The 144,179-nt window shown below is 41.1% G+C and overlaps 8 protein-coding genes across 8 annotated transcripts; 6 read left to right on the forward strand and 2 right to left on the reverse strand.

Annotated features, from left to right (window-relative positions):
* Positions 1 to 15,995: 15,995 nt before the first annotated feature.
* On the reverse strand, positions 15,996 to 16,955 carry LOC308678579 (olfactory receptor 10G7-like; the record flags this gene model as incomplete). The annotated part of the gene is made up of 1 exon (XM_081345805.1): positions 15,996 to 16,955. One exon carries the CDS (start codon positions 16,953 to 16,955, stop codon positions 15,996 to 15,998), a length of 960 nt encoding a protein of 319 aa, XP_081201931.1.
* A 7,057-nt stretch (positions 16,956 to 24,012) lies between these two features.
* LOC308678580 (olfactory receptor 10G6-like) lies at positions 24,013 to 24,948 on the reverse strand (the record flags this gene model as incomplete). The annotated part of the gene is made up of 1 exon (XM_081345806.1): positions 24,013 to 24,948. The coding sequence occupies one exon, from the start codon at positions 24,946 to 24,948 to the stop codon at positions 24,013 to 24,015; it is 936 nt and encodes a 311-aa protein (XP_081201932.1).
* Positions 24,949 to 35,145: 10,197 nt separating this feature from the next.
* Positions 35,146 to 36,072, forward strand: LOC308678582 (olfactory receptor 10G6-like; the record flags this gene model as incomplete). Its single annotated transcript, XM_081345808.1, has 1 exon — positions 35,146 to 36,072. One exon carries the CDS (start codon positions 35,146 to 35,148, stop codon positions 36,070 to 36,072), a length of 927 nt encoding a protein of 308 aa, XP_081201934.1.
* Positions 36,073 to 46,946: 10,874 nt separating this feature from the next.
* Positions 46,947 to 55,186, forward strand: LOC308678583 (olfactory receptor 10D3-like; the record flags this gene model as incomplete). Its single annotated transcript, XM_081345809.1, has 2 exons — positions 46,947 to 47,869; positions 54,256 to 55,186. The coding sequence occupies 2 exons, from the start codon at positions 46,947 to 46,949 to the stop codon at positions 55,184 to 55,186; spliced, it is 1,854 nt and encodes a 617-aa protein (XP_081201935.1).
* A 20,263-nt stretch (positions 55,187 to 75,449) lies between these two features.
* LOC308678584 (olfactory receptor 10G6-like) lies at positions 75,450 to 76,376 on the forward strand (the record flags this gene model as incomplete). Its single annotated transcript, XM_081345810.1, has 1 exon — positions 75,450 to 76,376. One exon carries the CDS (start codon positions 75,450 to 75,452, stop codon positions 76,374 to 76,376), a length of 927 nt encoding a protein of 308 aa, XP_081201936.1.
* Positions 76,377 to 82,152: 5,776 nt separating this feature from the next.
* Positions 82,153 to 83,079, forward strand: LOC308678585 (olfactory receptor 10G6-like; the record flags this gene model as incomplete). Its single annotated transcript, XM_081345811.1, has 1 exon — positions 82,153 to 83,079. One exon carries the CDS (start codon positions 82,153 to 82,155, stop codon positions 83,077 to 83,079), a length of 927 nt encoding a protein of 308 aa, XP_081201937.1.
* Positions 83,080 to 91,171: 8,092 nt separating this feature from the next.
* Positions 91,172 to 92,095, forward strand: LOC308678586 (olfactory receptor 10G6-like; the record flags this gene model as incomplete). Its single annotated transcript, XM_081345812.1, has 1 exon — positions 91,172 to 92,095. The coding sequence occupies one exon, from the start codon at positions 91,172 to 91,174 to the stop codon at positions 92,093 to 92,095; it is 924 nt and encodes a 307-aa protein (XP_081201938.1).
* An 8,516-nt stretch (positions 92,096 to 100,611) lies between these two features.
* Positions 100,612 to 109,259, forward strand: LOC308678587 (vomeronasal type-2 receptor 26-like; the record flags this gene model as incomplete). Its single annotated transcript, XM_081345813.1, has 3 exons — positions 100,612 to 100,749; positions 101,603 to 101,807; positions 108,361 to 109,259. 3 exons carry the CDS (start codon positions 100,612 to 100,614, stop codon positions 109,257 to 109,259), a joined length of 1,242 nt encoding a protein of 413 aa, XP_081201939.1.
* Positions 109,260 to 144,179: the final 34,920 nt, after the last annotated feature.

Raw genomic sequence — 144,179 nt, forward strand, 5'->3', positions numbered from 1 at the left:
AAATACTCATAATTTACCTTGGAGGAGCTCCTGGGAACATACAGTAACTGTTTCAGAAAGTGGCAGCCCCAAATAATTTTGGCTGATCTGATTTGGTACCACCTAAGCAGGATCAGCCCAACTTGGATGAGACCATGTGGAAGGAAATTTGTAGGATACAAATTTAATTGACATGCTGTGGTTTTCTTTAGCACTACGACAAAGTGAATGTATATGGTGCTGAAATCAAACAGTTTTCTTTAGAAATGAAAATGAAGGTAAAGCAGATAAGTAAGTAAGGAAGGAAGGAAGGAAGGAAGGAAGGAAGGAAGGAAGGAAGGAAGGAAGGAAGGAAGGAAGGAAGGAAGGAAGGAAGGAAGGATGAGAGAAATGGAAGGGAGGGAAGGAGAGAGGAAGGAAAGGGAGGGAGGATCAGAGAAAAGGGAGGGAGGGAGGGAGGGAGGCTCAAGTAAGAACAGAAGATAATCTTTGTCTCTTTTTTTAACCTCTGGGCATCCTGGCACAGATTAAAAATTAAATTCTGTTGCCTGCTCTCAAAAGTGTACACATACATAACGCACATATAGACATGCTACTGTATATACATACATATGTATACACCTACACCCTTACATATAAATACATATAAATATTAATCACTGTCCATTTTGAAGACATAGGGAAAGAGGAAGCTTGAGAGTTCAGAAGGTTAAAACTGCATGGAACAAAACTGTGACTTAATCTGGAAGTTCTGCTTTGGATACCAAGAAGCCCCCCAAGGAAAACAGGTCGTAAAGAGGATGATTAGTGTCCCAGACAATCTTGTGGACCCTGCTCAAGCAGTGCTTATATGCCCTGTCCTGGATAGAAGGGAGTGAACTGCCAATAATCAATAAGTATTGATTCAGTTTGCTTTGTTCTGTTCTTGGAACAGAGATAATTTATTGAGAAATTTCATTAATTATGATCACTTCTAATGCTGTATCTTGCATAATGACTGAGTTGGTGCATATTTTTTCTTTTATCTTAGTATAATCTGGGAATGCAATCACTATGATTTCAAAAGCATATTTATTATTAATCACAATAAGTTTATTTAATGAAGTATGGTTAAAGCAAATTAATCAGTGGAACAACCTGCCTCCAGAAGCTGAGAATGCTTCAACACTGGAAGTCTTTAAGAAGAGACTGGACAGCCATTTGTCTGAAATGGTATAGGGTTTCCTGCCTGAGCTGGGGGTTGGACTACAAGACCTCCAAAGGTCCCTTCCAAGTCCTCTACTCTATTCTATTCTATTCTATTCTATTCTATTCTATTCTATTCTATTCTATTCTATTCTATTCTATTCTATTCTATTCTATTCTATTCCATTCCATTCTATTCTAGAATAGTGCTTTTATGCCATGTCCTGGATAGAAGGAAGGGAGTGAACTGCCAATAATTATTAAGTATTAATTCTGTTTGGTTTGTTCTGTTCTTGGAACACAGATAATTTATTGAGAAATTGCATTAATTATGATCCAACTATCAGCTTACTGCAGAAATCTGAATTAAACCCTCCCAGTCAAATGGGTAGCCTGCTTGTGCTTGAACACATCCTGTGAAGAAGTCTACCACTGGGTCATTGCTTCACTGTCCAACAGTCTTCCAACGTTGAGACAGAATATACTAGAAATCCGTTAATTGGTATCCTGCCACAGGACTATTGAGAATAGAATCTAGGATAGAATAGAGCCAGAAGGGACCTTGGAGGTCTTCTTGTCCAGCCCCCCCCACCCCCGCTCAAGTGGAGAAGCTATACAGTATTCCAGGTGTGGTCTTACTAGGGTTTTATAAAGTCGTACTAATACTTTGTGTGATCTTGATTCTATGCCTCTGTTTATGCAGTGCAGGATTGTGTTAGGTTTTTTGGCTGCTGCTCCACACTGCTGGCTCATATTCAACTATGACTCCAAGGTCCCTCTCCCCGTTACTGTTTTTGAGCCAGGTCTCACCTAATCTGTACTTATACCTTTGATTTTTCCTGCCTAAAAAATGAAACTTTGCTTTTCTCCACATAGACCTGGTGTATCTTTTAGGAAGTTGAAAAAAAACACCATCTTATGCTCCATATCTCTTTTCTCAAGGCTAAACATACCCAAAACTTTCAGTCTCTCTTCTTAGAATTTAGAAGTCCCCAGATCTTCCTTGTTGCTCTTCTTTGAACCTCTCCCGGTTTCTTTATGGGCACAACCAGATGGTGGGTTGTTGCTGTTTTCCAGCCCTTGACCAAGCTGAAAAAGATCCCATCATAAATTGTGCTACATACTGTAGATGACCAGTCGTTATTCTGCCTCACTGATAAGAATGGGGAATAATAACGTCTTTAGAGTTTTCAGATGGAATAAGTTAAGGAAAGAGATGAATGAATTTCAATGGTTCCCCCCCCCCTCACCCAAGCAGTATATGCTAAAGGCAGAACAAAAAATATCAAGCACCAATCACTCTTCTTAATATGGTGGGGATGAGAAAGGAAAACTGTGGTCGGGTGCTTTTTGTACTTAGTTTAAAGTGTCTGGTAAAGTTGTTGGAGGACCAGTTTTGTGTCGTGGTGAAGGCATCATGCCGGACATGGGGAGAGTTTTAATCTTGTCTTAGGCACAAAGGTGGCTGGGGGTCTTTGGGTTGCTCACTCTCTCTCAACCCTAGGAAGAAGGCAAAAGTCATTTTGGAAAATGCCATCAAGAAAATGCATGGACTTGTCCAGGCAGTCAAGATGGACTCAAAGGTTAGCAAAACTAACCCCATAAAATCAGAATAGAGCTGGAAAAGACTGTACAGGTCTTCTAGTCTAGCCCTCTGCTCAAAAAGGAGAATCTATACCAGACATGTCAAACACAAGGCCTGGGGGCCGGATCCGGCCCACGAAGTGGTTTCATGAGGCCCACGAAGCCATCCTGGAAACAGTGAGGGAACGGCCCCCACTGCCTTGGCCCTGGCCCAGAAACCCTCCTTCTGCCAGAGACCCTCAGATCTGTCCCACTCCTGCCCTGGCCCCCATAGGCACCCTTGATGCGATGTAGAGCTGGCCACGCCCACCCAGTAGGCCATACACACTCTAGCCACACCCACCCAGTAGGCCACACCCACCCAGGCCACACCCACCCAGCCCCCTGAGGGCAACCGCAATGCTGATGCGGCCCTCAATGAAATTGAGTTTGACACCCCTGATCTATACCATCTATACCATCTCAGACAAGTGACTGTCTTAAAAACCTCCAGTGATGGAGGCCCACAACTTCTGATGACAAGCTGTTCCACTGATTAATTGTCCTCACTGTTAGGAAGTTCCCCCTTAATTCCAGATTGCTTCTCTCCTTGATTAGTTTCCATCCAATCTTTCTTGCCTTGCCTTCTGGTGCTTTGGAAAACAAATTGTGGCAACCTAACAAATACTGGAATATTGCTATCTTGTCCCCCCTAGTCCTTCTTTTCTCGAGACTGGCCATGGCATCACCAGGGCTCGTTGCCTTGGAAGAGTGAGGAAAATTCTCAGGGACGACTCACACCCTGGATGGTATCTCTTTACTCTCCTACCATCGGGTAGGAGATATAGGAGTATAGCCAGCTGCACCAAACAGGCTGAAAAACAGCTTTTATCCGTGGGCTGTTAGGCTTTTGAATGAGAAATAACTTTTGTGAACTTTTGTGAATTTTATGCAGAATTGACTTGGGAGGCCGGTGTGTGGTGTAGTTGATTCACATTATTGTGTAGTGGGTCCGACACAAGAGAGACGCCAGCCGGTGTGTGAGTTCAGCTCTTTATTGGAAGGGGAAGTGAACTGAGGAATGAGGGCTACCTGGCCTCCTTATATACCTGGCCAGGCAAGCTAACAGCCAATGGGGTTGGCCCTAGGTTTCCCGCCGAAACTGTCCAGGCCAACGCCCCCTGAGGGCTGTTGCTATGCAGATGCCTGCATACATAACACCCCTCCCCCCTTAGAGAAGACCCACATAACAACAACAACATGCAACTACTATAACTATGAGTATATATATATAAAAAAACAGTGGTGTCCTTGTGTGAGGATCACTTGCACACATAGTCCGACAGGTAGGCTGGTGTCCTGTGTGGACGGGTGGATCGTCTGGGTGTGCTTGGCCCCTGGGTTTGGACCGTGGGTTCCTGAGGCCTTTGTGCAGAGCTGCAAGGAGCCGGCATCAGGAAGTCCTCCTCCTCTGGTCCCTGCCCTGTGACATCCTCAGCTGGGTTGACCCCTCCTGGAGTGTGGTCCTCCTGTTGATCGTGTGCGTTGAGTTCAGGGACGTGTGTGACGCGCTCAGGGGCGTGTGTGACGTGCTCAGGGACTCTTCCTCTGAGCTGATCGATGTGTCGCCTTATGCGTCTGTCCCCCTCCACCCCTACAATGTACGAAAGGGGTCCTGTTTTCCCGACCACTGTCCCCAGAACCCAAGGATGTCCAGCCCCATAGTTCCTTGCCCAGACCAGGTCCCCAGGTTGAGGACCCTGTGTGTGGATGATGATGGCAATGGTGATGGTAGTGATGCTGGTGGTGATGGTGATGATGGTGATGATGGTGATGTTGCCCTACCGGTTTCGGCTGCTACCCGGTCTGGGTGTAGGCGGTCCAGCTTGGTGATGAGGTGCCGTCCCCATCGCAGTTCTGCTGGGCTCTTGCCGGTAGCCACGCATGGTGTTGTGTGTTGGGCTAGTAAAAATTTGGCCAGTCTGTGGTGCCAGTCCCCGCTGATGATGCGCCGGAGTGCGTCTTTGGTCGTCCTTACCATCCGTTCGGCCTGCCCGTTGGTAGATGGATGGAAAGGCGCAGAGGTGGCGTGCCTAATCCAGTTCACCTTCAAGAACGCCTGGAAATCAGCAGCAGTAAACTGAGGCCCATTATCAGACACAATTACGTCGGGGAGGCCGTGTGTGGCAAAGAGAGCTCTGAGCACCTGGATTGTCCTCCCCGAGGTCATGTTGGGGACAGGGACTACCTCTAACCACTTGGAGTGACTGTCCACCACTACTAAAAATAGTTGACCCTGGAATGGCCCCGCATAGTCAATGTGAATGCGGGACCATGGCGTGTGTGTGGCCTCCCACCGGTGTACTGGTGCATGTGGCACTTCTGGCCTGGATCTCTGGCACGTATAACAGGCCTTGACCCGATCCTCAACCTCCTTGTCCAACCCGGGCCACCAGAGGTAGCTCCTAGCCAGTGCCTTCATCCTGACCACCCCCGGGTGCCCTTCGTGTAAGGAGTCCAATACCCTGGCGCGTAGTGCGGGTGGAATGATGACCCTGCTACCCCAAAGGAGGCACCCTTTGTGTGTGGAGATTTCATCGCGTCTAATGAAATAGGCCTGAAACTCTGGTCCCGGGGATTTGTCCTGCCACCCTGTGCAAACCCATGAGTGCACCCTGCCCATGATGTTGTCTGTGGCTGTGTGGCTGGCAATGTCCTTGGCAAGAACTGGGCACTCGGGTAGTTCCTGCAGGGCTAGGATCTGTGTGGCTGGTGCTGGGTCTGGGTCGTGTGTGTCTAGGGGGAGCCTACTTAGACCGTCTGCGTGGCCCATCTCCTTCCCTGGCTTGTGTACCAGCTTGCAATTGTATGCTGCAAGGAAGATGGACCACCGGAGCATCCTGGGGGACAGAATCTGGGGGGTTTGCCTGTCTGTGGTGAACAGGCCCAGGAGTGGTTTGTGGTCCGTGAAGACAGTGAACTCCCTGCCATATAAGTAATCGTGGAATTTCTTGATTCCTGCCACGATTGCCAGGGCTTCCTTGTCTATTTGGGCATAGTTTCTTTCTGCTCCAGACAGTGTCCTAGAATAGTATGCCATGGGGACTTGTGCCCTGTTGGGCTCAAGGTGGCTTAGGACAGCGCCCACACCATAAGGGGATGCATCGCAGGCGATACAAATGGGCTTGTACTCAATGAAATGGGTTACTGTGGACTTGTCCGACAGCAATGCCTTCAGGGCCTTGAAGCTCTGATCATGGGTGGCCGTCCAGGCCCATGTTGCCTCTTTGTCTAGCAGCCTGTGGAGCGGTTCAGCGATGGCTGCTTTGTGTGGGAGGAATGTATGGTAGAAATTCAGCAGACCCAGGAATGCCTGAAGCTCTGCTTTGTTCTTGGGTGTGGGTGCTAGTTTGATGGCCCTCACCTTGGATTCTGTGGGGTGGATTCCCCTGGCGTCTACTCTGAACCCCAAAAATTCTGTGGAAGGAATGCCTATGCTGCATTTTTCCTTTTTGAGTTTGAGGCCAGCTGTGCGCAGCCTTGCCAGCACTTCCCTAAGCCTCCCTGCCAGTTCCTCTGCTGATGCTCCTGCGATCAGGATGTCATCAAAATAGGGGCAGACTCCTGGAATGCCCTTGAGTGTCTTTTCCATAACCTCCTGGAAAATGCCGGGAGCAACGCTGACTCCAAACTGCAGCCTGTTCACCCGGAACGCCCCCCTATGGGTTACTATGGTTTGGATGTCAGCTGTTTCCCTAGTGACCGTGAGTTGCTGGTACGCCTGTGCAAGATCGAGCCTTGCAAAAATGGCGCCGCCTTGGAGGGAAGCGAGAACGTGGCTGACCGCGGGAACCGGGTAAGCGTGCGGGTTTAGGGCGCGGTTCACCGAGCACTTATAGTCGGCGCAGATCCTTATTTCCCCGTTGGGCTTGAGGGGGGTCACAATGGGGGTTTCCCACTCCCCTCCATCTACAGGCTCTAAGATTCCCTGGGCCACCAACTTGTCTAGTTCGCGCTCGATTTTGTGTTTGAGCGCAAACGGGACTCGCCGCGGCCGGACCCTAACGGGGGAGATGTTCGAGTTAAGCTTGAACGATATGGGGCCCCCGGTGTACTTGCCTAATGACCCGTCGAAGACGTCGGCGAACTCCCGGCAAACGGCCTCAACGGAGTCCCCCTGGATCCGATGGATCCCGGATACTGAGATTCCCAGGGCCTCAAACCAGTCCAGCCCGACCAGGCTGGCTCTGCGGCCCTCTACCACTACAACATCCAGGTGCCCTTCGCGACCCTTAAAGCCCACTGAAATGGTGGCCTCCCCCTTCACCTTGACCGGCGAATTCTGAAAATCGGTCAGGGTTAATTTAGTAGGCCGTAATTTAATCCGTTGCTTGCTCCGGCTAATTATGTGGTTAAGGGTCTCGTCCGAAATAATCGAGACCGCTGATCCGGAGTCAAGCTCCATGCTGCAAGGGACACCTTGCAAACGGATTGTTAATCTAATTTTGGGTTTGAGCAGCCGGCGGCTACCCGTATGGTTAATGGCCAGCCGGCTCTCGACATAGCCAATTTTTGTTTTGGTGGGGGCCCCAGTACCTTCGAACGGCGGTTCCTCCGGCTGCAGCTCGTGGATCTCCTCTCGGGGGCGGCGGCTACGGCAGACGGCGGCTATGTGGCCTGTTTTCTTACAGGCCCGGCACGTGGCGGACCGGAACTTGCAGAGGCTGCGCACGTGGTTCCCACCACACCCTGCGCACCTCTGGGGAACGGCGGTGTTGCTGGGAGGCCTGGTCCTGTCTGGGCGTCTGGCTCGCTGGTCGGGGGTCGACTTCCGCTGGAGGAGGTCGATGCTCAGGTCGTCCTCCTCTGTGGCCCCTTGCCGGTGGACGCTGGTTGCCTGGTTGCCGGGCCGGGTTTCCTGGCAGTCTTGGACGGCCCCGCAGGCCGCTTCGTGGGCTAGGATGGCGTCCTCGGCTTCCTGGAGAGAGACCTCCTCTCTTTCGAACAGGCGCTCCTGCAACCGCCTGTTGCGTAGGCCACAAATCAGCCGGTCCCGTAGTCGCTCCTCCAAATTTGTGAACCTGCAAGCGATGGCAGCTTCCCGCAGGGCGGCGAGGAAGTCAGCACCGGTCTCGTCGGGGCGCTGGTCCCTTTTCTCGAATTGTGACCGTGCGGCCACCTTGGAGCGCCGGGGCTTGAAATGTGCGTTGAGCCTGGCCACGAGGTCTCGGTACGCGACGTTGTTGATGGCCTCCTGGGGGGACAGGTTCGCGGCGACTTCCAGCAGCGCTGGTCCCCCAAGGCAGAGCAGGGCGGCTGCCTTTGCACCGTCCTCGGATATCTGATTGAACCGCATGTACAGTTCAACGTGAGCCAGGTAACGGGTCCAGGTTTCGGGGCGGCGGGTCTCGAACAGCCAATGGGGTTGGCCCTAGGTTTCCCGCCGAAACTGTCCAGGCCAACGCCCCCTGAGGGCTGTTGCTATGCAGATGCCTGCATACATAACACCCATGGTGTAGTAAGATGGAGGGTTTGTTGTCACTGTGTGTTGGGGGGTGGGAACACAAAGGGAGACTCAGCTAATCTCAATGTACACATAGTTGTACTTTGACAATAAAGGTTCATTTCATTTCATTTCATTTCATACCCAAATTCTGCAACCATTCTTCATTAATACACAGTGAATCCTGTTTTTTTTAAAAAAAAAAATGTGGGTTTAATGCTCTTCTGAAGGATCATTAAACTCATTCCAAAAATATTCTGGCTGACAAAGAAGGCGTAGAGGAATCATAATAATGAGTAAGTTCTGTCCTTGACTACCAGTGCTAGTAAATTGTCTCTACATGTCTTTGGACATGGGAGAGAATTTCAGATAATCTAGACTAGGGGTAGGCAACCTTGGCTCTTTTATGACTCGTGGACTTCAACTCCCAGAATTCCTGAGCCAGCCACGCTGAGGGGAAAGGGAGAGGTTTCCAAGCTGAGCCATGCTGGCTCAGGAATTCTGGGAGTTGAAGTCCACGAGTCATAAAAGAGCCAAGGTTGCCTACCTCTGATCTAGACCTTAAGGGTTTTACTTAAAGCAACCTTACTTACTCCCAACCTTATTGATTAAGCTAAGAAGAATGAGACAACTTAGTCAAGATACAGAGGAAGCTTCAGAGTCACTCAGGTTTTGATTGTGGGTTTATGACTTCCTGAATCACCGTGCATTCACAGCACAAAAATAGGTTCCTGAGTCTTGAAGCACAGAGCTGGGAAGGTGGAGGCAACTTCTCTGACCGTTATCCAGGTATTCTGCTGTGTATCCTTTTTCAGTGATGTTCTTACTGGAACTTATGGACAAGAGGTAGGAGAGTGGCATTCTGGGCACTTGCCTGTACCAGTTGTAATAACTGTATGCACTGTTATTCTTACAAGTGATTGTGACCCTGTCTCCTTCCTTGAGCTCCAGATACACCGGTGTCTGTGTCACTTGGGAGATGGAAATCCAGACTGCAGAAAGATGATTTCAAGGTAAGGTTGAGACTTATGTCGAATGAACACAGCAAGCATTGCTTTGACAGAAAACAATCACAGTATTCCCAAATGCTGGAAGACATGTTATTTGCAACAGATTTGATACTTCCTTCCTTCCTTCCTTCCTTCCTTCCTTCCTTCCTTCCTTCCTTCCTTCCTTCCTTCCTTCCTTCCTTCCTTCTCCCTTTCTCCTTATTTCCTCCTTTCCTCCTTTTCTTTCTTTTTTTTCTATCCTTCCAGCCATCCTTCCTTCCATCCATCCACCCAACCATCCATAAAGACAGCCAATGATACTTTTATTAATTAATAGTGACCTTTAAAATTAAAACAGCCTTAAACAGCATTTCTGTGTCCATCAACATCTGAACAGCCAATTTATGGTATAAATAATAATCAAAACTGCCCTCCTTCTTCCTTCTCCTTCTCCTCTGCTTTCTTCTTTTTTTCCTTCTCCTCTTTCTCCTTCTTCTTTTCCTTCTTCTCCTCATCCTTCTCTTCTTTTTTGTCTTATCCTTCTCGTCCCTCTCTTTCTCCTCCTCCTCCTCCTCCTCTCCTATTTTTTTCAAGAGGATAAACTTACAATTGCAATTGAAACAGAAGAAAAATAACCAGGAACCCATGCCTGAATGCTCTTGTCTGACGACAACTTGCATCGAAAATGTGAAACTGAACAATCACCATTTCTCATTGCTTTCTGACTTTGGTCTAAACAAAGGATGTGGTTACGTGACATCTATGGGAAGCTATTATTTTATTTGCAAGCGGGGAGAGAAAGAGGAGGGAAGGAATCCCAGTGATTTTATTAAATATTTTTTGCCAAGTTAGAAAGATAAATATAATAAAAAAGTTAAAAAGAAAAAAAAAGTTTAAAGCATCAAAGTCAGAAAACAGAAAAAGAAACAGATAGCTAAGGAAGCAGCTTCCAATCTTCTTCACAGCAAAAGATACTTAAAATCATTTCTCCCCTTCCAAATTGCATAACGTAGTTTCTTTCTTCCCATGTTCTGTTCTTAAAGGTAAAGGTTCCCCCGCACATGCGTCCTAGTCATTTCCAACTCTATGGGCTGGTGCTCATCTCCCTTTCAAAGCCGAAGAGCCAGCGCTTGTCCGAGGATGTCTCCGTGGTTATGTAGCCAGCATGACTAGGCGCCAAAGGCGCACGGAACGCTGTTACCTTCCCACCGTAGTGGTCCCTATTTTTCTACTTGCATTTTTTACGTGCTTTCGAACTGCTAGGTTGGCAGAAGCTGGGACGAGTAACAGGCGCTCACTCTGTTACGCGGCGCTCGGGATTCGACCCGCCAAACTGCCGACCTTCTGATCGACAAGCTCAGCGTCCTAACCCACTGAGCCACCGCGTCCCTTTCTGTTCTTAGTAAGCAGTAAATCCAGTTCATTTTTAATCCATTGTCAGCAAAAAGTCCATAAAGGGTTTCAGGTCAAACAGTCCATTAAGGATAGGCAGCTGAATCCACACGCATTGGGCTCCATGTTCGACTTCTCAGCGGGACCCACTTTGCAATGTGCTGTGCGTTATTATCTAAGTCAAAAGCCACAATTTGAATTCTTCCTCAGGGGGGGACATGGAAGTGGGGTGGATGCAGGGCAGTGAAGAGGGGATTGTGAGATGAAAAGCAGTGCATAAATAATACATGTATCCCTTGGCATCTTGGACACCACTCCAATATTCTTTCTTTTTCTAAGTCAACTTGAAACTGAAAGGAAAAGGGAAGCAAAGGGGGATTGGCAGGGGAGAACTGGACTTGGTTGATTTTTGTAGATAGCTCATTCCCCAACTAGGCAATATTGGTAACATCAACAGCACCGATGATGTTACCTAGTATCAATCAGAATAGAGCTGGAAGGGACCTTGGAGGTCTTCTAGTCCAACCACCTGCCCAAGCAATACCATTTGAGATAAGTGGCTGTTCAGACTTTTTTTAAAAAACCTCCAGTGATGGAGCACCCACAACTTCTGAAGGCAAACGGTTACACTGGTTAATTGTCCTCACTGTTAGGAAGTTTCTCCTTAATTCTAGGTTGCTTCTCTCCTTGATTAGTTTCCATTCATTCTTTCTTATCCTGCCTTCAGGTGCTTTGGAAAATAAGTTGAACCCCTCTTCTTTGTGCCAGCCCTTCAAAACCTGGAACACTGCTATCATGTCATCCCTAGTCTTTTTTTTTCTCTGGACTGGCCATACCCAAATCCTGCAACCATTCTTCATACGTTTTAATCTCCAGACCTTTGATCATCTTAGTTGCTCTTCTTTGCACTATTTCCAAAGTCTCAACATCTTTTTTGTAATGTGGTGACCAAAATTGGATGCAGTATTCCAGGTGTGGCCTTACTAAGGTTTTATAAAGCGGTACTAATACTTCATGTGATTTTGATTCTATGTCTTGGTTTATACAACCCAGGATTGTATTAGCTTTTTTGGCTGCTGCCACACACTAGTTAGGTAATGAAACATCTGCAAGAAAAAAAGCAAGTTCAGAAGGTATCAAGAGTATCAACACTTAACTACATATATTCTTTCCTAAGGGTGGGAAATGCTGCAAGTAACATTGCACCATCATGATACATGCTCACCCTTTCAATCCACACATCTTGACACTGCACTGTACATATCAACAGGGTGGAAACAGTGTATGTTGCTAATATATAAATACACACACACACACACATTTAATTGGATTCTAATATTGCCTGACCATATGCACAGGTACAATATATGTGGTACCTTGCCAAATAGTAGTAACTGTGACAGGGATATTGGAATTCTAGTGGACAATCACATACCTATGAGGCAGCCGTGTGTTGCAGCTGCCAAAAAAGCCAACACAGTCCTAGGCTGCATTAACAGAGGGATAGAATCAAGATCACATGAAGTGTTAATACCACTTTACAATGCCTTGGTAAGGCCACACTTGGAATATTGCATCCAGTTTTGGTCACCACAATGTAAAAGAAGATGTTGAGACTCTAGAAAGAGTGCAGAGAAGAGCAACTAAGATGATTAGGGACTGGAGGCTAAAACATATAAAGAATGGTTGCTAGAATTGGGTATGTCTAGTTTAATGAAGAGAAGGGTGAGGGGTGACACGATAGTAGTGTTCCAATATCTCAGGGGTTGCCACAAAGAAGAGGGAGTCAAGCTATTCTCTAAAGGATCTGAGAGTAGGAAAAAGAAGCAATGGATGGAAACTAATCAATGAGAGAAGCAATCTAGAACTAAGAAGAAATTTCCTGACAGCCAGAACAATTAATCAGTGGAACAACTTGCCTCCAGAAGTTGTGAATGCTCCAACACTGGAAATTTGTAAGAAGAGATTGGACAATCATTTGTCAGAAATGGTATAGAGTTTCCTGCCTGAGCAGGGGGTTGGACTAGAAGACCTCCAAGGTCCCTTCCAATTATTCTATTCTACTCTACTCTACTCTACTCTACTCTACTCTACTCTACTCTACTCTATTGTAAAATCTCCTTGCTGATTCCTTTGCTACCAAGCCATAAAAGCAATAACTGAAGAGCTGCTGAGCACATTAAACATTACAGGGATCAGTAGATGGCAGCAGAGGGATACATCTGGAACAGGTGACAGCTGTAGCTGAGGTAGGATTCATTTTGGGGATCAATTGCTCATAGCTACTGTTGTCTTAGTCACTTCCTGGTTGGTTTACCACAAGGCACTCTACATGAGCTGCTCTTGAAGACCATTGAAAAGTTAGGGACTTAATGCAGGCTCCCCTATACCAGACATGTCAAACTGGCGACATTGCGAGACATATCGGGACTGTTTTACCATTGCCGGCAATTGGGTGGGCGCGGCTTCCACATGACGTGTCCGGCCCATGGGCTGGCAGTTTGACACCCCTGCCCTATACCATCTCTGACCTATGATCATCCAGTTTCCATAGGAGAAGCAAAACTTGTCATTTCAAATGGCAGAGGAGCTCATATACTTCTCTAGTGAGGTTTTTTTAGTAGACCTAGAGAGACCCAAATTCAAATCCACTCTCAGCCATGGATGATCACAGATGACTTCAAGCCAGGGATGCTGTTATAAACTTAAATCCAAACGAGATCTCTAGTATGTAAATTGAACCAATCAATCAATCACTCCAAAAGGTCTACAATTAGGGTGCCAAGAGAATGGCTATTACATTTCTACGTGTCAATATCAAAAGCATTAAAACTGATGCAAGCATCTGACTTTGATTTCCCAGTTGCTATGGCAAGCAACTACTACATTAATTTCCAATCCTCAATGGAGCTCATTAAAATTGTACGCCAACTCCCCAGCAGCCTAACTGTACTTGGTCTTTCTTGATTTCCTTCAACACTAATTGCTTTCAGGTCTCTCAAGACGGTGCTGGCTAATTAAGCCATGTTGCCACAATAAAAGCTCTCCAGGGTCTAGTTAGAGTAAAGTTCCTCAGCCTCCCCAATTTTAAGATGTGTAGACTTCAACTCCAACAATTCCTAGTGGGGATGCTGGCTGGGGAATTCTAGGAGTCGAAGTCTCACAGCTTGAAGTTGCCCAGTGAAAAACCCTGGATCTTCCCTTTTGTTCTGGATATGCTCCAGTTTGACAGTGTCCTTCTTCAAATGCAGTTAAGACTTCCCCTTGAGGCCTTATATCACAAGTGAGAGGGACAAAGCTCTATGTTTAATGTGTTGTAGGAATCCAACATACAGTATATTATCTAACCTTGTTGGGTCTAAGAACCCACATAAGCAAATCTGAACAAGAATGAGATTCCAACATCACCTGTAGCTCTGTTAATCATTTAGAGCAGTGTTTCTCAACCTTGATGACTTTAAGATGTGTGGACTTCAACTCACAGAATCACTCAACCAGAAGGCTGTCTGGGAAATTCTGGGAGTTGAAGTCCACACACCTTAAAGTCATCAAGGTTGAGAAGCACCGAGTTAGACTACCCCAACCTTTGCACCATAAGACTTCAGGGCCCTGACCAGCTTCTGTTTGGCAGAAACCAAAGTAGAACCAAGGACCCATCCAAAACATTACACTTTGCTAATTGCCTTTAGGCAGCCGCATCTTCACAATAACAAGCAGAAAAAAAGACCAGGGGTATGATGAGTACAGTCCAGAATTTAATCCCCAGAAAAAAGTGCATTCAGCCTTCAGTTGTATCCATTGGAGGTCACTCTACCTGCTTCATGAGCATCACACACCAGATAGAACTCATCCCCTTATGGATTTCTCTGCTGCTAATGAAATATCTGACACTGAGCTGGCTGGCTGGCTGGGGAGCATATGCTGAGGACAGGAGAAAATGTACCATTTAACATCTGTAACCAAACAGCCTAATACAGGCTTAGAGTCCCACATTGGGGATGAAAGAAAAAAATGAACATCCAGCTTCATTGGGAAATGCAGCTACCACCTTTGGCATGGAGAGAGAGGAAGAAACAGTGCTTTTGTGTCACTATGTTTTAGAGATATGGGTAGTTCTTGATTTGCAACCATTTATTTAGCAACTGTTCAAAGTTACAAAGCCGCTAAAGGAAGACTTACAACTGGACCTACAACTGTCACAGCATCTCCACATAATCAGAATTCAGCCCTTGGCAACTAGCATGCATTTATGACAGTTGCAACATCCTAGGGTTATGCGATTGCCATTTTGCAATCTTTCCAGCCAGCTTCCGACAAGCAAATCATCAATCATCAATATTATCTACATCATTGGAACATTATGTATCAGCAATCCATACTGATGCAAGTCAGAACTGTTGCAACAAGAAATAAATGGCACATATTGGATTCTTAGCAGCCCTATCACACGTGTAAAGAGTTGGGTTGTTTGTCTTCTGAGGTATTTGAAAACCAAAGGATCTCAGCAGTAACTTTGTCTAATTCAGCATCTTCTTTGTTTAACTTAATTTATTTATTAAATCGTCTACCAATTGGATGGTTGATCAGCAAAATAAAATATAGGAAAAAGTTGATTTAATATAATGAGCAATAATCAAAGTGGAGGCTCTTTTCATCTGTCTGTCTAGCAGTCCTGGTGATTCAGAAGCCCAAATGACATTTAGGTTGAAAATTCTTTGCATCATTACATGGTCTAGGTCAGGGGTAGGCAACCTCGGCTCTTTTATGACTCATGGACTTCAACTCCCAGAATTCCTGTGTCAGCATAGCTGACTCAGGAATTCTGGGAGTTGAAGTCCATGAGTCATAAAAGAGCCGAGGTTGCCTACCCCTGGTCTAGGTGATATTTGACACTATCAATAATCCATTTTCTTTCTTTCTTTCTTTCTTTCTTTCTTTCTTTCTTTCTTTCTTTCTTTCTTTCTTTCTTTCTTTCTTTCTTTCTTTCTTTCTTTCTTTTCTTCCTTCCTTCCTTCCTTCCTTCCTTCCTTCCTTCCTTCCTTCCTTCCTTCCTCTTTCTCTCTCTCTCATGCCCTGGATGGAAAAGTAGTGGCTTTTGATTATTGTGATAGAGAATAAAACACTTGGTGTTTCTTATTCTCTCTAATCTAACTTCTCAACTCAGTTGCCCATCCTATCTTTAAAAAAAATATATTAATCATTTTTAAAAGAAAAAGAAGAGCAAACAATTAAAAGAAGAAAACAAAAATGATAAATATATAAACAAAACATTTATTGTGGTTGTATGGTTAATGCTCAGTATATCACTAATGAAAAATTAATAATGAAAAACAACATTCATCAAATAATTTCAATAAGGTAAGAAAGGATTTCAAGCTCTGATTTTAGTACCCCAAGCTTATCTTTTTTTCAGAAATCAGGTGTCCAACAATCAATTTCCTCAAAGCCCTCTTTACTTCCTTATTCCTCAGTGTGTATATGAATGGGTTCAACATAGGAGTGATGATGGCGTAGAACACCGCCAACATCCCATACACGGCATAGCTTGAAGCTGGGTGCATGTAGATAAAAATGGTGGGGCTATAATATAGTAGCACTACAGTGAGATGAGCACTACAGGTTGAAAAGGCCCGATGTCTTCCTTCCATCGTCTGGATGTTCAAAATAGCAGAAGCTATGTAGGTGTAGGAAATACATATCAGTAGAAAGCAACCGGAACCCACCAGAGCAATGTTTATCCTTATCACGGCATGATTCACAGTTATATCAGCACAAGCCAGCTTTAGCACAGGTGGTATGTCACAAAAGAAATAGTTAACCCTATTAGGACCGCAATAAGGCAGACGGAAAGTTAGAGTGGTATGTATTGCTGCATGAAATGAACCCGTAAGCCATGTGCCAGTTACAAGTCCCAAGGAAATTCTTCTGTTCATCAGCGTGGTATAGTTCAGTGGACAGCAGATAGCAAGGTAACGGTCATAAGCCATGACAGTATAAAGGAAACATTCAGTGCTGGCCAGAAAGTGGAAGGCGTAGAGTTGAAGGACGCAACCTCCAAAGGAGATGGCTCTGTAGCTAGGAGCTATGAAACTGACCAGGATTTGGGGCACAGTGACCGAGGAGAGGAAGGTGTCCAGAAGGGAGAGATTGCAGAGAAAAAAGTACATGGGGAGACCATGAAGATGGGGTTCCGCCACAATGGTGACTAGGATGAGGAGGTTCCCTAGCACTGTCAATAAGTAGATGACCATGAAGATGATGAAGAAAAGAAAGGGAAATTGGGCGGTGTTCGGTATACCCCCAAGGATGAAGACACTCACTTTGGTTTGATTATCTGGATCCATCTGCTAGCAGTCTGAAGGGCATCAAAATCTGGGAAGCAGGAACTGTGAAATCAGGCAAATAATTGGAACAGATGATCAAGCTACGAATTTATTTGATAGCTAGACAGCTAGATAGATAGCCAGCAAGCTAGCGAGATAGAGAGATAGAGGATACAGAAGATAGAGGATAGAGGATAGACATAGAGATGATAGAGACAGAGACAGAGACAGAGATAGAGATAGATGATATAGAGATAGATGACAGAGATGATAGAGATAGAGATAGAGATGATAGAGATAGAGACAGATGATATATATAGAGAGATGATAGAGATAGAGATGATAAATAGAGATAGATAGAGATGATAGAGAGACAGATGATAGAGAAATAGAGACAGATGATAAAGATAGAGATAGATAGAGACAGATGACACACAGAGAGAGATAATATATAGAGAGAGAGATGATAGAGATAGAGATGATAGATAGATAGATAGATAGATAGATAGATAGATAGATAGATAGATAGATAGATAGATAGATAGATACAGATGACAGAGAGAGATAGATAGAGACAGATGATAGAAATAGAGACAGATGATAGAGATAGAGATAATAGATAGAGATAGAGATAGAGACAGATGATAGAGAGACAGATAATAGAGAGAGATAGAGACAGATGATAGAGATAGAGATGATAGAGATAGAGATGATAGAGATAGAGAGAGATGATAGAGAGAGACAGATGATACAGATAGAGATGATAGATAGAGATAGAGATAGACAGATGACAGAGAGAGAGACAGAGACAGATAGAGACAGATGATAGAGATAGAGATAGAAACGGATGATAGAGATAGAGACAGATGATAGAGATAGAGATAGAGAGAGAGATGATAGAGAGAGAGAAATGATATAGAGATAGATTATAATGCAACCTCTGATATATTCATTTCAAAGTGCACACATATTGCAAAACCAATCCTGAATGATTAAAATGCAACATAAAACTTCAATAAATGAAAAAAGCAGAACAAATTCACATTTCTCTCTTTTCCTTTTTGGACAGGGGTCCAAGAAAGACATAGAATAATCCAGCCAAAGTTCAGGTCAGTTATTTGCTTAGACCCTACAGACAGAATCTTACCAGACTAAACGCTTACTACTCTCACCCTAATGGATATACCCTGGGAGATTCTAGGGAGAGATTATCTCAAATCTCTTTCTCTTCATCTCTGGACTGTGCTGTCTGTTATCTCATCTTTCTCCTTGGAATGTGCTCCCTCCTTCCTGATGCTTCACAGTAGTCCATCACACTAATGATGGAATAGTGTATCATCAAAGGAGGCAAGACTGACTGAGAAGTGTTGACTTCTGCATTGTTTCTTCCATCTTTTCCACAACCTAGCAGCAATTGAGGGCGGGAGTATTACTGCAATCATATTTCAAATGGAAGAAGCACTGGGGGCTTCGTCCATCAGGGAAAAACCCACATCCAAAAGGATTTGAAGCCACAGCTCTGCAGTTCAGATGTTGTTGCAAAAGACGCTGCAAGGAGCTTTTGCGATGGGTTGCTGGAAACAAAGATTTTCCTAGCTTGTGTTGTGCTTGCTGACATTTTCCAGATACAAGTGACCCACAAGCAGTTTCATGATAGAACAAAGTATGGGGGTCCGTACTTAGGTTTTGATGGGGACGGGAGAGGGACAAAAAGGAAAATTCATTTATGAGATGTCTCCATTTCAAAGGTGAAGTGCCTGAACTTTTTTTTCTTTCTTATCAAAAATACAGTATTAATATTGTTTTAAGACCCAGGTTACCATAGAGAGAAGAGGACTTCCTAAAGCAGCAAATTCAATGCCCTCTGAAGCAGGATATGAATAGATTTTGCCCTTCTAGCAATAGTCAAAGGTAGACTATTCCTGGAAAGGGAGGTTACAGGGAGGTACAGATTCCAGGCTGATTGTCAAGCCTCGAAGAATACCTATGCTGTGGCATCCATTATTGCTTCTTAGCTTGCCTACATATTCAGGGAGAGGGGAGGGAAGAATGCAATGCAGGCTTGAGACATCGGACTGCCAAGGCATAAGAACCAAGGTCACTCAAGTGTTGTTTAGTGAGAACAAAAATACTCCCTCACAATAATTGCATGACACTTCATTGGAGAATGTGACCTGCACTATTAGGGGGGAGGGAACCTCTATACTTTTAATATACTGATTTTTCGCTCCAGTTGAGGGTGGGAGCCGGTTTTCCTTTCATCCATGCCAAAATGATTTGCTCAATAAAGTTTTGCGTTAGAGATTGGATTGTCCCAGCTATGCATACTTTGTTGGGTTCGTCCGTCGGAACCTTGACACTGATTTAATAAGAGGGTTTTCTTTGATGCTGTCAACCTTTAAAATGGATCCCCTGTCAAACTGCCATTGCTACTGGCTACTGAGTATTTGTCGACTCTTCTAGACTGATTTTTCCTCTGGTTTTTCATTTCATTTCATACTGAAATGAGTATAGGGTCTCCTGCCTGAGCAGGGTGTTGGACTAGAAGACCTCCAAGGTCCCTTCCAACTGTGTTATTCTCTTATTTCCTAAGAATAACTTTGTTCTGGAAACTGCAAAGAAAACTGTCTGTGAAGAGAGGGGGGGGAAACACCTTTTTTAGAATGCACACTATGAGAAAATTCCCAGATTGCCAATGGAATAAAAGGTGAAAATAAATTTCCTAAATTGTTACATTGCTTGTTGCTAGGAAACATGGAATATTTGAGTTCTTCTACTTGTGTTAAAGGGATGTGGTGGCTCAGTGGGTTAGGACGCTGAGCTTGTCGATCAGAAGGTTGGCAGTTTGGCGGGTCGAATCCCGAGTGCCGCGTAACAGAGTGAGTGCCTGTTACTCATCCCAGCTTCTGCCAACCTAGCAGTTCGAAAGCACGTAAAAATGCAAGTAGAAAAATAGGGACCACTACGGTGGGAAGGTAACAGCGTTCCGTGCGCCTTTGGCGTCTAGTCATGCCGGCCACATGACCACGGAGTCGTCCTCGGACAAGCACTGGCTCTTCGGCTTTGAAACGGAGATGAGCACCGGCCCCTAGAGTTGGAAACAACTAGCACACGTGTGCGGGGGAACCTTTACCTTTACCTTACTTGTGTTAAAAATTAAATAACAGCCAACCCCCAACCTCAAAAAAACAGTTGGTCTAAGCTTAAAAGTCTCTGCATTTAAATTGAGTAGAATTTGTCCCCCTTCTCACACCCACTCCTAACCCCACCTTTGAATATAATCTCAAACCAGCTTCCCAGGTTTACATGTTCACAGTGAAATCACAAGTTTATATTCCGATATATTTGTCTTACCTAAAACGGTCTCTCAATATTCTATCTAGCCATTGCGTTTAAGTGGTGCAGTCTGTGACTTTTTATGTTCTAAACTGTCACAGTCCAATTCTCTAGGGCTATAGCAACCCAAAAGGAAAGCATGAGAAAGCAAATTTCATCTTTTAGAAGCCTCCTGACCCTCTTTCTCCTTGACATTGGCACAATTGGGAAAAGTCAAAACAGTATTCCTATTCTCTGTAAGGATTGTTTGAACAAGAAGAAATATAACTTTCTGTCCCCCAGGGTTCTGCTGCATAGCTAGATGTCGTTTTGATTAATTCCCATTGGCTGAGAAACTAAATCTTGAAACTGGAACTCTGTAGCTTAAAGTAGAGTTCCATTTAAAACTCTCCTGTCTGTCTGTTTGTAACCTTCAATTTGTTTGTCTCTTTGTAACCTTCAATCCTAGGGCAGCAATTTTTGAGTTGAAGGTTCACAAATGGGCTAACTTAAAGAATTCATCCAAAATTTGGGACCCATGACTCTTGTTGGATTAGAATTTTAAGGATCTTCAGACTAGCTTTACTTGCAAAGTTGTGGCCATGCAGTAGTACTGTACTGCTTTGAAGCACCACCACAACATCATGTTCAGTGGGTCTAGACTCTAGGACAACTCACCATGGCCAACTCACCACAGCTAACTCACCATGCGCCAACTTGCTGCGGCCAACTCAATGCGAAATAACTGTATTCTAGATCTGTAATAATAATAATAATAATAATAATAATAATAATAATAATAATAATAATAATAATAATAATAATAATAATATATCCCAATTGTTTTAATAAAACTAAGAAAGGAGAAAGAGGCAGATGATCACCCTAATAATATTAAGAGAGGAAGAGAGTACCATAAAATTATCTTGTCTTGAGTTGTCCCATGGCAAGGTGCTCAGCAAATTGGTGGTGGAGAGTTGGCAGTTGCGAGTTGGCCATGGTGAGTTGTCCCATTCCACGATCAGATGTAGTCACATGATGGTGATTTCTGATGCTCCCTGCCCTTTTTCTGCAAGCAAAGTCAGTGAGGAAGCCAGCAGAAAATCAGAACTCACTTTTGTTCTCATTACTTGCCCATGATCATTCTGTTTATTGGTTTAGATAAGCAAATATCTCTGAAGCAATGACCCAGTGGGTCATGGGGTTATCTAGTTTGATGATAAAAATGGAATGCCTTCTTATAGGAAACAATGGGGACAGCCCTTTGTAAATCACACCCACCCATGGCATGGAAAGAGAGTTAGTTGTTTATTTGTTTGTCCATATTCAATCATTCATTCATTCATTCATTTGGAATGAAATCAATAGTTATGGAGTTTTCTGGAAGTGGTGATTGGATGCTCACTCACTGACTCAGGTACTTTGGAGAATAGGTCATCCTCCTGTTCTTTGTGACAGCCCCTCAAATATTGGAAGACTACTATTATGTCACCCCTAGTCCTTCTCTTCGTTAAACTAGACATTCCCAGTTCCCACAACTGTTCATCATACATTTTAGCCTCTAGCCCTTTAGTTACCTTTTTTTAGTTTGCAAGACACTTGCAAACATAAGTGACCAATCCTGACCATAGTGTCATTACGTCACAACACAAGCTCCTTACTTTCATATGTGAGACACAATATTGCATGCCTGTGCAGAACAGTCAGGGTTTGCATTGCAATATTTGCCTCTTGGTTATTCTTGCAGATGTTTCCAAGTCTAGAGCTGGTCCTCATTGACCAATAGCTGAGCAATGAGAATGCTACCAATTGCTAAGTGGTTTCTTTTGCTTCAAACTTATGAATTGTTCATTTCTTGAGCTTCTAGACAAAACCTTTCCCTCTTACTGCATAACAAGAGAAGCAAATGTTTTCCTTCTCATGTATATCTGCACCATTAACCCATATTTGTGAATATTTCCTGATGATTTAAAATATTCCTCTTCAGAAGTGACTCTTGGGGAAAGGGGGAATTTTGACTTTTTTTTAAAAAAAATGTACCGAGGAACCTGCAAAAATTGTCTTATTTCCATGATACCAATACCTGAAACAGACACGTCTTGTTCCCTGAAACAAACTCAATGTGAGCTTTATGAAATCAAACTACATTCAAGAGCTGTTCTCCAAGCAGGCTATATTGCATGACCTTGATAATCAGAATAGAGTAGAGGTGGAAGGGACCTTGGAGGTCTTCTAGTCCAGCCCCCTACTCAAGCAGGGGATCCTATACCATTTCAGACAAGTGACTGTCAAGTCTCTTCTTTAAAAAACTCCAGTGATGAAGCACCCACAAGCTGTTCCACTGGTTAATTATCCTCACTGTTAGGAAGTTTCTCCTTAATTCCAGGTTGCTTCTCTCATTGATTAGTTTCCATTGATTTATTTTTTTTTTCTTGCCCTAATGAAGAAGAAATTGTGGCAGGCAAATTATTCAGTGAGAAAGGAAAAGACCACAAACCCAGAAAAGGATTGCTAGAATTTCATGCATGGCAGAAGCAAGGAACAAACGGGAAAACCTGGTTTTTCAAGATGGTCAAGAAGTCAATTTTCAGAAGTTTCAGCTAGAGGGGAAGCAGCTTGAGCAGCTTACAGCAGCCTTCATGACATCGGTGGGATACATGTGAAAGCAGATGCCAGATAAAAATAATCTGGAGAATAGTTTGAGATCCTAGATACTGCTCCATCTAGAGAATAAGAATACATTTGTACATTGGAGATCCCCGGTCATAATCTGCCATTAGCACAGACAATTGCAATAGGTTTATTTACAGGACCGTCTGCTGCCAGGAACGATTTCCCATCGCCCTGTGCACTCACACAGAGAGGGTCTCCTCAGGGTGCGGTCGGCCAGACAATGTCGGCTGGCGACCCCCAGGGGGAGGGCCTTCTCTATTGGGGCGCCTGCCCTTTGGAATCAGCTCCCCCAAGAACTTCGGATGGCCCCAGATCTCCGGTCCTTTCGTCGCGACCTAAAGACATACCTTTTCCAACCGGCTGACCTGGACTGAAGATGGGGGTTTTAATATTGCTTTATTTTATTGGTTTTAGTAAATAATGGGGCTTTGTAAATTTAATATTTTTTTAATATTTGTATTTATTGTTTTTATTGTTGTTTTATTGTTGTTAGCCGCCCTGAGTCCTTCGGGAGATAGGGCGACATATAAGTCCCATAATTAAATTAAATTAAATTATTTGCAATAAAATACTTCAAACAATTCAAAAATCCTTGGCAGGTGGGTAAGAAAGAGAAACTTCCAAAACAAAGTGTAGGAGAAGAGCAGGCACTGATGGAAAGTAGAGTGAAGCTTGTCATCAGCTTAGAATTGTTACATTGACACAAATGACTCTAGTCCAAGCCCTCTTGAATTTGTTGACCCTTCTCTAAGACCGATTCAGTACTGAATGTAAGTTGACCAAATTTTTGTGTATAGGCTTCAGCAATAAATCTTTGACATACAAGTTAATGTATGGTCCTGATTCTTTATGCCTAACAGAACCTGACTTCTAGTCTTTTTTGTTCCTTTCTTAATGCCACAGTTTCCCAATTCCTTTCCCTCCCCCTGCCCCACAATTATAAGGAATTATTTAGTTCTTCAAAACATTTCTTTATCTTCAAGTAACATACAGTATGAATGACCCTTGACCTTGGGTTGCTGTTATCTTGCCCCATGCTGATCCAATAAAATAAATAAATGATTTCATTAGATGAACAAGACTGAGGCCCTCAACTGGGTCTCAACAAACGCCAGAGGCAGAGTTTTCTTAATGCATTTTTCATCTCTTTGTTCCTAAGGGTATATATGATGGGATTTAGGAGTGGGGTAATTGTGGTGTAGAAGACTGCTACCACTCCGTCCAATGGGTCTCGGGACCCTGGCCGGAGATAGATGAATACCAGGGGAACATAGTAAGTCATCACAACTGTGAGGTGGGCAGCACAAGTGGAGAATGCTCGACGTCGTCCTTCAGCATTACGAATCCTGAGAATAGCTGAGATGATGTAGACGTAGGAAGTGATGATAAGGAGGAAGCAAGTCATGGCCAAGAAACCAATGTCTACAAAGGTGGCCATCTCATTGAGCGAGGTGTCAGCACAAGCTAATTTCAAGACAGCTGGGATGTCACAGAAGATGTAAGCTACTTGATTGCCATGGCTATAGGGCAACTGGAAGGTGAGGGTGGTTTGTATCATGGAATGCACAGAGCCACCAAACAAGGTTCCTAAAGAGAGACAGAGGCAAGCTTTGGGGTTCATGATGTTGCCATAGTGGAGTGGCTTGCAGATGGCCAGGAAGCGGTCATAGGCCATCACAGTGTAAAGAAAGCACTCAGTGCATCCCAGGAAGTGAAAGAAGAACAGCTGGGTCACACAGCCACCAAAAGAGATGATGCCACCCCCTTCTAGGAATCCAGCCACCATCTTGGGTACCACCACAGAGGATACAGTCATGTCCAAGAGAGATAAATGGCAAAGGAACCAATACATGGGCTTGTGCAGCTGGGGTTCAAATGCCACTGCCAAGAGGATAAGAAGGTTTCCCAAGAAGGTCATTAGGTAGATAAGTAGAAAGAAGACAAACAAAAGAAATTGGAGATCATGAGGGTAAGGGAACCCAACAATGATAAAATGGTAAACTCTTGTTTGATTTTCGCATTCCATATTGGCACAGTGAAATAGGGTATCAGCTTGATGATGTAAATGATTCATCTGCAAAAGAAAGGGACACATCAGTTGTTCAAAGTGATAAATAGATCATAGAAGATAAATAGATTAGATAGATAGATGATAGATGGATATATAGATATAGATATAGATGATAGATGATAGATATAGATGATATAGATATAGATATAGATATAGATGATATAGATAGATATAGATATAGATTTAGATTTAGATATAGATTTAGATATAGATATAGATGATATAGATGATATAGATGATATAGATATAGATATAGATATAGATATAGATATAGATATAGATATACAGTAGATATAGATACAGATACAGATACAGATACAGATACAGATATAGATATAGATATAGATATAGATATAGATATAGATATAGATATAGATATAGATATAGATATAGATATAGATATAGACAGTGCTTTTTTTGTAAAAGAAAAAGGTGCCGGAACTTAAACATGTCATACAACCCTCCTTGCCTACCCTACAAGGTTCTATCCAAAAAAGGTGCCGGAACTCCGTTCTGAGTGTTCTATGACAAAAAAAGCCCTGGATAGAGCTAAAGATAGGGATAGGGATAGGGATAGGGATAGGGATAGGGATAGGGATAGGGATAGGGATAGGGATAGGGTTAGGGATAGGGATAGGGATAGGGATAGGGATAGGGATAGGGATAGGGATAGGGATAGGGATAGGGATAGGGATAGGGATAGGGATAGGGATAGGGATAGGGATAGGGATAGGGATAGGGTTAGGGATAGGGATAGGGATAGGGATAGGGATAGGGATTAGCCAGGCAGGCATGAGAGAGATTAGATAGATTAGACAGATATATGGATAGGCACGCAGAATGTGTATTCAATTTAACAGCATAAAGTTTAAGCAAAAATGAAATTAAGAGGCTAGGGAAAGGCAACTAAATCAAACTCCAATACAGATGTGCTCAACGAGAGAGAGGGGCTGCTCCAAATTTTGAAGACTGGTGTCTCCAACAGAAATTATGTTTGGGTTAGGGTTAGGTAATGGCACTGTTTTATTCTGCTCAGGTTTAAATGACAGAATTTGTTAGTAAATAGAGAAAAAATTTGAATTTCAAAAGAACATAGATGAAACCCAATGAAATGCTGTTGTAAATTGAAGGCTAATCCCTAACTCTCCCTTATTTTCAAGTGTTCTACACAATATTAACAAGGGACCTCCTTGATATACACAAATCTACATACAGAAATTGAAGGAGAGGCAGGGAGATGACAGATTTTAGTAGATGAGCTAGCATGTGGATTAATATCTGGGTAATGCAGAAAATCTAATTCTCCAAGAAATATCTTTTTTAAAAAATCCAGAATGTACAAAATTTCTAAGTGGGTGCTATGACTTACAGTATTTCACTCCCCCATTTAAAGATGGAAAAAAATATTTGGTATGGAACAAACCATAATTCAGTGATAGAATCAATGTGGTATACAGTAGTAGTCAAGGTCATTCACCCACAGTCCATTCTACCTCAAACTGTTATAATGTGGACAAAATGAAGAGAGAGCCCCTTATCATTCAAAATTACTTAAAGCTTTTTTTGATTTGAAAGATGATTTGAAATTTAGAGATATTTGGCGAGAACGGAATGTGGAAGACAGAGACTTCACTTTTTTTCCGGATAGGCATCAATCATTTTCCAGAATTGATTTTTTTAAAATTACTACTGATCTTTTCTCCAGGGTCAAGAATGCCAAGATCTTTTCTAGAACATTGTCGGATCATAGCCCTGTATGGTTGGAGTTATTTGCTGAAGATGGGAACAGAAGATCTTGGAGCTTGAACGAAAATTTATTTAGATATGAGGTGCTTTTGCAGAAATGTAGAGAACATTTGAAAGAAAGTGTCAAATTTAGCAGAAATGGCTAAGATTTCTGCTTATTTGAAGGATCATTCACAAGAAAGATACATTTCGGTCTGGAGAAGATGGATAGATTATATTCAGAATAAATATGGGACTAAAAAGTTCCATTTAGCCTATGAGTAAATTTTAAATTGTTATTATTATTAATAGTTTATTATACTGGAATTTTTATTAGTTTTAAGTATATGGTATTATTACTATTTTTAGTATTAGTATGGTTTAATAATTTGGATATTGTATTGTTTAATAATTTGGATTTTAATTTGTTTATGTTTTTTATTATTATTATGTATTATTTTGCTTGTATTTATGTTAAAGGGGAGTTAAAGCGCATTATGAACTTGGTTATTTATATAGTTGGTTAATGTTAGTTAGATTATGATTATTATATTTGTAATCCTGTACTCAGCTCTGGGAAGTGGGGGAGGGAGAGGGGGGGTTGGGGTGGGTTGGTTTTGGGGATTTTTTGTAACTTTTATAAAACTTTTCAATAAAAAACCCCAAATGTTGCAGAACTGATCTTTGCCATCACAAATATCCTTAAGTGGTCTAGCTGCTCTGTCTACTTAAAAGGAAATGCAAAGATTCTAGAGACCAACAATCTCAGCTAGATGCCACCTCTAGAGGTTAAGGCAAACCATTTTGAGATTTGCCCTGGCCTTCCTTTGGATTAGCACTCTATAAAAATCTAATAATTAAAGGAATCCAAGGAAGAGAATGGAAGATTCTGTGGAACATCAACCAAACTCTAGTTACTGAATACAAGTAGTTTCATACAGTATTGCTTCAATTATTGCTTCCATTAGCCATAGCTCAGATCATCTACATTTTGCATCTATCCTCATTTTCTTATAACCACAAAGGAGGCAAGAGCAAGCGGTCTGTCCAAGGCAGGCTAAGGTTGTTATTTTAATAATAAATGAGGGCTTATGGTTATATAATAAATATATAGTAGGGAGTTGGAGGATAAAACATATGAAGAACTGTTGCGAGAACTGCTAGTCTAGAGAAGAGAAGGACCAGGAATGGCGTGATAGTAGTGTTCCTATATTTGAGGGGCTGTCCAAGAGAGGAACGGGGTCAACCTATTTTCCAAAGCACCCCCAAGGCTAGACAAGGAACAATGGATGGAAACTGATCAAGGAGAGACTCAGCTAGAAATAAGGAGAAATTTTCTGACAGTAAGAACAATCAACCAATGGTACAACTTGCCTTCAGAAGTTGTGGGTGCTTCATCAACGGAAGCTTTAAAGAAGAGACTGGACAGCCACTTGTCATAAATGATATGGGGTCTCCTGCTTGAGCAGGGGGTTGGACTAAGTGACCTTCAAGGTCCCTTCCAACTCTATTATTCTGTATAAATTATGTATAGCCTAACCAGTGACACAAATGGGCTTATCTTTCACTAGAGGTGCTTAAGCAGAAGCACAAAAAAAAAGGTTGACTTTATTTGGATTCCTGCACAGAGCAGAAGATCAGGATCCAAGATCTCAAAGTCCCATTCCAGCTTAAGAATTCCATACCTTCTTACCTCTCTATTTGGTGTAAAGTAGAGCATTTAAAAGCTTGTCCATTCCAGAATTGTTTTCAATTTCTTCGTACACATTTCTAGAAATTCACAGTTTCATTTCATCAATGTCTAGTTGAAATCAGCAACGCTCCTTTTCGTGAACGTGAGTTCAGAGAAGTCTGTTTTTAATGCTGGCCCACCAGAGAACCTCAATATAGCAGTGACTCTTAGCTGATCCTTGATGGGTTTAAGATTTGGACTGTTCTTCTGACTCGTTTATTTGCGTAGCAGCTCTGGAACTCCCTATATAGCTCTGATAAAGTGCTGCAACAAGTTAATTTATTGCTAGTGTCCTTAGAAACTCTTTGCCTTTTTATTCTTTTGTCTCCCTCGAGGTCAGAGCAGTGAGAATTCCCTTGGTTTCCAAGGATAGAAATAACAGCACCTCTGCCGGCCAAGTCTAGGGAGGCTTATTTGAAACGAGGGGTTAATGAACAGATCATTAACCAGATCAATTTTCTCTAATCAAGTAGAAAAGAGGTACAGACTCACAGATTTGACATGGACTATTTAGATTAAATTCTCTTAGTACATGGATACAAATTTCCAACAGACAAATGCATACAATGGATGTAGGGAGGAAAAGTGCTAGCCATTTTTAAACTGTATATACAGCAAGAAGGAAGAGAATCCATAACTGATTGAATGTCATTACTCTCGTAGAGTTGGAAAGGACCTTAAGGTAAAGGTAAAGGTTCCCCCGCACATGCGTGCTAGTCGTTTCCGACTCTAGGGGCCGGTGTTCATCTCCGTTTCAAAGCCAAAGAGCCAGCACTTGTCCGAGGACGTCTCCGTGGTCATGTGGCCGGCATGACTGGACGCCAAAGGCGCACGGAACGCTGTTACCTTCCCACCGTAGTGGTCCCTATTTTTCTACTTGCATTTTTACGTGCTTTCGAACTGCTAGGTTGGCAGAAGCTGGGATGAGTAACAGGTGCTCACTCTGTTACATGGCACTCGGGATTCGACCCGCCAAACTGCCGACCTTCTGATCGGCAAGCTCAGCGTCCTAACCCTCTGAGCCACCGCATCCCTTTTGGAAAGGACCTTAGAGTTCATCTAATCCAAGCCCCTTCATGAGCAGGAGACCATATACCATTTCAGGCAAATGTCCAGTCTCTTCTTGAGTGATGGGGCACCCACAACTTTTCAATAGATCAGAGGAATCCTGACCTGGAGTAGAATGAGTCAACTAGAAAAGGCAGGAGATGTTTTCTCTTGTTCATTAGGAGAAGACAAATTCCATGTTATGAAATTATGAAAAGACAGATTCAGAATGACTATCAGGAAAAAAAAATATGCTAAGAGGAAGAGCAGTTCAACAGCAAAACTATCTTTTCACTTTATACAATCCTGGGTTGCATAAAGAAAGGCATAGAATCAAGCTCACGCAAAGTATTAGCACCACTTTATAAAACTCTTGTGAGACCACACCTGGAATACTGCAACCAATTCTGGTCACCATATTACAAAAAAGATGTTGAGACTTTGGAAAAAGTGCAAAGAAAAGCAACTAAGATGGTTAAGGGCCTGGAGACTAAAACACATGAAAAACAGCTGTTTGGCTAGTCTAAAGAAAAGAAGAAACAGGGGTGACATGATAGAAGTATTCCAGTATTTGAGGGGCTGCCACCAAGAAGAGGGGGTCAAATTATTCTCCAGAGGACCAGAGGACAGGACAAGAAACCATGGTTGGAAACTGACCAAAGAGAGAAGCAACCTGGAATTAAGGAGAAGCTTCCTAACAGCAAGGATAATTAACCACTAGAACACCTTGCCTTCAGAAATTGTGGGTGCTTCATCACTAGAGGCTTTTAAGAGGCTAGACAGGCACTTATCTGAAATGGTATAGGTTTTTCTGCTTGAGCAGCAGGCTGGACTAGAAGACCTCCAAGGTCCCTTCTTTCTCTGCTCTGCTCTGCTCTGCTCTATTAAGCTAGAAAGTCTCTGTTGAGAACCCTTAATTTGAATTCCTGCAGAAAGCAATGGGTTGTTCCATATCCATATCCTACATACTCCCATCAAACTCTATGATTTTATTATCCTATCTACACATGACAAAAGTGGGAATCAGCTCAGAAGCAGAATTAAAACCTCCCAAAGAGATACGGGGGGGGGGGGAAGCCTAGATCTGTTAAACACTTTGTTGTTCAAAATTGGAAGAGCATTTTTTTAATCCTGCTCTTGGCATTCTAGGTGGGTTTTTGCTTTTGTTCAAACCAGAGACCAGCACATCTTTGTTGAAGCAAAAATTGTTGTTTTTTTTATTGATAGCGAAGGCAAAGTCAAGCTTACAGAAAGGGGGGGGATGGAATTCCTTTTTATAAGCTTGTGCAAATGATAATATCCCTTTAATCTGTGCTGCAAACAGACTAATGGGATTATAAAAGGTAAAGGTTCCCCCGCACATGAATGCTAGTCGTTTCTGACTCTAGGGGCCGGTGCTCATCTCCGTTTCAAAGCCGAAGAGCCGGCACTTGTCCGAGGACGTCTCCGTGGTCATGTGGCCGGCATGACTAGACGCCAGAGGCGCACGGAACGCTGTTACCTTCCCACCGTAGTGGTCCCTATTTTCCTACTTGCATTTTTTACGTGCTTTCGAAGTGCTAGGTTGGCAGAAGCTGGGACGAGTAACAGGCGCTCACTCTGCTACGCGGCTCTCGGGATTCGACCTGCCAAACTGCCAACCTTCTGATCGACAAGCTCAGTGTCCTAACCCACTGAAAATACAAAGTGAGATCTGGATAGTGCAGCTAAGGAAAGAAACCAATGGCTTACTTGAATTAAACAAGTATCTAAGCATACATCTGGTTGAATACTATATTCCCAAGGTCTCCTTGCTTTCCAGAAGTTCTATTTATCTGAATCAGGACAATAATAATAATAATAATAATAATAATAATAATAATAATAATAATAATAATAATAATAATAATAATAATAATAATAATAATAATAATAATAATAATAATTTTATTTATTTATTAAATTTCTATACCGCCCTTCTCCCAAAGGACTCAGGGCAATAAAACACAACATACAAAAATCAAAAATAGATTAAATTAATTTAGCCCCAACAATAAATAGTTAAAAATAAACTCAAACCCTTAGTCCAGGCCGGCCTGTTCAAACAACCAAGTCTTCAGGTCACGGCGGAAAGAGCGAAGGTCAGGAGCCATCCGGAGCTCAACAGGGAGTTGATTCCAAAGGGCTGGCGCGCCCACAGAGAATACTCTCCCCCTGGGGGCCACCAGCCGGCAGTCCCTGACCGACGGCACCCTGAGGAGGCCCTCTCTGTGGGAGCGCACAGGACGAAGGGAAGTTGACGCCGGCAGCAGGTGCTCCAATAATAATAATAATAATAATAATAATAATAATAATAATAATAATAATAATAATAATAATAACAACAACAATAACAATAACAATAATAAACAATAGTAATAATAATAACAACGACTACTATGACTACAGCTACTACAACAATGACAATGACAACAACAATAACAATAACAATAATAATAATAAAGTTGGAAGGGACCTTGGAGGTCATCTAGTCCAACCCCCTGCTCAGGCAGGAAACCCTATATCATTTCAGACAAATGTCTGTCCAGTCTCTTCTTAAAAACTTACAGCGTTGGAGCATTCACAACTTCTGGAGGCAGGTTGTTCCCATTTTCTCCCTTTTATAGCTGAACTCACAAAGTGTGTGCACAGACTGCCTTTGAGGCACAGGGAATATAGCGGTCTACCCTAATTGACTTTATTCATTTAGTGGATTGATATGGCTGTGCATCTGACATAGATGATTCCAATGCAATTTTCTTCTATAAATCAGCATTCCTGGAATCCAGATGATTAATAGCTGGGCCAGCAGTTTGTTTTCTTGGGAAGATGTATTTAGTGAAGGACTCATGAGGTTCAAGCTCTATTTCAGCATGAAGGCGACCAGTGGTCACCCTAAATAAATAGAGAAATACTGGACACATCTGAATTCAGAAGGCTGTTGATGACAGTTTAAAGGTCCACCTAACAGCAAACCTAGCAGTGAGACAGCTAAAACTCTTCATATTTGTGGTGTTTCTTTCCACAGAAAACATCAAGAAAAGAGAATAAGTAGATTGTTATTGGCAGTAACCGTTCTCCAGGTATTAATTTCCTTTGGGTCAAAAAACCCCTCACGAAGTGGAACAGTTTTACTCCATAAATCATTTCACCCTACCAGCAATGAAATTAGGTACGCACTTTGGACCTTATGCCTTATTTACAAAGGAGTTTCTCAGGGGAATTTCTGTCACCTGTAATTGGCTCACTGGAGTGTGATCGGGACACATGGTTCTGTCTCTGAGGAAGAGAGGAAGCTTGGGATTCACAGTGGATAAAGATATGAAAGGAAGTTCCCAGGGCAAAATCATGTTCTGATATGCCAGGGACTATCTTCACAGATCATCAAGGTGTGCTAGATGGAACTGGGAGTTTTTAAGAAGAGACTAGACAACCATTTGTCTGAAATGGTGTAGGGTTTCCTGCCTGAGCAGGGGGTTGGACTAGAAGACCTCCAAGGTCCCTTCCAACTCTGTTATTCCAAATATTCTAGATGTGCAAGTGTAAAGGACCATCTCAGTCCAAGTCAGAAGCTCCAGGGAAGCTCAGAAAGAAGCCTAATGTGGACATTTTGGATCTCCACAAGCTTCTTTGTTGTTTGTTGTTAGCTGCGAAGTTGTGTCCGACTCATCACGACCCTATGGACAATGTTCCTCCAAGCCTTCCTGTCCTCTACCATCTTCTGGAATTCATTTAAGCTCATGCCTACTGCTTCACCACAAGCTTCTACCACACATCAATTCTTTGGCTGGCTTTAATGCAGCAGGTTCAAACTACTCTTAGCAAAGAAAACTCATTTGCAGGGCTTTTTTTCCTCATAGAACGCTCAGAACGGAGTTCCGGCACCTTTTTTGGATGGAACCTTGTAGGGTAGGCAAGGCAGGTTGTATAACATGTGTGAGTTCCGGCACGTTTTTCTTTTACAAAAAAAGCACTGCTCATTTGTATCTACAATCTGGAGGAAGCTATGTTTGCAGCAGCTGAAATGACCTTATTGTCATTGAAGAGACAGATCTACTCAGAGAAAAATCTCTCAAGGATCTTCCATGCAGAAAGAAAATATTGAAATTATTGTCTGAAGTGATCAAGGAAATAATTGCTGGTGGCTTCTTGTTAAGTGAGATTCAAAAGTTCTGTCAATATTGTCTTTCAGGTAACTGCACTCAAAGGTTTACAGAAAAGCTATCACACATGTTAGTAAATTCTATGAGTTACATATGATTTTATGAATTAGATGACTTGTGAACCTCTGTAATTTATCACTGAGATCTGTGAAGTTACAGCAAAAACTATAGAAATTGTTTAACTCCTAGATCAAGAGGACAGTGAAGACCATAGAACGCAGTTGTGTGAAGGGAGTTAAGCACTTCTGGCTATTGCTTCTTTATTTCTTGTATTTGAAGGGAGTTAAGCACTTCTGACTATTGCTTCTTTATTTCTTGTATTTGTGAAAAAAACTGTCAGCTTCGACACCAAATCTGAAGATGGTGTGATCTCACTATATTGGCATGTGCGTTATTAAGAAATGACACTGCCATTGTTTATTGTACAGGATTTTGTGATCCTCTATTTTTCCCACACCCAATAACCCAAACTCAAGCTGTCCCATCAAAGGCAATAGGTTAATGTCCAGCGGTCTCTCCTAAATAGTGAATTAATGGTTGGGAATAACTATTTCAACATCCATCTAGAAAAGAAATGGAATAGAATAAGAAATGGAATAGAATAACCCCAGCCCTCCTTAAGCAGAAGGAAAGACCAAGGAAATGTTAGGACAATTTTCTAGTTGACAAGGTTTCTTTCTCAGCCTGGATCCTACCAAATCACAGGTTAAAAAAGATGGCACAGTGAAGAAGAAAAAAAATCACCTCCAGAAATCCAGTGTTGATCCACAGAGATATACTGATCAGATCCATTCTTAACTGAAAGTATTTTAATGGTTAAAATAGAAGGATTTGGGTGGAGGTTGGGGGGGGAAAGCTTGCTTAATCTTAATTCACCTTCTATTTACTGCACAATTTTTAAATGTTTCCATAGTTAAAGTAAGTCAAATTGGCTTATAAAACTAATAAGCCAAAAATAACTATTTAGATATACAAATAAAAATACGCAATTCATCCACCCCATCATACTTGCATAACAGTACCAGATCGGTACATCTTCAACATAATCATTACACAAAAGGAATTTCAGATTTCGAATAGCACCTCAAATAGTTCCATTTTGTTCTTATAAATGGCTGAACAGAGCATAGAAAAAAAATATTGCAGATACGAAATTCATGGTAAAAAGTACAAGCTTCCAACAAGAACCAGGTAACATACTTCAGTATACAATGGAGGACACATTACAAAATAAATTCTACCTACTTTTAGCTAGGAAATTCTCTGACTGATATCAATAGTTATGTTTGGCAATTTTTTGAGATAAGATATTTCTCTCTGCATCACAGTTACTGGGGAAATGTTGATTATAGTTGAATCCATAATTGTGTTAGATGTTTCTCCCTGGAGAAAAAAAATAACTGTAACTTTAAAAAAACCCCAAAAATTAATTGATGGCCAATATTTGAGATGGTTTTAAATCGATTGATGGAGTGTCCAAATCAAACAGCACGAAATACATTTATCCTCTCTGGGTTTCCATATCCAGAAGAACTAAAGGTCCCCTTGCTTCTCTTCTTCTCAATTATGTTCATCTTGACTCTTTCTGGAAATTCCTTGATCATCGGGTTGGTGATCTCTGATCTTCAACTACACAAGCCCATGTACTGGTTCCTGTGTCATCTCTCCTTCCTGGACATGGCCTTCTCAGCTGTGGTAGTTCCCAAAGTTATGGCAGGATTCACACATGGTGGAAAAGTCATCACTTTTGAAGGATGTGTGTCTCAGCTCTTCTTCTTTCATTTCATTGGATGTGCAGAATGTTTTCTTTACACCGTGATGGCATATGATCGCTTCTTGGCCATTTGTAAGCCACTCCATTATACCAACATTATGAGCTGGAAAGTCTGCCTCTTCCTCTCCTTGGGTACCATAATTGGAGGCAGCCTCAATTCTGCACTTCTGACATCACTCACCTTTCATTTGCCTTATGGAGAGAACAATTATGTTGACTATGTCTTTTGTGACATTCCTGCAATGCTGAAGCTCCCTTGTGTTGACATACAATTTAATGAGTTGATGAGCATCATTGATGTGAGCTTTATAACAATGACTTGCTTTCTCCTCATGCTAGCCTCTTATGCTTATATCATCACAGCCATTTTGAAGATCAGTAGCAGTGAAGGATGGCAGAGAGCCTTCTCCACGTGCACTGCTCATCTTACTGTGGTGTTCATATACTACCTGCCTTTATTTTATCATTATATGAGGCTAGGATCTCAGGACTCCATGGATAGCATGGTAAGTGTGTTCTATACCACCATCACCCCTTTGTTGAATCCAGTGATATACACATTTAGAAACAAGGACATTAAAACTGCTCTGCTGAAACTCTGGGGTGAGAATCCCTTTTAACAATTTTAAAAGGTACTATAGCAGACATGTCAAACACAAGGCCCGGGGGCCGGATTCGGCCCGCAAAGTGGTTTCATGTGGTCCGCAAAGCCATCCTGGAAACAGTGAGGGAACGGCCCCCACTGCCTTGGCACTAGCCCAGAGACCCTCCTTCTGCCAGAGACCCTCAGATCTGTCCCACTCCTGCCCAGGCCCCCATAGGCACCCTTGATGCCAACGATGTAGAGCTGGCCATGCTCACCCAGTAGGCCATATGCACTCTAGCCACGCCCACCCAGTAGGCCACGCCCACCCTGGCCATACCCACCTGGCCCCCTGAGGGCAACCGCAATGCTGATGTGGCCCTCAATGAAATTGAGTTTGACACCCTGTACTATAGAAATGTCTATGGAGATTCTCAGTCATCCAGGTCACTGTTGCCCCAAAGATGCTTTTTTATGAGGCAACAAGAAAGTACAGTTACCTCATAAAAAAACATCTTTGGGATTACCATGGAGAATAACCAAATTTATGTCATCATTTCTCAATGGAATTCCAAGTTATTAGAAATGTGGAGATCAGCAGCTACTTTCACATGAGTGAATCATTTTTCTATAATCACTTCATTCTTAACTCACATTTGGATAGTGATGACTTATTTAGAGGTATAAAGAAGCAGAATTGTAAATGGACCTAATGGTCTTCCTCATTGCATGAGTTTTTAAGAGAAAGATTGAACAGATGCTCAGGAAAATACCTAAAGTATAAGCAATGCTGTCCTAAGGCCTCTAGAGCACCCATTCCCATCTGATGCTGCCTACCATTTTCTTAGAGAAGTCCTGATCCACCTAGAGGTTAATTAAAGAAGTTCACAATGTCCTTCTTCACCCAGCTTCAATTAGCCCTGCTCTGTTGGACATGGAAGTCTAGCATATCAACTTCTCCACCATGTCCCTTTAGAATATGTCATATTTGATGGCTGGTATTCCACTACCTCTTACAAGACCAGTTTCTGAAGACATCTCAAAATTTAACAAAATTCAGAGGGGAAAATAAAAATTGTTTAGCAACTGGTTTTTTTTTTTTTGTAGAAGAGTCATTGAAGAAGTTATACATGACTGGATGTTTTTGAAGTGCATCTATTGAACTGTGGTGATGCAGTGGTTAGAATGTAGTACTTCAGGCTACTTCTGCTGACTGCCAACTGAAAGCAGTTTGGCAGTCTGAATCTCATAGGCTCAAGGTTGACTTAGCCTTCTATCCTTCCAAGGTCGGTAAAATGAGAACCCAGATTGTTGGGGGCCATAGGCTGACCCTGTAAACTGCTTAGAGAGGGCTGTAAAGCACTGTAAAGTGGTATATAACTCTAAGTGCTATTGCTATTAACTTTGTAATACCTTTATTTGTGCTTCTCCCATGCTTTAGAAATATCTCTGCTATTGTAGTGTAAATAAACATTATTTTTGTGACTTTGTTTACTAAATCTGATAAATAGAAATTCTATAGTTAGATTTATAGCTACATAGATCTATAGTTACACATTATGAATAATTGTAAGGACCTGCCTCAAGCGGAACTCTTGAAATGGGCATTATCTCAAAAATAGCTTTTTATTGAGAGTTAGCAATAGCAAGGAAGCAAAGCGAGGTCTGAGGAAATAGCCCACACAAGCAGTATATCAAAAGCAGTATTCATTACTCCTCCCCCCGGGGTCCCACTGTTCATTTGACTCTCAGCCAATCCATAGATGGCATATTGTTTTGGTAACTGGCTCCTTTGGTGTGCTCTTCAAGGCCTCTCGGTTTCATTTCCCTCCGGCTTAAAGCGCAAACCGTCTTCCAGATAAGGGTGATGGTATTTGGCTGCATTCCTTCCCCTGGGAGAAGGGCAGTGGGGAATGGGCAAACCTAAGCATATCGTATTGTTCTGTACCAGCCTGCTACCGGCCCTGCAGAAAAGGCAGGGACAACCCCTTTTACAAGAAGGCAAGAGGCTGGAATTAAGCCTGCCAAATTTATTGATACAAAAACAAACAAGACACGAACCAAGAAACAGGAGCTTTTCAAGCGGTTGCCTTCAGCAAACCAGCCCTCCCACGCATTCCCCTTTTATACAGTTTAGGGCGTGGCTTCTCTCTGCCTCCTTCCGAGGTGCCCCATTGCCTTCCTCTGTTTACTCCTGATTGACTGCCTCCTGCGTCGGGCATCCTTGAACAGGGCCAGCTGTGGGTCATCTTCATCCACGCTGTCAGGCTCACACAGCTGGGTCTCCGTTGTGACCAGGTGGGAGGGGCCTGGCTGAGGGCTCTCATCAGCAAGCTCTTCAACACCCCCCTCCTCCTCCTCTGAGTCGTCCGACCCAAGTGCCGAACCCACAGGCTGACCCTGAATCACAACACGTATATCCCCGCAATGGAATCCCCCTCCCAACCATTTCCCCCAAAGAAATGGTTATAGAAGCGTGTATAGGTTAGAAAGAATAGTAATGCATTTCTTTGGGGATCTGACAATAATTTCTTTCTGCAAATACAGCAGAAGTATTAATCATGAAACCTTTTTCACTTACTACAATATTCTTGCAATGAAGCTGACATTTTCCAGAGGAACAATGACATGGTAAATGGTTGCTTTCTCTCATGTTCTTCTCAAGAACCATGGAGATCTGTGTGCAGCTGTGTCCTGTGGTAAGTTACTGAATTTCAGGTGGAGGACACTCACCCTAGGCAGGAAACAATATAAGATTTGTTTTTCCAACTTTACTTGAGCAACAAGATCTTCCCAAGTGTATCATATCCCCTCCATTCTGATTTCCCTCTTAATTGACTTGACCTAGCTCCTTCTCTCTAATTTAGTTCTCATGCGTCAACTGCATCACTGTTTGAGATAGTGGCCATATAGAATAAATAATTCTTTGTTGACCATTGAAAAAGTGCAGTGTCCAACTGGCCAGCATGGTTGGAATTCATGGTATAGATTCTCCAGAATCTATACCATGCCAGATTATTGAAGATGTCAGGAGCATACTGAGGTTAAAGGGAGAATCTAATGACTTAACTGGGTTTTAAAAAATGAACTAAGAGTAAGGCTGATTGGGATACTCCATTCCCAAGGCTTCACGGCTTCCCATTGGTTATCTTTATTCAGGTTTATTTTAATTTTCTTTTCTCCCTTTTTATAGCTGAGCTCAGAAAATACATGCACAGACTGCTTTGGAGAGATAGGATATATCCTTGCCTACCCTAATTGATTTTATTTATTTATTTAGTGGATTTATAGGGCCACTTATAACTATAAATACATCGTGCCAATGTCACTTTTTTCTGTAGATCATCATTCCTGGAATCCAAGTGATTTATAGCTGGGTTAGGAGTTTTGTGTGGGAGGATGTATTAGTGAAGAATTCTTGAGCTTTAGGTCTAGATCATTACTTCAGCTTGAGGGTCACCAATGTGCATCCTAAATAAGTGAAGTAATTCTGGAAGAATCTGAATTCTGCAAGGTTCTATTACTGTAACCTTACAATCAAAGTAATCTAAGTCCTCGTGCTTCAGGTTTCCCCTCTGGACTAGAGAGAAGTAGTACAGACTGGATACTACTTGAAAAACTGGGTAATTTCTATTTTAACAGCAAGAGGATTTAAGCCTGTTGCACTCATGGGGTTGGAATGAAATGTCATCGGTGCAGGACAAAAACAAGATGATGGATAGATAGATAGATAGATAGATAGATAGATAGATAGATAGATAGATAGATAGAGACACAGATAGATGATAGATAGATAAATAGATAGATGGAGACACAGATAGATGATAGACAGACAGACAGACAGACAGACAGACAGACAGACAGACAGACAGACAGACAGATAGATAGATAGATAGATAGATAGATAGATAGATAGATACAGGGCTTTTTTTGTCATAGAATGCTCAGAACGGAGTTCCGGCACCTTTTTGGATGGAACCTTGTAGGGTAGGCAAGGCGGGTTGTATGACATATGTGAGGAAACTGATTATCTGGACCCGTACCAATCGGGTTTCAGGCCCGGGTACAGCACAGAGATGGCATTGGTTGCGCTGGTGAATGATCTCTGCCGGGCTCGGGACAGGGGTTGTTCCTCTGTCCTAGTCCTATTAGACCTCTCAGTGGCTTTTGATACCATCGACCATGGTATCCTACTGCGGCGTCTCAGGGGGTTGGGAGTGGGGGGCACTGTTTTACACTTTTTCTTTCCACCCCGAACCAACTCAGTGATGCCCTCGACATGATGTCCCATTGCCTGGAGGTGGTCCAGGTTTGGATGGGGAGAAACAGGCTTCGTCTCAATCCTGCCAAGACTGAGTGGCTTGTTCTGAACCAGCCTGCTACCGGCCTTGCAATAAGGCAAACCCCTGTTCAAACAGTAGAGACTGGAGAGCGTCTAAGGCTGGAAAGCGTCTGCCAAGATTTATTACTCAATTAACAGAACAAGAAACAAAAACACTGGAACTTGAATCCTCAAACGGAAGGGTTGCTTTCAGCAACCAGCCCTTCCCCAAACACTCCTTTTATTTAGAGATCAGGGCATGGCCTCCCTGTGCCTCCTCCCGAGGAGTCCCACAGCCTTTCTCTGTTTGGTCCTGCTCGACTGCCTCCTGCGTCGGGCGTCCTTGAACAGGGCCAGCTGTGGGTCATCATCCTCCGCACTATCGGGCTCACGCAGCTGAGAAGAGGGCCCCGGCTGGGGGCTCTGCGAAGCCTCCAAACCATCATCAGCCGGTTCGTCTTCCACACACTCCTCCTCCCCCTCATCTGAGTCATCCGAGACATCTGAGCCGGCTGCCGGACCCACAGGCTGGCCCTGAGTCACAACATGGCTGTGCATACCGGCATCTCAGACTAACCAATCTTTTCCATCGTTAACTATAGGGGGTGAGGTGTTACCCCCCCCCGTTGATAGGGCCCGCAACTTGGGTGTCCTCCTGGATTCATGGCTCAGTTTGGAAGATCATATAGGTGCTGGTTATCACCTATAAAGCCCTACATGGCCTGGGTCCGGGGTATTTGAGGGAACACCTGCTGCCGTCATCAAACGCCCTTCGCCCAGTGCGCTCCCACAGGGAGGGTCTGCTCAGGGTCCCGCCGGTAAGAGATTGCCGGCGGGTGACACCCAGGGATAGGGCCTTCTCAGTGGGGGCGCCTGCCCTCTGGAACCAGCTGCCGGTGGAGCTGAGGACTGCTCCCGACCTCCGATCATTCCGCCGGGGCCTGAAGACCTGGCTCTTCGAGCTCTCGGGCCCAGACTGAGGAGAAATTTTAATTTGGGGTTCTTTTTAATCGACTACAGGGTCAATTTAATATTTTTTAATTTGGTTCTTAATTTTTGTATTTTGGATTTTTAATTCCCTGTAAACCGCCCTGAGTCCTCAGGGAATAGGGCGGTATATAAATATAAATAAATAAATAAATAAATAAATAAATATAGGAGCCGTGGCCAGGGGGGCTTTTGCCCAGGTTCACCTGGTGCACCAGTTATGGCCCTATCTGGACCGAAATGCCCTACGCACAGTCACCCATGCGCTCATGACCTCCTGGCTGGACTACTGCAATGCTCTCTACATGAGGCTGCCCCTGAGGACCACTCGGAGGCTTCAGCTGGTGCAGAATGCAGCCGCGCGAGTTGTGATGGGAGTCTCCCGATACTCCCATGTAACACTTCTTCTCCACGAGCTGCATTGGCTTCCAGTTGCCCTCTGGGTGAGATTCAAGGTGCTGGTGATGACCTATAAAGCCCTAAATGGCATGGGCCTGGATTATCTAAGGGAGCACCTACTACCAGCGTCAATTTCCCATCATCCTGTGCGCTCCCACAGGGAGGGCCTCCTCAGGGTACCGCTGGTCAAGGATTGCCGACGGGCGATCCCCAGGGAGAGGGCGTTCTCTGTGGGCACGCCTGCCCTATGGAATCAACTGCCAACGGAACTCCGGACTGCCCCCGACCTTCGTTCATTTCGCCGGGACCTAAAAACCTGGCTCTTTGAGCTATCTGGTCTGGACTGAGGGGTTTTAATGTTTTTAAATTGTGATTTTAATTTTTTTGGGGGGTAGACTTAATTTAATTTTATTTTAATTTTATATAGTATTGTTTTTAAATTTTGCCTTGTAAACCACCCTGAGTCCTTCGGGAGTAGGGCGGTATATAAACCAAATAAATAAATAAATAAATAAATAAATAAATAAATAAATAAATAAATAAATAAATAAATAAATAAATAAATAAATAAATAAATAAATAAATCCCTTCATACCCACAAGAGATCTAAATCCAGCCCACCTTGAATTCTATTGACTCTTATTTACTGCCTATTTGCTTTGACCGTCAGTAGTTCAGATTCTTGTAGAGAGTATTTGCATACAATAAACCTATATTCTTTTGATCCATCTGGAGTCCTGATTTCCTGCACTTGACAAGTTTATTTTGCCCTCCAATATGATTGGCCATTGGCCTTATTGCAAAGGTGGGGATCTTAGCAACCAACCTCCTGTGATATATCCTTCTTTGAGCCATTACCAGAAACCTTCGGCCAAATCATCCACTCCCTTTTATTCTAATGTGTTGTCTTCATTGTGAGAGAGTAGTGAAAAGAGAGTAGAGCCTTGGTGGAGCAGTGGGCTAATGCCTCCTTAAGTAACACCTTAAGTAACACCAGCTGCCTGCAATTAGTACAGGTTCGCATCCCACCAGGCTCAAGGTTGACTCAGCCTTCCATCCTTCTGAGGTAGGTAAAATGAGGACCCAGATTGTTGGGGGCAATAAACTGACTTTGTAATAATGCCGCTTGGGGGGGGGGGGCAAAAGCCCTAATAAGAAGGCATATACGTAGAATGAAAGCTATTGCTAAGCACATTGGTTTGTGCTTTAGATTGTAAGCCGCCCTGAGTCTTCGGAGAAGGGCGGGATATAAATGGAATTAAAATAAAAAATAAAAAAATCAAGGGGATAGAAGAGTTTATATGCATATTTGTTCCTTTCAAACTATTCTATTGATCATACATATATGTACATCAAAAGAATATACAATATTTCTTGACATTCCATAAAAATGGAATATAAGAGATATTGTTATGTAAATGTAAGTAGTTCTCCAGCTAAAACCTTTAGCCAGAGAAAACCTGTTCAAATTTAAAAAGAGAAGTACGTTCCTGAGATGTTGGTATAATTGATGGAGAACAAGGTATCAGTATTGAAAACCTTAAAAACATACAATATCCATTTTCTTCTTCATCTTTTTTCCTCACCAGCTTCCTGGAAACATCACCAAAAAGAAAAACCACTGTATTTTCCAAAATAATATTACCATTGATTCATACAAGGAAAAAAATGCCTAGTCAGCAAGAAAACACAAAGACCACATCAAACACACTGTATTTTTAATATTCAGGGCTCAAAAGCTAACTGAAACCTTCAGTTTCTTTTTAAGAACACAAAGAGTGTGCATTAAAAATAGATTTTGATTTATTTAAGACCTGGGAGATTTTAAAGGTAAAGTTAATAATTGTAATAATTGGATACATGGTGAGGACTACTCAGGTGCCTATGAGATCATACAAAAACAAGATACTATATGAGAAAGCTTTATCATAGCGTTTCCCAAACCTCCCACATGCCAGCCTGCCCATGAGCCAGGAGAGTTTGCTCTCACTGTAACACACGGGGAGGCCAATTAAGGGGGGTTGGGAAAGCTGAAGGGTGAGAAACCAAATTCTTGGGAGGCCAAATTCTGGCCGTTCCCACAATTTTTGGCAATCCAATACTGGATAAAAGAATTGTTCTAAATTAATATCCCTTGAAATCAGTGGGACTTTTAACACATGATTAATTGGTCTTATTGATTATTATGGAATTGGACTTTTAAACTAACTGATTGTTCAAAAGTAATTATACTCCATGGAATATAAGGCAACTGTAATTGCCTTTCTCTTAAATCAGTTTTTTTGTTTTGTTTTGTTTTGCAATTTCCAGGCACACTGGAATTTAGTAGAAAGCTCAACAGGCCTTCTGTCTGGGGAATGGTGACAGAATGTTCTTGGAAGATGGAATATTTTAAAAAGCTGTAGAGACAGAAGTGTGAAAGAGCTCCTTCTTGAATGCTCCAGAATATATTAATCTGCCTAGTTCTTTTTTCATATCCATCTTTACAGAATCCATAATATCCTCAGAACAAAACTTCAAGAATCTCTAGGTGAGAAATGGAAAGAAGACCTAATCCTAACTAAGAAGGAATCCAGATGACCTGGAAAAACTTATAATTCACATTAAGCTTATATGTCTCAATACAAGAGTCATTTTTTTGGAAATAGTCCCCTTTGTTGGAGTCCATGCAAGTATTTATCTCGATCATCTCTTTGAGAAGAAAACTTGGTCTCTCCCTCTGCATAACATTTGAGTTGGTGCAACTCAAATTCCATTGCTGCCTCTGAAGAGAAAGAATATCTGCTGTCCATACTTTGTCCAGTAAACCTTCTGGAACAGAAGAGGAACAGAATGAGATGCTATCAAGAAAGTTCTAAAACCCATTCAAAGTTTCCAGTTTCTCTTCCAACAGTATCATCAGACCTTAATGACAGACCTAGCTAAGTTTTCCTTGTGCAATTTTACATCAGCAAGTAGAGAAATGAAAAATGGATTGAATTGTTTTTTTGCCGACATTTATAAGTTGGAATAGGTCTATAAAGAGAGAAATGATGCCAAAAAAAAGTTTATGTGCAAGGCTGCTTTCCATTTTGTGTTTTCACTGATGAGTCTTCTGCAGGCTCTGCACTGTTTATATGAAGGTAAGACAAATGATCTCAGGATCCTTATCTCCATGATGTTCCACATAGTCATTTCAGAGCAGAGTATCTTGAACTTGCATATGAGCTACGTCCTGTATATGCATATGAGATGGAACAGTAACCCATCCTTCATATTTGTGTATCAAATATTGTCCAGTTAGGCAGAATCATGTGAAGTCTAACACCCATGTGAAAGTACTTTCTTCAGTGTAAGCCCATACTTTTGTTTTATATCAGGTGGATGATCGAAGTAACAGGTTCCTGTCTGCTTGCTTGATAATCATCTGTTTTTTCTTAAGTGGAAATGTTGCAAATATTTTAAAATTTGTCTTTTGGGTATTTCTTACCTCACTTGCTGGCTTGGACCCACTTCCTCTGTTACAACCCAACCCTACCAGTCTAGGGTTCGGGAAACTCTCATTTTTTAATTATTGTTCATCGCTCAAAGTCCAAATGAAGTGGAGTGGGATAATAATGAGAGGGACACAGTGGCTCAGTGGGTTAGGACGCTGAGCTTGTCGATCAGATGGTTGGCAGTTTGGCGGGTCGAATCCCAAGTGCCGCGTAGCAGAGTGAGCGCCTGTTACTCATCCCAGCTTCTGCCAACCTAGCAGTTCGAAAGGACGTAAAAATGAAAGTAGAAAAATAGGGACCACTACGGTGGGAAGGTAACAGCGTTCTGTGCACCTTTGGCGTCTAGTCATGCCGGCCACATGACCACGGAGACGTCCTCGGACAAGCGCTGGCTCTTCAGCTTTGAAACGGAGATGAGCACCGGCCCCTAGAGTTGGAAACAGCTAGCATGCATGCGCGGGGGAACCTTTACCTTTACCTAATAATGAGTTTTAAATATATAAGTGTGCCTGATTTGGAACTCAAAGAGGAAAGACTGGATATACAAAGATATGGCAACTTGGGGATAAAATCACTGCCAGATCATTCATGCTGCAAGATAATTACGGAATTTCTTCACATCTCTTTCAACGGTAGAAAATAAATACTGAGAGCCAAATTGGGAATTTATGCTTCTAAATTTTAGGATAGCTTCTTTCCCTGGCACAAATTTCACAAAATTCTAGGCCACAGAGAAGTATTACACCTTCACAGTTCCCGGGTTGGTGCCTAGGAATATAAGTGGTCCTCGACTTACGACTACAACTGAGTCCAAAACTTCTGCCACTAAGTGAGATAGTTGTTAAATGAGTGCTGCCTCCATTATGTGGCCTTTCTTGCCCTAGTTGTTAAGCGAATCACTGCAATTGTCAAGTTAGCAACATGGTTGTTAAGTGAATCTGGCTTCCCTGTTGAGTTTGCTTGGTCAGAAGGTTGCCAAAGATGATCACGTGACACTGCACCTGAATTTTGATCACATGACCATGGGGATGCTGCAGCAGGCACAGGTGTGAAAAACAGCCAGAAGTCACTTTTTTCAGTGCCATTATACCTTCAAAAAGTCACTAAACAAATTGTTGTAAGTCAAGGTCTACTGCTACTGTTATGATCCATTAATTGTTTGGACAAATTTTAACTATTAAAAAATATATCTTTCTCTTTCCTAAACATTTTTCTTTCCTAGAATTTCATTCACTCTAAAAATGAGTCTCGGATTTTGAGAGGCAATGTTTTTTTTTCCCATTTATTTTTATGAGGAGCTGCAAAAGAAGTTGACACTAATTAAAGATACACCCTAAATACATCCGTAAGGCTAGAATTTTGACAAGAAAGAACTAATAATATGTTGCAGGATGTGACTGAGAACTGCTAGTTTCACCTAAGATATCCAGCGGCTTCTTTTTGACATGGACATTATTTTATTAGAACTGTTATACTTTTCAAATAGGAAATAACTCTGCCCTGTAAGCATGGTGCTGACCTTAATGATGAGGTAATGCAGGTTTCTATGTCTGAAAGAAGATTAAATTGTAATCCGTTAAACCTCCTTAAGCCATAAAGGCAAAACTTGCAGAATACAAATAAGTTGCCAATGACTTTTTTCCATTTAAAACTATCTGTAAATGAAACATTCCTCCTAAAATCTCTCATTCCTCAAAGAACTGAAGTAAGCATAAGAAAAGCAGATTCATGGATTGCTCAAATCAAACAACCCCAAACAATTTTGTCCTCTCTGGGTTCCCATATGCAGGAGAACTTAAGATCCCCTTGTTTCTCTTCTTCTCGGTCATGTTTGCTCTCACTCTTACTGGAAATTCACTGATCATCTTGGTGGTGATCTCTGACCTTCAACTGCACAAGCCCATGTACTGGTTCCTGTGTCATCTTTCCATCCTGGACATGGCCGCCTCAGCTGTGGTGGTCCCTACAGTTATTGCAGGATTCAATCCTGGGGGAAATATTATCTCTTTTTCTGGATGTGTGACTCAAATTTTTTTTTTCAACTTCCTGGGATGTGCAGAAAGCCTTCTCTTCACCTTGATGGCTTATGACCGCTTCTTGGCCATCTGTAAACCACTCCACTATGGCAACATCATGAGCTGGAGAGTCTGTCTTGTCCTCTCCTTGGGTACCATAATTGGTGGCTGCCTCAACTCTACATTTCAGACATTGCTCACTTTTCGTTTGCCTTATGGACAAAGAAACTATATTGACTATGTCTTCTGTGATATTCCTGCCATATTGATGTTGGCTTGTGCTGATACAAAACTTAATGAGTTGATGACCTTCATTGATGTTGGCCTTGTAGCAATGACTTGCTTTCTTCTTATCCTAGCATCCTATGTTTACATCATCATGGCTATTCTAAGAATAAGTAGTAGTGAAGGACGGCATCGAGCTTTCTCAACTTGCACTGCACATGTTAGTGTGGTGGTCATATACTACCTCCCTGTGGTGTACCATTATTTGAGACCAGCTTCTCAGGACTCCATGGATGGTGTGGTGAGCATGTTCTATACCACAGTAACCCCTTTGTTGAACCCACTAATATATACCCTTAGGAACAAGGAGATGAAAACTGCTCTGCTGAAACTCTGGGGTGGGAATGCAGAGTAGGTAGCAGAAAATATGTAAAATAATTTTATATTTATTTTTTAAAAATAAAAATGGTGAATAGTCGTGTTTGTTTTGAGTTTTGAATGTGCAAATTATCCTATTTTAGGGACTCTTTTCATTTTTGAGGAGATGTTAAGAAATTGATGGAGCGGCTTTGTGTCATCTTTCTTTCATAATTCAAGGAATTATATCGTGTTTAGAAGGGGAAAGAGAAGAGGAAACATAAGTTGGTCCAAGAGAAAGACTCCAAAGATTCCCCTCATGGAGCCACAAGTGTTTCATGAGTTTCTCTCCTGGACAATCATGATCCATCCATATCTTAAATTCTGATGCTCATAATGTCCTTGGTCCAGTAACCTGTGTACGTTCTGCTCTCTTGGGCACAGTGGTGGATGGATTCCAAGAACTCAATCTTCTCCAATAATATATCTTTAGGAGACATGGTCCATCAAACCCTTTCCCGACAGTTGGATGGAGTTCCACTATCTCCCAGAAGACCTAATTCCAAAGCGATATCAATGAATGCAAATACAACAAAACAGAGAGAAATAGAGACACTAATTAGCTGCTGTTTTTACTGAGGCTCAGTGAAAGCTATCAGAGAGTTTATAATTTTATTTATTTATTTATTTATTTATTTATTTATTTATTTCTATTTATATACCACCTTTTTCCCGAGGTTAGAAATGAATGCTTTGGGTGAATTATTGTTTCAATCAGATATATTGTGGCTTGTGAAAAAGTGCTTTGTTCTTTGTTGTTATATTCATTAAAGCACAAGAATTAGCAGATTTCTAGATTTGGAGGTTTTTTGGGATGTACTTTTTATGTAAATACTGCAGTGACATTCGTAATAAAATCATTGTCTCAGCAATGGTACTCTTGCAATGATGTTAATATTTTTCTGAGGAGCACAGTGTGTTGAAATAGATTGCCTTTCTGCATATTCTTGCCAGGAATGTGGAGATCTGTGTGTAACAGTCTCCTATGGAAAATTATCAAATGTCAAGGTTCTGCCAAGAAAAAGAATACAAGATTTTCTTTTCCACATGAACTTTCCTCGAGGAGTAATTGGGTTCTATATTCTGGTTTTCTTCTAAATGGTCAGCCATACCTTCTCTTCTGACCGATCTCATTTCTCATCTCCATTGCCCTTTTCTTGCATCCCATTTGTGGGGTTGTCTCAGTCTGATGTTCCTGACCAAGTTTTGACAGTTAAACTATAGCCCCTTACTGTGAGAGGACCAGTATGGTATAGTGGGTTAAGGCATCAGGCTAGAACTAGGATTTGAAAACTAGTCCTGCCTTGGGCATGAAAACTGTCTCAGTGACTTTGGATCAATCACACACACTCTCTCTGCATAGGCTATGGAAAACCACTTCCAAAAACTTTTCAATAAAACTGTAGGGATTTGCCCATGCAGTCAACAGGAGTCAAATTTGCCTTGAAGATACCCTTACTTGATTAGCTTGGATGGAGGTGTAGATTTGTGATATGTATTTTAGGGTCAAGAAGCCTCAAATGTTGATGCCTGAGAATTCTATAAATATTTTTGCAGATAAACATGGCGCATCTCTAGATATTTTTAAACTTAATTTTCCCCATCATATTGGAAACATTTAAGAAACAAGGATTTCCTTGTAGAGGAATGTGTTCTATAACATAATCATTTATCTATGCTGATTTAGCATCAGATTTTACAGGAACTAGTATAAGTAGTCCTTGCCATGCAACCATAATGGAACCTGCCCATTAAGGTCATATGTCGAGATGGTTATAACTTGGTTGGCCACATGACCTTCATACAACCTTTTTACAATGCTTGTTAAGTGAGTGCCATAGTCATTAAAGGAATCCATGGTTTACAATGGGGCCAGTTTTGCTGAAAATTAGAAATAACTGCCAACTTTCAGCAAAACTGTCATAAAACACAGTCATGTAACTATGGAACAATGTAAACAGCCATAATTGTGGCTGTGTTGCTAAGTGCCTGAAGTTGAGTTATGTGACTGCAGGGAGTGACCATTAGAAGTCTGGAACTGAGTCATAAGTGACCCCCATGTAGTTATGTTGTCACTATGAATGATTGCTTAGTACCAGTCATAAATTGAGGATTACCTGTATTCAGGATGCAACCTTTCTATAATTGGAGAATTAAAGGGAAAACACATAGGTCTTGAGTAATTCATAGATTTGCTAAAGAAGACACAGGACCTCATCTGTTTTCTCAAATGACATTTCAAGCAATTGAAAGAGCAACAGAAATGACTTGATTGTAAGGTCCGCCTCATCTAATACTCCCAAGAAAGCAGAACTCTTGAAACTAGCATAGTTTCAATAGGAACTTTTATTGGAAGGTAGTGACAGCAGAGAAGCAAGGCAAGATCTGAATATTTCCCATGCAAAAATGTTGCATTAAGCATTCCTGTATAACCCCTCCCCAGTGCCCAACTGTCCAGTTTGACCAGCCAATCCAAAGGTTATGGGAACCAGTTCTTGCACACCTCAGTTTCCTCCCAGCAAAGTGGAGATAAGGCAGATGGCCCCAGGCACATTCCTCTCTCCCCTTTCACACCCAGCAAGATACATCAAAGTGGAAAAGAACAAAGTGAAGGAAATACATCCTAGAGCCCCCTTTCCTCAGCGCTAAACCTCCCCCTTCCCAACAGAATGGCAGAACCCAAAATGGCATGAAGTAAAAAAAGAATTGTCAAAATGAATAAATGAATGGAGGGTGTGAAATTGATCTTGGTAGCAAAAGGTAGACTTTTACTTCATATCTGTGGCAAAGGAAAGGGACATCCACAGTAAAAAAAAAATCAAAGATATTGAGTTTCTCAGTCTTCCATCATGCAGTGATAGTCAAGTTCTTTTCTGCCTTTGAGATGATCAACCATTGGTTGACCAACCATTTTTCTTCAAGCACATCATGATACTCCACTGGTTCCTTTAAGCGCAATGTGAGATTACCTTTTCATTTAATTAGGTTTTCATAACTAAGCTACAAGATGAAGGAAGAGAATTTGAGAATTTGTTCTCCGATATGATTGGATGCTGGCCTTATTGCAAAGGTGGGGTAGCAATCGCCCTTGTGTCATATGATTTTCTTGGGTCAACAAATTCTGACCCAGAATGGGAGAGCTCACCATAGTCAATTTGCTATGGCCAATTTGCCATTGGACAACTCACTGCAGGACAATTCAAATAATTTACAATTACTTTAATTTTTGTCATTTACATTTCATTTTGTTCCTCCTTTTTTAATGATTCCATTCCACTATTTTTTCATTATTAGTGTAATTCTTGTCCCGTGGTGAGTTGTCCCATGATGTATTGTCTCACAGTGAGTTGGCCACAGCAAGTTGGCTGCAGCAAATTGTTCTAGACCCTGATCCTGACCAGCTCATTAGATCTAGGAGCAATGGCTTAGAGATACTTCTCTTCCCTTAAAGTAGGGGTGTCAAACTGCCAGTCCGCAGGCCAGTTTCATCATACCGAAGCCGAGCCCACCCCATTGCCAGCAATGCAAAAAGAATAGTGATACGTCACAACATGTCACGTGATGTGGTGAGTTTCACACCCATGCCTTAAAGCAAACTGTGTTGCCTGATTACCCATTGCCTTTAATTCTAACATTGTCTTCATCTGGTGTCAGACCCCAAAAACCAAGAATGACATGAAAAGTTACAGTATTTCTGAGTAGTTGATTTATTGTTGTTTGCCTACAGACTGAATCTTGCTACACTAAAGCATTTGTATAACTATAGACATACTTCTAACTATAGACATACTGCTCTCTTTTTGCCTATCAGAAATTCCAAGTTTCACTTGCTCTTTGACCTCTGGAAAGCAGTCCTTCCCTTCTGCAATTCCAGATTACATTCCAACACATCTGGAGTAGGAAGTGGCAATGAGGCTAGGGAATAGAGGTTTGTATTCAAAGCAGAAGAATCTGTGTCATTTTCTGAACTTGGTTGTTGGTTTGCAAACATTCCATTACCCAACTAGATAACATCATCAGTCTGAATGAGTATGAGGTTTGCTTCCTGTTTATACAGAAGATCAGGAGAAACAGACAAAAAAGCTCAAGGATTTTAAGTAGGAGTAATATTGTAATTTATCAACAATAATACTGTATAGCATAAGGATTTTAAAAGAAGAGATATATAATGCTGGGGATAAGAGAGAAGAATAACTTTGTAATCATGTGCAGGATAAAAGAAGTCTTCTGAATTATTTCCCGTTGGAAACAATAGGATTTTTAATTAATGGCTAATAATTCTGTTGAATAATTGCTCAATAGTAGTAACTGTGAGAGGGATCTCGGAGTCTTAGTAGACAATCACTTCAATATGAGCCAGCAGTGTGCTGCAGCTGCCAAAAAAGCCAACACAGTGCTAGGCTGCATTAACAGAGGGATAGAATCAAGATCAAGTCAAGTACTAATACCACTTTACAATGCTTTGGTAAGCCCACACCTGGAATACTGCATCCAGTTTTGGTCACCACGATGTAAAAAAGATGTCGAGACTCTAGAAAGGGTACAGAGAAGAGCAACAAAGATGATTAGGGGGCTGGAGGCTAAAACATATAGGGAACGGTTGCTGGAATTGGGTATGTGTAGTTTAATGAAGAGAAGGGTGAGGGGTGACATGATAGCAGTGTTCCAATATCTCAGGGGCTGCCACAAAGAAGAGGGAGTCAAGCTATTCTCCAAAGCACCTGAAAGCAGGACAAGAAGCAACGGATGGAAACTAGTCAAGGAGAGAAGCAACCTAGAACTAAGGAGAAACTTCCTGACAGTTAGAACAATTAACCAGTGGAACAACCTGCCTCCAGAGGTGGTGAATGCTCCAACACTGGAGGTTTTTAAGAAGAGACTGGACAGCCATTTGCCTGAAATGGTATAAAGTTTCCTGCCTGAGCAGGGGGTTGGACTAGATGACCTCCAAGGTCCCTTCCAACTTTATTATTATTATTATTATTATTATTATTATTATTATTATTATTATTATTATTATTATTATTATTATTGTTGTTGTTGTTGTTGTTGTTGTTGTTGTTGTTGTTGTTGTTGTTATTATTATTATTATTATTATTATTATTATTATTATTATTATTATTATTATTATGCATCTGAACTTTCAATCTAATCTATAATTGAAAATAATTGTGCCCCAGTTGAATTTCTGGAGATCATAATTGCCTTTCTCCAAAATTAGCAATATTCTAAAATAATTCTCAATGGAATTTGATGGAACACTCAAAAGCACTCCTTTCCCTAACTCTCGATAATGAAGACATTGTGATTAATAAACGCACAAGATTTAAAGGATGTCACGGGAGAAATATAGAAATGCTGCTAAAAGGATGCACCAGGATATATAATTACTTATTTCTTCATTTCAAACCGAGAGTCCATAAATTGAAAGAATCATAATATCTTCATAACACCTCTGTAGATGAGAAAGGGAGAGAACACCTAATCCTAATTGAGAAGCATTCAGCGAGACTTGGAATATCATGCAAAACTGGAACACAAAGGCTTACAACATGCCAATAATTCACAACAGCTGACCACCTTTTTGGAATTGCCACATCTTATTTAGGTATTCATGCAACTCATTCTCTCAGCTATCATTTTGGAAAGTAACCTTAGCCTTCTCAATTTGATTGAAGATCTCTCTGGTACAACTGGGGGGGGGGAGCAGTCTCTGAAAGGAGAGATCATCTGCTTTTCACAAATTGTCTCAGAGAAACGGAACAACATGTTATAAAGCTAAAAATGAGAAGCCACGGAGCTAGTGCACTTAGTATTGTGTTATGACCAATGATTTATTTTGATTGTAGTGATGGAATATTCCTTATTTGTATCTTCAGCAGAACATATCTAGCTGAAAGGTAAGGCAAATAGTATAGATGACAGGATCTCTGTGGTTTTCCACAGTCATTTGGGAGGGGAGAAACTTTTCAAATTTGTACATATTCAGGAGTACTAGAGGGAATTTGCTAAATAAGTTTCACTTCAAGATACTTTCCAAGCAGCTTCCCTTTCTTCGTGAAAGGGCCTGCTCAGAATTTTGTAAGATAGATGATAGATATGAAATAAAAAGTAAAAATAGTAGGTCTTTCTCCACCACATTGAATATTTATTTATTTATTTATTTATTTTTTAAAAATGTATTTTATGCAGTTGCCCCTTAACGTGTGACAGAAAGAGGATGATGTTATATTGTTTTGTAGATCTGAAAAAAGTAAGTGAATTCAAGTTGTACAAAATGCACAGAAGCTGTCAGGGACCCAGTAGGAAATATCTCCAGAAAACATGTCTCTTAGAGTAGTTCATTGATCAAAGACTTCAGGTATGTATAAGAATAACTGACACATGGAATGTCCAAATCAATCAGCCCCACATGACTTTATCCTTTCTGGGTTTCCATATCCACAAGGGTTCAAGCTACCATTGTTGCTCTTCTTTTCAATCATGTTTGCCCTCACCCTTTCTGGAAATTTTCTGATCATCTTGGTGGTGATCTCTGACCTTCAATTGCACAAGCCCATGTACTGGTTCCTCTGTCATCTCTCCATCCTGGACATGGCCTTTTCAGCTGTGGTGGTTCCCAAAGTTATTGTAGGCTTCAGTTCCAGAGGAAAAATCATTTCATTTGCAGGTTGCGTCACACAGGTATTGTTTTTGAATTCTGTTGGATGTGCAGAATCTTTTCTTTACACCTTGATGGCTTATGACCGCTTCTTGGCCATTTGTAAACCACTCCATTATACCAACATCATGAGTTGGAAAGTTTGTCTTTTCCTCTCCTTGGGGACCATAATTGGAGGCAGCCTCAACTCTGCATTTCTGACATCACTCACCTTTCATTTGCCTTATGGAGAGGACAACTATATTGACTATATCTTCTGTGATGCTCCATCCATCCTGAAGCTGGCTTGTGTTGATGCAAAACTTAATGAGTTGATGATCATCGCTGACGTGGGTTTTATTGCAATGGCCTGCTTTTTCCTCATCCTAGCCTCTTATGCCTACATCATCACAGCCATTTTGAAGATTAGAAGCAGTGAAGGTCAACACAGAGCATTCTCCACTTGTACTGCTCATCTTACTGTGGTGTTCATATATTACCTGCCTTTGTTTTATCGTTATATGAAGCCAGCATCTCAGGACTCCATGGATAGTGTGGTAAGTGTGTTCTACACCACCATCACCCCTTTGTTGAACCCACTTATATACACACTTAGGAACAAGGAAATGAAAACTGGTCTACTGAAACTCTGGAGAGGGAATCCAGAATAGACAATAGTAAGTATGGCTACCTAATATTTATGCTTTTAAAAGGAAACATGGTGAATATCAAGTTTACTTCATCCTTTCAGGGTAGAAATCTGAATTTTATGGATCCACTGAAATTTTCTACCGACCACTCTTAAAATATGGATATAGCTGCTCAAATTCCATAGAAAGCCACAAGGAGCTCATTGGAATATTGGGGATAAGTCTGTGCTATGTCCTCCTTAATCTTGGAGCAAGGATGATCTGCTTAGAGGTGTAAACAATCAGCATCTCAAATTGGACCAATGGTCCTTCCACCTGCAGGAGATTTCAAGAGAAAGCTTGAACAGATGCTCAGGAAAGGATCTGAGATGTAAACAATGCTGAAGGAAGCCTAAAGTTTACAGAGCAACCATTTCCATCAGGTGCTGCTTTGTTCTTCTCCTAGAGACGTCCTCCTCCAGCCAAACCTTGAAAACAGTTGTTCACAAAGTCCTTTTTCAGCCAGCTTCTGTTAGCTCTGCTGTCTTTGACACAGAAGAGGAAGAATTCCATCACATCATCTTCTCTGCTGTGTATCATTAGACTTTTCCTGAGCTGCTGGCTGAAATTCCACTGCCTCCTACAAGACCTGTGTGAATGGATCTCAACATATAGGGGGAATAAATCAAAGGGTAAAAGAATTATTAGGCAAATAATTTTTATTCAAAAGCTACTGTATGGGTGATTTTATACATGATGGTACCTGTTTGGAGACGCGGTGGCTCAGTGGGTTAGGACGCTGAGCTTGTCGATCAGAAGATTGGCAGTTTGGCAGGTCGAATCCCGAGTGCCGCGTAACAGAGTGAGCGCCTGTTACTCGTCCCAGCTTCTGCCAACCTAACAGTTCGAAAGTACGTAAAAATGCAAGTAGAAAAATAGGGACCATTACAGTGGGAAGGTAACAGCATTCCATGTGCCTTTGGCATCTAGTCATGCTGGCCACATGACCACGGAGACATCCTCGGACAAGCGCTGGCTCTTTGGCTTTTAAATGGAGATGAGCAGATACCATGCATATTTCCCTATTAAACTTATATTTAAATCCAAATTGTCTTCATTTGGATTGGGAGAACGATGGTACCAAGGACTGAAGAACCTTATTGGTTATTTAAAAAGAAGAGATGGAGGGGGAGAGAGAGAGAGGGAGAGGGAAGAGGAGGAGGATTTGCATAGATTGTCATCACTCATAACTTCTTCCATTAATTATACACTTACATTCTGCCATTATTCAATGTATCTTGACACTGAAATCAGAGGAAAAATATGGAAAAGAAAACATGTCTAGTGTTATAAATAAAATAAAAAAATCTTTAATTCAAGATTCCTAGCAAGGGAATGCTTCTTCTGAATATCTTTTTACGTGTTTCTCCCATGCTTTAGGAATCTCTTTGATATTGCCATTTCAATAAACTATCATGTTTCTGATAGATGAGACCAATTAAAAGAACTTCAAGGGAAGGAATTCTTCCTCAAAGTACATTTTTGTTCGGCTACAAAATAGCGGCACACACAAAGGTGAACCCAAGACTAAATTCCCCTCCCCCTGGTTACAAAGTTTCAAGTTGCAATTCCCACCCCACTTAGAAGTCATAAATCACATTCACCAATTGTTACTAAATGTGGGCACTCCTCCCAGATTTCCAGCCTGCCAAAATATTATCAGTAATCACCTTGGTTCCCATACTTGAGAATTGTTATGGCTAACTTAAAACTACATTTTCCCCCCCTCTTTCTATTCCAAATATGTGGCAACTGAAAACAAAATGAAAATGGCTTCAGTTCAATTCATTGCAGAGTTGACGTTCTGCCCCCTTTAAAGAAAGGAGAAATCCTGTATTTGTGTGACTTTATTCATTAAACTTGAAATATAGTACAGGATTAAGAAAACTTGACATTCAGTGTAGCTATGTACTCACTAATAAAAATGTCAAATATTTTGACAGGCAAACTTGTATATGATTCCATTCTTTGTTTAAACCTGAATTTTCTCTACTGCAGTTGGAATATTTGGGAAAGAAGCATTCTTGGTATCTTTTGATACTTGATAAACAAGTTTTTAGCTTGCCCCCTTTCCGGTCATCTCAAGGCTAAACGAAACAATAATATATGATTCAACGATATTATCTTTTATACAGGAGAATTTTTTAGAAAATGAACAGCAAAATTTTATTATTGTCATTCATCAAAAATGATGCCCAATTTCTTATATTTAAAAACAAAAAGAAGATGATACAATTACAATGACAATGGGTGCCTCCTTGGCAGAACTGAAGAACCACACCTTCCTGGAGAAATTTGTCTCTGTGATCGTTAAGGTTCAATATTGACTTGATGGCACATGTTCACAATTATTGTGTGGCAGTGGACAGCAGCACCCACAAGAGAAGTCAAGATGGTGGCTCTCTTGGTGTTGTGTCATGTGGTTGCAGCCACTATGGTGACATTTAAGGTCAAATCTTTGAAAACCCCTGTGTCAGGCACAAGCGAACAGGAAGAGGAGCTGAGTTCTATTCATTTCAAATTTATTACATCTTACCTATACACATGAATCTGATCTACTAACGGTCAAGACAAATTGCGACTAGACAAGAAACAGTGGAATTCACACAGGGTTGGACCAAGGTCTCTTGTGCGAATGTACCACCTCCGAACTGATGACACATTTAACCCTGCTTTCGGGCTCAGCCTGGTCATCTCCTACATCAAAGGAATGAACATGATGGCTCCTTAGAGATAACTTTTGTTATCCTTTTTTGCAACTAAAAATTAATGCAATATCCATTTCCCTGGACCTTTTGTTTCCATGGCAAACATAACCACCAAAATGAACAGGTCCTTTTCCAAATCAAAATTAACATACTAAAATGAGAAATAATGTTTAACCCAAAAGGAAGTACTCTGGTACAAGGCCAGATCACATACATTAGAAGTACAATTTTAGTAAAGCATACCCAAGAATTAACCGAATCCTGGTGCTTCTTCCTAAAAACACATATATGCATCCAGAATACATGAAACAGTAAGATCGGCTATATCATTATGACTGGTGATGTTTCCTGACTAGGGCAGCAAACCTCACTGCCCAAGATGAGTAAAAATAAATCGGGAAAGAGACAAGATGGATCGTGGATTTCAAGACGAAGTCAAGATTATGATTGATCAAGGGGAAAGCTGAAATTCTAACTATGCATTTGGAGGAGGAAAAAGTTAACCCAAATGGTAAGGTAGAAATATGACTGCCAGTCAATTCTGGAGTAAAAAGAATTGTTCTGAATTAATTCCTATTGGAAACAATAGGATCATAACTCATGGCTAATCATCTCTTTGATTATTATGTGTGCAAACTTTCAAATTTACTAATTGTTTGAAAGTAATTATTCCCCAGTGGACTTTCTGGCAATTATAATTGCCTCTCTCTTAAATCAGCAATATTTAAAATAATATGCACTATCTCTAGGGAATAAAGGCAGAGTGTTCGCTGAAGATGCAATATTTTTAAAAGATATGGAAACAGAAGTATCTAAATGCTCCACCTGGAGAAATGAAGATACACGAGTCTGCCTACTTCTTCACTTCACACTGAAAGGTCATATCAAGCAGGAGTTCATCACAACGTCACAACAGACCAAAGCTCCCTGGATGGAAAAGAATGAAAACACCTACTCCTAATTAAGAAGGCATCTAAAGACTTGGAATAACATACTAACTCACAACATATAAGCTTAAAACAAGCTAATTTTTTCAAAACAGCTGATTGCTCTTTTTTTTGGAACTTCAACACCTTGCAATTCAGTCTCCCATTTTGTAAAGACGTTCTTAAGATGGTTTCCTGCATTCTCAATCTGGCTGAAGATCTCCTTCTCCTCAAATAAAATTGCAGTCTCTGAAAAGAAAGATCATCTGCTGTCCACAAATTGCCCAATGGAAACTCAATGGCATTTTTAGCTATAAAGCTAAAGAATCAGAAAGCAAATCATTTAAATACACATCAATACCTTCCATCTGCTACTCTGCAGCTGCATTAGCAATTTGTGATAGTTCTGACAAAGATATAATTTTGCCAATTGCAATCCATTTTACATGAGCAACCACAGAGCAGAGGGAAATCAGTAACTTCTTCCCCACCATATTCACACTGTTGGAAATGGTCACTGAAAGGAAAGCTATGCCCCTCAGAGGAATAATCGACTGAGTGAGTTCAAAGGTCTCTTTAGTGCTGTGTTACTGTATGATTGCTGATTGCTAATTTATTGTTAGGATGTATGATTGTTATGAATGAATATTGTTTCTTTGCAGTGCTTTTTTTGTAAGAGAAAAAGGTGCCGGAACTCACACATGTCATACAACCCGCCTTGCCTACCCTACAAGGTTCCATCCAAAAAAGGTGCCGGAACTCCGTTCTGAGCGTTCTATGAGAAAAAAAGCCCTGTTTCTTTGTATCACCAGCAGGCTGTATGAAGTCAAAAAAGCAATGTTATGATAAGCCACAAGATCTGGAGGGGGAGACTTTTCAAACTTATACATATTGAAGTTTCCTAGAGACAACTCACTACACAAGAATTCCACCTCGAAATACTTTTCAAGGAGCTTCCTTTTATTAGTGAAATGGACTGTTCCCTATTTGATAGATGATAAATACATATGAAATAAAAGGAAAAAGAGCAGTTGATTTTTTCTCCATCACATTGAATATTTATTGATTTAATAGTCTTTAAATGTTTTTTATACAGCGGTGCCTTGACATATAACAGAATAAGGATGATGTGATATTGTTTTCTACATCTGGAATAAAAGTGCACGCAAGTTTAACAAATTACACAGAAACTCTCAGAGACGTCTACCCAGTAGTAACTAACTCCAGGCAAAGTGCTCCATTAGATTGACTCATTGCTCAAAGACCTGGATACATATAAGAATAATTGACACATGGAGTGTTCCAACCTATCAGCCCCAAATGAGTTTATCCTCTCTGGCTTTCCATATCCACAAGGGTTCAAACTGCCCTTGCTTCTCTTCTTCTCAATCATGTTCGCCCTCACTCTTTCTGGAAATTCTCTGATCATCTTGATGGTGATCTCTGACCTTCAATTGCACAAGCCCATGTACTGGTTCCTATGTAATCTCTCCATCCTGGACATGGCCTTATCAGCTGTGGTGGTTCCCAAAGTTATTTCAGGATTCAACATCTTAGGAAGGGTCATATCCTTTTCAGGGTGTGTCACACAGGTATTCTTTTTAAACATTGTTGGGTATGCAGAATGTTTTCTTTTCACCGTGATGTCTTATGACCGCTTCTTGGCCATTTGTAAACCACTTCACTATGGAAACATCATGAGTTGGAAATTGTGTCTCAACTTCTCTCTTGCTACCATAATTGGAGGCTGCCTCCACGCTGCCTTTCAAACCTTTCTCACCTTTCGTTTGTCTTATGGAGAGGACAATTATATTGACTACGTCTTCTGTGATGTTCCACTTATCATGAAGCTGGCTTGTGGTGATGTACATTTTAAAGAACTGATTATCATCGTTGACATGGGCTTTGTAACAATGACCTGCTTTCTCCTCATCCTCACATCTTATGTTTACATCTTCATGGCCATTTTGAAGATTAGTAGCCATGAAGGATGGCACAAAGCTTTCTCCACTTTCTCTGCCCATCTTACTGTGGTGTGCCTATACTTCCTCCCTGTGTTCTATCATTATTTGAGGCCAGCTTCTCAGGACTCCATGGATAGTGTGTTAAGTGTGTTGTACACCACCATCACCCCTTTGTTGAACCCACTAATATATACACTTAGGAACAAGGAGATGAAAACTGCTCTGCTGAAACTCTGGAGTGGGAATCCACAATAGATAGCAACAAGTAAACCCAAGAAATTTTTAAGATTTTTAAAAGTAGTCTAATTCATGTCATCAAAACTATTTTACGGCTACACTCAAATTTTCTATTGACAACTATTAAAGAATAGATATACAGTAGCTGATCAAATTGCATAGAAAGCAGAGCAGCTGATTAGAAACATGAGCACCAGCAGATTCTTTCAAATCACATAGTGTGTTGTATGGAAGATTGGGTAAAATATTGTTGCTTTCACTTCTGTTGTTGTCATGACTAGTAGAGATCAGTGTGCAGCTGTTTCCTGCAGTGAGTTTTAGGAGAACTATTGATCTGAGCAGCAAGGAGTATAAGAATCATTTTGCAGATGAACTTTACTTGAGAAATGAGATCTTCCCAAGTTTTTCATATCCCTTCCATTCTGATTGGTCTTTTGGTTGACTTAATTTAGCTCCTTCAATCTAATTCAGTCCTCACTTCTCAACTGCATCACCTATTTCTTGCATCCCACCTATGTGATCTTCTTAATCTGATGTTCCTCACCAAGTCTTGACCTTAAAATTGGACTGTCATAGTATGAGATTTAGTACGGATGGAAGAGTAAGATGTATCTGAAGGATTAAGAACACTTGATATTCAGTGTAGCCAGTGGTGGGATTCAAATATGTGAACAACCAGTTCTCTGTGTGGATGCTGCTTCCGGAAGTTCATTCTGGGCCTGGGAAACAAAAAATTAGTTACCGGTTCTGCTGAAGTGGTGCGGACCAGCTGAATCCCAGCACTCAGTGTAGCTGCATGTTCCCTAATAAAAACATGTCATATATTTTTGCAGACAAACTTGCATGTGACTCCTTTCTTTGTTTAAATCTTAATTTTCTCCAATTAATTTGTAATATCTGGGAAAGAAGCATTTCTTTGTATATTTACATCTCAAGGATAAACAGAATAATAGAATAAAATTATTGGAAGGGACCTTGGAAGTCTTCTAGTCCAAACCTTTGCCCAAGCAGGAGACCCTATACCAGGGGTAGGCAACCTCGGCTCTTTTATGACTCATGGACTTCAACTCCCAGAATTCCTGTCAGCTATGCTGACTCAGGAATTCTGGGAGTTGAAGTCCATGAGTCATAAAAGAGCTGAGGTTGCCTACCCCTGCCCTATACCATTCCAGACAAGTGGCTATCCAGTCTCTTGTTACAAGCTTTCAGAGATGAGCACCCACAACTTCTGAACGCAATTAACCATTTCACTGGTTAATTGTTCTCACAGTTAGGAAATCTCTCTTTAGTTCTAGGTTGCTTCTGTTTTTTTTTTATAAATGAATCTTTATTTACATTTCGTGTTAAAAACACACCATACACCAACAAAGACAAAAAAACATTTACAATATACAAAAAACAAAGAAATCAAAAAAATTGAAAACCATTTCAAAAATTTCACAATTTTCACAACTAACAATTATATTCCACTAATTAAGTCTCTTATAGCTATTCAACTCCAAAGATTATTCAATAACAAGGACTATATCACTTCATTTTTGACCAACCTCCAAGCCACCCTCATTTCTTTAATCTTTTATCCATCCAAATATACCATTTATTCCATGATAGAAATGCTGGTGTCTCTTCTTTACCCTTCAACTTCTTGGTCAATGTGTCTGCTTCTGCACAATCAAGTATTCTCCTAATTATAACTTCATCCGGCGGGGTATGATTTGCCTTCCAAAATTGAGCATACCCCATCCTTGCCGCCGTTAAGATATGTAAAACCAAATACCATATTTCCTTCTTAATATTTGCTTCTGTCCTTGATTAGCTTCCACCCATTGTTTCTTGTCTTGCCTTCTGGTGCTTTGGAAAATAAGTTAATCCTCTCTTGTTTGTGGCAGCCCCTCAAATACTGGAACACTGCTAACAAGTTACCTCTATTTCTTCCTTTCACTAGACTAGACATACCCAAGTCCTGCAACCATTCTTCATAGGTTTTAACCTCCATCCCCCTAATTATCTTTGATGCTCTTTTCTGCACTCTTTCCAGATTTGCAACGTCTTTTTTATAAAATAAACAGCAATAAACAATTCAATAATATATATTTTTAATGGAGAAAAAATGGTTGGAAAATCAAAAGCAATTGTTTATTTATTTATTTTTATCCATGGGAATAGAATAGAGCTGGAAGGGACCTTGGAGGTCTTCTAGTTCAGCCCCCTGCTCAAGTAGGAGATCCTGTACCATCTCAGACAAGTGACTATCCACTCTCTTTTTAAAAACCTCCAGTGATGGAGTGCCCACGATTTCTGAAGGCAAGCTGTTCCACTGGTTAATTGTCCTCACTGTTAGGAATTTTCTCCTTAATTCCAGGTTGCTTCTCTCTTTGGTCAGTTTCCAACCATTGTTTCTTGTCCTGCCCTCTGGTGCTTTGGAGAATAATTTGACCCCCTTTTCTTTGTGGCAGCCCCTCAAATACTGGACTGCTGCTATCAATGTCACCCCTATTTCTTCTTTTCTTTAGATTAGCCAGGCTCAAGTCCTGCAGCCGTTCTTCATGTTTTAGTCTCCAGGCCTTTGATCATCTTAGTTGTTGTTCTCTGAACTTTTTCAATGTTGTTCAGTGTCAATTTGTTACATCAAAAACAGAAATAAGGTGATTCAATTACGTGTCAATAAGTGAAACAAAGACCTGAAGTACCAGTCTGGTTCTCCTGGAGAAAATCAATCTATCTGCTCATCAAGGCCCAACGCTGATGGAACACATTCAGCATTATCATGTGGCAGTGGACAAGAATATATCCCAAAAAAACCAAAATGGTGGCTTTCTTGGTTTTATGCCATGTGGTGGCAGCCACCATCTTGACTTTTTGGGCAATTTTTTGAATGATCTGGCAATCAGTATATATGATGGAGCCTCATACAGAAAATCATAAAATCAGAGGGAAAATGGGAAACAATACATGCCCGGTGGTATAAATAAACACAAATCATAAATATTTCTTTAGTTCAGATTTCTAATAAGGTAGCACTTCCTCACATGTAAAGAGACATATAGACTTGTATAAATCATAAAGTTAGGGGTCCTTACCATTTTAGTTATCTTTTTAACATACCCAACTATTTGTTGTTAGTTGCGAAGTCGTGTCCAACCCATCGCGACCCCATGGACAACGTTCCTCCAGGCCTTCCTGTCCTCTACCATCTTCTGGAGTCCATTTAAGCTCACGCCTACTGCTTCAATGACTCCATCCAGCCACCTCATTCTCTGTCGTCCCCTTCTTATCTTGCCCTCAATCTTTCCCAGCATTAGGCTCTTCTCCAGTGAGTCCTTCCTTCTCATTAGGTGGCCAAAGTATTTGAGTTTTAGCTTCAGGATCTGGCCTTCTAAAGAGCAGTCAGGGTTGATCTCCTCTAGGACTGACCAGTTTGATCGCCTTGCAGTCCAAGGGACTCGCAGGAGTCTTCTCCAGCACCAGATACCCAACTATAAATGGATACAATATCCATTTCCCTAGTCCTTTTGTTTTCATTGGAATCATAAGTACCAAAACCAACAGAGAATCTTCCAAACCAAATTACTGTAGAAACACAAAATCAAGTGAAAAATAATATGTAGTCAAAAGGGAAGTATTCTTGAACAAGGCCAGATCATGTACACTAAAGATCTGCGTTTAATACTGCATACCCATGAATTAACCAAATCCCCCTTTTCTTTTAAAAAACAAGTCTATGGGGATTCTCAGTCATCCAGGTCATAGTTGTCCCAAAGGTGCTTTTTCAAGAGGCAGCTGGACATTCTTTGCTTTTTCTTGAAGATGTTTAGCTTCTCATCCAAGAACTGAAGAAGCTTCTTGGGTGAGAAGCAAAACATCTTCAAGAAAAAAACAAAGGAAGTCCAGTTGCCTCTTGAAATGTTAGATGTTTAGTGCCAGCCATTGGCAGTTCCCCAAAAGGGTCATCAGATGGAGGCAAAGAGACTTCTTTGCTTCCACTGATGAGCCAAGGGTCCCAGACCCACAGCCCCATTGGCGAGAGAGTTTTATGGTCAAGGAGGGGCCAAGACCCCCCATAAATACCTCTGCACGAGGGGCTGCTCTTTGTTCTCCATTTTCCAGCTTCTCCAGTTCTGCTTCTACTCCTAGTTAGTTTAGTCATGTAATCCTAGCTTGTTTTGTTTTATTTTATTTCTCTCTCACATGCAGGCATGAATGCTTTCATGCCAAGTATTTCTTTCTCTATGATCTATCATGAATAAAGCTAACATGATTGCATCTCTGCGTTCTGCCTTTGCTTGGAAGCTCCTTTAACGATTCATTGTGAGAACACCTCACAAGTTGGTAGTCAGAGGATGGTTTAAAGGAAAGCTTCCAAGCCAGCCAGGAACTAGCCAACGAGATGTCTGAAAGGCCCGGCACCAATCCATTTATAACAGATGGCAGGACTTCTACTATCGTGACCAGGAGTCATCGATCGAAGACAGCCTCCCTGCCTACATCCAAGACTTCAGTCCCTGAAGCAACCTCAGCTGCAGATGAAAGCACAAATGGCCTTCATCCCATCAGAGGATCCAGCAGAGCGTCTAGGACCCCTTCACATGCCTCTCTACAACTGAACGCCACAGAGGTTAGCATACAAGGTTTACAGACTGTCCAAGGCTGCTCAGATGCTGCAGAGACGGACCTGGCTGAGACCAAACGCCGCGTGAGTAAACTGACTGCACAGGAACGTGAAGAGCTGCTTAAAGAGATCCTTGCAATGCAGGAGGAGGGAGGGGCAGCCCAGGGAACAGCTCAGAAAGCCTCAGAACCCCTGATGAGCCTCTCCCTAGAGACCACGAGGCCCCCAAATATGGCGCCCGCCTCCCTTAGTGACCCCGGGACCCCAAGACTTTTGGCGCGAACCCGCCCCCCCAGCTGTGAGCTACAGCTTCCTGGGGCAAGCGGAAACAAGATGGCTCTGCCCACGTGGTCTGGCACAGGAAACAAGATGGTGGCCCCCACTAAATCTAACAAAGACTTGATTTCTTTAAGTCTGGAAAGCCAGCAATCCCTGGCTTCCAACCAAAATAGCCAGCACTCCCTGGCGTACAGCAGAAATGACATGCAATCCCTGGTTTCCAGCCAAGACAGCATGCATATTCCTGATTTCTCCCCCCCACAAAGCCTAAAATGCTATGATAGCAATGAGATCTGCCCAGCCAAAACTGTTACAACGGCTCTCCAGACAGCAATGCAAGCTCTGGCCACTGCCTTAGAGGCTAGCAAGACAGCGGCCAAGCAGACGTCGGGGGCGCCCACACCCCCCCCAAGGCCTCCCATCCTCTCCCCAGGGCCCAACTGCCGGGGGGAATCCAGCCTGCAGCCTCCCAACAATCAACCCCCGCAGCCTCCCACCTTCTCTTCAGGTCTTCAGGACCAGCGAGGGCAAAGAGAAACAGACAATGATGAAAATCCATGTGCTTGCAGCAACAAGAGAGGGATGCCGGCCGGCAAATCTGGGCTCCGCCCCCCCAATGCCTCATGGGAAGAAGGGAGAAACCCTGAACAACGCCCTCCCCTGGGTCACATGGTTCCCGGGCACGCCCACCTGGAGTCAATAAGTAATCAAGAAAGGATTCCCTCCTCGACCACTAGAGGGAACCCTTTCACTGAAGGATTCACTGAAGAACTCACTTCAGAATTAAGCATTTTTCCGCTTCCTTTTACATCAATGGACATATCAAAAATTTTTGAAAGTGGGTCTGATAAGGACTATATTCCTCCAGCAAATTTGCCAAATGATTTTAAAAAACTACAGCTGGATGGGGAGAATTATAGCAGTTGGAGTAAAGATATACAGCTACATCTCTTAAAGAATGGGATTCTACAAATGGTTCGGAACCCCCCCTCCCCCATGGGGACGTCAAGAAGAGCTGCGACACTTGCAGGCTTATTCTGCTCTACTCAGTTCTCTGGACAATAACTTGTTCCCTAGCATTCCAACTGGTCTCAGAGCTGCTGAGGTCTGGAAACTGTTATTCAAACTATTCAACAGCGATACCATTGGTTCCATCACCAGACTTACAACTGAGCTTTATACAACCAAACTGAAGTTTGGTGCCAGCATGCCTGAACATCTTGCAAAATTAAAGGCACTCAGGGCAGAATTGATTTCCAGAGATTTTCCTGTGTCTGATGTGAGCATGCTCTCCATAATCTTTACTTCTTTAGACAGGAGTTGGAGCAATTTCATTGTTTCACTTGAAGCGGTCAAGAGGGAAGACATAAATCTGTCCTACCTCACAGGGAGACTGATCGAAGAAGATCGGAGAAGGAGAGATGCTGGAGAATACGCTAGAGTCACCACTCAGCAAGCCAGAAGGGGGCGCCACAACTCAGAGCAAATTAATGCTCTGCTTAAATGTTTCATCTGTGGCTCTGAGGAGCACCTCAAGAAAGACTGCCCCCATCAACATCAAGCCCCTAAACGTGGTCCCAATCAAGTAAGAAGCAAAGGGGGAGGAAGGGGACGTGGCAGGGGCAAAGGAAATTCACTGCATACTTGTTCCCTCACCCCCACAACAAGGGCTGATAGCTCCACTGACTTATGGTTACTGGACTCTGGAGCTTCTTCTCACATTACTAATATGAGTCAAGGTTTTAAAAGGTTAAAGAAAATTAACTCATCTGTCAAGGTTGCAAACGGTGATACTGCTTCAATTGTTGGGGAGGGTTTCGTTTCTATACCTGGGCTTGGCAAAGTTGAGGGTGTCTTGCACGCCCCTTCCATAGCCAACAACCTTTTGAGCATCACCAAATTGTGTGACGATGACAAAGTGGAAGTCCTATTTCGCAAGGGGGGAGGTCATGTCACCCGGGACCAGAAGGTCATTGGAAATATTACAATAATAAATGGCTTGCCATATTTTTCTCCCAAGCCACCACAGCCTGCCCCAAGGCTTTCCAAGGGCAGTGTGGGCAAGGAGCCTGAATCTCAGCAGGCACCTACAGTACCACTCAAGGCAATCAGAGCCAAGAGAGTGTCAATGGGGAAGCCAATTCACGATAAGTGCGCCCACTTATTGCACAGAAGGCTGGGTCATGCAAGCTTCCCTGTAGTTAAAAAGATGGGAGAATTTGCTGAGGGAGTCCAGCTCAAGGACTGTGACGTGTTTCTGGACTGTGCCATTTGCAAGAAAACAAAGAGGAAGGCTGCTCCTATATCAAAGGTGTCATTACGCAAGACTCAATATCCATACCAACTAGTACATGTTGACCTAGTTGGGCCTTTTACACCTTCCCTAGGAAAGAAAAGGTATTTTCTCACTGCTGTTGATGATTTTTCACATTACGGTCACGTGTATACTCTCACAGAGAAATCTGAAGCCTTTGACGCCATAAAGTCGCTGTACAACTTCGTAGAGACCCAGTACAAGACCAAGATCGCACAATTGCAGAGCGATCGTGGGGCTGAGTTCATGTCTCAGAAGTTCCAGGACTGGGTAAGGCGTAAGGGCATCCGCCATTTTCTAACTGCACCGTTCACCCCGTCGCAAAATGGTGTAGCTGAGAAAAGGAATGGAATCCTGCAAACCATGATGCGTAGTCTGATTGCAGACGCGGGTGTCGCAGAATCATACTGGGGGGAGGCAATTCATTATGCCAATTACACTTTAAACCGCACCTGGAGCAGTGTCGTGAACCAGACCCCATATTTCCTGGTTCACGGTAGGAAACCAAATCTGGCACATTTGCGTGTGTTTGGCTCCTATGCATGGGTACACATCCCCAAGCAGCTGCGGAAGAAGGGGAGATCTGTTTCCCAGAGACTAAGGTTCTTGGGCTATGCTCCTGGCTCCAAGGCCTATCGTTTCCTGGGAGAAGGGGGCAGGCCTGTGACTTCCCAATCTGCCTCTTTCGAAGAGGACTCCAATTGGACCCAGATCCACTCAAATGATCTGAGCCCATATGCCAACCGACCCAGCAGAGGCACACCGACCGCGACATCACCAGAGGCGACCTCGTACCCTGCCACCGACGAAAGTGAGGAACAAGACGAAGATGCGTCCAGTCCCATGGAGGAAGACACACCGTCCTCACCCCCAGCGACACCTCAGAGACCCGCGGAAGAAAAGAGCGGTGAGTGGCAGAAGGTAAGGAGGTCAAAGCGGTCCAACAAGGGGGTCCCACAAAAGAGAATTGACATTGGCCACATCGCGTCTGTCAACAGCGTTGTGGTCACCCCAAAATCCTTCTCTGACATCCAGGAGCTGCCCATCGAAGAGCAGGAGAGATGGCAGCTTGCGATGGAGAAGGAAATGCAGAGCTTAAAACAACTTAAGGTCTTCACCCCCAAGCAACCTCCAAAGGAGAGGAAAGTCATTGGCACAAGGTGGGTTTACAAGGCCAAACCACTTGCCAATGTTCTCTACCTGTATAAGGCCCGTTTGGTAGCCCAGGGCTTCGCTCAGCGTTATATGGAGGACTACTCGGAGACTTACTCTCCAACCGTCCGGGCAGAGAGCGTCAAGGCCGCCCTCGTGACTGCAGCCGCTCTGGGAGAAGAAGTCTTCCAATTTGACATCCAGACGGCTTACCTCCACGCCAACTTGGACCGGCAGATCTACGTGAAGGCTCCTCCTGGCTACCAGCAAGAAGGGGGAAATACATGGTTGCTTCACAAAGGGTTATATGGTCTTAAGCAGTCAGGGAAATTATGGTATGACTGTCTTAGAAAGAGTTTAGAACGAGTTGGTTTCTCAGAATCTCATGCAGATCAATGTGTTTTCACACGCAATTCCAAAGGTACCACAGAACGGGTGTTAGTTTATGTGGACGACCTATTATATGTAGGGCCTAACAAGGAAAGGTGTGATGAATTTGCCAAGGCCCTGGAAGAAAAGTTTACTCTGAAGTCTTTGGGGCGGGTTGACAAATACTTGGGTGTGCATATTTTGGCCACTAAGGGGGGGTTCGCTCTATCTCAAAAAGAAAAGATAGAGGAATTACTGGCCAAATGCAAAATGACAGAATCTAATCCTACGCATAGCCCAATGCAAACTGACTTTTACAACCTCACCCATAAGGACGGTCCTGAGTTCACAGATAACACGCTCTACAGATCTGTGATTGGCTCCTTGCTATACATCAGCAATTGGAGCAGACCTGACATAGCTTTAGCTGTGAATCTATTGTCCAGGCACGTGGAACACCCAAAGGAATTCCACTGGACTGCTGTCAAAAGGGTGCTCAGATACCTAAAGGGCACAGCTGATGCTCTTCTCATGCTAGAACCAGAGAAGGGGAAGACGGCCCAGCTCTCCGCTTACTCAGACGCAGACTGGGCTGGAGACACCAAAACTAGACGGAGCACTTCTGGTTTCCTCATATTGCTAAATGGCTGCCCAATACATTGGCATGTTAGGCAGCAAAAATTTATTTCTTGCTCCACGGCCGAGGCTGAATATGCCAGCCTGTCAGACACGGCCAATGATTTGACTTGGTTCAATGAGCTGATAACAAGCATCTGGGCATCTCCCCCTCTGCCCATCCAAATTCTCGAGGACAACACTGCCGCAATTGCAATCTCGGAGGCTTATGCAGTAGGCTCCAGATCTCGCCATATAGACATACGCTATAAAAATGTCAGGCAGCTTACCAAAAAGGGTTTTATACATGTTGAGCACTGTAACACAGCTGACCAGATAGCTGATCTGTTTACCAAGCCTGTTCCCGTTGACCGGCACAACCTTCTGTGTAAGCGTTTGTGTTTGGCCTTCTGAATGTTTTCATGCATGTCCATGACACCTGCTCACCCCTTACATGCATTCACTGGTCCCTGTCATTGGCTGGCAAGAAGGGGAATTGTTAGATGTTTAGTGCCAGCCATTGGCAGTTCCCCAAAAGGGTCATCAGATGGAGGCAAAGAGACTTCTTTGCTTCCACTGATGAGCCAAGGGTCCCAGACCCACAGCCCCATTGGCGAGAGAGTTTTATGGTCAAGGAGGGGCCAAGACCCCCCATAAATACCTCTGCACGAGGGGCTGCTCTTTGTTCTCCATTTTCCAGCTTCTCCAGTTCTGCTTCTACTCCTAGTTAGTTTAGTCATGTAATCCTAGCTTGTTTTGTTTTATTTTATTTCTCTCTCACATGCAGGCATGAATGCTTTCATGCCAAGTATTTCTTTCTCTATGATCTATCATGAATAAAGCTAACATGATTGCATCTCTGCGTTCTGCCTTTGCTTGGAAGCTCCTTTAACGATTCATTGTGAGAACACCTCACATGAAAAAGCACCTTTGGGATTTCCTAAAAACACACATCGTATCCAGAATACATTGCGATTACATGAGATAGTAAACTTTGCCTTATCCATATGACCTTTATATTTTTCAAAGATGTGTAAAAAATAAATCAGGAAAGAGGCAAGTAAGATCATGGATTTTAAGGTGAGGACAACATTATGACTGATCAAGTGTGAATCAGAAATTCTCTGTAGACGTTTGGAGAAGGAAAAAGCTAACACAAATAGTAAGGCAAAACAATTACTTGGGCAGACAGCTCTGAAATAAAATCATTGTTCTGAATTTATTCACACTGGAAACCATGGGATCTTAACTCATGACTAATTGATCATTTTTTCATTATGTGTGCAAACTTTCTAATTTATTTATTGTTTGAAAGAAATTGTTCCCTAATCAACTTTCTGGCAATCATAATTGCCTTTCTCTTAAATCAGCAATATTTTAAAATAACATTCACTAACTCTGGGGAATAAGAGCAGAGTGTTCACCAAAGATGCAATGTTATAAAAACACATGTAAACAGAAGACTCAAAATGTTCCTGCCTGGAGTCATGACGATTTATGATGCTGCCTAATTCTTCACATTGAGAGGTCTTATTAAGCAGGAGTTCACAAGATCCTCAGAACAAAACTCCAAGTACCTCTAAATTTGAAAGGGGGAAAATATCTTAGTGTAACTGAGAAGAACTATCATGGCTTGGTGAAGACTTGGCATACCACAAACCTGCATCTCACAATAATTGTTTTTTTTTAAAAAAACTGAGGCTACATTTGTTGGGTTTTTTGCAATTAATTATGCCAGCTAAAGTTTGGAAAAAAAACGTGATATCTTCAACTCTATGCTCGGCTTAGGACTCCATTTTGGAGCAACTAAAAGTGACATTGCTATCATCAAGACAAAGTTTGTTTGTATTCTGTAAGGAGTCCAGTGAACCTAAGAAAGAAAATTAAAAGTTACAAACCTACAAATTTGTCCATCGAAATATTCCACCAGCCCTTCTGGGAACAGCTTTGGTACTGCTGTCCTTTCAGTCCTACCAGTCAATTTCACATTGGAAAAGAAGAGAAATGAATTGAGTCACTCCTTCCTCAAAATTTGATTTATTTATCAAATTTTAAACCACAGAGAGACTCTGAGCATTGTACACTGTATGAATTACAATGTTGGAATAGGTCTGTGAAGAGGCAAATGATGTCCCAAAAATCTATGTACAGTACAATGCTGGTTTGCATACTGTGTGATGATCCGTGAATCTTCTGGAATTTCAACATAGTTGTTAAAAGGTATATTAGGCTAACATAAATTATTTTTCACATTTATTTTATGTCACCTATATCTACCTTATAAGGTGACTCTGGGCCAGATGATCATTTGAAGATGGACATTTTTAAACTTATATATGGAATGTCTATGTGCATATAAGATGGAAATTAGAGTTGGATCTTGTCCTTCCTATGTTCACATGAGATACTTTCTGATTGATATAAGGAAGAATTGCATGGTTTCCTACCCAGTGTAAAAGCTGTTTATTCCCCAGCTCTACACAATCTTCTGTTAGATTGATGAAAGCTTAACTCCTATCTTTTTTTCTATGAAGCTTATATGCAGAATCAGATTTCTTCCACCCATGTAAAAGGACTTATATCAACTCCAGAACCATATTTCATTTTCCTATCAGTTTGATGTGTGAAGGAAAACATTGCAGTGATTTTGCTCGGTGGCCTTCAGTTTCTCTCAAGGGTTTATCTGGCAAGCAATTTGAAAATGATCTTTCTCTGGCATTTCTGATCTCACCAGCTGAGTTGGAGACATTGGCTCTCTTGTAGCCCAATCTGTTAGTCAATGGTTAAATATGAACAAGATAAACACAAGATAATTGAAAAATATGCTTCCAACATGATAATACATTCGTCTTTCCAGTTCTTATTTCTCTCCAAATACCAGAGAATTTTGAGACATATGGAGTATTTCTCTAAAAGTGAGTTTTAAATTCTTCCATTTTTCCAAGTCTACCTTTATTTGTTTCAATAACCTTATATAGTTATCTTCTTTTAATGTTGAGCACTTAGCTGATAGATATATATCGAAATATTTTACCTTTTTCACTATCTGTACCTCTGTCACTTGTGACATTCGACTTTTTTTGCTTATCCGTAAAATTTTTAACTATTTTAGTTTTTTCTTTATTAATTTTTAATCCCGCTACTTCACCATATTGTTCTAATTTCCCCCACAATTTTGGAATCATCTCCAAGGGATCTTCCAAAATAAATACCAAATCATCAGCAAATGCTTGTAATTTATATGTTTCACCCTTTATCTCCAAACCTCTAATTTCTGTATCTTGTCTTATATTTCCATTTAAAACTTCCAAAGTGAAAATGAATAACAGAGGGGATAGAGGGCATCCTTGCCTTGTGCCTTTCCTTATTTCAAAACTCTCAATACTATCTCCATTCACAATCACTTTGGCTGTTTGTTTATTATATATTGTTTTAACCATATTTATAAAATTCTGTCCAAAGTCCATTATTTGTAATTGATGAATCAAAAACTGCCATGAAAGATTATCAAATGCCTTTTGAGCATCTAAAAATATTAATGTCATTTGTTTCCCTGGATGTAGTTCATAGTATTCCAATACATCTATTATCATTCTTAAGTTGTTTTTGAATTAATTCCTGGAGCAACTAAAAAGTAATTGCTGTCCATCAAGAAAAAGTTCATCTGTTTCCCATGAGGTGCACATTGAATCTTCTGAACAGAAAGAGAATTAAAAGTTACAAGGCTACAAGTTAACAAGCCAATAATTCAAAACTCCATCAGGATTTTCCACCTAATCTTCCAGGAACAGCAATGGAAATATGGTCATTTCTACGCTTTCAGTCAATTTCACACCAGCAAACGTAGCCTTTTGGAAAAGGGAAATGAACTGAATCAATCCTTCCCCAAGATTTTATTAATTTACTTACTTATCACATTTTTAAACCACAGAGGGATTCTGGATGGCATACATTGTACAAAATACAATATTGGAATAGGTCTGTGAAGTGGCAAATGATGACAAACAAAATCTATGTGCAATGCTATTTTCCAAGTTGTATAATGATCTATGAGTCTTCTGGAATTTCAACATAGTTAGCAAAAGGTATATTATTTATTTATTTATTATATTTTATATGTGGTCATTTGAGGACAGACATTTTTCAACTTGGATATGGACTATATATGTGCATATGAGATGAAAACATGGGTTGGATCCTGGCCCTTCATATTTTCATATCAACATTTTTCCAACTAATATATAGGAAGAACTGTATGAATTCCATTGCCAGGGTAAAAGATTATTTGTTTTTAACTCCATCCTTCTGTTTTGCCTCAGGTTGATGGAAATTTAACTCCTATCTTTTTTCTATCAAGCAATTCCTAACAAACATATAGGCACAATCTGATTTCTCCTACCCATCTAAAAGAACTTCCATCAACTCCAAATAAATACTTTTGTTCTCTGTCAGGTTGATGAGTAACGGAGAACATTCCTGTTAACTTTGCTTGGTGCCTTTGCTTTTTCTCAAGGGGAATATCTTGCAAACATTTTGAAACTGAGAAAAAAGTGGCACTTTTTCTTAACCTGCTGTTGATACTGCCTCTTTCAACAGCCCAATCTGTTGGTCAGTGTTTGCTAGTGGGACAACAATGGGAAACTCCCGTTGTTCATTATCCAGAGTCAAACAGGATCAGTAGATTTCTGTGAGCAAATGTAAACGAGACAAATCAGTTAGGTGCATCCCATTTGCAGCTCGGACAGGATGAGATATAGCTGATCAAGAGATCTGTTAAAGAGAAGAAAGTCCTGCAGAATCATTCAAGAGAACATTCTTGAAAGAATTACAACCTAATTTCCCCAACTTTATTTAAAACTGACAAAATAAATACTGGTTAAATGCCGAGTAAATAATGCTTTTAACATTACAACAGGTTCTCTTTTTCAGTTTTTTTTCCTTCCAAATCACATAGAATTTTGGGATATAAGAAGTATTTCTTCTTCATAGGTCCTGGGCTGGTCCAAAGGGATCTACTGGTCCATGCATTTGTAGGCTAGACATTAGGTGTTTGAAGAAGAGACTTCTACTATATGGAGTGTCCAAATCGAACAGCCCCAAATGAATTTATCCTCTCTGGGTTTCCTTGTACAGAAGACTTAAAGGTACCCTTGATTCTCTTCTTCTCTATCATGTTTGCACTCACTCTTTGTGGAAATTCTCTGATCATCTTGGCGGTGATCACCAACCTTCAATTGCACAAGCCCATGTACTGGTTCCTCTGTCATCTTTCTGTCCTGGACATGGCCTTCTCAGCTGTGGTGGTTCCCAAAGTTACTGCAGGATTCAACCAGCAGGGAAAAATTATTTCCTTCTCAGGGTGCATCTCACAGGTATTCTTTCTGAACTCGGTTGGGTGTACAGAATGTTTCCTTTACACCGTGATGGCTTATGACCGCTTCTTGGCCATTTGTAAACCACTCCACTATGGCAACCTCATGAGCTCAAAAGCCTGTCTCATTCTCTCCTTGGGTACCATAATTGGAGGGACCCTTCATTCCACCTTTCTGACATCTCTTACCTTTAATTTGCCTTATGGAGAGAACAACTATATTGACTATATCTTCTGTGATGTTCCATCCATCCTGAAGCTGGCTTGTGTTGACATACACTTTCAAGAGACGGTTATCATCGTTGACATGGGCTTTGTGACAATCACTTGCTTTCTTCTTATCCTAGCATCGTATGCTTATATCATCACAGCCATTTTGAAGATTAGTAGCAGTGAAGGGCGACAGAGAGCCTTCTCCACTTGCTCTGCCCATCTTACTGTGGTGATCATATACTACCTGCCCTTATTTTCTCGTTATTTGAGACCAGCTTCTCAGGACGTCATGGAGAGTGTGGTATGTGTGTTCTACACCACCATCACCCCTTTGTTGAACCCAATAATATACACACTTAGGAACAAAGAGATGAAAACTGCTCTAGTGAAACTCTGGGGTGGGAATCCTGAGTAGGTAGGTAGCAAAAGATGATCACCATGTATCTTTCCTCAAAATTAGATAAGCAATTGTGACCTCTAATTTACTTTACTGTATGGAGGTGCAAATGAAAATGGGAAGAGAGATCAGAACTACAGTATCTATTAACTTTTTTTGTAGCTCATCCAGGATTGTTGGAGAGAATACATGTGAATGTCCTAAAGATGCTTTTTCATGAGGCAACTGAACTTTCTTGTTTTTCTTTGAAGATGTTTCGCTTCTCATCCAATAAGCTTCTTCAGGTGTGACTGGATGGTGGGGAATGGAAGGATTTATATTCCTTGCAGAAGAAGCTTCTTGGATGAAAAGTGAAACATCATCAAAGAAAAACAAAGAAAGTCCAGTTGCCTCGTGAAAAAGCATCTTTGGGACAACTATGACCTGGATGGCTGATAATCTCCATAGTTACATGTGAATATAATTTTTAAACAACTGTTTAGTTTTTCTCTTGCATATCTGTGTGCATTTCTACTTTTTTGTATGGTTTTTCTCAGTCAGTTGTATACTAAAAAAAAGTTAATTTCAGAATAAAATTAGTTCTTCTGTTATTCTTTTATTGTTTTAAAGGAAACTGTAACAGAATATATTGTTAATTTTGGAAATATTATAGTTCATTCTTTTTCAGTAAAAACTGCAGAAATATTCATACTGAAACAGCATTCTCTGTATTTGATAGTTTTGTAGATTATGCCAATATTTTCCTGAGATTCCAAAATGCGTTCAAACACTGCCCACTTGCATTATGTTCTGATTATGTCATGCTGAGGTCTTTTGGAGAGAAAATGTACTGACTTCCTGGTTATCTTTGCTTAAGAATCAGAGTCTTTCTGAACCAATGGGATGGCCTACAACTTTATTGATTTGTTGATTCTGGCTTCTGACTCAGCCATACTGCATGGATTCACCATCAATCTTACTTGGTCCTGATTTCCAAGTTGTATCTTAGTGGTGGTGCAGTAGTTAGAATGTGGTATTGCAGGCTAATTCTGCCCACAGTCTGGAGTTCAATTTTGATGGGCTCAAGGTTGAACGCAGCCTTCCATCCTTCCAAGGTTGGTAAAATGAGGATGATTGTTGAGGACAATAGGCTGACTCTGTAAACTGCTTAGAGAGGTCTGTAAATCACTTTGAAGCTGTATATAAGTCTAAGTGCTATTACTATTAATATGGATCTTTTCAGTATATTATACCTCATAGAACAGTGGTATTTTTTTTAAATCCCATTTATATTCCGCCCTTCTCCGAAGACTCAGGGCGGCTTACAATCTAAAGCACAAATCAATGTGCTTAGCAATAGCCTTCATTCTATGTATATGCCTGCTTATTAGGGCTTTCGCCCCCCCCCCAGCGGCATTTTTACAAAGTCAGCTTATTGCTCCCAATAATCTGGGTCCTCATTTTACCTATCTCAGAAGGATGGAAGGCTGAGTCAACCTTGAGCCTGGTGGGATGCGAACCTGCACTAATTGCAGGCAGCTGGTGTTACTTAAGGAGGCATTAGCCCACTGCTCCACCAAGGCTCTTTAAATTTAAATTACATTTCCTGATCTATGATAGTTTAGGTGGAGGAATAGATAAATAATTCTTATATAATATTGTGGGGGGTTTTCCCCTAATGAAAGTGTATATTTTTGCAACAACTCCAATATAGTCACCCTCTTTGTCGTTTCAAAAGAATTGGCTTCATCTCTGCTGTAGATAATTGCAATTTGTAATGTCTGAGAAGATAAACATTCTTTTTATTAAGAAAATGAAAATCAGAGTCTTATTATTGTCATCAGGTTTAACTTAGAAGTATTTGTTTCTAACAAAGTAAATAAAATAAAAGCTCTAACGTTAAGAACTCCAAGACTTTATTTTGGTTTCTTGTATTTCACTCATGATGATACAATGTTCTTTTTGTATATAATTCAGCATTGGGGGGAAATAGGTAGAGCATTAATGAGGTGTGCTATATTTGAAGAAAAGAGAATGGAAGCATTGTGTACATATTCTGGAAGGAATTTCCAGAATCCTAGAAAGATCAAAGAAATAAAAGCAGAGCTTTTTAAAGAATCAGGAAGCTCTTGAGAGATGGGAGGGACCTTGGAGGTCATCTAGTCCAACCCCCTGCTCAGGAAGGAAACCCTATACCATTTCAGGCAAATGGCTGTCCAGTCTCTTCTTAAAAACCTCCAGTGTGGGAGCATCCACAACTTCTGGAGGGACGTTGTTCCACTGGTTAATTGTTTTAACTGTTAGCAAGTTTCTCCTTAATTTCAGGTTGCTTCTCCCCTTGATTAGTTTCCATCCATTGTTTCTTGTTCTGCCTTCAGGTGCTTTGGAAAATAAATTGACCCCCTCTTCTTTGTGGCAACCCCTTAGATATTGGAAGACTGCTATCATGTCACCCTAGAGCTTTTTTCACTAGACTAGACATACCCAATTCCTGCAACCAAAGTTTTACTTTCCAGCCCCTTAATCATCTTTTGTACGCAAATACAAAAAATGAAACAAAATCTGTCAAAAGAAAGTGAAAAAATAAGAACAAACCAAAAAAAGGTATTTGAAGCCTTGTACAAAAAAGAAACCCCACAGAAGCAGTTATTTAAAAGAAAAATTGCATAAAACAGCTGACTCTTTCGGTTTTGTTTTTATGCTGCTATTAGGCAAGGAGCTTTGATTATTTTTATTTAATGTTGACCTCTAGCTTTTATATATAAAGTTTTTCTCATATGCATTGTAAGCGTATGAGCATTTTACAGCCAAAATAGATAGCTGTAGAAATGTGCTAAGAAAATAAACAAACATGATACTTTTGCTAAACAAATGTATACAGTAAATGACATGCTAAGGTACAGTAGATAGGTGGCTTTTGCAGCTAAGTGCTGGATAGATTTGTTGTGTTCCCATTGAAATCAATGGGCTGCTGGATAATATAATGAGAAGAAGGAATAATCATGAGGAACAGAAGGAAGAGCTGCAATCAGGATAATGGTCACATAATAAAAATCTTTGTATTATGCGCCAGTTGCACCCTTTCCTGGATCATTAAGCCATGTTCTCAGTCACTCATGCCCTAGTAATCTCACAGTTGGATTACTGCAATGTGCTCCACATTAAGCTACCCTTGAAGAGTATTTGGAAACTACAATTGGTACAGAATGCAACAGAAGAAATAGTTCTAGAGACCCCTAGGGTGGTGCATGCAATGCCATTGTTGTATGAGCTGCATTAGTTGCCAGTTTGCTTCTGGGTCCAACTCAAGGGGTTGGTTATTACCTTTAAATCCCTTCATGGCATGGGACCAGGTTACCTGAGGAACTACCTCACCCTGGTGGGATTGGTCCTCCCCACTTGCTCCAGCAGAAGAGACCTACCGTGGATCCCATTAGCTAAGGAATTTTGGGTAGAGTCTTCTCTACCATGGCCTTCACCCTCTAGGACATCTTGGTCCCAGATGTGAGATATACCTTCACTCTTCTGGCCTTCCTCATGGAGCTTAAAATTTGGCTCAGAGCCTTGATGGGGATAGATTATTCTGGAGGTGGTTGATCAAATGAAAGAAAACAAGCATCATTCATCCTTTTGTTTTTTAGCCTTTATTTAATTCTTGCTAATTTAAATGTTTTTTATATTTATGTATGTTATCATGGCTTTGTAAGCCATCCAGAGTCACTTTGGACTGTGAGATGGACAGCATATAAATTTCATAAATCAATAAACTCAAAGTATCTTTGATTCTTGTTTCTTGTCTAATCCATCACATTGATTTTTCTGAGACCAAACTTTGGGTGCAACCAACAGTATTCTAACTGTTCCTCAGTGGTTTGCTGATAACGTTAATTGCCTTTCCTCTAAATAAACCTTTAAGATAACACCCAGAGGAATTTGATGGAAGCAACAATGGTGCACATTCAGGAAAATAAGACTGAGAAGATGCGGGAGTTGTAGAAGCTTCATAAGTCTCAAATTCTCAAGGTATAGCAACCTTCTTTCATTCTTTATTCTATAAAGACGATACCATGACTGACTTCTAAGGAAGCATCTAAACATGACAGCTGGGGGAAAAAGCAATGTGATAGTGCAAGTAAGGAAAACCTAAGATGCTTGGGAAGTTCTCTTGGTGTAGTTCTGGTCTCAGCCAGTTTATACTTCACAAGAGCAAATAATCTCTCCCTTTTTTCACACTAAGGTACCTTCTTCCGTAACAAGTGAATACTAGTCTCATTCTGGGGGGGGGGAAAAACAACCTTGGGATTGAGCTCTCATCTGCAACTCATGTCTGAGTAAAATTTAGTCTTCATTGCCTCCACAGAAATCAGTGATAGATCTACTATCAGAGAAATCTTCTAAGAACCTTTTACGCACACAAGGAAACAACTTAAGCAAGTTTTTGCTAGTAAGTTCTTGCTTAGGTGATCCCATCAATATCTGCCAATCTTCTTCCAAGCAACAGAATGAGAAGTTGTATAGCAAGCTTTGGTACAGCACATTCTTAATTGATCTTTCTTCTGTAGATCAACCCAGCTTTCTCCTCTCTAGGAGGAAATCTAAAGCCTGGGATCTTCTCTGCATACTCGATCTGGGTGAAATATATTTGTTGTCATGAATCTACTTCTGAAACTAAAGCAACAAAAAGTTAGTGAGTATGGTTTGGCTAATATGATCCTATAAAGCATTTAAATATTTCCAAAATCCTTTGACGTGTGCTTTACCATTTTTCCAGGGAAGATCATTAAAGTCAGCTGCCATTTCTTCTGCAGAAAAATGTTATCAGTGTGCATTGTCTAGACACAGAGGAAATTGGATTGTGTAGCTTCTTCTTCAATGTATTGTTTACGGGTTTTGCGGGGCCAAATTGTACTAGAAATCTTGTACAATACATCTCCAATAAAAGAGATTAATAGAAGGAGGGCAGGCCAATTCATGCTGCATGTCTGCTAAATGGATTTTATGAGCTCCAAAATACAATTGTAAATGAGAAAACCTACTTTACTGAATAACAGTACTCCTTCATGGCTATGAAAGACATGTGATGTCACATCTCTACACGAGTCAATAATGTAAGATAGAAACTGCTGTTTGAATGAAACACAAATGAATGTAATGAATTCAGGTTCAGTTTTATAAGTACTTACATATCTTGACTTAGGCAAAGGACAGACACTGAGAAATCTATGTGCACACCTCATAGTATTAAACCAATACAATGATAAATAGAGTTTCAAAAGTAATTTCTTTCCAAAAGCAACTCAGCCCAGGGAAAATATATATCTTTATTGTGTTGGGATGGATTCATACCTCAATTAGTGCAGCTGCCAGCTGCCTGCAATTAGTGCAGGTTCGCATCCCACCAGGCTCAAGGTTGACTCAGCCTTCCATCCTTCCGAGGTAGGTAAAATGAGGACCCAGATTGTTGGGGGCCATTAAGCTGACTTTGTAATAATGCCGCTTGGGGTGTGTGTGAAAGCCCTAATAAGCAGGCATATACATAGAATGAAGGCTATTGCTAAGCACATTGGTTTGTGCTTAAATTGTAAGCTGCCCTGAGTCTTCGGAGAAGGGCAGGATATAAATGGGATTTAAATAAATAAATAAAAAATATGTGGAATGTAGATATTTAAAAAGAGTTCTTTTTTCTTAGCCAGATACTATTTCTTTGAGGAACATCATTGACTCTGAATAAGTGTCTCAGACTTCAAATCTCTCATTATAGCATAAAATATCTCACCTGCTCCACAGGTTAGGTGATTAAAAGAAAAGATACTACATGGAGTGCCCAAATCAAACAGCTCCAAATGAGTTTATCCTTTCTGGGTTTCCATATACACAAGGGTTGAAGCTGCCCTTACTTCTCTTCTTCTCAGTCATGTTTATCCTGACTCTTTCTGGAAATTCCCTCATCATCGGAGTGGTGATCTCTAACCTTCAGTTGCATAAGCCCATGTATTGGTTCCTCTGTCATCTCTCCATCTTAGACATGGCGTTCGCCTCTGTGGTGGTCCCCAAAGTCATTGCAGGATTCATTCCTGGAGGCAAAGTCATTTCTTTTCTAGGGTGTGTGACTCAACTGTACTTTTTTCATTTCCTGGGATGTGCAGAAAGTCTTCTCTACACCTTGATGGCTTATGACCGCTTCTTGGCCATTTGCAAACCACTCCACTATGGCAACATCATGAACTGGAAAGTGTGTCTCCTTCTCTGCTTGGGTACCGTAATTGGAGGCAGCCTCAATTCCACATTTCAGACTTTCCTTACCTTCCACTTGCCTTATGGACAGAGATACTATATTGACTATGTCTTCTGTGACATTCCTGCCATGCTGAAACTGGCTTGCATTGACACAAAACTCAATGAGTTGATGAGCTTCATTGACATTGGCCTTGTGGCAATGACCTGTTTTCTGCTTATCTTAGCATCCTACGTCTACATCATCCTGGCTATTTTGAAGATTAGTAGTAGTGAAGGACGGAACAAAGCTTTCTCAACTTGTACTGCCCATCTTATTGTGGTGGGCATCTATTACCTGCCTGTGATATATCATTATCTGAGACCAGCTTCTCAGGGCTCCATGGATGGTGCAGTGAGCGTGTTTTACACCACAGTAACCCCTTTGTTGAATCCACTGATATACACACTTAGGAACAAGGAGATGAAGACTGCACTGGTGAAATTGTGGAGAGGAAATGCAGAGTAGCCAGCAGCAAGTAAACAATCTCATTTTTACTTTATTCTTCTATTATCAGATGTCACCTGAATGAAAAGTGAGCACAGCCACCTAGAACTGTGGTTGTACTCAATGCCTTTGGTGTGCCCTCCTCACAGATGGTGTCAATCCCAGATTTTGGGTTTATACTGTGCTCCAGAGAAAGTTTGCTCATCTGATATTAAAGACACTAAAGAATCCCATTTCCAGTGGGGGCGGGGTTATGTACATTGTGTAAATTACTATTTCCCCATTGAAACTGAATTCTTCACAAACTCTCATTCTCAAATTAAAATACTTTTGTTGGATGTTTGGAGTTTATGTGTTATAAGTTGCTATTGGACACTTGAATTAGAAAACCAAATTTAAAGTCATAACCCTCACCATGTTTAATATGAATGACTGCAATGTCTCCCTTTTCCTACTTCCCAGGACTTGCTACAGATCACCAATGTTGTTGATGCTAAATATTGGGACCACCTATCTCTAATAACTTTTGTCCACCCAGTAAAATTGGCCAAAGCATATGTGCTCCAAGTCCCTTTAATTCAACAATGTCATGTTGGCAGTGACCCTTGCAGAAAGAGAGAGATGGAGAGTTGACCAGTGAGTAATAGAAAGCAAACACTGGACTCTCCAAAGATGTAGAAAATCTATTGCAGTTTGTTTATTTATTTATTTATTTATTTATTTATTTATTTATTTATTTATTTATTTATTTAATTTGTATACCGCCCTTCTCCCGAAGGACTCAGGGCGGTGAACAGGGCAATACATATTAAAAACAAGATACAAAAATTAAAAGCGATTAAACAACAATGACCATGAATAAATTAGTACACATTAAAAAAGTTAAAACAGGTTTATAAAACCCAACCCCATCCCATCAGGCCAGGCCAGCTTGTTCAAAAAGGTAATAGCACTTATATACTGCTTCACAGTGCTTTACAGCCCTCTCTAAGTAGTTTACAGAGATAGAATCAGCTTATTGTCCCCAACAATCTAGGTCCTCATTTTACAGACCTCAGAAGGATGGAAGGCTGAGTCAACCTTGAGTCAGTGAGACTCGTACTGCTATCAGCCATCAGTCAGCAGAAGTAGCCTGCTGTACTGCATTCTAACCACTGCACCACCACAGCTCATAAGTTATTCTCCTGAGATCCTTTAATTTTCAGTCATGAAAACTTGAGTGTCAACCATCGAAACCAACAACTCAGTGTAAAGAAAATATCAAACCAAAGGGCCTATATGAAAATCAATCGTGTGTTAAAAGAGTCCCAAGAATTGTAACAGTCTCCAGTGCAGTATTCTAAGGAAATTACCACCACAACTTTCCCCTTCTCACAAATGACAATTTTTAAAGGTATAAAACAGTCATAGTCTGTAAAGCAACCAGATTAGAGGTTGATCCTTTCATCCTTCCTACCTTTCGTCTTCCTCTCTCTCCCTCTTTCACTATGTGTGTGTGCTTTTGTATATGTTTCTATGTCTCTGTGTGTGTGTGTGTCATCCTCTATGTACCTACTTATTTATTTTCAAGATTTAGAAACTGCCTGAATCCAGAAGCTTTATATCTGGTGAGCATAATAAAATAATAGTTTTATTCAAAGACTTGCACTCCATCAGATTTGTAGAGTGGCTAGACCAATTTTTCTCAACCTCAGCAACCAAGATATGTGGACCTCAACTACCAGATTTACCCAGCCAGCATGCTGGGCTGAGGAATTATGGGAGTTAAAGTCCACACATCTTAAAGTTGCTGAGATTGAGAAGCACTGGACTAAACTGATGTAGGATGTAAAATGGGTGGAGATGGGGAGGAGAAGGGAGGGAAAGACAGATTGGTTATGCAGCTGTGGATTACATGGGAGACAGACTAGAAGCCCTTTATCAATTAACAAACACAAAATGTTAAAAACCATTGTTTGCCTTCCACGATTACCTAAAACCTTTTGATGGATGTGGGTACAAAAATGTCTTGCTTGAGGTTTCTGGTTTTTCAAAGCAGTCTGAAACACTGCACAAAACACAATACAAAGAAGAAGAAGAAGAATGTCATTCAATTTTTTTTCTGGCTGCCCAAATGTCTTCCAGAAAAAGAGGTTTTAACCTCCCATAAAGTGTGTAGGGGTGGGGAATTTATTCTTGCCTCAAGGTATAAGCTATTCCAAAGGAAAAAAGCAACAATAGATACATTCTCATTGTATCTGCCTCTGAAGCTCATATATGTTCTTAATCTGAGTATATACCCATTGATAAGTATGCTTATCAATGCAACCTGTCATAAATTTTAAAAGACTATATATTCCAAACACCTAACACTCATTGCCACTCTGATTTCATCATTATTTATATGTATTGCTCAAAATCATTAGTTGCATGTCACTGTAAGTAACTGAACTCAGCTGATTCTTGATAATAGTAACTTGCATTCATTTTCTTCATGGCTTACAATACGTTTCCCTCTTGTCATCTTGAAGTTCTGCTTCAATGAAAAAAAATGGGTTTGTGATGATCATCAAGTTGCCAAGTGTGTGGTCAATGTCCCCTCCTATAACCAACATTGGCTAGTTTTTAGTGAAACAGAGCATCTGGAAATATGAATAGTCTTCATTAAGAGCTCAGCAAGGATCTGAAGAAGCTGAAGAACTGAAGAAGCTTCTTGGATGAGAAGTGAAACATCTTCAAGGAAAAACAAAGGAAGTCCAGTTGACCTTTGAAAAAGCACCTTTGGGTCCTCAAGAGATGATCAATCCATCATCCAGGGGCCTGGAATTCTAAAGAGAAGTTTAAGACACGTTTCCAAATGTGGGAATTCAAACCTCAGAATATCAGGTGCCTTCCACATATGGTTTTCCTTGAGTTTTGCCTTGAAATAACTGATATTTCTCCTGGGAAACAAAGTACCCTAAAAATTCCAGCTTCCTTTCCTGGGTATCCACAGTTTCTCTAACATTGTCTATAATTTTGTGAACAATCTGATTTCTTACACATTTATCCCATTATATCTTAAATATTTTCCCTAAAAGCCATGTTTACATATCCTGATTATACAATCTACCTGTATGGTTTGACAGAAAATAAAACCCTACAGTCTTGTTCAGGATCATAAAATCAAATAGATAAATAAAGTGTATTTAAAGACTATGTGGATAGCTTCTAAAAACTCCCTTGTTTGAAAAAGTTTCTCCTTTTTGGATATCCACTTACATAATTGTTAGGACACCAATAATCTAAGAATTCTAAGAATTATCTTGAAGGTGAGAAAGGCCAGCTGTATTGTGTTGATATGCTGTTAATAAATCACCATCTGAACTGAGGTGTCGAGCCCCGCAGGCTCGACAATCAACGAGGGGCGGCACACCACACCCCTCCCGCCACCATGTTTCTCCTACCCAGCTGACTGGCGGCTCCAGTGGCCGGGGAGACGGTCCAGTGGTCGCCGACGCCCACAAGCGTCCCACCAGTTCCCAGCCCCGCCCAGAAGAACGGCCTACGTGCTCAGGCCCCGGGGCTACGGCACCGCAACGGAGGCCTCGCCGACAAGCCCAGTGGGACGCTCGGCTCGGTATTGTTGCCGCACCTGCACAGAGCAGCCCTGCCAGCCCGGGAGGTACAGGGCTTCAGCCGCACCGATGCTCCCAAACCCAGCAGGACGTGCAGCCTGCCACCATTGCCGGGGCTGCACAGAGTGGCCCTACTGACACAGCCGGTGCTGCGCTTGCTCGGCCTGCTGCTTACGGACTGGGAGCCCCCTTCGCATCGACAGACAGATGTCCTGAACAGGGGGCGGGGGTCTATCGCTGGCGGGCGAAGGGGGAAAGGCGTGCACATGGTGGGCTGCTGGGGCCATCTGGCTGCGCTGGGGTGAAGGGTCCATGGGGGACGCTGGAGCCATGGGAGCACAGTTGCAGAGAGGGGCTTCTTGGGTAGGGGATGAATTGAGGGGAATGATACCTGGCACAGGAACACAGGAGACGCCGGATAGCCGGGGCAAGGAAGAGGTCACGCGGGAGGGAACAGGGGATTTATAGGAGGGCGGGCGGATGTCAGCCTAGAGGGTGCGGTGTTAATTGAAAGGCGTGGTGCAGGGTGTGGTGATTTGTGTTGTGTATATAAGCAGCGTTGGGTGCTCCGAGCAGCCAACGCTGACTTGATTCTTGCTTTGGATTGCTGTGTTGGAGAATAAAGCGCATTTGTTCCTGCTTCCTTTGTAAGTTGTCCTCGTTTCCTGCTGCAACAGCTGTTGTGCCGCTCGCGTCAGGACGAGCAATTGACATGAGGTCAATTCTTGAGTGTTTTTGTAGTGTTCTGAAGAAATAACAATTTCTCATGGTTGCTGTAATTCTCTTACCCGGAAACGTATGGGTGTGTTTTGTGTGAGTCCTTCATCGCTAGTAAAGAACAGGAATTAGACTGTAACCACAATATAGGTATTCTGATCAGAGATCATGCAAAATGTATCTTCCCAATTTGGTTTATCTAGATCGGGGGTAGGCAACCTTGGCTCTTTTATGACTTGGGGGCTTCAATACCCAGAATTTCTGAACCAGTCATGCTGACTCAGAAATTCTGCGAGTCAAGTCATAAAAGAGCCATGGTTGCCTACCCCTGATCTAGATATATAAAGGGTGGAGTCAGGCCCAAGAAACCAGGCGCAAAGATAGAGTTCAAAAGCACTGTGAGTTTATTCCATGCTACCTATACACAAGAAACTGATCTACTAACAGTCAATGCAAATTGGCGTCAGATAAGAGTCAATGGACTTCAAGGGGGGGCTAGACTTGGGTTTCTTTTGGGGGTGTTGGGAATCCAGAATGATGAAGTATTTGACCCCATGCAGAGGCTCAGCTTGGTCATCTCCTGTAGGTGGGATTGACCACTCCATGTATTCTTTTTTTAAAATTCAATTGATTCAGTTAAAGTCCATTCACATTCTCCAGTTGCCCAAAGTTATATTAATAACACTTCTATTTATTTGCCCCAATAAATATTCTGTGAGGCATATTGGTAACCAAGTAACATTTGAATAATATAAATAATTGCTTTGTTTTTTTAGCACCCTTTCCTAGTAGAACTTGGTTGGAATGCGGTGGCTTATGTGATTAGGATGCTGGGCTGGAGGTTAGCAAGCTCATGTTCAAGATCCGAGTGTTGCATGGCAGGGTGAGCTCCTGTCATTAGTCCCAGCTCCTTGATCAGGACATGAAAAGAGCCCTCACAGGTGTCCCTCAGGCAATGGTGATGTCACTGGTTAATCCTTTCAACCCTGAAGCGCCTTAAAAGGTCCTCCAATTCAAATGGGATGGGAATAGAACTTGGTGATCAGCAATCTTACTTGTTCTTTTGATTTTACCTTCCTGAAAAAGAAAATTTTAGGGAGTTTTTTTGCCAAACCATACAGGCATATGGTTCAACCAAAGCTATGTAAATGTGACTTTACAGGAGATATTTAAGATGTAGTGGAACATATGTGTAAGAAACTAAACTGTTCTCCAAGTATGGACAACGATAGAGAAACTGTGGCAGAGAAAGCCTCTCTATCAGAGTTTTTAAATATTATTTTATTCTTATTGATTTTAATAATATTTTAAAACATTTATCTTTATGGTTTATTGCTTTAATGTTGTAAGCCTCCCAGAGTCACTTCAAAGCAAGATGGATGCAAGTTACTGTTATTAGAAATCAACAATCTGGCTGAGCTGAGTTATTTACAATGATGTCCAACTAATAATGTTGAATGATATTATGTATAAAGGTAAAAGGTCATATGTGACTCTAGGGATTGATGCTCATCTCCATTTCTTAGCCAAGAGAGCCAGCATTGTCTGAAAACACTTCTATGGTCATGTGGCCAGCATCTTTATACACTGAGGTGCACAGATCACCATTACTTTCCCACTGAAGTGGTATCTATTTATCTATCCACCTGTGCATGCTTTTGAACTGCTAGGTGGGCAGAGCTGAGGCAAGGACAGGAGCTCACCCCTGTCTTGCAACGCTCATGTCTCAAACCCAGGCTGTCAGCTTTCCACCTGACAAACTCAGCATCTTTAACCACTAAGCCATTGGCACTAGATAAGAATCATTGGAATCCAAAAGGGAACATAATGAGACCAGGCTGGGAATGTAATGAAACTAGGGTGATTCCTTTCTTGACTCCACCCTCAGACTCTGCCTGTCCTTCTCCTACATCTCAGGGGGTTTGTTGTTCCAAAGGATGGGTGCCATGGCAGAAAAGGTTCTCTTCCTGTGTCCCATCAGATGGAACTTCTTAACAGACAAGACCCCACAACATGCTGCTCCTGCCGGATCTGAGGGGAGAGTAGATGTAACTGGGGAGAGGCAGTCCCTCAAATAATCTGGCCCCGTGCCACATAGAGCTTGAAATGTCAAAATCAGCACCTTGAACAGCACCTGGAAGCAAACTACTTCTAGTTGTTTTGAGTTCTATTTATTAATAATCCCAGAGCTGATTTCACTACAATGTGTGTGTTTATTTCTGGAATGTTCTCACTCCACATTTTAAATCAGTCTCCAAGTGATTCATTTAGAGGTGTTTAATGATACATCCAAAGACACTGAATTAAGACAATAGGTCCTTAGTGATGGGAATGCAAGTGGGATTTGGAAACAGGAACAACTTGGGAGTATAGACAATAAAGGCAGTAGAAAAGAGAATAAGATTGGAATTAAACCAGAGTACCCAGCCTTGTTGAGACAATGGATGGATTTCAAACTCCTTCTACAATTACCATAATGAATGTCTCTCAGACTCTTTGAGAGGTGACACACTGCAAGACTTTATCAAGCAGCCTAGAATAATCATCTCTTCATCTCCAGTTGGGTTCTGACTATAGTTGGCATTAGATTGAAATCTCCATCTGAGTGGGATAGAAGGAAGAGGTTTATAAGGTGTCAACAAACATCTCAACATGTGATAGAAGACATTTGAAAATGAATTGAGGTTGTAATTAATGTGGAACCATTTAGATGGGACTAATTCAAAGGTATTCCTCCAACATTGCATGATATACTGTACCTTTTTAATTAAGTGCTTAGCAAGCTTCAGATAAAATAATATCATCTATGTATGCAGTTATAAAAGGATTTTGATATGGAAGCTTTCCTATCATAACCACAAAATGTTTGAGCAGCCATTCTGGGGATTGTCCAAAGCTGATCTGATCAGCAAGGAACAAAGGGAATGATTTGGAGACTTGGAAGATAGGGCTTGATGGTCTGTTCTAATTGTCCCCTTCAAAGAACTCTACTTATTGTAGAATTACAGAATTGCAAAAGGCCATTGAGATCAAGAAGATCAACTTCTTGTTCAATGTAGGAGCCCATATTAAAACATCCCTGGTTGATGTCATAAAGTTACCTTCTATTTGAACGCACTCACCATGAAAAAGAAGAAAGAACAAATGCATATAACATGCAACATTCCTGTTACTTCCATTTTTAAAATAGTTCTCTTCTTTTGGTTAATATCAGTTCAAGGATGCATGGCCATTTTATTTCCTATTTCATCTGCTGAAGGAAGATGTTCTCAGAACTTATGCTGTACTGGGCCTTTTTCATCTCAAACCATGGATAGATATAATAATATTTTGTGAACTAAATAGATATTATCTGGAGGTATCAGGGACAATCTGTGTATCTTTTACTACTAAACTACATGCAAGTTGATTGCTTGCAGGACATAGTAACATAAAATAAATTTTAACAAAATACATTAAACAAATGTTTATGTCAGACATGAACAATCAGACTTACATGTGCAAGGTTCAAGCTGACTATTTTATTCTTCTCTCCCTATTACACATTTATCTCCAGGACTGATAGCTTTCGAAAGGGAACTACTAGATACAACTCTAAGGCATTCTGGAAAGGTCAAAGCTAGCTGTCTTATGTGTGTAGGCTACTTTTGCACTTGAGCCCTCCTCCCAACAGAGAAGATTGCTCTCCAATAACACTACCTGTGATAGGATCATCTGCTTAAATATTGCATTATTGTTCTGCTTATTGTCTGCCCTCTTTCCATGATTGGTTATACCCAGGATGTGTTTTTGTTGCACAGATGGAGGGTAAGAATCAAACGTCATTGAATGAGTTTGTCCTTGTTGGCTTTCCATATCCCAATAGTCTGAAGGAACCTTTACTTATCTTCTTCCTACTCATCTATTTAATGACACTCTTTGGAAATCTTCTGATCTTGTTGGTTGTGCTATCTAATCCCCAACTCCACAAGCCCATGTACTGGTTCCTCTGCCATTTGTCCTTTCTTGACATGACAGTTTCCACCGTGATTGTTCCCAAGGTCATCGTTGGATTTTTAGAAGGTGGGAAGATCATATCCTTTGGAGGTTGTGTGTGTCAACTCTTCTTCTTCCATTTTTTGGGTTGCACAGAATGCTTCCTTTATACACTGATGGCTTATGATCGATTTCTGGCTATTTGCAAACCACTCCACTATGGCAACCTCATGAACCATAGGACATGTCTCTTCCTGGCCATGGGCACCTGGATTGGAGGATGCCTTCACTCTATGATGGAAACAGCCCTTGTTTTTCGCTTGCCATTTGGTTGGGAAAACCAGGTCAACTATATCTTCTGTGATATCCCCGCTGTGTTGAAGCTGGTCTCTGCTGACACAACACTCAATGAGATGGTAACCATGGTGGATGTTGGGCTGGTGGCCACCACATGCTTCCTTCTGATTTTGACTTCCTACATGTACATTGTCTCCACAATTCTGAAGATCCACAGTGTCCAAGGTCGTAAATGGGCTTTCTCTACCTGTACTGCTCACATAACCGTAGTGGTGACCTACTATGTGCCTCTTGTCTTCATCTACCTGAGACCAGGATCTCAGGATCCACTAGATGGAGTGGTGGCTGTCTTCTACACCTCACTGACTCCACTTTTGAATCCCATTATCTATACGCTGAGGAACCAGGACATAAAACGTGCCCTTGTCAACTTGTCTAGGAGATCATCCTAAATTGATTCCATGAATATTCCTGTAATCTGATAGAAAGAATCTCCTGCTGGTTGTTGCCATATAATGTTGATCAAAGGACTTTGATTCTATACAATGAAGCCTTTATAGTAATTAACTTATAGGCACAGGCACTGTATAAGCCATTTTGAGATTGCTTAGCTATGGAGGGTATACATTCAAATTCAAATAAATAAAAAGAGATGTAGATGCTGCCAGAGCATGATTATTGACAATACAGTTAATCAAAGTGTTTATTGTTACATTTGTTGCCATACAATGTTTTTTAAAATATGTTATTAAATTTTATAGGGTTAAGAATAACATTTTAGAAGGCAATGTTGTAATTGGGTTAAACAATAGATCAGTAATACAATCATTAGTGAGTATCTCAGGTTATACCATCAAATATTTCTTCTCAGTTTCCCTTAACATTTGCTATTTCGTATTTATGCTAATAATTTTCTAATTATATCAAAATTCAGTAAAAATTTCATTATCACATTTATAAATACATTTTTTTTCTTTTTGCATACACATATCTTAATAGATCTCGATAGACAATCAATGTCCTGTTATAAAATTTTACCAATTTTGATTTTCAATTACAGTATTCCAATTTAACTTTTAATGTCCATAGTATTTAACTTTCAGGTAACTCATTTATCTCATTTCATAAAAATTATAATATCTAAAATACACCTATTAAACTTAAATATGATCTTATTCTATTCCATAAACATTTTATTTATTTATTTATTTATTATTTAAACTTGTATACCGCCCTATTCCCATAGGACTCAGGGCGGTTTACAGGGAAAAATTTAAAATACATACATACAAAGTTAAAATCGATTAAAACTAAAATTAAATTAAGTCCCTGAATTTAAACTAAAACCCCATTAATCAATAATTAAAACCCCTCAGTCTGGGCCAGACAGCTCAAAAAGCCAAGTTTTCAAATCCCTGCGAAATGAGCGAATTTTCTACTTCCCACTTCCCATCCTAATAAATCACCACCTTAATAATAGAGTATCTTTTATTACTTCAGATCCATCATCTATATACACTGGGCTAATCAATAATTCAAACCTATTTTCTTATAGTTAATTTAAATTTCCCTTGTTAATCTAAACCTTCAATATTCAACCAATTAATCCTGTTTTTTACTATTTTCTGACTATTTGAAATCTAGTATTCAAATTTCCTTTTATTTCAAAATCTCCCTTTAGCCCACTAACTGACAGTTTAGGATCCTCTCTAATAAATCAGGGGACCCCAGTTTTTCAACCTAATTCTAGCTTTCTTCTTTTGCCAGCCAGGTTTCCATATAAATGCTTTTAAATCATCAGATAGGTCTGTCTTCATTCTTGTCTATATTATGTGGATTAAAGGAGACCATCTAGTTCTAATTTTCTAAGATGTCTGGCCCCTTTATAATCATTCTGTTCATTCCGCCGGGACCTGAAGACCTGGGTCTTCGAGCTCTCTGGCCCAGGCTGAGAATTTTTTAATTTTTAATTTTAACTGGGTTTCTATTTTTTCTCAGGGTTCCATTTAATCTTTTTTAATTTGTTTTTAACTTTTGTATTGATTTTCTTTTAAATATCCTGTAAACCGCCCTGAGTCCTTTGGGAAAGGGCGGTATATCAATCTAAATAAATAAAATAAAATAAAATAATAAATTAAGTCACCTTGATCTCCCAGATCCCCATGTTTGTTATGCTATAGTTGTCTTCAAGGAAAGTCATGTAAAAAGAGAATTCTTCAAACATTAGTGTTATACTTTAGCTACCACCTTTTCTTCCAGCAGCATATTTGACATACTATATATGGAGGAGCTTACATGCTAAATGATTCATTCCAGTTTCTCTCATTTTCATATTTTGCCTAACTATCCCACTGAGTTGTTAACCAAGAACATGAGGAAGGAGAGACCCAAATAATATCCAGATTGGCACTAGTCTGTTTTAGTGTCTCACCTGCCTATTGTCAAGATCTATTCTTTCCATGGTTTCACATAAAGAGCCACTGGGGGGAGTTGGCCCTATGGGTAATCTCAGGGTCCTCATCCCCCTTTCCCACCAGATAAAGGGTTTCCATTTGTCTAAAGAAGTTAGACCTAAAATCACTGCTTCAGTCATTTTCGGGGCCACCACAAATCAAATAAGCTCCTAATGTTCACCTATTTCCAACCTCACCGGTTCCATTAAGTGGGTGATTAAGGTTCCTTCCATTAAAGATCCATCTGCCTGTTCAAATTTCATGGGGCTGGAGAGTAACCGCACCAGTATGCCCAAGTTTAAGAGCAATCGGCAGGCTGATGATGCATCAGGAGCACCCTGAGTCTACTAGCACCTTTAAGTCCATTTGAGCTCCTGTCTTAGGAACTATAAGCTTGGCAGTGAGGGAAAAAGGTGGAATAGGTCGACTCACCATAGGGTCATTCTCTCTCTCATCAACACTATCATAGGGAGTCAGCACTGTGGCTGAGTCAGCTGGGGTCTTCACCTTCTCTTGAGTAGGCAAGGTGACCTGGGCAACTGGTTCCTGCACGATCCAATTTGACTTCTCCCTGGCAGATGGCTGGTTTACTTTTCATTTCTCTGGTGGGGCTGAGCTGCTTCTCTGCTGTGGGAATGGGACAGGAGAAGCCGCCGCCTGGTGACCCAGCTGGCCACACCTAAAACATTTAATCAGTGGTACCAAAGATGATTTAGGAGGTTCCACCACTCCTGTCACTGGGGTTCGTCAGAGTGGTGGTCGTCTAATCATTTCTGGTCTCAGTCTGGGGTTGTCAGTTTCTTGTAGCAGGTTAGCTCGATGTCCATCTTTACTGCCACCCAGTACCACTCCTGCAGTTAATCAGGTATCCCATGGTAGACACAGGCTTGGAACAGATTGTGATCCAGGCCATTCTTGTAATGGTGCACTAGGGATCGTTCTGGCCACCACTCAATAAGACCTGTGACTCTTTGGAATTCACACATATAATCCTTCACTGGTCTGCCTGCCTGTTTCACTTCATGAATGTCCTTCTCTGCCTGTAGAGCTATGGGTTCATCCTCAAATCGAGTCCTCAAGCCCTGGATGAATAGGTTGAAGTCCCATGGTTCAGGTGCTTGTTCATTGTACAGGCTATTTAGCCACTCCGAGGCCTCTCCCTCTAGGTTAGCTGCAATGACATCAACCATCGCAGCTGGGTATGGATAGGCATTGGCATTTCATTTCATGTGAGAACACACTTGGTTCAGAAAGAAATTTAACTTCTCAGGGTCTCCATCAAACGTGGGCTTGAAAGGAGGAGCAGCCACAGGTTGCTGCCTGTTTAATAGAGTGTGCAGCCACCCATAGTGTTGCTTCAGGACACATTGGATTCCCCCTGCCTTATCAAATCTTGGCATGGGCTCTGTGCTGGTGTAGCATTGGGGGCAGTTTTCAGGGTTGTGTCACCGATGGTGCAGCTCAGGGCTCCATTGGTGATAGTGATGGTCTGGGCTGTCTCGGTATCAGTAATGATCAGGGCTCTCCTTGTGTCAGTGATAATCTGGGCTATGGTGGCATGGTTGTCAGTCAGGGCTCACATAGGGGCAGTTCCATTCGGGGCTAACATACCATTCTTGATGGCGGTCAGGACTCAGTGGCTGCCAATGAGGGTCAGGGCTAGCACACCAGTGCTGACAATCAGGGCTTCTCCTCTACACTGGGCTCGAAGCTAAAGCTGGTGGCCTTGGGCATGGGGAAGAAGCCCAGGCCCCCATTATGGAACTGGGACTTCTCTTGGACTGGGAATGGTCTCAGGAGTGTTTGTCATCCTGCTTGCTGGTCAGTAATGGACAGTGGCATGCTCCTTGCTTCCCACATCCAGTCCTTTGAATATCTCCCATAGATGCTCAAATGACTGGCTTCGGATTGCTTTCAGGTACTTCCACTCACCCGATTCATCCAATGGTGCCATTAATGTAGCTCCTGTACAATCAGGAGAGCATGGTTCTTGGAAGGCAATTAGTGGGAATTCAGCTTCAGCGGCCTTTAAAGAACTCTTCTTCAGCTCGGCTGCCCCTGAATTCCATGAGTCTTCACCAGGCAGGGTCCATTCTGATGACCAACACAGTGGAATAGATTACCTCCAAGGTCCCTTCCAACTTTATTATTATTATGTATAAATATTAATGCAACTTTACAATACCTTAGTAAGGGCACACTTGGAATACTGCATCCAGTTTTGGTCACCACGATGTAAAAAAGATGTCGAGACTCTAGAAAGAGTACAAGAGCAAAAAAGATGATTAGGGGACTGGAGACTAAAACATATAAGGAACAGCTGTTGGAATTGGGTATGTCTAGTTTAATGAAGAGAAGGACAAGGGGGGACATGATAGCAGTGTTCCAATATCTCAGGGGCTGCCATCAATAAGAAGGAGTCAAGCTATTCTCCAAAGCACCTGAAGGCAGGAGAAGAAGCAATGGATGGAATAATAATCCGTTTCCTCCAGGAACAGAGGAAGCTGATGAGTCACCACACTCTCAACAACCTTCGCTAAAAAGCGAAGGTTGGAGACTGGACGATAGTTATTTAAAATAGCCGGCTCCAGGGCAGGCTTCTTGAGGAGGGGCCTCACCACCGCCTCCTTCAAGGCGGCGGGGAAGCTGCCCTCTCTCAAAGAAGCAGTTATTACTGCCTGGAGCCAGCCTTGTGTCCCCTCTCGCAATGCATAAACCAGCCAGGAGGGGCACAGGTCCAGTAAACAAGTGGTGGAACTCAGTCTCCCCATGATCCTGTCCACTTCTTCTGCAGTCACAGGATCGAATTCTTCCCAAATAATATTCCCAAGACCGCTCGATTCCCTGTCGTCAGACTCTGCCCAGTCGGACTCCAATCCGGCCCGAATTTGAGCGATTTTATCCACCAGATATTGACTAAATTCCTCGGCACAACCCTGCAGGGGCTCCTCCCTCACCTCCTGATTCAGGAGGGAGTGAGTCACCCCAAACAGGGCGGCCGGGCAATTATCTGCGGACATGATGAGGGCAGTGAAGTAATTGGATTCGCTGCCTCCATCACTGCGAGATAAGACCTCATGAAGGTTCTTAGTCGCAGTCGATCAGACTCAGACCGGCTGGACCTCCAACAGCTCTTTAGGCTCCATCTCTGACGCTTCATCTCCCGAAGCTCCATGGAGAACCATGGTGCCCGCCGGGATCTGTGCCAGGTCAGGGGCCGCATGGGAACAACACGGTCGAGTGCCTCCATGGCCGCCCTTTCCCAGGCTTCCACTAAGGCATCGACCGGGCTGTGAGCGAAGATGGCAGGCACAGATCCAAGCGCTTCCTGGAACCGTTCGGGGTCCATTAGGCGCCTGGGATGGAACCACCTGGTTGGTTCCATAACCCCGCGACGGGGGGGCAAAGTGGAAGGCCAGCCGCAGGAGGTGATGATCGGTCCATGACAGGGGAGTAATAAATGGAGATCCCCCTCCCAGATCATCAAGCCACTGTCCAGATAGAAAAATAAGATCGATTGTGTGACCCCCCCATGAGTCGGGCCCTGAATTACCTGGGTCAGGTCCATGGCCGTCATGGAGGTCATGAACTCCCGAGCCAACCCCAATGAACCTCCCAGGGATGGCAGGTTAAAGTCCCCCAGAACCATAAGTCTGGGGAACTCAACCGCCAACCCAGAGAGGATGTCGAGGAGCTTGGGCAGGGCTGCTGCTACACAGGTAGGTGAAAGATATGCCAGCAACAAGCCCAACTGAACCCCAGGGCCAAGTCTCAGGAGGAGCGACTCACACCTGCCTATCTGAACAACGGTAGCCTCCCGCGGAGACAAGGTCTCCCTTACAACCACCGCAACACCCCCACCCCTTCCCTGAGCCCGAGGCTGGTGAAGCACACGGAAACCTGGTGGGCAAAGTTCAGTCAGAGGGACACCTCCCTCTGGGCCCAACCAGGTCTCAGTAATGCAAGCCAGATCGGCATGCTCCTCCTCAACCAGATCACGGATAAGGGGAGCCTTATTAACTACCGATCTGGCATTAAGGTACACCAGCCTGAGCTCAGGGGCCTGCTCATCCCCACTCCCAGGAATACAGGGTAAGACCGGGGGGTCGGAGCGTGCCACCTCTTGAAGATAGCGAGAGCGTGCTCCCGAGTGTAGATGCCGCCCCCCATACAACCACCTGTTGCCATTCCCAATCGCAAGATATATCTAATCATTGTGATTGTTTGGGGAGGGTAGCACACTAAGACCTGTAAGATTTTTTTTACTAAATTTGACAGACCATTGGGATTATTCTATCCCACTGGCACCAGCAGAAGACGCCTGTTGTGGATCTCATTAGTCAAGAGTTTTAGGCTGGAAGGATACAGGAAAAGAGCCTTTTATTTAGAACAAGGTGATGGATAGGATAGGATAGGATAGGATAGGATAGGATAGGATAGGATAGGATAGGATAGGATAGGATAGGGTAAGGTAGGGTAGGGGAATGGAATGGAATGGAATGGAATGGAATGGAATGGAATGGAATGGAATGGAATGGAATGGAATGGAATGTAGAGTAGTATAGTGGAAGATTAGAGTAGACTAGACAAGAAAAGAGAGTAGAAATAAAGACTGAGGTGGGGTGAAATGGGATAGAATAGAATAGAATAGAATAGAATAGAATAGAATAGAATGGAATGGAATGGAATGGAATGGAATGGAATGGAACGGAACGGAACGGAACGGAACGGAACGGAACGGAATAGAATAGATCTATATATCAATGCCTATATTTACATTTGTACTGTATTTTCATTTATAGATATAATATTTTTTTCTCTTGTACCTCATGCCTTCCTACCTCAGGAGGCCTTCAAATGTTTTGAAGATGTTTACATATGTGACTGTCTCGCTAGCATGATGAAATTAGCCAGTTTCTCTCCTCCAGATCCTATGGGATCCCATGGAAAAAGGAGGAACTGCCCCTGAGAGATGATATTTATTGTCCCCATGATACTCCATTGGGAGCCCCAGAGCTCTGTAAATTGATTTGATAGTATGTTGCATTCCCTATTTGTGTTTGAAAAACATCTCAAGAAGACAGTTCAGTCTGATCCACTTCAAATATCATGTGGAAGACAGAGGCATTTGTACACAAATAGAAGACACTCGTGGAAGATGTTAGTATTCATGGATCTGCTATTAATAGTAATGCCTCAAGTGGTGTGCAAGGATCCTAGTTTTCAATGTGACCTTCAGGAGCCTCTTCCTATTCGTCACACATATCATCAGATTGGAGACATCAACATTGCTGGCATTATTTCTGCATTGTTTACATTTTCTACTCCCATTGATTTCAGTCAACATCCTTCGGAGGCACTTCAGGATGGACTTATGTAAGTGCATCATCGATTCATTGTCAAGTTCTAGACCTTGCTGTTAAATCACATAATGTTTGAAATATTTTCCTGTAGTGACAAAAGCTCCAGAAAAAACATCTTGGATAGGATACGACAGGACAGGACAGGACAGGACAGGACAGGACAGGACAGGACAGGGCAGGGTAGGGTAGGGTAGGGTAGGGTAGGGTAGGGTAGGGTAGGGTAGGGTAGGGTAGGGTAGGGTAGGGTAGGGTAACAAAATTATTGGAGGTTTTCTAATGCAACTTCCTGCTCACGCTGTAGACCCTATACCATTTCAGACAAATGTCCAATCTCTTCTTTAAAACCTCCAGTGTTGGAGAACCCACAGCTTCTGAAGACAAGTCATTCCACTGATTATTCTAATTATTTCTTTCCTTGATTAGTTTCCATCCATTGCTTCTTTTTCTGTCTTCAGGTGCTTTGGAGAATAGCTTGACCCCCCTCTTCTTTCTGGCAGCCCCTTAGATATTGGACATTGCTATTTATTCAATGTAAAGTTATATATAGCTTCAGTTTCCCCATGAAGTTGAAGAATGTTTATAATAAATCACATCTAAATATAACTATAGAGGTATGAATGGCTTAACTTATGAAGATATAACTGCTGCTAAGATCTGGGGAGTGGTATATATTTTCCATGATATCTTTTTTCATTTGATATTTCTGGTACCAAAATTCAGCAATTTCTTTCTGATATAAGCCATTATGAAAAGCTGAGGTTTGATAATGGACCTTTCTCATGTTTTCAGAAATAATGCTTCCAACTTTAAGCCAATTTTTATCTTAAAAATAACTCCAGTTCCTGTAGGGGTATATATGAAGTAGTGTTATGTTTTTCATTTTCCAGGATCTTAGCTGAATAATCAAAATATGGCACTAAAACTCTTTCCACTAAATGTTTTGTATTTAAGGATTGCAGGTGCCATGATATGAAGCACACCTTTCTTCATGTGTTTCTTTACAGAGTATTTTTTCAAAATTACCAGCATGTCCTGGCCTTAGCATTTTCTCTAAAAGAGATCAATGAAAACCCACAGATCCTACCCAATGTCACACTGGGCTTCCATATTTTTAACAGCCATTTTAGTCCAAGCTGGACCTACTTTGCCTCAATGGCCCTGCCTTTCACTCAGGGCAAATTCATCCCTAACTACAAGTGTGGGATCCCAAAATCTTTGGCTGCAGTCATTGGGGGACCGGATATCTCTTTTCACATGGCAGCTGTATTGTCCATCTACAAAGTTCCTCAGGTAAGCTATGCTGGAAATATATATTATTATTTTGCCATACTGTACCTCCCCAGAAGTCTGTGTGCTTCTTTCTCTAAAAAAAGGTAGCAACATTTAAGATTTCTAGTTATTATTTTTTGCTTCATAGGATTACCATAGCAGCACGACTAATCACAACTCTGAACAGATGGTGGAGATATTTGACACAGATAAACCCTGGTTGTCACAATATAAAAAAAAAGATGTTGAGACTCTAGAAAGAGAGCAGAGATCAGCAACAAAGATGATTAGGGGACTAGAGGCTAAAACATATGAAGAGCAATTGAATATGTCTAGTTTAATGAAAAAACAATTAGGGGTGATATGATAACTATTCCAATATCTAGGGGGCTGCCACAAAGAAGAGAGGCTCAATCTATTCTTCAAAGCAGCTGAAGGCAGACAAAGAAGCAACTGATGGAAACTAATCAAGGAGAGAAGCAACCTAGAATGGAGGAGAAATTTCTTGACAATCAGAACAATTAATCAGTGAAACAATTTGCCTCCAAAAGTGGTAGATGCTCCAGTGTCAGTGGTTTTTAAGAAGAGATTGAACAACCATTTATCTAAAATTTTATACGGAGTTTGTCTAGAAGACTTCCAAGTTCTTATTCCCCAATCCCAGACAGCAAATTAAGGTACAAATTGAAATATTCACAATGAGACTATTTCCAGAAAAGTGATACTGTATATCGGTTAAAATTCCTAAATAAAGACAACTAGTTGCATAATTTTCAGTGTATAAGCTCAAGGGTATCCAGAGACTCAAATGAAGGTACACATTTTCAGAGGTTCACTTAGACATTTGCATTCACATATGTTTGTCTTCCTGCAGTTGACCTATGGGTCTGCTCCAGCCATGGATAAAGAGACTCAAGCAGTTTACTTCCAGCAAATGTTTCCAGATGAATCCTATGAACATAAGGGCCTCATGCAGCTATTGAAATACTTAAGATGGATCTGGGTTGGAATTCTTGTAGTAAAGGATGAGAAAGCAGAGAAATTTGTCCAGGAAGTAGTCCCTATCTTTTCTGAGTACGGTATCTGCACTGAGTTCATAAGAGAGTTACCAAACATAGATTTTTACAGTGATTTCACTGATGCCATGGATGAAGGACTATGGATATACCATGTTCTCATGAACAGCACAGCCAGTGTGATAATTGTATATGGTAAAATTCAGACCATATCAGTTCTGAGAACTTTCCTCCGGTTTTCAGAAGTGGAGGATAGACCAAGGAAGCAAAAGATCTGGCTTATAAATGCTCAGTCAGACTTCACCTCACTTTCCCTTCATAAAACTTGGGACGTCCATTTCCTACATGGTGCTTTATCCTTTGCAGTTCACACAAAAGATCTTCAAGACTTCCAGGAATTTCTTCACAATCTAAGTCCAAACAATGACCACCATGATCATTTTCGAAAAGATTTTTGGGAACAGGCATTTGATTGTTTCTTGTCAAATTCAAGAACGGAGACAACTGCGAAAACTTGTACTGGTCAGGAGAGACTTGAGACCCTTCCTACATCTGTGTTTGAAACACGCATCAGTGGCCAGAGTTACAATATTTACAATGCAGTCTATGCTGTGGCACATGCTTTGCAATCTCTCTATTTATCCAAATCCAGGGAAACATCAATAATGAAAAAAGGAAGGAAACAATTTCACAATCAAATGTGGTGGCAGGTAAGAAACCACCATATCTGTCGTTTCAAGATCTGTCCATAAACTTTAACAAAAATATTCTTTGGGGCAATTGACCCTAGATCTAAAATTGAGATGTAGTATTGCTTTACCCATTTGAAATACTTAGAATATGTTTCTGTCCATGAAATTAGAATCAGAATCAGAATACAGCTGGAAGGAACCTTGGAGGTCTTCTAGTCCAGCCCCCTGCTCAAGCAAAACTTCCTATACCATTTCAGACAAGTGACTGTCCAGTCTCTTCTTAGAAACCTCCAGTGATGAAGCACCTACAGCTTCTCAAGACAAACTTTCCACTAGTTAGTTGTCCTTATTTTTAGGAAGTTTCTCCTTAATTACAAGTTCCTTCGCTCCTTGATTAGTTTCCATCCATAGTATCTTATTTATTTATTTATTGATGGGATTTATATCCCGCCCTATCTCCCGAAGGACTCAGGGCGGCTAACAACAAAACATATAATAAGTACAGAAATCAAGATAAAAATAAAATTAAAATCATCTGTGCAATAAATTAAAATTAAAAACTAAAAATAAATTAAAAATTCTAAATATAATTAATTAAAATGCCTGTCAGTCCAGGTCAGCCTGGTGGAAAAGGAGTGTTTTGAGGCCGCGGCAAAAGGATTGGAGATTTGGAGATCTTGCCCTTTACTCTGGTGCTTTGAAAAATAAGAGGACCCCCTCCTCTTTGTGGCAGCCTCTTAAATACTGGAAGACTGCTATCATGTCCTTCTTTTCTCTAGACTAGCCAAACCCAAATCCTGCAACCATTCTTCTTATGTTTTACTTTCCAGGCCTTTAATCATTTTAGTTACTCTTGTTTGTATTAACTGCTGTCAAGCCCAAAACCTCTTGGTAATACATGATATATTCACACCTATAGACCAAACCTTGCAGGACTCAACACTCTACTCTATGTATCTACAATCTATCCTATAAGAGAGGGTTACCTTCATCTTCTTTCTCCCACACATATGAGTTGCTTTTTACTTCTCTGAAAAGCATCTCCTCCATCCTGGGAATCCATATTTGTCAGTCACAGAGCTTTCTGGAATTCCTGTGCAGCCAAGAACAAAGCTATGGTTTTAATCCGTAGCTCAGTTTTGCAAGACCTCAGCAGCCGACCACCAAGCTATGGATTGAATCCACAGCTTGGTACCCAGGTTCTCAGGCCTTCTGGAAAGGCCTGACTGAAAAATGCAGGACCAAATGTAGTTACAGAACTTTGGCACAAGAAGTGGAGCGGCTGGGTGAGGCTGTCATTGACAGAGATGAAGTAAGACCTACCATGAAAATAAGATCCGGTCTTATTTTGGGGAAAACAATGTTACTTGATAGAAACATGTGGGTTAGATAGTATGACCACCAGGTGAATTTGTAACTTGCTGACCAATCACACTCAACATATAGTCCTCAATGGAACTGCATCTACATGGAGGGAAGTGTGTAGTGGCATATCCCAAGGCTCTATTTTAGGTCCAGTACTCTTCAACATCATCATCAATGATTTGGATGCAAGAAAAAAAAAAACCAAATGCACAGGTACAGTACAGGTGGTACCTCACTCAACAGTAGTAACTGTGAGATGGATCTTGAAGTCCTAGTGGACAATCACTTAAATATGAGCCACCAGTGTGCAGGCAGCTGCCAAAAAAGCCAACACAGTTCAAGGCTGCATTAACAGAGGGATAGAATGAAGATCACATGAAGTGTTAATACCACTTTATAATGCCTTGGTAATGCCACACTTGGAATACTGCATCCAGTTTTCATCACCACAATGTTAAAAAAGATGTTGAGACTCTAGAAAGAGAGCAGAGAAGAGCATCAAAGTTGATCAAGGAACTGGAGCTTAAAAAATCTAAAGAATGGTTGCTGGAATTGGTTATGTCTAGTTTAATGAAAATAAGGATTAGGGGTGACCAGATATCAGTGTTTCAAAATCTCAGGGGTTGCCACAAAGAAGAGGGAGAACTGGGCTTGTTTGAAATATTTTCGCAAGTTATTTATCGTGATCCAGACTCGAGGTCCTCTTATTTGATTGGCTCCTGCTTCTGTCCTTCAAGACCATTCCTATGATCTGTAGAAATACAGAGATTTCCCCATTCACAACACGTTAGCTGGGGGAGAAGGAGCCTGACTGCCTTTGTCTCTTTCTACCTGGCCAGGAGTGGGCATATCAGGTATTATAGCCTATTTCTGTATGCAAACCATGATTGAAGATGTACAGTACGACACCTCCAAACAATGTGATCCTGAACTCTGTCTGGCTTATCAAAACGTGGTATGCCTTATGAACATTTTTCTCTCTGTGTTGAATATAAGATTATATATTCAAATATATAAGACAATAACAAGATAAAACATAGTGTAACCAGAAAGCTGTCTGTCACTCTCTTTCTCTCTCTCCGTCTCTCTCTCCCTTCCCCCCTCTCTTGCATTTTGTTGTTTCTTGTTAGTATGATGCTTCTAGGTTATTGGATTGCGGTTCCAATAATAAAAAAAAATAGCATGGCTACAGCAAGTATCCCTGTTGAATATACAGTAGAGGTGAAAAATAGATTTAAGGAATTAGATCTGATAGACAGAGTGCCTGAAGAACTATGGATGGAGGTTCGCAACATTGTACAACAGGTAGCAATTAAAACCATCCCAAAGAAAAAGAAATGCAAGAAAGCAAAATGGCTGTCTGAGGAAGCTTTGCAAATAGCTGAGGAAAGGAGGGAAGCAAAAGGCAAGGGAGAAAAAGAAAGATATGCCCAATTGAATGCAGAATTCCAGAGAATAGCTAGAAGAGATAAGAATGCATTCTTAAATGAACAGTGCAAGAAATAGAAGAAAAAAATAGAATAGGGAGGACCAGAGATCTTTTCAAGAAAATTGGTGAGTTGGAGGAAACGTTTCATGCAAAAATGGGCATGATAAAAGACCAAAATGGCAGGGACCTAACAGAGACAGAAGAGATTAAGAAGTGGTGGCAAAATTACACAGAAGAACTATACAAGAATGAGCTTAACATCCCTGATAACCATGATGAGGTGGTCACTGACCTCGAGCCAGACATCCTAGAATGTGAAGTGAAGTGGGCCTTAGAAAAACTGAGCAACAACAAAGCTAGTGGAGGTGACAGTATTCCGGCTGAGCTATTCAAAATCTTAAAAGACGATGCAGTAAAAGTGCTACACTCAATTTGCCAGCAAATTTGGAAAACTCAACAGTGGCCACAGGATTGGAAAAGATCAGTTTACATTCCAATTCCAAAGAAAGGCAGTGTCAAAGAAGGTTCAAACTATTGCACCATTGCACTCATTTCTCATGCTAGTAAAGTTATGCTTAAAATCCTACAAGCTAGACTACAGCAGTATGTGGATCGAGAACTACCAGAAGTACAGGCAGGATTTCCAAGAGGCAGAGGAACTAGAGATCAAATTTCCAACATATGCTGGATCATGGGGAAAGCTAGGGAGTTCCAGAAAAACATCTACTCTTGCTTCATTGACTATGCTAAAGCCTTTGATTGTGTGGATCATAACAAACTGTGGCAAGTTCTTAAAGAGATGGGCATACCATACCATCTTATTTGTCTCTTGAGAAATCTATATGCGGGCCAAGAAGCAACAGTGAGAACTGGACACGGAACCACTGATTGGTTCAAAATTGGGAAAGGAGTCCGGCAAGGCTGTATACTGTCGCCATGCCTATTTAACCTATATGCAGAGCACATCATGAGAAAGCTAGATGAATCAAAAGTTGGAATTAAGATTGCCGGGAGAAATATCAACAACCTAAGATATGCAGATGATACCACTCTAATGGCAGAAAGTGAAGAAGAACTAAAGAGCCTCTTGTTGTGGGTGAAGGAGAGTGCAAAAGTTGGGTTGAAACTTAACATTAAGAAAACCAAGATCATGGCATCTGGCCCTCTCAATTCCTGGAAAATAGATGAGGAAGAAATAAAGGTAGTGACAGATTTTATTTTCCTGGGCTCCAGGATCACCGCAGACGGGGACTGTAGCCAAGAAATTAAAAGACGCTTGCTCCTGGGGAGGAAAGCCATGGCAAATCTAGACAGCACACTTTAAAGCAGAGACATCACCCTGTCAACAAAAGTGCATATAGTGAAGGCTATGGTCTTCCCAGTTGCAATGTATGGCAGTGAAAGTTGGACCATAAGAAAGGCTGAGCACCAAAGAATTGAGGCCTTTGAACTATGGTGCTGGAGAAGATTCCTGCGAGTCCCTTGGACTACAAGGCAATCAAACCGGTCAGTCCTAGAGGAGATCAACCCTGACTGCTTTTTAGAAGGCCAGATCCTGAAGTTGAAACTCAAATACTTTAGCCACCTAATGAGAAGGAAGGACTCACTGGAGAAGAGCCTAATGCTGGGAAAGGTTCAGGGCAAGAGAAGAAGAGGACAACAGAGAATGGGGTGGCTGGATGGAGTCACTGAAGCAGTAGGCATGAGCTTAAATGGACTCCAGAAGATGGTAGAGGACAGGAAGGCCTGGAGGAACGTTGTCTATGGGGTTGTGATGGGTCGGACATGACTTCGCAGCTAACAACAACAGCAAGTATAAGTATCTAAGTAAGAACAAGGCTTTATAGCCTTATATATATCTTATTATTTCTCATATATTTATTAAGAGGTCATGTGTCTTAAGAGGCTTTAGCAGTTAAACTACCAAGTTTAATGTTAAAATTCTTCTGCTTTTTTTTGTTTGCAATTCTATGTGAATTTTATTTTAGTAATCTGATATTTTACCTCTACCTCTATGTTGGAATGATTGTTATATTACTTGTTTGATTCTGACCTACAGCTAAAATGAAAGGTTTTATATTTTCTTTATTTAAATATCCATATCTATCTTTTGACCATATAAATTATTTCTCCTTCCCTCTCTCCTTATCTCTCTTTGTCCCTCTCTGTCTGTCTGTGTATTTCAGGTTCATTCTTTTCTGAGAAGTGTCAGATTCAACAACACTGTTGGTGAGAAGATCTCCTTTGATGAAAATGGAGAATTCATTGGTGGATATGATATTATCAACTGGGTCACATTCCCAAACCAGTCCTTTGTTAGGGTACAAGTTGGAATGGTAGATCCCATGGTTCCAAAAGACAAATTCTTCAATATTTCTATAGATTCCATCACTTGGCCAGGAGGTTTTAATCAGGTTAGCTGTCTGAATCTATCTTAGTCTCCCTTCATTTATATAGTGTAAAAATTTCTTTATCGATGAAAGTCTGAAATCTTTATCTCTGAAATAGCCTAAATATCTATATGAATGTTTATTTTTGTAATAGTTGGTATAGGACATTGTACTCATTAGTTTGGCCCTCTGTTAATTATCGGCAGTGCATGGTTTTGAAGTAAAAGCTACAATCCAGTGTACTGGCTTTCATCAGTCTGGTGATTTCAAAATTAAGAATTTGAGAAAACCCTCTTTAACCAGCACAAAAACTGTCTTTGGAGACTGGGGTTGATGGATATAGAAACACATTGATATCAATAATTGTAGATATTTAATGAATTATTATTTCAAACCACTAATATATCAAAATTATGCAATCACATTACTTCTGTTTATCAATCCGTTTTTATGCCGTTGATTCCATAGCAAGAAAGTCTCTTCTTTTTCTTCCTTAAAATATTCACTTTTCTTCATTGTTAGGCATTACCTTTATCTCGGTGTAATGATCCTTGTGAGACAGGATACAGCAAGGAAAAGATAGAAGGGAAGTCATTTTGCTGCTATGCTTGCCGTCGGTGTCCAGAGGGGAAAATATCAAAAATGAAGGGTAAGAATTTTCCAGATAAAATGGGACTAAGCCATGAGAGTACAACACTGTCCATAATCCACTATATCAATTCCACTGGGTTCTTTTTCAGATGTAGATGACTGCTCTCCATGTCCAGAAGATCAATATCCAAATCCTGACAAAAATATGTGCATCCCAAAGCGGATCACCTTTTTGTCCTATGAAGAACCCTTGGGGATCAGTTTGACCGTTCTTTCGCTTTGCTTTTCTTTAATGACAACTTTGGTAATCACAATCTTCATGAAACACAAAGACACTCCCATTGTCAAAGCCAACAACCGGAATCTCACCTACATCCTCCTAGTTTCCCTCCTCTTCTCTTTCCTTTGCGTCTTTCTTTTTATTGGGAGACCCAACACGATTGTCTGTCTCCTTCGACAACCAGCTTTTGGCCTCATCTTTTCTGTGGCAGTTTCTTGTGTCTTGGCCAAAACCTTTGTTGTGGTTCTAGCATTCATGGCCACCAAACCTGGCTCCGGATTGAGGAAATGGGTGGGGGGGAGAATGGTCAGTTTTATTCTTCTAACCTGTTCCCTTGTTCAAATGTGTGTTTGTGCTGTGTGGCTGATAACGTCCCCACCATATCCAGATTTTGATGCACACTCAGTGTCTGAAGAACTTATCATGGAATGCAATGAAGACTCGGTCATGTTCTACTGTGTTTTGGGCTTCATGGGTTTTCTTGCTCTGGTAAGCTTCTCTGCTGCTTTTCTAGCTAGGAAGTTGCCCGATAGTTTCAACGAAGCCAAATTCATCACCTTCAGCATGTTGGTCTTCTGCAGTGTTTGGCTGTGCTTTATTCCAACCTATCTAAGCACAAGGGGAAAATACACCTTAGCTGTGGAGATCTTCTCCATCATCTCTTCCAGTGCTGGCTTATTGGTGTGCATCTTCCTTCCCAAGTGTTTTATCATTGTGATGAGACCCGAACTGAATGATAAACATCAACTCATGAAGAGAAAGTTTTAAGAAATCTTTCCATTTTCCTGATATCCTTTATACATAGATGTTGGAGATCTTCCCCACTGGCACATTTAAGCCAGTAATTGCAGTAAGATTGGCCTTCTATATTGCCATGTCCCCTGAATTTTATATAGGTGAGGACTTTTTTTTCTTTCTGGAAATGGGGACTATAAAAGCATACAGATAAACAAATATCCTAAAGGTGCTTTTTCACGAGACAACTGAACTTTCCATATCCATTTGCACTACTCAGGTGCCCCTGACAACATGGATAAATCCCCAGGTGGCCTCAACAACTCTCTAAAAGAATGCAAATGACCACCAGCCTGCAAGGAGGTATAAATCCATTCCCCACTTTCCAGTCAGAGCTGAAGAAGCTTCTTGCATGAGAAGCAAAATGTCTTCCAATAAAAACAAGAAAGTCCAGTTGCCTCGTGAAAAAGCACCTTTGGAGTAACTACCATATGACCTGGATGACTGAGAAACTAAATAGACAGATGAACAAAAAATAGCATATTTTGTTGTGTGATAGACAGCTCTAACTAAATATATAGATTAAATATAAATTGTCAATTTGTCTTCAGTGGTCATCTTAATTCATATGCAGACTAGACTGTGAAAAAAGTGGACTTAAATACGAATGGCCTTGTTAGGGCTTGTGAATTGTTTCTGAAGCAAGCAAAGGTCAGTTTTCTAGATCATAAAATGTGTAGGGGGGTTACCTAAGAAAACTGGCTATATTCAAAAGATCTTCCAGCTGGATATATATGCCTTCTTCTCAGTAGCAAAGGCCAATGAAATCTATGGCACAAAAATCCAATTAAATTCCATAAAAAGTCCAATACATGGTAGTATCCATTTAAAATAATGGTCTCTTTCTAGGAAATTCAATGAAGTATGATGACTGTGTAGAACAGCACATTCCATGGTCATAAGTCAAACATAGTACCTGGCACTTCAATGAGAAGCACACAAAGATTCTAAATGACAGCTGATGAGATCATTCTGGTTTCTCTAGGTGATCATGCCTATTTAACATCTGGTCCAAAGGTCCTGAAACTCCCCTTGCTGTACACAGGATTTAAGGGTGCTAAAAAGAGCCAAAAAAATGGCGCAGTGCCACTGGAGGAAAACTAAGAATGATGCGACATGGTTGCAGTGGGTGAGATTATCTAACAGCTTGGGAGGTGATATCATCAGCTATCATCAGTTAGTTTTTAAATGGTTTTTAATATCTGTTTCATCAGTTTCATCCAGCTGGTCTTCACTTTGTTGGCATCGCATGAAACAATGATGCAGTATTTTTACGATGCATGCCTTAAGAATATGTGTAATTCCAGTATGCACAGGAAAGTTGCTTTCTAAAAGAAGAAATATCATAGATTGCACTGATGGTTTCAACCAATACTTTCAACCAATACGTCAAGAAGAGATTGTGAACTCTGTTATTCTGCAATCAGAGTTTGTTCTCAAGTAAAAACAGGGGGCCTATCACATGCAAAATCAACTGAACCTGATAACCCAATTACAAAGAGACTGAAGGACTGGATGTTATGTATTGGGCTTATGGTGTACACCACGTGCGTTGCTGGAGGAGCTAACGGCTCTCCAGCAACCCAGACAGGCCGTCTCCGGTCCTGCAATTGGTCAGCCCCAGGTGGGAAGCATGGGTTCAAAACCTATTGGCTGCCGCCTAGGGGCTAGGCTATATACAGTATTGTGGCTGGTTGCGGCCCCAGCTTCAGTACGGTTCCATCAAGAATAAAAGAATGAGCTATTCTACACTCAGCCTCGTGTCTTCCTTCCTCCAACTAAGACCCCACAACATAATACTGGTTCTTAACAAATAAAACCATTCTGACTTGTCAGGATGGGTTAGCTTGGAAGGGGTCAAAACTGTATCTACCAGAGACTTTCAGAGTTCAGCCATCTTTCAGTTCATCTTTGCTTTTTAGTTGTCACAGCAATGGGATTGGGAGATGCATTCTTATAGTTTAGTCAAAACAATAACTTTCCTGTAGGAACCAAGGTTTGATGGGCTGGAGCTACTGTTAGGAAGCTATTAATTGGGGATTGTGATTTATGACATACTAAGAGGTGGGGAGTTCAGCTTTTACCTTGTAACCTTTCAGTCTTGGTTTCACCTATGTTCATGCTGATATTATGTAGCCATTAAAAGTGTTCTTTGAGAAAAGCAATTGCCTCAGAGTTCTTATTTTTACTGTTCTCATTTATCAGAACCATGGCAATTGATTTCTAACTCCTTCTGGTGTGGTAAAATAAGATAATAGCATCAAACCTCAACTTTTTACTTTTACATAATAGTATAAACTAGCCTTTTCTATAACAACAAACCTATTTAATCGGTAAAACCCATAATCAAAGTTTCATTATTTTCCACCTCAAGCACAAAGTCCAGAAGCAGCTTCCAAGTAAAAACAAAAATAATTGTGCTTTTTTTTTCTTTAATCAAAGCATTTAATTTAGCAAATTGTTTTGCTCTTAGAATTAGATAATGCTGGGGGGAGGAGGAAGAATGTTTCCCCCGGTTGTTTTTAATGAGATAAGAAATGGCGCGTTACAGAACGGAAGGGAAGCTTTGCCCTTCAAACTGTTAGAGAATGTGATTTATGACTGATAATTGGAGGAGGGAATTGTGCCAGATATTAGGTGCTAAAGGAAGGGGAATTCAGATCTTGGCATTCCACCATGCTGTGCCAATGCTTTGTTTTCACGATTAAAGACTTTATAGGATAAACAATGACTGAAAGTTCTTTGAAGTGTTTTGTTAACGGAACCATGACATCATGCCAAGATCTACTTTCTTTTCAAACTATCTGGAGTCCTGAACTCCAGCCACTGGAGACTTTATTTATTTTATTTTTATTTTATTTTATTAAATTTATATACCGCCCTTTCCCGAAGGACTCAGGGCGGTTTACAGGGTATTTAAAACAACCAGTACAAAAGTTAAAAACAAATTAAAAAAAGATTAAATCATCCCTAAAATTAAAAACCCCAGTTAAAAGTTTATAGACTTTATAGGACAAACAATGCCTGAAAGTTCTTTGAAGTGTTTTGTTAGTTGGAACCATGACAGTAATCTTGCTGCTGTCAACATATATAACATCAAAGTTCCAAATTTTTTTCCAAGTTTTTTTTTCATTAAACCCAAATGAAAAGTTTCTGGTTTTATAATTATATTCACTTTGAGAATCTTCTGTATTAAGATGTAAATCCTACTCCAATATTTCTTTGCTTTGTTACATGTCCACCATAAATAATAAAAGGTCCATTTTTCACATTTGTAGACTTTCTACAAGTAAATTATAATAAAAGATTGTTAACAGAGGGCCTTGAACAACTTTGCAGTTGTTTAACCCGTTAACATACTGTATATATAATGTATGACAGGTCAAATGGGTTGAGAATAGAATAGAATAGAATAGAATAGAATAGAATAGAATAGAATAGAATAGAATAGAATAGAATAGAATAGAATAGAATAGAATAGAATAGAATTCAGGAATAGAATAGAATAGAATAGAATAGAATAGAATAGAATAGAATAGAATAGAATAGAATAGAATAGAATAGAATAGAATAGAATAGAATAGAATAGAATAGAATTCAGGAACAGAACAGAATAGAATAGAATAGAATAGAATAGAAATTAGGAATAGAATAGAAATTAAGAATGGAACGGAACGGAACGGAACGGAACAGAACAGAATACAATAGAATAGAATAGAATAGAAATTAGGAACAGAACAGAACAGAATAGAATAGAACAGAATAGAATAGAATAGAATAGAATAGAATAGAATAGAATAGAATAGAATAGAATAGAATAGAATAGAATAGAATAGAATGTATGTATATATTAATCCCTATATTTTCACTTGTATTTTCATTTATAGATATAATTTTATTTTTCTCTTGTGGCTCATGCCTTCCTGCCTCAGAAGGCCTTCAAATCTTTTGACAGTGTTAACATATGTCACACTCTCACTATCATTATGAAATTAGCCAGTTTCTCTCCTCCAGATCCTATGGGATACAATGGAAAAAGGAGGAACTGGCCCCAAGAGATAATATTTATTGTCCCAGAGCTCCATGAATACACAAATAGTATATTGCTGTTTGTGACTGAAGAACATCTCAACAAGACAGGTAAGACTGATCCACTTCAAATATATTGTGGAAGACATAGAAGTTTGGACACAGAAAGAAGACACTCATGGAAGATGTTTGTATTCATGGAGCTGCTGTTAATAATAATGCCTAAAGTGGTGTGCAAGGAACCTCGCCTTCAGTGTGACCTTGAGGAGCCTCTTCCTATTCATCACACATATCATCAGATTGGAGACATCAACATCGCTGGCATTATTTCTACATTGTTCATGTTTTCTGATCCTATTGATTTCAGTCAACATCCTTCTCAGGCACGTCAGGATGGATCTGTGTAAGTACAACACCAATTCATCATCAGACTCTAGACCATTCTGCTAAATCACACTATGCTTCAAATGTTTTCCGCTAATGACAAAATCTCCTGGAAAAAAACACATCTTAAATAAGATGCCTAAGTTTACTTTATGTGAAGTGAAATTTCAGCATCCACGTAAAGTTGAAACAGAGGTCAAATTTACAATCATAAAAAACCACATCTATATATATATATATATAACCACAGAGGAATGTATGACTTGATTTATGAGGATGTAACTATCACTAAGATTTGGGGGGAGGGCATATTTCAGCAATTTCCTTCTGGATATAAGCCATTCTTAAAAGCTGTGAATAAATGAAAAAGAAAACATATAAAATATAAATTTAATAAATAATAATAATAATAATAATAATAATAATAATAATAATAATAATAATAATAATAATAATAATAATAATAATAATAATAATAAAAACAAGTAACTCAAAGGTTGACTCGTAATACCACTAGCTCTTTTAATGCCATCAGATTTCAGTGTTTCTATATTTCTAGATATTGCACTGATACATTCCACTAAAGGTGTTATACTAAAGGATTGAAGGTGCCATGATATGAATTGATTGCATGTCCTGATATAAGCTATTATGAAAAGCTGAAGGTTGATATTGGACCTTTCTCATGTTTTCAGAAATAATGCTTCCAGTTTCAAGCCAATTTTTCTCTTAAAAATAACTCCAGTTCCTGTAGGGGTATATATGAGCTAGTGTTACACTTGGCATATTCCAGGATCTTAGCTGAATAATCAAAATATGGCACTAAAACTCTTTCCACTAAATGTTTTGTATTTAAGGATTGCAGGTGCCATGATATGAAGCACACCTTTCTTCATGTGTTTTTTTACAGAATACTTTTTCAGAGTTACCAGCATGTCCTTGCCTTAGCGTTTACTCTAAAAGAAATCAATGAAAATCCACAGATCCTACCCAATGTCACGCTGGGCTTCCATATTTTTAACAGTCATTTTAGTCCAAGCTGGACCTACTTTGCCTCAATGGTTCTGCCTTTCACTCAGGGCAAATTCATCCCTAACTACAAGTGTGGGGTCCCAAAACCTTTGGCTGCAGTCATTGGGACACCGGATATCTCTCTTCACATGGCAGCTGTATTGTGCATCTACAAAGTTCCTCAGGTAAGATGTGCTGAAGATATTCATTGTTATATTGCCATGCCTCTCCACAAGTCAGCATGCTTCTTTCTCTAAAAAAGGGAACAACATTCAGATTTCTAGATATTATCTTTTGCTTGATAGGATTACTGTAGCAGCATGAGTAATCATAACTCTGAACAGACAGTGAAGATATTGGGCATAGAAAAATGTTCCCCAATGCCAGATACTGAATTAGGAGTTGGAGGGGACCTTAGAGGTCTTCCAGACCAATCCCTGCTCAAGCAGGAAACTCTAAACTATTCTGTAAAAATGGTTGTCCAATTCTTCTTAAAAACCTCAAATGATGGAGCATAACTTCTGGAGGCAAGCCATTCAACTGATTAATAGTCCTAAGTTAGTTCTCTTTGATAAGTTTCCATCTAATTGCTTTTTCTCCTGGCTTCAGGTACTTTGGAGAATAGGTTTACTCTTTGTTCTTTAATTCTTGTCAACCTCAGTATATAGTGGGACATCCTGGTTGATGTTTCCAAATAAAGACAACTAGTTGCATAATGTTTCAGTTTATAAGCTCAAGGGCACACACAGACTCAAATGAATGTAGACATTTTCAGAGGTTCACTTAGACCTTTGCATTCACATGTTTGTCTGCCTGCAGTTGACCTATGGCTCTGCTCCAGCCATGGATAAAGAGACTCAAGCAGTTTTCTTCCAGCAAATGTTTCCAGATGAATCCCATGAACATAAGGGCCTCGTGCAGCTATTGAAGTACTTAAGATGGATCTGGGTTGGAATTCTTGTTGTAAAAGATGAGAAAGCAGAGAAATTTGTCCAGGAAGTAGTCCCTATCTTTTCTGAGTATGGCATCTGCAATGAGTTCATAGCAGAGTTACCAAATGTAGATTTTTACAGTGATTTTACTGGTGCCATGGATGAAGGACTACAGATATACCATGTTCTCATGAACAGCACAGCCAATGTGATAATTGTGTATGGTAAAATTCAGACTACAACATTTCTGAGAACTTTCCTGCAGTTTTCAGAAGTGGAGGATATACCAAGGAAGCAAAAGATCTGGCTTATCAATGCTCAGACAGACTTCACCTCACTTTCCCTTCATAAAACCTGGGACATCCATTTCCTACATGGTGCTTTATCCTTTGCAGTTCACACGAAAGAACTTCAAGACTTCCAGGAATTTCTTCACAATCTAAGTCCAAACAATGACCACCATGATCATTTTCGAAAAGATTTTTGGGAACAGGCATTTGGTTGTTTCTTCCCTAATTCAAAAGCTGAGTTGTCTGAGAAAACCTGTACTGGACAGGAGAGACTTGAGACCCTTCCTACATCTGTGTTTGAAACACGCATCAGTGGCCAGAGTTACAATATTTACAACGCAGTCTATGCGGTGGCACATGCTTTGCAATCTCTGTATTTATCCAAAGCCAGGGCAACATCAATAATGAAAAAAGGAAGGAAACAGTTTCACAACCAAATGTGGTGGCAGGTAAGAAACCACCATATCTGTAATTTCAAGATCTGTCCATAAACGTTAACAAACAATATTCTTTGGGGCAATTGACCCTAGATCTAAAATTGAGACGTAGTATTGCATTACCCATTTGAAATACTTAGAATATGTTTCTGTCCATGAAATTAGAATCAGAATCAGAATAGAGCTGGAAGGAACCTTGGAGGTCTTCTAGTCCAGCCCCCTGCTCAAGCAAAACTTCCTATACCATTTAAGACAAGTGACTGTCCAGTCTCTTCTTAGAAACCTCCAGTGATGAAGCACCTACAGCTTCTCAAGACAAGCTTTCTACTGGTTAATTGTCCTCACTTTTAGGAAGTTTCTCCTGATTTCCAATTTGCTTCCCTCCTTGATTAGTTTCCATCCATGGTTTCTTCTCCTCTGGTGCTTTGGAAAATAAGAGGATCCCCTCCTCTTTGTGGCAGCCTCTTAAATACTGGAAGACTGCTATCATTTCCTTCTTTTCTCTAGACTATCCAAACCCAAATCCTGCAACCATTCTTTATATATTTTACTTTCCAGGCTTTTAATCATCTTATTTGCTCTTCTTCGTATTAACTGCCTGTCAAGCCCAAGACGTTTTGGTAACACAAGATGATTCTTCCAAGCTGGTTTCTTTATTGTTTCACACCTATAGACAAAACCTTGCAGAACTCAGCACTATCGTAGATGCTTTCTTTCGAATGTTTGCATTTAGCTAGAACCAGTTCTTTGATGGTTGAAAGTATAATCCTACTCACATTTTTAGGATTTCCAGAAGAGGATCTTTCCATGCATTTATTTATTTATTTAGCATCTGGGATACAAAATCAGGGAAATTTAGAATTGCTAGACACAATGCAGTCCTGACAGTCTAAATTGCTCCTGGGTGCACTGCAGGAGGGCAACTAGCTTACCCCAGCTGATACTTGGATTGTCGGCTCTTTCAGGTTCCTCTGCTGGTCTACTTTGCCTCACCTCATGTTGTGTTACCTCACATCTGGCCACATCCAGTGCCGGCTTCCACACTTTGCAAACATAAATGTAGCTATGCTTTTCTTAATGTAGTGGCACCTGTTTATCTACTTGCAATATTGCATGCTTTTGAAATGCTGGGTGGGCAGGAGCTCACCCCATCTCACAGAGCATGGCTCAAACCACCAAAGTCCAAACCATTTTTGGCCAGCAGTTCCAGTGTCATTAAGCCACTGCAAAAACACATCCCTTGAAATTGTGTTCTTGTGTAATCCATGTTTGGTAGAGGAAGGACTGGTCATTATACTGTGACATCCTTTATGAAAAATAGATTCAGCATGCTGAGATGTTCTCTTTCCATCAGGCATATGGTTCCCATCTCTTCATAGACCAACTGAAAGTCACTTGCATTTCACCACTCACATATTGACAGCAACACATGCATAATTTTAGAGCAAATGAATGGAGATGAGAACAGCCTTATATGCTTCCAGGAACACAGTTTTAGGAGAAACAGATAAGGGTATCAAGGCTGCTTTAATATCTCAGGGCCTTAATAAAAAATGTACAAAGGCAAAATATTATTTTGAGCTTACATTTTGTGAGAGATATGTACTCGTATTTGATGAAAGAATCATAGATTTCAAAGCAGACATTTAACTCACCAAATGCAGCACCTACTTAATGCAGGATTTCAAATTCCAGCAGCTCCTGCAGATGTTGATTCTTCCTTTACTTGAATGCATCAAATAAAGGAAAGGGCATTACCCTTTGCTCATCAATTCCCATTGCCTAAATTCTTATACTTAGACATGATTTCTTAGGAAGAACATAGTTTCCTAAAATCATTTTCTACATTAAGCTTTGATTTTACTATCGAAAAGCAGGGGTGCAATAGCTGAGTGGTTAAATATAGTGAACCTGTCATCTGGAAAGGTGATAGCCTAGGTTTGAGACTGAAGTGCCACCGAATAGAGTACCGTATATACTTGAGTATAAGCCGAATTTTTCAGCCCACTTTTTGGGCTGAAAAATTCCACTTCGGCTTATACTCCAGTCAACAAAAAAACTTACCGAGGACTTGTGCGCGGCCGAGGCTTTGGTGCTTCCGGGATCGCGTGCACCTCTCCCAAGCCACCGCCGTCCGGAGACCTGCCGAAGTTTGGGGAGGTTTGGGGAGGTGCGCGCGCACCTCCCCAAACCTCCCCAAACGAAGCCGGGTCTCCGTTCCTCTGCGCCCTGCCTGCCTGCTTCTTTCCACAGCGGAAAGAAGCAGGCAGGCAGAGCGCAGAGGAACGGAGACCCGGCGACGTTTGGGGAGGCGCCCAAACCTCCCCAAATATCCCCAAACGTCGCCGGGTCTCCGTTCCTCTGCGCCCTGCCTGCCTGCTTCTTTCCACAGCGGAAAGAAGCAGGCAGGCAGAGCGCAGAGGAACGGAGACCCGGCGACGTTTGGGGAGGTTTGGGGAGGCGCCCAAACCTCCCCAAATATCCCCAAACGTCGCCGGGTCTCCGTTCCTCTGCGCCCTGCCTGCCTGCTTCTTTCCACAGCGGAAAGAAGCAGGCAGGCAGAGCGCAGAGGAACGGAGACCCGGCGACGTTTGGGGATATTTGGGGAGGTTTGGGCGCCTCCCCAAACCTCCCCAAACGTCGCCGGGTCTCCGTTCCTCTGCGCTCTGCCTGCCTGCTTCTTTCCGCTGTGGAAAGAAGCAGGCAGGCAGGGCGCAGAGGAACGGAGACCCGGCGACGTTTGGGGATATTTGGGGAGGTTTGGACGCCTCCCCAAACCTCCCCTAACGTCGCCGGGTCTCCGTTCCTCTGCGCTCTGCCTGCCTGCTTCTTTCCGCTGTGGAAAGAAGCAGGCAGGCAGGGCGCAGAGGAACGGAGACCCGGCGATGTTTGGGGATATTTGGGGAGGCGCCCAAACCTCCCCAAACGTCGCCGGGTCTCCGTTTCTCCGCCCCCTGCCTGCCTGCTTCTTTCCGCTGTGGAAAGAAGCAGGCAGGCAGGGCGCAGAGGAACGGAGACCTGCCGACGTTTGGGGAGGTTTGGGGAGGTGCGCGCGCACCTCCCCAAACCTCCCCAAACTTCGGCAGGTCTCCAGACGGCGGCGGCTTGGGAGAGGTGCACGCGATCCTGGAAGCACCGAAGCAAGTCCTCGGTAAGCTCCGGGCGGTCACTTGCTTCGCGTCTCCTGAGGGAAGGGGGGGCGACTGGAGCGGGCGTGTTTCCTCGCCTGCTGGGCGCCGCGATTTGCCCGGGGAACGCGCGGGCCCCGAATAGCAGCGTGGAGCGAGGAAGCGGACAGCCAGGGCTTCCCGGAGAGCCAAGGCCACACAGGGTATTCCTGTGTATTCAGGCTTGCAAAATGGCGGATCGAGCCTCTGCTGGCGGCAGAGGCTTGCAGAAAGGCGGATCGGCTTATACTCGAGTCAACAACTTTTTCCAGTTTTGGGGGGTGAAATTGGGGGTCTCGGCTTATACTCGAGTCGGCTTATACTCAAGTATATACGGTAAGTTCTTGTTACTTGCTCCAGCTCCTGTCCACCTAGCAATTCAAAAGCATGCAAATGTTAGTAGATTCATAGGTCCCACTTCAACAGAAAGCATGCAGATGTGAATAAATTCAGGGCTTTTTTTTCTCGTAGAACACTCAGAACGGAGTTCCGGCACCTTTTTTGGATGGAACCTTGTAGGGTAGGCAAGGCAGGTTGTGTATGACGTGTGTGAGTTCCGGCACCTTTTTCTTTTACAAAAAAAAGCACTGAGTGGATTAATAGGTACGACTTCAGCAGAAAGCATGCAATTGCGAGTATATAAAAAGGTACCAGTTCAGTGGGAAATAACAGCATTCTGGGCTCCTTTAACGTATAGTCATGCTGGCCACATGACCACAGAAAATATCTTTGGATAATGCTGGATCCCTCAGCCAAGAAACGGAGATAAGCACCACACACTAGATTCAGACACATCTGGACAGGGAAATCTTTATCTTTGCCTTTACCTAAAAGTAAGTGAGTCTGTCTTCCATTATGCTACACCTTTTGCAGGTAGTTCTTACCTAACGCTGATAATTGGGGCCAAGGTTTCCATTGCTAAGTGATGTGTTATAAAGTGTAATGTTACTTGATCATGGGGCTTACCAATAGCAGTTCCAGATGTTCCCAGTTACTGTTGTTAATTGTGGACTGCACAGGTTTTCAAGCAAGGAACTCATGTGATAACAACGTCCAACTACCTTCTGGCTTTCCCTTTAAGTCTGATTGTGAAAAGCCAGCAAGGAAGTTTGCAACTCACAGTCATGTAACTATGGGATACCATGATAATCAGAAGTTCAGGCCAGTTGCCAAGTTCAAGAATTATATATATATATATATATTTATATTTATTAAATTTTTATACCGCCCTTCTCCCGAAGGACTCAGGGTAGTGTACAGGGCAATAAATATTAAAAACGAAGTACAAAAGTTAAAAAACAATTAAATATTATGCCCTATATATACAGTAATTAAAACCATGTTAAAAACCCAGCCCTTAACCCATCAAACCAGGCCAGATTGCTCAAATAAATAAGTTTTTAGATCCTGCTGGAAGGAGCGAAGGTCGGGGGCCATCTGGAGCTCGACCGGCAAGCAGTTCCACAGGTCTGGCATGCCCACAGAGAACGCCCTCCCCCTAGGGGCCACCAATTGACATTCTTTGATCGGAGGCACCCTGAGGAGGCTCTCTCTGTGGGAGCGCACTGGACGGAGGGAGGTTGATGCCGGCCGCAGGTGTTGCCATAGGTAATTATGATCATTGAGGCTGGAGTGTTTTTATCTTCTACAGTGCTAAAAAGAGTCAGACGTCAATACCTATTCTATCCTTTTTTTCCCTTGTACCTCACATTTTCTTTTTCCCCCTCTTTTTTTCCTTCCCCTAATTTCTTGTTTCTATTTTTCTTTTTGTTTTCTATAATAGATAGGTAGGTAGGTAGGTAGACAGACAGACAGACAGACAGATGGATGGACGAACAGACAGATGGGAGAATTGTGATCATGTGACCACAGGAGTGCTGCAACAGCCTGAGTTTCAAGGAAATCATAAGTACCACTCATTCTGCATGAATGCAAATGCAAATGGTAGCTGAACAGGTGGCCATTAAAGGATAACCACCTGTACTTAGGTGTTGCTGTGCTGCCTCATTCATAAAGGTCTCTAAGATATCATCAACCACATAGGGTAGACCTGACTGAGAAACCAAGACCATGTAGGTTAGGACTAATTTTATTGCAAGAGCTACAGTAACAGAATCCTACAAGTTTGAAGGTCCTTACCCCTCCCTCACATTATCTTTAGATCAGACATGTCAAACTCATGATGTCATGTGACATTGCGCAATGTATCGGGATGGTTTTGCCATTGCTGGCAATGGGGTGGGCGCAGCTTCCACATGATGCATCTGGCCTGCATGCTGGCAGTTTGATACCCCTGCTTTAGATGAATGTGAGGGGAAAAAATAGATCCAGGAAACTATAGACCTATCAGCCTGACCTCAATACCTGGGAAGATTCTCGGGAAAATAATCAGTCAATGAATCTATGAACAGCTAGAGACAAACAAATTCATAATCAAAAGCCAACATGGGTTTGTCAAAAACAGATCATGCCAGACAAATCTTACTGCATTCTTTAACCAGGTGACAAAATTAGTGGACCAGAGGAATGCTGTAGATATAATTTACTTGGAATTTAGTAAGGCATTTACTAAAGTAGATCACAAGCTACTACTTAATAAGATAGAAAAATGTGGGTTAGAAAGCATCACCACCAGAGGGATTCATAACTTGCTAACCAACCACACTCAACATACAGTCCTCAATCGAACTGCAACTACATGGAGGGAAGGGAAGTGTGTAGTGGTGTTCCTCAAAGCTCTGTTTTAGACCCAGCACTCTTCAGCATATTCATCAACAATTTGGATGAGTGGATAGATGGGGAACTCATCAAATCTGCACACTACACCAAGCTGCCAGGAATAGCCAACACTCCAGAAGACAGGTTTAAGATACAGAAGGATCTTGACAGATTTTAACACTGGGTATTATCTAACAAAATGAAATTCAACAGTAGAAAAAGTAATGCACAAGTACAGTACAGGTGGTATCTCACTCAATAGTAGTACCTGTGAGATGGATCTTGGAGACCTAGTGGACAATACTTAAATATGAGCCAGCTGTTGCCAAAAAAAGTCAACATAGTTCCAGGCTGCATTAACAGAGGGATAGAATCAAGATCACATAAAGTGTTAATACCACTTTATAATGTCTTGGTTAGGCATCCAGTTTTGGTCACCACGATGTTAAAAAAGATGTTGAGACTCTAGACAGTGTGCAGAGAAGAGCAAGAAAGATGATCAGGGGACTGGAGCTTAAAACATATAAAGAACGGTTGCTGGAATTGGTTATGTCTAGTTTAATGAAAAGAAGGATTAGGAGTGGCCAGATATCAGTGTTCCAATATCTCAGAGGTTGCCACAAAGAAGAGGGGGAACTGGGCTTGTTGGAAATGTTTTCTCGAGTTATTTATTGTGGTCCAGCCAGTGGTGGGATTCAACTATGTGAACAACCGGTTCTCTGTGTGGATGTAGTTTCCGGAAGTCCATTCTGAAACTGGGCAACAAAAAATTAGCTACCAATTCTGCCAAAGTGATGCGAACTGGTTGAATATAATAAATAATAAACCTTTATTGTCAAAGTACAACATGTGTACATTGAGATTAGCTGAGCCTTCCCCCGTGCTCTCTCCCCCCCCAACACACAGTGACAACAAACCCTCCATCCCACCACACTATGTTAACCAACTACACCACACACCGGCCTCCCAAGTCAATTCTGCATAAGATTATGTCCCATTTAAAAGCCTAACAGCCCACGGGTAAAAGCTATTTTTCAGCCTGTTGGTACGGCTGGCTATATTCCTATATCTCCTACCGGATGGTAGGAGAGTAAAGAGTAAAGAGTAAAGAGATTGCAATTCTATGTGAATTTTATTTCAGTAATCTGAAATTTTACCTCTACTTCTGTGTTGGAATGATTATAATGTTCCTTGTTTGATTCTTGTCCATAGCTAAAAGGAAAGTTTTTATATTTTCTTTATTTAAACATCCATATCTATGTTTTGAACATATACATTATTTCTCCTTCCCTCTCTCCTTATCTCTCTTTGTCCCTCTCTGTATTTCAGGTTCATTCTTTTCTGAGAAGTGTCAGATTCAACAACACTGTTGGTGAGAAGATCTCCTTTGATGAAAATGGAGAATTCATTGGTGGATATGATATTATCAACTGGGTCACATTCCCAAACCAGTCCTTTGTTAGGGTCCAAGTTGGAATGGTAGATCCCACGGTACCAGAAGACAAATTCTTCAATATTTCTATAGATTCCATCACTTGGCCAGGAGGTTTTAATCAGGTTAGCTGTCTGAATCTAGATTAGTCACCCTTCATTTATATACTGTAAAAATTTCTTTATGGATGAAAGTCTTACAGCCTCATCTCTGAAATAGCCTAAATAGCTATATAAATGTTTACTTTTCTAATGGTTGGTATAGGACATTGTACTCATTACTTTGGCCCTCTATTAATTATGGGAAGTGATGGTTTTGAAATAAAAGCTACAATCCAGTGTACTGGCTTTCATCAGTCTGGTGACTTCAAAATTAAGAATTTGAGAAAACCCTCTTTAACCAGCACAAAAATTGTCTTTGGAAACTGGGGTTGATGGATGTATAAAGAAATTGATACCAATAATTGTAGATATTTTTTGTTGTTGTTAGCTGCGAAGTCGTGTCCGACCCATCGCGACCCTATGGACAACATTCCTCCAGGCCTTCCTGTCTTCTACCATCTTCTGGAGTCCATTTAAGCTCACGCCTACTGCTTCAGTGACTCCATCCAGCCACCTCATTCTCTGTCGTCCCCTTCTTCTATTGCCCTCGATCTTTCCCAGCATTAGGCTCTTCTCCAGTGAGTCCTTCCTTCTCATTAGGTGGCCAAAGTATTTGAGTTTTAGCTTCAGGATCTGGCCTTCTAAAGAGCAGTCAGGATTGATCTCCTCTAGGACTGACCGGTTTGATCGCCTTGCAGTCCAAGGGACTCGCAGGAGTCTTCTCCAGCACCAGAGTTCAAAGGCCTCAATTCTTTGGCGCTCAGCCTTTCTTATGGTCCAACTTTCACTGCCATACATTGCAACTGGGAAGACCATAGCCTTGACTATACGCACTTTTGTTGACAGGGTGATGTCTCTGCTTTTTAGTGTGCTGTCTAGATTTGCCATGGCTTTCCTCCCCAGGAGCAAGCGTCTTTTAATTTCTTGGCTACAGTCCCCATCTGCAGTGATCTTGGAGCCCAGGAAAACAAAATCTGTCACTACCTCCATTTCTTCCCCATCTATTTGCCAGGAATTGAGAGGGCCAGTTGCCATGATCTTGGTTTTCTTAATGTTAAGTTTCAACCCAAGTTTTGCACTCTCCTTCTTCACCCGCAACAAGAGGCTCTTTAGTTCTTCTTCACTTTCTGCCATTAGAGTGGTATCATCTGCGTATCTTAGGTTGTTGATATTTCTTCCAGCAATCTTAATTCCAAATTTTGATTCATCTAGCCCTGCCTTTCTCATGATGTGCTCTGCATATAAGTTAAATAGGCAGGGCGACAGTATACAGCCTTGCCGGACTCCTTTCCCAATTTTGAACCAATCAGTGGTTCCGTGTCCAGTTCTCACTGTTGCTTCTTGACCCGCATATAGGTTTCTCAAGAGACAAATAAGATGGTCTGGTACTCCCATCTCTTTAAGAACTTGCCACAGTTTGTTATGATCCACACAATCAAAGGCTTTAGCATAGTCAATGAAGCAGAAGTAGATGTTTTTCTGGAACTCTCTAGCTTTCTCCATGATCCAGCGTATGTTGGCAATTTGATCTCTAGTTCCTCTGCCTCTTCGAAATCCTGCCTGTACTTCTGGTAGTTCTCGATCCACATACTGCTGAAGTCTAGCTTGTAGGATTTTAAGCATGACTTTACTAGCATGAGAAATGAGTGCAATGGTGCGATAGTTTGAACATTCTTTGGCACTGCCTTTCTTTGGAATTGGAATGTAAACTGATCTTTTCCAATCCTGTGGCCACTGTTGAGTTTTCCAAATTTGCTGGCAAATTGAGTGTAGCACTTTTACTGCACTGTCTTTTAAGATTTTGAATAGCTCAGCTGGAATACTGTCACCTCCACTAGCTTTGTTGTTGCTCAGCTTTTCTAAGGCCCACTTCACCTCACATTCTAGGATGCCTGGCTCGAGGTCAGTGACCACATCATTGTGATTATCTGGGACGTTAAGCTCATTCTTGTATAGTTCTTCTGTGTAATTTTGCCACCTCTTCTTAATCTCTTCTGCCTCTGTTAGGTCCCTGCCATTTTGGTCCTTTATCATGCCCATTTTTGCATTAAACGTTCCCTTCATCTCTCCAATTTTCTTGAAAAGATCTCTGGTCCTCCCTATTCTATTGTTTTCTTCTATTTCTTTGCACTGTTCATTTAAGAAGGCATTCTTATCTCTTCTAGCTATTCTCTGGAATTCTGCATTCAATTGGGCATATCTATGTTTTTCTCCCTTGCCTTTCGCTTCCCTCCTTTCCTCAGCTATTTGCAAAGCTTCCTCAGACAGCCATTTTGCTTTCTTGCATTTCTTTTTCTTTGGGATAGTTTTGGTTGCTACCTGTTGTACAATGTCGCGAACCTCTGTCCATAGTTCTTCAGGCACTCTGTCTATCAGATCTAATTCCTTAAATCTATTTGTCACCTCTACTGTATATTCAACAGGGATATGATTTAATTCATACCTGACTGGCCTAGTGCTTTTCCCTACTTTCTTCAGTTTAAGCCTAAACTTTGCAAGGAGAAGCTCATGGTCTGAGCCACAGTCAGCTCCTGGTCTTGTTTTTACCGACTGTATAGAGCTTCTCCATCTTTGGCTGCAGAGCATATAGTCAATCTGATTTCTGTGTTGACCGTCTGGTGATGTCCATGTGTAGAGCCGTCTCTTGGGTTGTTGGAAAAGAGTGTTTGCTATGACCATCGTATTCTCTTGACAAAATTCTATCAGCCTGTGCCCTGCTTCATTTTGTACTCCAAGGCCAAACTTGCCTGTTATTCCAGTTATCTTTTGGCTTCCTACTTTAGCATTCCAATCCCCCATGATGATAAGGACATCATTTTTTGGTGTTACTTCTATAAGGTGCTGTAGGGCTTCATAGAACCGGTCAATTTCATCCTCTTCAGCACTGGTGGTTGGGGCATAGACTTGGACTACTGTGATATTGAATGGTTTGCCTTGGATTCGAACTGAGATCATTCTGTCATTTTGAGGATTGTATCCCAGTATTGATTTTCCTACTCTTTTATTGACTATGAAGGCTACTCCATTTCTTCTGAGGGATTCTTGCCCGCAGTAGTATACCTGATGGTCATCTGAATTAAATTCACCCATTCCTGTCCATTTTAGTTCGCTGATACCTAAGATGTCGATGTTCAGTCTTGTCATCTCTTGTTTGACCACGTCCAGCTTTCCTTGATTCATGGATCTTACATTCCAGGTTCCTATGGAGAAAAAATCTTTACAGCATCGGACTTTCCTTTCACCACCAGACATATCCACAGCTGAGCGTCCTTTCGGCTTTGGCCCAGTCGCTTCATTCTTTCTGGCGCTACTAGTACTAGCCCTCTGCTCTTCCCCAGTAGCATATTGGACGCCTTCCGACCTGAGGGGCTCATCTTCCAGCGTCATATCGTTTTGCCTTTTGGTACTGTCCATAGGGTTTTCATGGCAAAGATACTGGAGTGGGTTGCCATTTCCTTCTCCAGTGGATCACGTTTTGTCAGAACTCTCAGCTATGACCTGTCCGTCTTGGGTGGCCCTGCACGGCATAGCTCATAGCTTCATTGAATTACGCAAGCCCCTTCGCCACGACAAGGCAGTAATCCATGAAGGGGTGTAGATATTTAATGAATTATTATTTCAAACAAGTTAGATCTCAAAATGATGCAATCACATTACTTCTGCTTAACAATCCATTTTTATGTGGTTGATTCCAAAGTAAGAGTGTCTCTTCTTTTTCTTCCGTATCTTAAAATATTCACTTTTCTTCATTGTTAGGCATTACCTTTATCTCGGTGTAATGATCCTTGTGAGACAGGATACAGCAAGGAAAAGATAGAAGGGGAGTCTTTTTGCTGCTATGCTTGCCGTCGGTGTGCAGAGGGGAAAATATCAAAAACGAAGGGTAAGAATTTTCCAGATAAAATGGGACTAAGCCATGAGGGTACAACTCTGTCTATAATCCACTATTTCAATTCCACTGTGTTCTTTTTCAGATGTAGATGACTGTTCTCCATGTCCAGAAGATCAATATCCAAATCCTGACAAAAATATGTGCATTCCAAAGCGGATCACCTTTTTGTCCTATGAAGAACCCTTGGGGATCAGTTTGACTGTTCTTTCGCTTTGCTTTTCTTTAATGACAACTTTGGTAATCACAATCTTCATGAAACACAAAGACACTCCCATTGTCAAAGCCAACAACCGGAATCTCACCTACATCCTCCTAGTGTCCCTCCTCTTCTCTTTCCTTTGCGTCTTTCTTTTTATTGGGAGACCGAACACGATTGTCTGTCTCCTTCGACAACCAGCTTTTGGCCTCATCTTTTCTGTGGCAGTTTCTTGTGTCTTGGCCAAAACCTTTGTTGTGGTTCTAGCATTCATGGCCACCAAACCTGGTTCCAGATTGAGGAAATGGGTGGGGGGAAGAATGGTCAGTTTTATTCTTCTATCCTGTTCCCTTGTTCAAATGTGTGTTTGTGCCTTGTGGCTGATAACGTCCCCACCATACCCTGATTTTGATGCACACTCAGCGTCTGAAGAACTCATCATGGAATGCAATGAAGACTCGGTCATGTTCTACTGTGTTTTGGGCTTTATGGGTTTTCTTGCTCTGGTAAGCTTCTCTGCTGCTTTTCTAGCTAGGAAGTTGCCTGATAGTTTCAATGAAGCCAAATTCATCACCTTCAGCATGTTGGTCTTCTGCAATGTTTGGTTGTGCTTTATTCCAACCTATCTAAGCACAAGGGGAAAATATACCTTGGCTGTGGAGATCTTCTCCATGGTTTCCTCCAGTGCTGGCTTATTGGTGTGCATCTTCCTTCCCAAGTGTTTTATCATTGTGTTGAGACCCGAACTGAATGATAAACATCAACTCATGAAAAGAAACTTTTAACAAAACTCTACATTTTCCTGATATCCTTTATATGTAGATGTTGGAGATCTTCCCGACTGGCACATTTAAACCAGCAATTTCAGTAAGATTGGCCTTCTATGTTGCCCTCTCCCCTGAGATTTATATAGCTCAGACCTTTTTTTCCTTCTGGAAATGGGGACCATGAAATCATACAGATAAACAAATATCCCAAAGGTGTTTTTTCATAAGGCAACTGGACTACCTTGCTGTACACAGGTGACCCTAATGACACAGGTAAACATACAGGTGGTCTCAATGACTCTCTAAAACAATGCAAATGACCAGCTGTCTGCAAGGAGTATAAATCCTTCCATTACCATAATCCAGTGAGAGCTGAAAAATCATCTTCCATGAAACAGGACCTTTGGAGTAACTACAATATGACGTGGATGACTGAGAATATCCATAGATAAAAACTAGCACAAATTAATGTATCTACATATATCTTTGTGTGATAGACAGCTAACTAAATATATAGATTAAATATAATTTGTCAATTTCTCTCGAGTGGTCATCTTAATTCATATGCACAATAGAATGTGAAAAAGAAATGGACTTAAGTCCAAATGACCTTTTCATTTTAAAAGTTAAAGCTTCTGAATTGTTTCTGAAGCAAGCAAACACTGATAATTTTCTAGATCACATCATGTATAGGGGGTTACCTAAGAAAAATGGGCTAAATTCGAAAGATCTTTCAGCTGGATATGTATGCCTTCACCTCAGTAGCAAAGGCCAATGAAATCTCTGGCAGAAAAATAATCCAAATAAATTCTATCAAAAGCCCAATATGTATTAAGATCTAGTTTGAATAATGGTCTCTTTCTAGGAAATTAAATCAAGTATGATGACTGCGTAGAACAGCACCATCCATGGACATAAATCAGAGTACCTGGCACTTGAATGAGATGCACATGATGATTCTAAATGCCAGATGATGAAATCAATCTGGTTTCTCTGGGTGATCATGGACCTATTCCAGATCACCCAAAGCTTGACTTGGGATAATGGTCATATTCTGGGTTTGGTTTTCTTGTCAGAGCAATAGCAATGTCATCTACTGGGATTATCTGTTATTATCCCCTATCATGTCCAGACCACATCCTAGTAGCTGTGATAATTTCCAATGCTCTCCCTTTCTGCAGGGAGGTAGGACCAGTGGTGGGATTCAGCCGGTTCACACCACTTCGGCAGAACCGGTAATTAATTTGTTGTTGCCCAGGCCCAGAATGGACTTCCAGAAGTGTCATCCACACAGAGAACTGATTGTTCACATATTTGAATCCCAACACTGGGTACGATCTATATGCAGGGCTTTTTTTCTCATACAACACTCAGAATGGCGTTCCGGCACCTTTTTTTAAACAATATATGATGTTTCCCATGGTGAGCTTAACATCAATAACAACATTTATTTAAAAGGCTAAAATAATTTCTGGTGGTATTATCTGTACATTAAAATTTTGTTTAGTCACAATCTTCCACTTTTCACATTCTGGACAAGCAGTGGTCATGTATCCTAGCAAAAGATGTTACATATGTCCATAAGTATAGTCAGTAGCATATGCCTTTTTAAAAATATCAAACATGCAAAGAAACAAAAATAAGTCCAAAATATCTGTATTACATCCAGAAATGCCAACTTTGCAACCAATATTTCTCATCCATAACTATGGCACCCTAAGGATACCTGCATACATGCAAATGCTTCTCTGGGATCAGTAACACAGCAGGGATTGCTTTTCCCTTCCAGTAACAGATTGCTGGGAAATACCAAACATGGCCTTGAGAATTCCAAAGTTCCTTACAAATTTTTCTGGATGTGGTGGGAAAGAGGCTGTTTGGCACAGGAAACCACTGCCATGAGGAACACAGCTTTGGGTTGGGGTTCAGAGCAGCTCAAGGGGGGGGCTCAGCACTGTTAGCAGCATGGCAACTGTGGGGAGGGGAATCCCTCCAGCAGCTGTGGGGAGGGGAATCCCCATGGCATGTGGCTCCAAGCCGCAGAGGCGGGGGTGCAAAGGATGGGCGGCAATGCCATAACAAGACATCGGCATCACTCCCAGTGACAGCACCTCTGAGTTCCGGCATCTTTTTTTTTTTAGAAAAAAAGCACTGTCTGTATGCTTAGTTCATCCTCGGCAACTGATGGATCTACTTGTGTTTCAGAAGGAGTTGGGAGATATCCTGGGGATTCTGCTGCATGGCCCTGTGGATGTTTTTGTCAGAAATAGAAAAAACCCCGTAGAGGTTTTTTTCACAAATATAATCAGAAAGCAGGCAAGATCCTGGACAGCCTGTATAACCTCTGGTCCATTCGGCCTGAAACTCCCCTTGGTGTACAGAGGAGATGAGGGTGCTAAAAGGGACCAAAAGATGGGGCAGTGCCACTGAAGGAAAACTAAAAGTGATCAGAGATAATAATTTCTGGTAGATAAGAAACCATTCTAGACTTTCTTTATTGATTTATAATATAAAATGCAAAACTACAAAAGAAAATAGTAGGAAAATAGGGGAGGGAGAAGGGAAAGGAAAAGCGTAGGGGAAAGGGGGAAAAGAAAGAAAAAACACTAACTTACAACTCCCTTTGGTGCGGTAGAATAAGATCATAGTACCAAACCTCAACTATTTACTTTTACGTAATAGTAAAAAGTAGCCATTTCTATAACAGAAAACCTATTTAATTGGTAAAAACCCAAAATCAAAGTTTCATTTTTTTTCACCTAAAGCACTAGGTCCAAAAGCAGTTTCCAATTACAAACAAAAAAAATGTTTTCTTTAATCAAAGCTGTTAATTTAGCCATCTCTGCTAACTCTATCAACTTTACAGCCCATTCATCAATTATGGGAATCAAAGTCTTCTTCCATTTTTGTGCATAAACTAATCTTGTTACCATCAACATATATAACATCAAAGTTTCAGAATTTTTTGTATTAAGATGTAAATTGTACTCCAATATTTTTTTGCTTTATCACATGTCCACCATAAATGCTAAAAGAAATTCCTTTTTTACATTTGCAAACTTTCTATGAGTAAATTATAATAACAGATTGTTAACAGAGAGCCTTGAATTTTAACTTTCCAATTATATATAACCAAAGATCTACATACAAACACCCGCGAAAACCTCAGGAAACATATACATACACACACACACACATATACATATACATATACACAAAGACATACACATACACATACACACACACACACACACACACACACACACACACACACATATATATATATATATATATATATATATATATATATATATATATATATATATATATATATATATATATATATATATATATATATATATATATATATATATATATATATATATATATATATATATATATATGTGTTTTCTGAGGTTTTCACGGGTGTTTGTATGTGGATCTTTGGTTATTCGGGTTTTTCCCCGCGTAGAACTAAAGGTGTAGGCGCAACGTTTCGACGGAATCCCATCCGTCATCATCAGGCTGGTGGCTTTAGCTTCCTTCTTCTGGGAGAAGCATGTGGCTGTTTGTTCCTCTTTTTTAAACTGCCAGAGGGGGTGTGTTCTGTGGGTGGAGGTGTGCTCTGATTGGGTGGGGGACCAAGTGTGTTCTGATTGGACCCGCCTTGATTGACAGACGAGGCCCAACCATCAAGAATGATACCAGACCCAAACTCATGATAACATCACATGACATCACCACCACACAACCATTCAAAAAGCAAATCCGAACCCACAATGATAACGAGGCACAACCACAAAACAGAAACCTAACTACAGCTGCAACATCAGCCACTTTAAACCCCTCCAAACCACACAATAAGCAAACTGACACCCACTATAAAAACATGGCACCACCACAAACACGAAGCCGAACAAAAGCAGCACAACTCACCAGCTCAAGTCTGGGGCTGGCAGCTGAGACCAGCCCATCCACTCAGAACACACCCCCACCCAATCAGAACACACCCACCATTCAAAACACACTCCCACCCAATCAGAACACACTTGGTCCCCCACCCAATCAGAGCACACCTCCACCCACAGAACACACCCCCTCTGGCAGTTTAAAAAAGAGGAACAAACAGCCACATGCTTCTCCCAGAAGAAGGAAGCTAAAGCCACCAGCCTGATGATGACGGATGGGATTCCGTCGAAACGTTGCGCCTACACCTTTAGTTCTACGCGGGGAAAAACCCGAATAACCAAAGATCCATATATGTATATATAATCTATAACAGGTGAAATGGGTTGAGAATAGAACAGAACAGAACAGAACAGAACAGAACAGAACAGAACAGAACAGAACAGAATAGAATAGAATAGAATAGAATAGAATAGATGTATATATCAATGCATTTGTATTTTCATTTATGCAAATAATGATTTTATTTTTCTCTTGTGGCTCATACCTTTTTGCCTCAGGAGTCCTTCAAATCTTTTGACAATATTCATATATGTGACAGTCTCACTATCATTATCAAATTAGCCTGTTTCTCTCCTCCAGATCCTATGGGATCCCATGGAAAAAGGAGGAACTGGCACTGAGAGATGATATTTATTGTCCCCATGATATTCAATCCCATGGCTGGGAGCCCCAGAGCTCCATGAATATACAAATAGTATATTGTTATTTGTGTCTGAACAACATCTCAACAAGACACGTCAGACTGATCCACTTCAAATATCTTGTGGCAGACATAGACATCTGGACACAGAAAGAAGACACTCATGGAAGATATTAGTATTCATGGAGCTGCTGTTAATACTAATGCCTCAAGTGGTGTGCAAGGATCCTAGCCTTCAATGTGACCTTGAGGAGCCTCTTCCTATTCATCACACATATAATCAGATTGGAGACATCAACATTGCTGGCATTATTTCTACATTGTTCACATTTTCTGATCCTATTGATTTTAGTCAACATCCTTCTCAGGCACTTCAGGATGAATCTGTGTAAGTACATCACAAATTCATTGTCAGACTCTAGACCATTCTGCTAAATCACACTATGCTTGAAATGTTTTCCTCTAATGACAAAATCTCCTGAAAATACATATCTTAAATGAGATGCCTAAGTTTACTTTATGTGAAGTGAAATTTCAGCATCCAAATAAAGTTGAAATAGAGGTCAAATCTCCAATCATAACAAACCATATCTATAACCATTGAGAGATGTATGGCTTGATTTATGAAGATGTTACTATCACTAAGATTTGGGGGGAGGGCATATTTCCCTTAATAACTTTTTCATTTGGTATTTCTGGTACCAAAATAAAACAATGTCCTTCTGGATATAAGCCATTCTTAAAAGCTGTGAATAAATGAACAAGAAAACAAGTAACTCAAAGGGGCACTCATAATACCACTAGATCTTTTCATGCCATCAGATTTCAGTGTTTGTATGTTTCTAGATATTGCACTGATATATTCCACTAAAGGTGTTATACTGAAGGATTCCGGGGCCCCATGATATCATATGATTGCATGTCCTGATATAAACTATTAGGAAAAGCTGAGGTTTGTTACTGGACCTTTCTCATGTTTTCAGAAATAATACTTCCAATTTCAAGCCAATTGTTGTCTTAAAAATAGCTCCAGTTCCTGTAGGGGTATACATGAACTAGTGTATACCCCTACATATTCCAGGATCTTCGCTGAATAATCAAAATATGGCACCAAAACACTTTCCACTAAATGTTTTGTGTTCAAAGGATTGCAGGTGCCATGATATGAAGCAGACCTTTCTTCATGTGTTTTTTTACAGAATACTTTTTCAGAGTTACCAGCATGTCCTTGCCTTAGCGTTTACTCTAAAAGAAATCAATGAAAATCAGCAGATTCTACCCAATGTCACGCTGGGCTTCCATATTTTTAACAGTCATTTTAGTCCAAGCTGGACCTACTTTGCTTCAATGGTTCTACCTTTCACTCAGGGCAAATTCATCCCTAACTACAAGTGTGGGGTCCCAAAACCTTTGGCTGCAGTCATTGGGACACCAGATATCGCTCTTCACATGGCAGCTGTATTGTGCATCTACAAAGTTCCTCAGGTAAGATGTGCTGAATATATTCATTATATTGCCATACCTCACCATAGGTCTGCATGCTTCTTTCTCTAAAAATGGGAACAACATTCAGATTCCTAGATATTATGTTTTGCTTGAAAGGATTACTGTAGCAGCATGAGTAATCATAACTCTGAACAGACAGTGAGGATATTGGGCATAGAAAAACATTCCCCAATGCCAGATATTGAATTTAGAGTTGGAAGGGACCTTAGGGGTCTTCTGGATCAACCCATGCTCAATTAGGAAACTCTAAACTAGTCCGTAAAAATGGCTGTCCAAACTCTTCTTAAAAACCTCCAGTGATGGAGCCCCCACAACTTCTGGAGACAAATTGTTCCACTGATAAATTGTTCTAAGTTGGTTCTCTCCTTGATAAATTTCCATCTATTGCTTTTTGTCCTGCCTTCCAGTGCTTGGGAGAATAGGTTGCCCCCTTTCATCATTTCTTGTCAACTTCAGTATATAGTGGGACATCTTGGTTGATGTTTCCAAATAAAGACAACTAGTTGCATAATGTTTCACTTTATAAGCTCAAGGGCACCCAGAGACTCAAATGAATGTACGCATTTTCAGAAATTCATTTAGACCTTCACATTCACATATGTTTGTCTTCCTGTAGTTGACCTATGGGTCTGCTCCAGCCATGGATAAAGAGACTCAAGCAGTTTTCTTCCAGCAAATGTTTCCAGGTGAATCCCATGAACATAAGGGCCTCATTCAACTATTGAAATACTTAAGATGGATCTGGGTTGGAATTCTTGTAGTAAAGGATGAGAAAGCAGAGAAATTTGTCCAGGAGGTGGTCCCCACCTTTTCAGAGTATGGCATCTGCACTGAGTTCATAGCAGAGTTACCAAAAATAGATTTCTATAATGATTTTACTTATGTTATGGATGAAGGACTACAGATATACCATGTTCTCATGAACAGCACAGCCAATGTGATAATTGTATATGGTGAAATTCAGACTATAACATTTCTGAGAACTTTTCTCCGGTTTTCAGAAGTGGAGGATATATCAAGGAAGCCAAAGATCTGGCTTATAAATGCTCAGTCAGATTACACTTCAATCTCCCTTCAGAAAACTTGTGACATCCATTTCCTACATGGTGCCTTATCCTTTGCAGTTCACACAAAAGATGTTCAAGACTTCCAGGAATTTCTTCACAATCTAAGTCCAAACAATGACCACCACGATCATTTTCGAAAAGATTTTTGGGAACAGGCATTTGGATGTTTGTTCCCTAATTCAAAAGCTGAGTTGTCTGAAAAAACATGTACTGGACAGGAGAGAATTGACACCCTTCCTACATCTGTGTTTGAAATACGCATCAGTGGCCAGAGTTACAATATTTACAACGCAGTCTATGCTGTGGCACATGCTTTGCAATCTCTCTATTTATCCAAAGCCAGGGAAACATCAATAATGAAAAAAGGAAGGAAACAGTTTCACAACCAAATGTGGTGGCAGGTAAGAAACCACCATATCTGTCGTTTCAAGATCTGTCCATAAACTTTAACGTCTTGGTAACACATGGTGATTTTTCCAAGCTGGTTCCTTTATTCTTTCACATCTATTGACAAAACCTTGCAGAACTCAGTACTCTACTCGATGTATCTACAATCTATCCTGTGAACTATGAGAGAGGGTTACGGTCATCTTCTTTCTCCCACACTTATAAGTTGCCTTTTGCTTCTCTGAAAAGCATCTTCTCCATCCTGGGAATCCATCTTCTTTACTATGTTCCATTACCCTTCCATACGTTCAGTCTATAAATTAATGGTAGAAGTGTTCTACACTCTCTACATGATATGCCGAAGTTGCTTTTTATTCTATTGTAGATGCTTTGTTTGGAACGTTTGCATTCAGCCAGAACCAGTTCTTTGATGGTTGAAAGCGTAATCATGCTCACATTTTTAGGATTTCCAGAATAAGATCTTTCCATACATTTATTTATTTATTTATTTATTTATTTATTTATTTATTTATTTATTTATTTATTTATTTATTTATTTATTTATTTATCAATCATCTGGGATACAAAATCCGGGAAATCTAGAATTGCTAGATACAATGCAGTCCTGACAGTCTAAATTGCTAGTTCATTCTGTTTGGCTTTGTGTGGTTATCCCGGATACACTGCAGGAGGCAAACTAGCTTACCCCTGCTGATGCTTGGATTGCCGGATCTTTCAGGTTCCTCTGCTAGTTTACTTTGCCTCACCTCGTGTTGTGTTGCCTCACATCTGACTACATCCAGTGCCAGCTTCCACACTTTGCAAATGTAAATGTAGCTATGTTTTTCTCAATGTAGTGGTACCTGTTTATCTACTTGCAATATTTATTTATTTATTGATTGATTGATTGATTGATTGATCGATTGATTGATTTTATATACCGCCCTATTCCCGAAGGACTCAGGGTGGTTTACAGGGCGAATTAAACAATACAAATAAATACAATTAAAATAGAATTAAATTAAGACTAGCCCACGATTTAAAAAATTTAAAATTTAAAATTAAATTAAAACCCCCTCAGTCCAGGCCAGCAAGATCAAATAACCAAGCTTTCAGGTCCCGGCGAAATGAGCGAAGGTCCGGGGCAGTCCGAAGTTCCACCGGCAGTTCATTCCATAGGGCAGGCGTGCCTACAGAGAATGCCCTCCCCCTTGGAATCACCTGCCAGCATTCCCTAACCGGCAGAACCCTAAGGAGGCCCTCCCTGTGGGAGCGCACAGGACGATGGGAAGCTGATGCTGGCAGCATGTGCTCCCTGAGATAATCTGGACCCATGCCATTTAGGGCTTTATAGGTCATCACCAGCACCTTGAATCTCACTCGGAGGGGAACTGGAAGCCAATATTGCATTCTTTTGAAATGCTGGGTGGGTAGGAGCTCACCCCATCTCACAGAGTCAGGCTCGAAGCACCAAAATCCAAACCATTTCTGGCCACCAGTTCCAGTGTCATTAAGCCACTGAGAAAACACATGCAATTGAGAATATATTAAAAGGTACCAGTTCAGTGGGAAATAACAGCATTCTGTGCTCCTTTGACGTATAGCCATGCTGGCCAGATGACCACAAACAATGTCTTTGGATAATGCTGGCTCCCTCAGCCAGGAAACGGAGATAAGCACCACACACTAGATTCAGACACATCTGGACAGAGAAATCTTTACCTTTACCTAAAAGTAAGTGAGTTTGTCTTCCATTATGCTACACCTTTCGCATTTAGTTCTTTCTTAACGATGATAATTGGGGTCTAGGTTTCCATTGCTAAGTGATCTGTTACAAAGTGTGATGTTACTTGATCATGTGGCTTACCAATAGCAGTTCCAGATGATCCCAGTTGTTAATTGAGGACTGCACAGATTTTCAAGCAAGGACCTCATATGATCACAACTTACAACTTCCTTCTGGCTTCCCCATTAATTCTGATTGTGAAAAGCCAGCAAAGATGTTTGCAACTCACAATCATGTAACTATGATTGTGAGTTGCAATGTTCTCTTTTACCTTCCAGTAATTTCTTATTTCTATTTTTCTTTGTGTTTTCTATAATATATAGATAGGTACATAGATAGATAGATAGATAGATAGATAGATAGATAGATAGATAGATAGATAGATAGATAGATAGATAGATAGATAGATAGATAGATAGATAGATAGATAGATAGATAGATAGATAGATAGATAGATAGATAGATAGATAGATAGATAGATAGATAGATAGATAGATAGATAGATAGATAGATAGATAGATAGATAGATAAAGGTAAAGTTTCCCCCGCACATGTGTGCTAGTCGTTTCCGACTCTAGGGGCTGGTGTTCATCTCCGTTTCAAAGCCGAAGAGCCAACGCTTGTCTGAGGACGTCTCCATGGTCATGTGGCCGGCATGACTAGACGCCAAAGGTGCACGGAATGCTGTTACCTTCCCACCATAGTGGTCCCTATTTTTCTTTTTTTTTAATTAAAGAGTTTTACAAAAACAAAATTTTACAATATATCCCCAAATCCCTCCCACCCCAAATCCACCCACTTCCTCCCCCCACTTCCCAGAGCTAAATACAGGATTACAGTTACAATAATCATATTCTAAATAAAAATTATGCATAATATACAATTAACCAAATTCATAATGCGCTTTAACTCTCTTTTAACATAACTACAAACAACGTACCAATAACAATATCCCACTAAAATCTACTCATAAGCTAAATGGTACTTTTTAGTCCCATATTTGTTTTGAATATAATTTATCCATCTCCTCCAAACTGAAATATATCTTTCCTGTGAATGATCCTTCAGATAAGCAGAAATCTTAGACATTTCTGCAAGATTCGAAACTTTAAACACCCATTCTTCTACAGTGGGCAAACTATCCTTCTTCCAATATTGTCCCACCAGTAACCGTGCTGCCGTTATCATGTTCAACATCAAGTTAGTTTCTTTAACATCACAATCTACAACAATGCCCAATAAAAACAATTGCGGGGAAAACTTCATCTTTCTCTTAAAAATCTTTTGAATGTTCCACCAAATTTTAATCCAAAAAGCTTTTATATTTCTACAAGTCCACCACATGTGAAAATAGGTAGCTTCTAAACTACCACACCTCCAACATTTAGACTGTAAATTAGGATACATGTTGGACAGCTTCTTGGGATCCAGATGCCATCTATAAAACATTTTATAAAAATTTTCTCTTAAATTTTGAGCCTGGGTAAATTTAACATTTCTGACCCAAATTATCTCCCAGGTGTCCAACGAAATTGGTTCCTGAATATTTTGTGCCCACTTTATCATGCAGTCTTTAACCAGTTCCGTTTCCGAATCCAATTCAATTAAAGCATTACTGTATATATCCTCTTTATATGTGCACAATTTGAATCTCTAATTTGCTTTACTAAATTTTGATCTGTAGTTGTGATGCCAACCCTATTTTTCTACTTGCATTTTTATGTGCTTTCGAACTGCTAGGTTGGCAGAAGCTGGGACGATTAACAGGCACTCACTCTGTTACGCGGCACTTGGGATTCGACCCGCCAAACTGCCGACCTTCTGATCGACAAGCTCAGCATCCTAACCCACTGAGCCACCGCATCCCTTAGATAGATAGATAGATACGCAGAAAGACAGACAGATGGATGGGAGAATTGTGATCATATGACCACAGGAGTTCTGCAACAGCCTGAATTTCACAGAAATCTTAAGTACCACTCATTCTGCACCACTGCAAATGCAAATGGTTGCTGAACAAGTGGACATTAAAGGAGAACCACCTGTACTTAGGTGTTGCTATCACCAGCCACAAAGTGTAGACCTGACTGAGAAACCAAGACTAAGAACTTGCTGACCAACCACACTCAACATATAGGCCTCAATGGAACTGCTACTACATGGAGGGAAGTGTGTAGTGGTGTACCTCAAGGCTCTGTTCTAGGCCCAAAACTCTTCAACATATTCATCAACTATTTGGATGAGTGGACAGATGGGGAACTCATCAAATTTGCAGATGACACCAAGATTGCAGGAATAGCCAACACTACAGAAGATAGGCTTAAGATATAGAAGGATCTTGACAGACTTGAACACTGGGTGTTATCTAACAAAATGAAATTCAACAGTGGAAAAAGTAATGCATAAGTACAGTACAGGTTGTATCTCACTCAATAGTAGTAACTGTGAGATGTATCTTGGAGACCTAGTGGACAATACTTAAATATGAGCCAGCTGTTGCCCAAAAAAGTCAACATAGTTCCAGGCTGCGTTAAAAAAGATGTTGAGACTCTAGAAAGAGTACAGAGAAGAGCAAGAAAGGTGATCAGGGGACTGGAGTTTAAAACATATAAAGAACAGTTGCTGGAATTGGTTATGTCTAGTTTAATGAAAAGAGGGCTTAGGTGTCACCAGATATGGGTGTTCCATGGTTGTCACACACAAAAAAGGGAGAACTGGGCTTGTTTGAAATGTTTTCTCGAGCTATTTATTGTGGTCCAGCCAGTGATGGGATTCAAATATGTGAACAACTGGTTGTCTGAGTGGATGCAGTTTTTGGAAGTCCATTCTCAGCCTGGGCAACAAAAAATTAGCTACCAGTTCTGCCAAAGTGGTGCAAACTAGCAGAATACCACCACTGGGTGCAGCCTCTAAGTCCTCTTATTTGACTGACTCCCCCTCCTGTCCCTCAAGACCATTCCTATGAACTGTACAGATATAGAGATTTCCCCATTCACAACACATTAGTTGGGGGAGAAGAAGCCTGCCTGCTTTTGTCTCTTGCTTGCTGGCCAGGAGTGGGCATATCATTTATCATCGCCCACTTCTGTATGAAAGCCACGATTGAAGTATATGACACCTCCAAACCAAGTGATAATGAACTCTGTGTGACTTATCAAAACTTCATATGCCTTATGAACATTTTTTTCTCTCTCTCTTTTGAATATTAGATAATATATTCAAATATATAAGACAATAACAAGATAAAATATAGTGTAACCAGAAAGTTTTGCAATGTATGGCAGTGAAAGTTGGACCGTAAGAAAAGCTGAGTGTCAAAGAAGTGAGTCCTTTGAACTATGGTGCTGGAGAAGACTCCTGCGAGTCCCTTGGACTGCAAGGTGATCAAACCGGTCAGTCCTAGAGGAGATCAACCCTGACTGCTCTTTAGAAGGCCAGATCCTGAAGCTAAAACTCAAATACTTTGGCCACCTAATGAGAAGGAAGGACTCACTGGAGAAGAGCCTCATGCTGGGAAAGGTGGAGGGCAAGAGAAGAAGGGGACGACAGAGAATGAGGTGGCTGGATGGAGTCACTGAAGCAGTAGGCGCGAGATTAAATGGACTCCAGAAGATGGTAGAGAACAGGAAGGCCTGGAGGAACGTTGTCCATGGGGTCGTGATGGGTCGGACACGACTTCGCAGCTAACAACAACAACAAACCAGAAGGTTGTCTCTCTGTCTCTCTGTCTCTCTGTCTCTCTCTCTCTCTCTCTCTCCCTCTCTGTGTATACACACACACACACACACACACACACACATATATATACATATACATATACATATACATATACATATGTTAAATGTTTGTTAAGCATTCAGAATACACTTGCTTAGACCCAGACATGGGACAAATCTTATTTCCTATTTTGGCCTAGCCCAAGGCCATCTTACAGGCAGTAGCCACAGCAGTGACAGCTCATATTTATGTAATTTTTTTGGCTTTCTAACAAAGAATAAAGGGAGACCGATAGTCTGAGACTATGCAAGTGTATTCTGAATGCTTAACAAACTTTGGCTTCGAAGCCAAAGACACCAGCCTGAAGATGACGAGTGGGACCTCATCGAAACGTCGCCAAGACACCCTCAATCTTACACGGGAAAAGACCTGAATACGCCAAGACCTACATATATATATATATGTTTGTGTGTGTGTGTGTGTTGTTGTTGTTGTTAGCTGCGAAGTTGTGTCTGACCCATCACGACCCCATGGACAACGTTCCTCCAGGTCTTCCTGTCCTCTACCATCTTCTGGAGTCCATTTAAGCTCGCGCCTCCTGCATCAGTGACTCCATCCAGCCACCTCATTCTCTGTCGTCCCTTTCTTCTATTGCCCTCAATCTTTCCCAGCATTAGGCTCTTCTCCAGTGAGTCCTTCCTTCTCATTAGCTGGACAAAGTATTTAAGTTTTAGCTTCAGGATCTGGCCTTCTAAAGGGCAGTCAGGGTTGATCTCCTCTAGGACTGACCGGTTTGATCGCCTTGCAGTCCAAGGGACTCGCAGGAGTCTTCTCCAGCACCATAGTTCAAAGGCTTCAATTCTTTGCCGCTCAGCCTTTTTGATGGCCCAACTTTCACTGCCATACATTGCAACTGGGAAGACCATAGCCTTCACTGTACGCATTTTTGACTATACACACATACCTATATGTATACATATGTGCATACATAGAGAGTTTTTCAGTTACATTTTGTTTTTTCTTGTTAGTATGTTGCTTCTAGGTTGTTGGATTACAGCTGCAATAATTAAAAATATTAGCATGGCTACAGCAAGTATAGCTCTCTTTCTATGTAAGAATAGTATTAACCTTTTGTAGCCTTATATACATTATTTCTTAACAGGTCATCTGTCTTAAAAGGCTTTAGCAATTAAACTATGGAGTTTAATGTTAAAATTCTTCTTCTTCTTCTTCTTCTTCTTCTTCTTCTTCTTCTTCTTCTTCTTCTTCTTCTTCTTCTTCTTCTTCTTCTTCTTCTTTGCAATTCTATTTCAATTTTATTTCAGTAATCTGATATTTTACCTCTACCTCTATATTGGAATGATTATAATGTTACTTGTTTGATCCTTTCCTATAGCTAAAATGAAAGTTTTTATATTTTCTTTATTTAAACATCCAGAGCTATGTTTTCAACATATAAATTATTTCTCCTTCCCTCTCTCCTTATCTCTCTTTGTCCCTCTCTGTATTTCAGGTTCATTCTTTTCTGAGAAGTGTCAGATTCAACAACACTGTTGGTGAGAAGATCTCCTTTGATGAAAATGGAGAATTCATTGGTGGATATGATATTATCAACTGGGTCACATTCCCAAACCAATCCTTTGTTAGAGTCCAAGTTGGAATGGTAGATCCCACGGTACCAGAAGACAAATTCTTCAATATTTCTGTAGATTCCATCACTTGGCCAGGAGGTTTTAATCAGGTTAGCTGTCTGAATCTAGATTAGTCACCCTTCATTTATATACTGTAAAAATTTCTTTATGGATGAAAGTCTTAGAGCCTCATCTCTGAAATAGCCTAAATAGCTATATAAATGTTTACTTTTCTAATAGTTGGTATAGGACATTGTACTCATTACTTTGACCCTCTATTAATTATGGGAAGTGATGGTTTTGAAATAAAAGCTATAATCCTGTGTACTGGCTTTCATCAGTCTGGTGATTTCAAAATTAAGAATTTGAGAAAACCCTCTTTAACCAGCACAAAAATTGTCTTTGGAAACTGGGATTGATGGATGTATAAAGAACTTGATACCAATAATTGTAGATATTTAATGAATTATTATTTCAAACAAGTTAGATCTCAAAATGATGCATTACTTCTACTTATCAATCCATTTTTATGCGGTTGATTCCATAGTAAGAATGTCTCTACTTTTTCTTCCGTATCTTAAAATATTCATTTTTGTTCATTGATAGGCATTACCTTTATCTCAGTGTAATGATCCTTGTGAGACAGGATACAGCAAAGAAAAGATAGAAGGGGAGTCTTTTTGCTGCTATGCTTGCCGTCGGTGTCCAGAGGGGAAAATATCAAAAATGAAGGGTAAGAATTTTCCAGGTAAAACAGGACTAAGCCATGAGGATGTAATGCTGTCCATAATCCACTATATCAATTCCACTGTGTTCTTTTTCAGATGCAGATGA

This window comes from Vipera berus (genome assembly GCF_964194415.1).
Source record: "Vipera berus genome assembly, chromosome: Z".
Taxonomy (NCBI): Eukaryota; Metazoa; Chordata; class Lepidosauria; order Squamata; family Viperidae; genus Vipera; species Vipera berus.